At 51.4% G+C, this 136,542-nt stretch overlaps 10 protein-coding genes and 3 long non-coding RNA genes across 27 annotated transcripts; 5 read left to right on the top strand and 8 right to left on the bottom strand.

Annotated features, from left to right (window-relative positions):
- Positions 1-2,116: 2,116 nt before the first annotated feature.
- Positions 2,117-16,355, bottom strand: LOC129196435 (cryptochrome-1-like). 4 transcript variants are annotated; one of them, XM_054803897.1, is made up of 12 exons: positions 16,218-16,355; positions 15,111-15,280; positions 11,566-11,998; positions 10,469-10,585; positions 8,640-8,787; positions 7,910-8,050; positions 6,900-7,070; positions 6,595-6,735; positions 5,931-6,082; positions 4,881-4,978; positions 4,241-4,351; positions 2,117-3,092 (listed from the first exon to the last, which is right to left on the bottom strand). In XM_054803897.1, the coding sequence occupies exons 3-12, from the start codon at positions 11,976-11,978 to the stop codon at positions 2,929-2,931; spliced, it is 1,656 nt and encodes a 551-aa protein (XP_054659872.1). In that variant the 5' UTR covers positions 11,979-11,998; positions 15,111-15,280; positions 16,218-16,355; the 3' UTR covers positions 2,117-2,928. The 4 variants fall into 4 exon arrangements, with proteins under 4 accessions (XP_054659872.1, XP_054659871.1, XP_054659875.1 ...); XM_054803896.1 differs by having other exon boundaries at positions 11,566-12,001; XM_054803900.1 differs by lacking the exon at positions 15,111-15,280 and having other exon boundaries at positions 11,566-12,001; positions 16,218-16,345.
- Positions 16,356-16,494: 139 nt separating this feature from the next.
- On the top strand, positions 16,495-21,521 carry UBE2T (ubiquitin conjugating enzyme E2 T). Of its 8 annotated transcripts, XM_054803904.1 has the most exons (8): positions 16,835-16,883; positions 17,810-17,885; positions 17,977-18,097; positions 18,438-18,507; positions 19,030-19,135; positions 19,638-19,736; positions 20,143-20,226; positions 21,248-21,521. In XM_054803904.1, the coding sequence occupies exons 3-8, from the start codon at positions 17,989-17,991 to the stop codon at positions 21,371-21,373; spliced, it is 594 nt and encodes a 197-aa protein (XP_054659879.1). In that variant the 5' UTR covers positions 16,835-16,883; positions 17,810-17,885; positions 17,977-17,988; the 3' UTR covers positions 21,374-21,521. The 8 variants fall into 8 exon arrangements, with proteins under 8 accessions (XP_054659884.1, XP_054659877.1, XP_054659878.1 ...); XM_054803909.1 differs by lacking the exons at positions 16,835-16,883; positions 17,810-17,885 and adding an exon at positions 16,495-16,593 and having other exon boundaries at positions 17,985-18,097; XM_054803902.1 differs by lacking the exon at positions 17,810-17,885 and having other exon boundaries at positions 16,798-16,883.
- A 441-nt stretch (positions 21,522-21,962) lies between these two features.
- On the bottom strand, positions 21,963-23,035 carry LOC129196498 (uncharacterized). Its single transcript, XR_008574172.1, has 3 exons — positions 22,977-23,035; positions 22,669-22,752; positions 21,963-22,420 (listed from the first exon to the last, which is right to left on the bottom strand). It is a non-coding gene; the product is annotated as an uncharacterized LOC129196498 (long non-coding RNA).
- Positions 23,036-23,178: 143 nt separating this feature from the next.
- Positions 23,179-24,869, bottom strand: LOC129196271 (tetraspanin-18-like). The gene is made up of 4 exons (XM_054803466.1): positions 24,760-24,869; positions 24,379-24,573; positions 23,733-23,807; positions 23,179-23,466 (listed from the first exon to the last, which is right to left on the bottom strand). Exons 1-4 carry the CDS (start codon positions 24,814-24,816, stop codon positions 23,179-23,181), a joined length of 615 nt encoding a protein of 204 aa, XP_054659441.1. The 5' UTR covers positions 24,817-24,869.
- Positions 24,870-25,812: 943 nt separating this feature from the next.
- ADIPOR1 (adiponectin receptor 1) lies at positions 25,813-33,034 on the top strand. Its single transcript, XM_054803783.1, has 8 exons — positions 25,813-25,936; positions 26,146-26,358; positions 27,139-27,255; positions 28,015-28,186; positions 28,780-28,966; positions 30,152-30,339; positions 31,636-31,829; positions 32,154-33,034. Exons 2-8 carry the CDS (start codon positions 26,218-26,220, stop codon positions 32,280-32,282), a joined length of 1,128 nt encoding a protein of 375 aa, XP_054659758.1. The 5' UTR covers positions 25,813-25,936; positions 26,146-26,217; the 3' UTR covers positions 32,283-33,034.
- Positions 32,862-43,697, bottom strand: TIMM17A (translocase of inner mitochondrial membrane 17A). Its single transcript, XM_054803784.1, has 6 exons — positions 43,596-43,697; positions 39,388-39,487; positions 37,628-37,691; positions 36,657-36,785; positions 36,163-36,273; positions 32,862-35,220 (listed from the first exon to the last, which is right to left on the bottom strand). The coding sequence occupies exons 1-6, from the start codon at positions 43,619-43,621 to the stop codon at positions 35,150-35,152; spliced, it is 501 nt and encodes a 166-aa protein (XP_054659759.1). The 5' UTR covers positions 43,622-43,697; the 3' UTR covers positions 32,862-35,149.
- A 4,785-nt stretch (positions 43,698-48,482) lies between these two features.
- Positions 48,483-69,522, top strand: LMOD1 (leiomodin 1). The gene is made up of 3 exons (XM_054804134.1): positions 48,483-48,910; positions 65,987-67,570; positions 68,486-69,522. The coding sequence occupies exons 1-3, from the start codon at positions 48,650-48,652 to the stop codon at positions 68,510-68,512; spliced, it is 1,872 nt and encodes a 623-aa protein (XP_054660109.1). The 5' UTR covers positions 48,483-48,649; the 3' UTR covers positions 68,513-69,522.
- Positions 69,523-70,681: 1,159 nt separating this feature from the next.
- On the top strand, positions 70,682-73,549 carry LOC129196397 (myb-related transcription factor, partner of profilin-like). The gene is made up of 2 exons (XM_054803811.1): positions 70,682-71,386; positions 72,851-73,549. The coding sequence occupies exons 1-2, from the start codon at positions 70,924-70,926 to the stop codon at positions 73,399-73,401; spliced, it is 1,014 nt and encodes a 337-aa protein (XP_054659786.1). The 5' UTR covers positions 70,682-70,923; the 3' UTR covers positions 73,402-73,549.
- A 592-nt stretch (positions 73,550-74,141) lies between these two features.
- SHISA4 (shisa family member 4) lies at positions 74,142-77,335 on the bottom strand. Of its 2 annotated transcripts, XM_054803857.1 has the most exons (5): positions 76,731-77,335; positions 75,622-75,793; positions 75,127-75,260; positions 74,678-74,860; positions 74,143-74,568 (listed from the first exon to the last, which is right to left on the bottom strand). In XM_054803857.1, the coding sequence occupies exons 1-5, from the start codon at positions 76,801-76,803 to the stop codon at positions 74,522-74,524; spliced, it is 609 nt and encodes a 202-aa protein (XP_054659832.1). In that variant the 5' UTR covers positions 76,804-77,335; the 3' UTR covers positions 74,143-74,521. The 2 variants fall into 2 exon arrangements, with proteins under 2 accessions (XP_054659831.1, XP_054659832.1); XM_054803856.1 differs by lacking the exon at positions 76,731-77,335 and having other exon boundaries at positions 74,142-74,568; positions 75,622-75,884.
- A 550-nt stretch (positions 77,336-77,885) lies between these two features.
- Positions 77,886-83,840, bottom strand: INAVA (innate immunity activator). 2 transcript variants are annotated; one of them, XM_054803926.1, is made up of 9 exons: positions 83,735-83,840; positions 83,008-83,067; positions 82,293-82,417; positions 82,090-82,209; positions 81,628-81,859; positions 80,415-80,468; positions 79,936-80,326; positions 79,117-79,693; positions 77,892-78,256 (listed from the first exon to the last, which is right to left on the bottom strand). In XM_054803926.1, the coding sequence occupies exons 2-9, from the start codon at positions 83,051-83,053 to the stop codon at positions 78,164-78,166; spliced, it is 1,638 nt and encodes a 545-aa protein (XP_054659901.1). In that variant the 5' UTR covers positions 83,054-83,067; positions 83,735-83,840; the 3' UTR covers positions 77,892-78,163. The 2 variants fall into 2 exon arrangements, with proteins under 2 accessions (XP_054659900.1, XP_054659901.1); XM_054803925.1 differs by lacking the exon at positions 83,735-83,840 and having other exon boundaries at positions 77,886-78,256; positions 83,008-83,125.
- A 2,411-nt stretch (positions 83,841-86,251) lies between these two features.
- Positions 86,252-90,276, bottom strand: GPR25 (G protein-coupled receptor 25). The gene is made up of 4 exons (XM_054803886.1): positions 90,109-90,276; positions 89,306-89,438; positions 89,023-89,162; positions 86,252-87,515 (listed from the first exon to the last, which is right to left on the bottom strand). Exon 4 carries the CDS (start codon positions 87,392-87,394, stop codon positions 86,306-86,308), a length of 1,089 nt encoding a protein of 362 aa, XP_054659861.1. The 5' UTR covers positions 87,395-87,515; positions 89,023-89,162; positions 89,306-89,438; positions 90,109-90,276; the 3' UTR covers positions 86,252-86,305.
- A 4,511-nt stretch (positions 90,277-94,787) lies between these two features.
- LOC129196261 (uncharacterized) lies at positions 94,788-105,200 on the top strand. Of its 2 annotated transcripts, none has more exons than XR_008574123.1 (3): positions 94,788-96,348; positions 97,713-101,655; positions 104,076-105,200. It is a non-coding gene; the product is annotated as an uncharacterized LOC129196261 (long non-coding RNA). The 2 variants fall into 2 exon arrangements; XR_008574122.1 differs by lacking the exon at positions 104,076-105,200 and adding an exon at positions 96,452-97,015 and having other exon boundaries at positions 97,713-101,075.
- Positions 105,201-105,336: 136 nt separating this feature from the next.
- LOC129196262 (uncharacterized) lies at positions 105,337-114,802 on the bottom strand. Of its 2 annotated transcripts, none has more exons than XR_008574124.1 (4): positions 114,720-114,802; positions 110,237-114,083; positions 109,370-109,433; positions 105,337-108,696 (listed from the first exon to the last, which is right to left on the bottom strand). It is a non-coding gene; the product is annotated as an uncharacterized LOC129196262 (long non-coding RNA). The 2 variants fall into 2 exon arrangements; XR_008574125.1 differs by having other exon boundaries at positions 110,233-114,083.
- Between the last annotated feature and the right edge of the window lie 21,740 nt (positions 114,803-136,542).

A 136,542-nucleotide genomic window follows, 5' to 3' on the forward strand; every position in this document is an offset into this window, starting at 1 on the left:
CATACAGAGAAGCTTTCTGCATGTTGGAAAAGAGTGAGGGAGCCAAGGGAGGGGCAGGAGTGGCCAAAAAAAAAAAAAATCAAGCAAGATCAATCATCATCAGACACCTTTCCCTACTGTATTAAATGCACTCAAGGTGAGCCAAATTCAGGTATGACCACTGCCAAGCTGGAGTGGCTATGCCTCACACCAGGCATGCACAGAAGACGCCACCACTCATCTCCATGCCCCAGAACTCGAGCTGCATCAGCAGAAAACCACGTGCATTTTGTTGGCTCAAAATCTGACCAATTCCACATGCAAATACTGTTGCCTCCAAGGTCAGTGTCCTGTTTTCGGCTGAGTCAGTTAATTTTCTTCTTAGCAGCGGGTATAGTGCTGTGGTTTGGATTTAGCATGAGAATAATGTTGATAACACACTGATGTTCTAGTTGTTGCCAAGCAGCCAAGGACTTTTCAGCTTCTGACACTGCCCTGCCAACAAGAAGGTGGGGGGTGACCAAGAAGCTGGGAGGGGACATGGCCAGGACAGCTGACCCAAACTGGCCAATGGGATATTCCATACCTTATGACATCGTGTTCCATATATAACTGGGAGGGTTGGCCAGGAGGCGGGGCAGCTCAGGAACTAGCTGAGCATCAGCTTCAGGTGGTGGGCAATTATGCTGTTCATCATTTGTTTTGTATATTATTACTAGTATCTTTCTTTTCTGTCTTATTAAACTGTCTTTATCTCAACCCATGAGTTTTAATTTTTTTTCCATTTTCAATTCCCTCCCCCATCCCACTGTTGGGGGAGTGAACAAACAGCTATGTGGATGTTTTAGCTACTGGCCAGGTTAAACCACAACAGTCAGGTTCCCCACAGCAGAGAAAAAGATGCAGAGACAAATACTCTTTCAGTCATCCATTTTTACTGAGCAAGTCTTTCTGCCATGAGGTCACAAACTAAACCTCAGTCCTTCTGCTTCCCAGGAACTTCTCCATTGCTACTTTGTCAGCCAGAAGTAGCTGTCAGAGTTCAATTGCCCTTGCTGCCTCTTGCTCAAACATTGCTACTACTCCTAATCTACTCCTTAGCAGGCACAAGCCCTACTCCTTCAAACTAAAGACCAGACCATGCAGCTGCTTTGCAACAAAAGGAGTCCCAAAGAGGCCTTCATCCTCCTGACTCCTTTGATGGCTGACCAGGGCCACCTGCATGGTTGAAAGTCTCTCCTCCTAGGGTGGATGCCACTCTGGCTGCATTGACATTGATGACCACTGAGCATCCAAAATCATCTCCTGTGCCACAACGTTAGAGGCAACGCTGAACAGCAGAAGACATTCAACAGCTGCTGATGGTCCTGTCTTCTGCTGTACTAGGCGGTTCCCAGGACTCACAATGAAGCTCAGGTGACACAAAGCACTCCAAGGTAGAGATGTTTTAGGTAATCAAAGACCAGCTCATTTAGGGCTTGAAGGCAATGACTATGCCTTAAAACATGAGGCAAGAACCAGCTCTGCATTCCTGTGGCCACCTGCACTGCAGACACAAATGCAATAAATCCCTTTAAGCGCAGGAAGGAACCCAATTAATAAAATGATGGATGCCAGGAGGCTTCAGAGCAGCAGTCATCTTCCCCAAAGCCACAAGCACTGCATTGGCCTTCCTCTCATAAAGGGTTTGGCAACTGCCTTTCCTTCTGGTCATCCTTGCAAATCGTTAGGTTTGCTGAAGAGCTAAAACGTCAAGTAAGATCAGCGCCTCTAGGAGCTGGATGCAGGCTTGGTGCAGCAGGAGGGTACAACCGGCCTCTCAGATCAGTCTGACAGTCCTTGCAGTGTTTGTATTTACTGCAGAAACAGAAGGCAGTGCCGCCCTGCTGCCAGCGTGCGCTTCCCTGACAGGCCCTGCAGGTCACCAGCAGCACCAGAAGATGCTGCTAAGAGCAGGTTTTGGCCTCCTCCTGGTGCACACGGGCCCTGTGCTGCTTCTGCGCTATGCGCACGGATGCTTTCAAGGTGAAGGAGTTTGGGTGCGCTGGACTGCTACTGGAGTTGCCTTAGCAGCCAGGTTTCCAAAGAGGACAGATGGATGCCAACTGTGATAACAGATTGCTCTAGAGACCTTACATTTTTCATGTCAGAAATAATTTTTATTTCTTTTAAAACCAAAGATAGTACCTACAGTGATTAAAAACCTGCTCTGCTCCACCCACCCCACCAAAACTCCGACCGTAACAAAAATAATTGACTAATCCAGCCTTGTGAAACTTCACGAGACATTTCAAGGGAAGGGTAAATTTTTACATGTGGTACATGAAAGAAATAACGCCTACCCTACAGTTCTAGAGGAATTAGCCAAGAAGGAGAGTTATGGTGAAGAAAGTTGTAAGTCAGCCCTAATTCAGTGAGATATTTTGCAATGTTACCCTTAAATGGGACTTCTTACGCATTTTAAGTCACAAGAACTACCCACAACCTTACAACGGGCTGCATTCTGCTGTACCTCCCCAAACTGGGGACTGCAAGCACAAACACTGAACTAAAAACCGTATCTGAAAATCCTTAAGCCTCTGTCTCTACAAGACAGGCAAATCAAGCTTTTAACACTAACGTGTGAACACATTAATGTGCATATATTCTTCAACTACGACTTCTCTGGCATGTTGGAAAGACTAGTATTTATCTTTAAAATTATTTATACAGATGCATGAAGACCAAGCGGATTTGAACAATTCTATAGCAACTTGTCCTATCAAAACCAGTCACCACTTGAATTTACCTAACAGCTGCAACAGACGGCTTGTAAGCCACTCACAGACAATTTTGTTCAAAATAACTGCACTAACAAACACATTCAAGATATGACATTTTTCTTGGAGGTCACTTGACAAACAAGAGGCACCATCTGCAGGGCAAAGTACTGAGTGCGGTTTGTCCAGTTCAGCTGGCCTCTGGCTCTCCCCTTTTGTCATTCTTTGGTTCCCAATGGGCAATCCCTGATGGGATCTTGGTTTGTTCTGTCATCCTGGCCACTTTTCCTTTTGATACGTTTTCTTCAGAGTGGTCACGTTTTACCTTTGTCTCCATTGGGTCATCTGTATCATCTAAAGCATGAAGGAAAGAAGAATTAAAGTTTGCAAGTCCTTCTCCGACTTCAGCACAACAGCCTGCAATGACAGTAGCAGGTGAAGTTACAAAGCGTGCCAGAAAACGCTTATATTTACAGGTAACAAGAATAACGCTGGGAGTAAGGGACTGGTTCTCAGATTTTGGCTTTCCATATCTCCAAGAGCAATCACAACAACATTTACTCTCCTAGACTGCCAGGTTTGTGGGAGAACTGTCAGCATATATTGGTTGTATTTGGAAGGTACCAATGTGCAACCTCTGGATACATTAGTATGCACGGGATTGGGAACTATTAATTCCTTCTGACCATAGCAATTGAGGTAGGAATACTTATGACTCCCCTCAATTCTGCATGTTGGATTTCTGTAATATATAGAGAGGCTGCTATGGTCTACTGTTAAATACAAAAGCATTGCTTCACTTACATTCCTGCAGAGGATTCCCCTGAGCCTAAGAGCTCATCACAGGCTCTAGGACTTCAATTTTTAGAGCACAGGTGGCATATCAGTGAAACATCTGTGTGATTGGAAATACCTAATAAATTCAAGCTCCCCCAAAGTTTCAGTGTTCCAGCCTTACCTGATAACTACCGGTTTGTTATGCGTATGCTTAACCTATTTAGAAAACAAGGTCAAAAGGTAAATTTCTTAGAGCAACTCAGCTCTCAAGGGCTTTTCACTCATTATTGGTCAGTGGGAATCTCAAATAATTCCTGCTATGGGGCAGGGTGGATCATGGTTAAAAACACAGACAACAATGCTCTGGTTCACAAGAGGCACAGGCAGAGCTGCAGAGATTTCTGCACCTTGGAGAGGTACCTGGCAAAGCTGGGGGCTGGGAGTCTGTGCAGACCTACAGAAGGGGGAAAAGATCTGGAAGGCATTTCTCCAGCAGGCAGAAGCAAGCTCCCATCCCGCAAGGGCGGCCAGAAGGGAAGGGACTCTGCTAAACCTCTGGGTTTCCCTCTTGGGACACCGTTTTAATAGTAACTAGAAGAGCACCATGTGGTGTTGGCAACCAAGAAGAAATGCATCCTGGAAATCAACACAAAACCAACCCCCAAAGCCATCAGTTCCTGGTGACAGCCCCTGCACAGAACGTGCAGTGCTGCAGCACCTCTTACCTCTCGTGAGCTGGGCTGTTCTGTACTGTTCCTCTCTGACCTGTTTCATCAGCTGCAGGTTGTGATCGCTGGCTTCCTTGTGGTTCACCATTGGGAAGGGGTAATCTTGACCTGGTGCAACATGGAGATAGAAGCCTTTACAGAACTAATCAAGGGCGTTTCACTGGATTTGCACCAGGGCAAATGCTTGCAGCTTTTCTTAAAATAAACGTCATTTAAGATAAAGCACATGACCCACTCTTCAGAAGAGCCTATTTCCCTCCATCAAAGAGTAAGAGTTCCCATTTAGACATAAGCGTGTAAGAGACTTCAAAGATGCATTAGAGGAAGCGTAAAAGCACAAGATGTTCAGAAGCTATTTAAAGACAGCCAAGCATTCGAGACAGATAAATGCGAAGGCAACAACTTAGAGTGATCCAATAGTTTTAGGACATGAAGTTCAGGCAAAAATACATACTCTGAAATTAGACTCCAGTAAAAAACTTTAAAGGTGAGTTGACAGAAGGTAGACTGCTAGATTAATTTATTTTCAGAAGATAAATGCATGACTTGTGTTGGAAGAGCGATGCTTCCGTTTCATGCATGCAATTATTTTGGACAGTTAGCAGCAGCAAAATCCTTAGCAAGGCATCTGAATTACCTATGATACACCCTGCTTGCTTCTGCTCCTCTTCAGATGCTGTCCAGGGCTCATAGATGTACTTGGAGGGATAGTTCTTCAGTATAGGCAAGTACTTCCTACAAAATAGGAATAATACGGAGTTTTATAATCCTGCAGATAAACACTCATACATTAAGAGAAGTGTATACCAACCTATGCTATATTAACTCTTGGTGATCGTATTGATACTACAATCCATGGCAAAGTTCTGATTAATTTTGCACAAAAGAACTGTTTTTATGTTCTGAAACTCTCCATAGGGTGATATCTTCCAAAAGTTAACTTTAAGCAAAGAATAAATGGGGTGATTTAAACATTACTTCTGGTTTTACTTCATCCAAAATATTTTAGTTTTTAACATTTTCACTGAAATTTTGTCTTAATCCTTAATATATTTCAAAAACAAACAAATTTTAAAAATCTAAAAAATTCTTACAGAACAGAAAAGTCATTTTCTGTCCCACTCTGTCAGGTATGTCAGCATGGGCTTCCCCTTGACAAGACCCAAAGCTAGACAGGATGTGAGGAAGAGGAGATGTGGGGAAATGGAGTTGTTTGCTCAGACATCAACACAACCTGCTCCTATTGCAGTCAGCTGTAAAATCACCCACTACTTATGAGAAAGCCCATCAGTATGTTATCTAGCAATAAGGAAACTGAGACTTTGAAGCAAAGAGGACCCACTCAGAGTGGGAAATAAAACTTAAGCATCTGAAATGAATCAGACTGCCTACAAAACCAAGAAACACAGCACAGACTGAAGCGGGGGGAGCTGTGGGAAGTTTTACTCAAGTCCTTTAGAAAGAGGAGTCAGCCTGGTGATCAAACAGGGTGCTGGAGCCAAGAGGTGCTCACAAATCAATACAATGCCCTACTCAGTCATCTCCCGTGCAACCACGGGCATGTATCTCTGCTTTTCTGTGCCTCAGTTTCCTTATGTGTTAAATAAAATCATTGCTATGACCTCTGTTTCCCAGGGTTTTATGTTTCAAACAGACCGAGTTCATCAGCTCAAGTGCATCACCCTACCGGATGTACTGCCCCTCGGGGTCCGTGCGCTTCCCAAAGCGGACGGGGCAGAAGATCCGCGTGTACTGGTGGAAGAACGCGCTGGCCGACAGCCACATCCAGTTCCCTGCATTGATGCTGTAGTCAGCATCTAAAAGCAGCTCTTCAAACACCTACACTTCAGGGATGGGAAAAGAAAGAGAGAAACACCCCTGAAACAGCTGCCTTCGTGGCAAAAAAACCCAAAAAACCAAACAGGCTGGGAGATGAAGGGTGAAGCTTGGCACTGTGCTAGACTGAGCTACTCATTTCACAGGGCAGACAGGGAAGGCTCTCCAGCAAGACAGTTTGCCAGAAGGAAGGTAGAGCAGGACCCAGTGATAGAGCAATCCGAAGCCCAAAGGTCTGGCTTTGAGGCCTGCTGCAGACTGAGCAGGTCCCCAGTATCCTCATCATCCAAAATCATCAGGCCTTGGGGATGGGAATGACCTCTCACCGCTGCATCCAGCACAGCAGGGCTCAGACTCAAGCAAGAGACCACGAGATGTCATAAACCATGAGATTTCTAGTGAGGCTCAGTAACGAAGCACTGCTCTACAGTACCACCTCCCACTGCCAGGCTCACGTTTTGCTGGCATTTCTCAAGGTCAGTCAGAACAGAGAAAACCAAAAACCATAAGTGAACCTTCATGCCCTCTTCCCAGCTGATCCAAAGGTCCCCCCGCGTCAGGAAGCAGGCGACAGCGTGTCGAGCAAGGTGATGGATCCAGCCTTCCTGGCGCAGCTGGGTCATAATTGCATCGATCCACGGGAACCCCGTCTGTGCCTGCAACAGAAACGAAACATCAGCCCTCCTGCATGAAGCTTCATTACACGTCTTTCCTACACACTGCTACAAGCCCCACCTCAAATAGCCTGCAGGGAACAATCCCAGGGCAACAGAAAAACTCTAAACTGATACACAGTAGTTGTGGCAATGCATCCTGTTACCATTTTCCATTTCTGGAGCCTCTCTGCATCCTCATACCAACTGATCTGAAGGCAGATGGGGTTCCCAGCCATTTTGGTGAAGTTTGGTGTTGCTGACGCCACTGTATAGAAGAACTCCCTCCACAGAAGCTGCCCTTGGAGTGACACCGGGGGCAGAGAGTGATGCTTGGCCTTCAAAAGACATGAGGTGAAAGCTTCAGTTCATATATACCATTACAGTCTCATTTTTGTGACTGTCAGGCCCATAAAATAAAGATTAATCTAACTAGACTACTGCCTTTGTGGCATTTTACTGTGAAAGCCAAAGAAATCCAAGATCCAAAGCCATGCTATATCCCCAAAAGCAAAGCTGAACTCTGTTAGACCTCAGTGTTACCTCAAACATTCTCCATCTACCTTCCAAAATGGTGTCACACTGGGATTTCTTAAACCAAACATGCATTTATTAACATATTAACTGCTCGGCTAGCTGGATTCAGGTGGCTCAGCTGTGTTTCAAGAGATACTCTTAAGAAAGAGGTTCAGGCAGACCTTGGTCTTCTTGGGTGGTTTTCAACTGTACTTTTTCTTAAGAATCAAAGAAGTTTTCAGAAGTTGGTTTTGGTTTATGCAATAGTTAAAACTTGTCTAAGATGAAAACGGATGCTTTCTAAAACCAAAACTGCTTGAACAGGCTAAACTGATCAAAAACTTCACTTAAACATCAGGCAGACTTCTTGAACTCCTTGAATTTTAGGAGGGTTTTCCTGGACTTCCCTGCTGCTTATGGCTCTCATTGCTCCCTATTTATCGTATTTCTAAAACTTTACTGGGAAAAGCTGTATACATTAACAGGTGTTTCGCACAACATATAAAGCCACTTCACAGATTTCATAGCATGCTGTGAGAAAACATTAGCAAAGCACCATTTTTTGATGCACCAGGTCTCTGCCAAGCGTTAAACCCTACCCTCACATGCCAGACACATGAGAGTGCTTGATTTGCTTAACCATGACCAATTATTTTCTTACCTGAGCATAAATGTTTGACAACCTATAAAAAAAGGTGCGAACCGACAGGCAGCCCACGCTGAAATACGGGCTCAGGCCTGTGGTGCTTGGAAGCAGCGAATTTGGGATTGTTTTCGGTTTAGTGAAACTTGCCACCCAGCCCTAAAATGAAAACAGAAATGCGGGTTCAGGCAGTACAAGGTGACATACATCCTGTTAATGAAACAAGGGGAAAAAATCTCCTGGCAATTGGCTTCTGCATTACAGGGGGATGTTCAATGTCATGCCTAGAAAACGCTCCCAGTGCCCATCCTCCCACAAATGCCACCATCAAGGACAACAAAATCTTGAGACCAGACTGCCATCCTCCTCCAAGATCTCCAGATACACAGACCTCCTCCAAGCCCAACGTCAAGGCCATGTGTCACCCATGGGTGCTGTGAAGCTCTCCTCATCCCATAGAGCCGGGTGATTTTGTAACACAGGGAACAGCTCTCTCAGTCCAACAGCACCTCACTGAAGATCTTTTCCACTTTGCAAAATTGAGAATGGGTAAAGCATCTGCTTAAAAGCAGCCAGCACCAAGGCAGGCTTGGCTGCCAGGAGCTGAACCTCAGCGGGGAAAAACTCAGCTAGAGCTGGAACAGCTGAGCAGCTTCTCGAGGTCCAGACACAACCACACATTAAAGGAGGACACTAACCTCAGCCCATCTAGAGCCACGATCATCACTCATGTAAAATCAAGGCTGACCTGGTCAGTCAAGTGTTGCTCCAGGCGCCGTAGCCCTTCGGTCTCCCCTCCTTTCCAGGGAGAGAGGGTCTCCAGGGGGATCTTCAAATCCACAGGGAGAGGCACCCTGTAACACTCAGCCAGGGCCGGGTCAGGGGACCTACACCTCCTAATGTGAAAGAGAGACCTCTTTCAAAGAGGGAACTGGCGCCAGAAGACGGAGGAAGATCCCTGCCCATGGCCTCTGTCATGACATGGCGAGAGCACAGCCAGAAAACCCAGGCTGCACCTTCCCTGGGGAAGAAAAAGCTTATCCTGCAATCACTCCAGGTAATTCTAGTCTGAATTGAGGGAAAGGGAACAGACCCACCAAATTACCGCACTCAGAGCAGTCGGCTGCAGCCCCCACAGCTCAGCTCAGCTCATCCCTCTCAGTTTCCCATCTGCTACATAAGGCTCAGAGGCACCTCCTCAGCTTCCGCCAGCTGTCTCATCCATCCCTGGGAGGGAGCTAAGAGCCTCCTCAGTCTCTGAACATAATTATGGGGCACTGACGCTGCCTCTAAAGGCTGCTCCAGCTTCCGTGCCTCTGGGGGAGTTCACTCTGGGAGAGGTTTCATAGGAAAGGAGGCAGATCAGCTCCCTGGGCTGCACCTTCCTAACCAAGTTGGGGGCTCCCCAAGCCCAGACCTCTGAGCAGTCCCCTCACATCTCTCCTGCAGCCTCAGCTACTGAGGCTTCCCCAAGGCCTCTGCCCACTGTGAGGCTGAAAGAGCATCAAGGTATGGTTTTTCTTCCCCCTGTGAAACTGAGGAGGAGGTTCAAGGACGTGTCAGTGGTATGCAGACTTCTCAAAAACCATGAATGAACTCAGATATCAATAGAGATCTTTCTACTTACCTGGAAAAAACTGAGCTCAGCTCTGTTGCAGACACCTACAGAAGAAGGGGCCAGTGCAGCTCTCAGAGCACTGACATAACACAGGCCTGCTGGGAAGCATGTGAACCACTTATCTCTAGTCATTAATTTCAAAAGTGCAAATAAACAAATTAGGGAAAAAAGGGAAAAAAAGAAAAACAGTGCAAGAAAAAATATAGGAACTGATATATCCTAATACTTACAGGGCTTTTATCATCGGACTATCTGAGGACAACATTCCAGAATTAAGAGGATTCCCCCAAGATGGGAAGACCTAAGCCTTGCTTACCAACACAGAGCTGAGGTCACGCAGGAGGCACCTGACAGAGAAGTCCCAAGTACCTACAGTCCCATCCCCAGCGGCCAGCTCTCTCCTACCCCAGTCTTGCCTCTCTTTGGATCATTGACCTCTCCTCATGCAGAGCTAAACATAAGATATCCTTGACCCTGAGCTTCTTCTCAAGTCCTGGGAGACATGAACTCGGTCCCTCCTTCCCATACAGCAGAGGGGAGGAGAAAAAAGATTTCAAGCCAAAAGAGAACAGTATGATTATTCCGCCAAATTTCCTGCATAAAACAAACTACAGTGGTTCATCTAATTCCTGCCTTGAATCTTGTGAGGAAGCTAGAGCATGACTTTGAGAAAGAGGACTGTAATTCCTTAGTCATTCCTCTGTTAAACTTTTACATACCTTAAAAGTCTGTCTCAATGCACCTTGCAAAATCTTAAGTCTTTGGGCTGTGCCCCCTCTCATCTGTTTTCCCTTACCAATAGCAGAATCACATCCCATCTCTACATGCAATCGATAACTCTCCACGCATACAAGTAATGCAATGTAACATCTAAAACATTTCGTTACCATTTGGCCCTGGCTCTTCTTTTGGGCAGAGAAAAAGGACCTGTGGTTTCCTGCTGGCTAGGTGTTACTTACTGGAAATCTTCAGCCATAAGGTTTCGGACAGGCACCTCAGGGTCACCGAGCAGAGAGAGAATGTGAAGGAACCTCTTGTATGTTAATGGGGGAGTCCCACCGCTCAGGTCCAAAATCCTAAATAAAACAAGATCACTTTTCACCATAGTATAAACCAAGAAGGAAGCTGGAGCTGCCAGTGGATAGGAAGGTGACAGCACAGGCTGGAACAGCCCCGGTTCGTACAACTGAATGTGGAAATTACAGATTTTACAAGTAAAACTTCCCCAGGCGAACACACATCCATCCTGAGAGCAGTCTCTTAGGACTTGAGACAACAAAATTGGGACCGGGATGCCAGCCATGGCTTTAACTGGGCAGCTCTGCACAGCCAGACATCACCAGGATGGCAGAGGGAAACGTGCAGGACACCTCTGGGGCTGCCAGAGGCAGACAGATTGCAAAAAAAAAATCTAGGTTCAGGGCAATAAATAACTCTTCTATGTATGCAACCACCCATGCAAACAGAATTCAATATAGCAAGTCACATACATCCATCCATTTACATAAATTAGGGGCTTTCCAGAATTGGACTATTAAGGTTGTTTTAGCTATTACTGATCACCTCCCTATTATTATTAATTTCAGTATCTTCGGTTGTTCAGCTCTGCATAGCAGCTTGGACCCGAGTGTATCCAACCACCAGGAAAGTTGATTAGAAAGATTTAAAAAAAAAAAATCTGACACAAAAAATTTATAGAAAAGTTCTATTAAATGTGTTAAAGAATTTCTTCCACTCTGTTTAAAAGAGTAACTAATGTAAGATTTCAAGTGAATTAAACTGCCCAAAAGGAAAATATTAACAAACTCTTTAGGCTTAAATCACAGCCCAACATCCTAACACCTGTGCAACCCCCCCAAAATCTCTTCTGTTACCTCCAGCAGACCAACACAGAAAAAATGTCCAGCAAACAGTGCTCAGATAGTCCAATTTTATCAAAAGAAACACGTTAGGATCAAGAAGGACCAAGATACTTGGCCTTTTCTCCCTGATGCTTGCTAAATCTAAAATAAACTCTCCTGGAGACACCTCACTGGTCTTTGGGGCAATCACGTACCGTTCGGTATCGTACAGACTGTGTCCCACCAGGGAAAGCACCTCAAACCCCAGCTCTTCTCCCAGACATCGTATGTTGGCCTCCATCTCCTTGTAAAACGGTTCCATCTCCGCATCCAGGGTCACTTGCGTGATATTCCACTTCTGGATGTGATCTCTAAGAACAGACTCATACTCTCCTTGAATAACCAGCAAGCAAGAGCCCAGCTGACACAAGTTTTGCTGAAGATCCTCCAGGGACTGCAGCAGAAAATGCCATCGCAGGGCCCCTATGTGCATGACGGACGTCATGAACTTTCTGTCCAAGATGTAGACAGGGTAGACGGCCTCCGAGGACTCCAGAGCAGCCAGCAGCGTTGGGTTGTCATGAAGCCGAAGTCCCTTCCGGAAAAGATGAATGGTGCGATGTGGCATCCTGGCTCTTCTCCTCAGATCTGCTAAAGAGAAAGGGAACTGTTGGCTTTCAGGACACACAATCCCTATTAAAGAGCAAGGTCAATTAACAATTAGAAATGGAGCTCCAAACAGCCGTCAGCTCTTTTTTACCACAAATCTCTTCTGGTTTTGGTAAGTTTTTGTGAGAGAGAAAAGCAGAAACAGGATTGTCCTGGTTTCGGCTGAGATAATTTTTTTTCTAGTAGCCAGTATAGAGCTGTGTTTTGGGTTTAGTATGAGAATAATGTTGATAACACATTGATGGTTTTAGTTGTTGTTGGATAGTTGTAGCGCTTACACTAAGTCAAGGATTTTTCAGCTTCTCATGCCCAGCCAAGTACAGAAGAAGCTGGGAGAGCACAGCAAGGACAGCTGACCCAGGCTGGCCAAAGAGATATTCCCTGCCATGCAATGTCATGCTCCAGATATAACGGGGGAAGCGAGCCGAGATCGCTGCTTGGAAGTGACTGGGCATCAGGTTGTTGTTTTTTTCCTTCTGCATGTAGTGAGCAACTGCATTTGTGCATCGCTTATTATTTTTTTATTATTATTATTCTCCTCCTTTGTTATCCTTTTAAACTGTCTCTATCTCAACCCACTTTTTTTTTTTTTTTTCTTCTCATTTTCCTCCCCATCCCCTTGCCGGGGGGGCGAGCAAGCGGCTGTGTGGTGCTCAGTTACCAGTGGGGTTAAACCACGACAGGGACCAAACTGCTCTCCTCAGCCAGGTCCCACCATTCAGCAGCTGTGTCACCACCTTGCTTCGTCCCCAAATGAGTCACTCAATTCCTTAAATTAAATCCCTAAACTTAATTACATCCCAACAGTGCTCACCAGAAGGAAGGAATCAAAACAGACCACAAAAACATTTTATAAACCCAGAGAGAGATGCAGCCATCAGCAAACCCTCTGTAAGTCAATGGCAAGAAGATGATTTCAAGGAGCTCTGTCTCCGTTTGTGCACAATGGACTGCGGGAGAACAGCTCTGCAGGAGCCCTCATCTCATCAGAGACCTGATACAACACTCACTCGGGCAGTGAAAAGCCCTTCTGGATCTCAGTAGGAGACATGAGAGACGCGGCATGTTTCCTCACTACTGGAGGTGAAATGAAGCAAAGCATAGCCCAACTCCAATATAAGAGCATAATATCTCAATTCATCCAATTGCCATACTTTTTATCCATCTTTCCGAGCCGCAGGAGACCTCATGGTGCTTCTAAGTGTCAGGAGAAAAGCCCTTCTGTCTCCACAGCAGAGCTGGGTGGTGATAACTACACAAACCTACTCTTTTTCTAAGGTGGGGCTGATGTAGGGATTAGCACACACATTCATTCCTCTTTGAACTGCTTCAGCTGAGTTTAGAGGACAGGCAGGAGGGCTGATCCTGGCTTTCAGTCTGGGGTAGCTGCCTCACAACTGCTGGCTGCTCTGCTCACCGGGTGACAGACTCAGCAGACGGCAGCAAACAGAAACAAGGAGCCCAGCTGCCACCTCGTGTTTGTACCAAACCCAGCAGCATCTCCCCAACTCACTCTCTCCCACGTAAAAGGGGGGAAGCTCAACACCCACTTCCCAGCTGGGCCCACACCTTCTAATTTCAAGCATTACCACCCAGAGAAGAATTAAGAGATTAGGGATTAGCAAAGAACTAAACAATAATCTCTAATCTAGTTCAACTCTTCCAGCCAAACTGCTCCACTCACACCCTCCCAAATGGATGCAATAGGTGACTCGGCCCCTTGTCTCCCCACTCAACCCACAATCAACAGCTTTACCAGCCCTATAAAAGATGGTCAGACTTGCCCTGCTCCCAAAAACTTCATCATCACCAAGACAAACCCAGTTGCATTCCCAGGCCGTGACGCAACCCATCACAACCCCCCGATAAGCAACCCGTGCAAGCTCGCGAGCGCTGGGCAGCACCATGCATAGCCAAAGACAGGGGCTTGGGCTTTGCGGGGTGCTCTGCCTTGCACCCCGGCTCGGGCACTGCCCTGCCCGCACGTCCTGGGAGAACAAGAATAACAAGGTGACTCTCCTGCTGCTCAGGGGAGCACCCAGCTGGCACTTTTGGGTAGCAAACCACACAAAGGTGGCTAGAAGAGTCCCCCGCATCCTGCAGCAGGAGCACAGGACCACCTGGCCTCACCGAAGGGCTGTCCCAAATCGGGGGCTCCAAGATACCCCCATGGCCTTTGGGGCTGTCCCAAGCCCTGCGGCCCCATGCAGTCTGCAGGGCCACCCCAAGTCCAGGGCCTTGCACCCCGAGCCCAGTGCCCCTTTGCCCCACACAGCCTAGAAGACTGCTCTGAGCCCAGGGTTGTGCAGCCCCATACAGCCCATGGGGCCACCTCACACCTGGGGCCTCCCATGGGATGGCCCCAACCCTGGGGTTTTCCCTGGGTGGGGGCTCCAGCCCTTCCAGTGGTGACATTCCCTGCAGGGCCAGGGGGACGTGGCCATGGGGAGCAGGACTGGGAGGGACTGGGCACAGGGCAGGGGGACACCAGGCCAGGGCAACAAGGGGCTGGGTTTAGGAACAGCTCTGGGGATCCCAGCGCAGGGGACTGGGGGAATCAGACCTGGTGGGGAGCAGGGGTTCCAGGAAAGGGGGCTGGGGAGGGAGCGAGCCCAGAGCCCAAGGAGTGAAGGGCTGGGTGGGGAACTGGGACCCACCATTGGGTGGGAAGGAACAGGAAGAGATCACTGGTGTGGGCCCAGCGGCACTACGGGCGTGTCAGAAAGGAGGTGGTGGCTCAGCACTGAAGGGCTGCACCCTGGGATGCTCCTGCCCAGCTGGAAGGAAGGAGGAAGAGGAAGATCCTCTGGGGTGACAGGGGGAAGGCGGAGCAGGAGCTGTCTGTCGATTGACTTTGTGTTAGGATTTATGCACTGCTAGTCTTCTAACTCTCTGCGAACTGGTGGCTTGAGGCCGTTCACCCAGCTAGTCCAGACAGACTCCCTGCCACATCTGGATTACATCTGTTCATCAAAAAATCAACCAGCGCAGGCAGAAAATACACCTCGCACCCAATGCACCCCCACACTTTGGGAGAGGTACACCATGACAGAAAGCAGGGAAAACCCCAAACTAGACAACTGGGCCTTACCTTGAGGGTTACTCGTCTGACGCTACAGGGTCTTTACAACGGGTCACCCCACAAAGGGGATGCCCCACAACTGCTGATCACAGCTCTCCTGCTGATAAGCATTTCTCTCTGCAGGAGGGATGCAGCGGTCAGAGCGTCACCATCCGAATCCAGCTGTGCTGCTCCTGTTCCTACAACCATTGAGAAATTAGTTGCCCAGGTTTAAACGCTCCTAAAGATCATAAATGTGTCGAGGTGGATTCTGCATCCAAGATGGTTTGAGTGACTCGAGGCTTTTGTGTAATTCCTGAGAGAGGAGAAAGATCACAGCCGGCTCACCACCCTCTAATCCTCCGCCCCTTGGAGCCAGCAGAGCAAGATGGGGCAGGTACGGGCTTGCAGCCCAGGAGCTGGGAAAGAAAACTTTTTAACAGTTTAATTTCCTTGGCAGGCACTCTGGATTGTCCAGTTAAGTCAAACCACAGATGTTCTCCTTGGCTGTAAGCCTGTCTGCTTAGGAGGCGATGGTAATGCAATCATAAAGCTTTAAATACATGTGTCCGACAGCTGGAAAAAGCAGCCTCACGACTGCCCTCAAACCGTGGTTTGGGCTTTTGAAGTGGAATAATTGTCACCATTATGTTGTTTAACGGTATTCTGATTTAACAGGCTTGAGAACAATTCCTTAATCGGGATTTAAGAATGCATTTTTGGCATAAATTTGGTTACATAATCCCAGTCTCCACATCGAGCCAGACCTGAGGCTGCTGTTGATTCAACACCTCTGTGTTATTTCTCTTGTTCTAATAGCTTAGGTGATAAATAAAGCGCTATATATAGCACTTGATGTGAGAAAATGGCATTTTAAGTCGCACCAGGAAAAGAGCCCCAAAACCACCCACGAGTAGGGGCTTCCCCGGGTCTCCCCCCGCAGCGGCTCGGGGGTCCCGGGGAACCTCTGCCCGTGGCGGGGGAGCCGGGCCGGGGCCCTCAGACGGGAGGGGAAGGGACAAGGACGGGAGCGGAGGAGGCGACCCCTGCGCCAGCCCCACGGCGGGTGGGGGGCGAGCGGCCCGGCCCGGCCCCACACCTCCGCCGCTGCTCCCAGCACCCACGATCCCCCTTTACCTCCTTCCCCGCGGCCTGCGGGCGCAGCGGGCCCAGCGCCCGGTTCCTCCCGGAAGCCCGTGCCCGGCCCTTCGCCCCACGGTGCCCCGTTACACAACGCCGGCCGGGGAGGGAGGGGCCGGGCCGGGCCACCGCGGTTACGCAAGGGCCGCTCGGCGGGGTGGTGGTGGTGGGGGGGGGGGCGCGGGCCGCTTCTATCAGGGCCCTGCCTCCTGCCCGCGGAGCTTTAACGTGGTTTGGAGCGGGGGCTGGCGGCCGGGGGCGTCCCATGGCGGCGGCGAGGCGGCCTCCGCGGCCTCCGCGGCCTCGACGCCCCCCACCCCCCGGCGCCGCTCCCCCACCATCCCGTCAGCGGCTGTGGCTCGCCCCGCACTCGGTAAGCCCATACAGCAGGGTTTTATAGAAGGGGCGGGGCTTGTGTTCCCGCCTGCAGGGCTCTTCCAATAGCAGCGCCCCTCCACTTCGAATTCGAAGGGCCGCCGCAGAGAGGGCGGGACTGGGAATACCCAATCAGCGCCGGCGTGACATGTCGTGGGGCGGGGCTGACCGCGAGGCTTCTCCCCTCGTTGCTAGGCGCCGGGGGAAGTCCCGCCTCCGCAGCGTTGTACCCGGGGTCGCGCCGCTGCCGCCTCACGCTGAGGGTGTGTGAGGGGCGTTAAACTGAAGGTACCGGTTGTTTGGGGGAGGGGGGGTAATTAGGCTGAGGGGGGTAATTAGGCCGGGGGAAGCAGCGAGGCTGGGGTGGGGGAGGTTGTTTCTGGTGGAGTTTTGTGAGCCTGGGGGCATTAGGCCAGGGAAGGCCATTCCCATCCCTGTGAGGGGGCAGTGAGGCCCCGGGGGGAGGGCGATCCTTGTCCGTGTGAGGGGATAATTAGCTGAGGGAGTAATTGGCTGAGGGAGGGGTGAAACTCTTTCTCCAAGGAGGCAGTCAGCCGGGGGGGTGCAGCTGGACTGAGGAAGGGTTAAGTAGTTCCTCGGATGGGTAGGCTGTGGGGTGGTGTGGCTGGGTCTGAGGTGTTAGTTGTGCTGTGAGGGGAGGTGAGGTAAGGTAAGGTAAGGTCGGGAGGGAGGTAAGGCCAGGGAGAGGTTTGCCCTCCGTAGGGGTGAGTGGGTAGATCTGTGGTGGGTTATGGGAGCCAGGTCCCTGCTGTCCCCCTCGGGGTAGGTTCCTGTCTGTGGGGTTGTCAGCTCAGGAGGAGGTTCCCTGGCCGTGGAGATGTGTGAGGGCAGAGGGGTGGATGGGAAGGGGGTCCTGCCTGGGGGATGTGAGGGGGTATCCAATCCCTGAGGCAGCTTTGGGCTTTCCCCTTAAACAGGAAGGGAGAGTGGGAAGAGGGTCCCTGTCTGCTGAGGGGGTGGGAGAAGGGGGACTGCTGGGTTTCCCAGTCTAAGGCAGCTCTGGGGGTAGGTGTCCCTGTCAGTGAAGGGACAGTATTTCACCCTGAAGGGACAAGGGTTGTCCCAAGGCAGGTGTGACAGTCCTGTTGGGGGGTGTGGAGCCTGTCCTAGGCTGGGAGGGTTTATTAGACTCAGCTGCAGACTGAGCAATAGGACTGATTATAAAGGGTGGGGATTTGGTTCTCCTCCTCCAGCTGGATGCAAGAGCAGCTCCAGGAACAGGCTCCTGAGACTCTGGTTATCACATCAGGATAACAACTTAAAAACCAGGTTAATTCTCCTTAGGAAAAAAAAAAAGTCTCAATATTAAGTGCTAATTTTGAAAAGCTAATTTTGCCAGCGATAAAATTCAGTCTCTTAGATTTTCAGCACAATGCAAAGAGCATCACGACTGAAGAGGGAGCTCTCCCTCTTGACCACAGAGCCACCTCCAGGCATCACCTGCTGGCAAAATGAAAGCCAGCTAGATGACCTACGAGCACGTACGTACTTCTCTGGTGGGACTTTTCTATAAGTAAGGGCTACATTCTCTGGGTGCCATGTGCTTTAGAAGTTGCATGGAAGCGTGGAATTTTAGAAAAATACCTAGGGGTTGTTTTTTATCTTGTTTTTTCTTTAAACATAGCTTGGCCTATGGCTCAGTCAGTCTATGATTTTGATTGCTGTGGGGTGGAACAGGTCTCAGATAAGATGACATTATTTTTTTATTCCTGGATCTGAGCAGTGTTAAGAGTTCTGTAACTGTGGGTGGTATGTGGACGCTGCTGGACAAATTCAAGTGATTTTGAATGTAATGCTTATGTTTTAATCTTGCTTTTAAAGAAATTTTAGGAGGTGCGGACACACCATATGAGAAAGGAATATTCAACCTGGAAATAGTTGTTCCTGAAAGGTAAGTGGGCAATGACATCTAGTTAAGTAGCTGGTGTAGTGCTTCCTTAAATATAGGTTAACTGATGTAAAATTTTTGCTATAAGTGCTACTGTTTTGGTCTTTCCTTTAGGCTCCCAACAAAGAACGTGGTTGATTAGGTGATACCCTTCATTTATGGAACGTCATTATTATTTGCATTGGCTGATAGGATGTCCAATGTGAAATTGGTCTAAGATGTGTGATTAACAACCTAAAAGCAGTATGACAAGATCTCTACCTTATTATATTGTCTCAAAGCATTCTGGAAAGGAGTGCTTTCATGATTAGGAAGTTTTTTATCGCATTTGCTTCTGTGTGGAAAGCTGCCCAGGAAAGCTGAAAGCATCAAAGGCAGAGCGCTGCTTCCTCCAAAAACGTGTGGGGAAGGATGTCACTTAGTAAATGGCTGGGAGGAGGAAATGATGGCATTGCTCAGGTGAAGAAGCAACTGGTGTACAAATATAAAAACAAATTTTTGTTTCTTAACACTTATCCCTTAAAGGTACCCGTTTGAGCCCCCAAAGATTCGTTTTCTGACCCCCATCTATCATCCTAATATTGACTCTGCTGGAAGGATTTGCCTGGATGTTCTTAAATTACCACCAAAGGTAAGATAGCACTACTTGGGCATGGGTAAGTGAGCCTGAAGAGGATAATGAACTCCTTATCTTTTTCTTGTAAAAGCCTTATTGAATGTCTGTTTGCTACTGACTTATTTACGCAGGAGCACAGGAGTAAAGTTTTTGAGCGGCATCTCCTTTGTTTAGAGACTAGAACATGACCTTCTTTGTTCCATATAAGTTTCCAAGGTTTTAAGGGTTGGAGTCAAAAGGCATTAGGTGGCCCCCTGAAAATGGGCTCCCCCAATACCGACCCAGAAGAGCTGCGCAGGGTAGAGCCTGTGGCAGTCGGTCAGGCTTCCTTGGAGAGGCTGCAGCCCATCCTTTGAGAATGGATCTGGTGTTTTCCAGGGCGGCTTCAGTGCTGTAAGTCCTGAGGCAGCTTCTGGGCAAGTTGGGTTTAAATGCTGTAAGTCCTGAGGTTTCTCTAGGCAGCCCACGGGCAGGTTTCTTTCTGCTTAACTGCTTCTCCTATCCCATTGCCTTGAAGGGTGCGTGGAGACCTTCCTTGAACATCTCCACGCTGCTGACCTCCATACAGCTGCTGATGGCGGAGCCCAACCCTGATGACCCTCTCATGGCAGACATAGTACGTGAGCTCCTCTTCCTCCCTTGTGGCCATGGGCACAGACTGGGAAGGAACAGTGTGTTAGATTTAAGTTCTGCTTCTGCTTCACTCGTTCTGGGTTAACATGCTAGCACATTACATCACAGCGTAGCCTGATCTGGATCAGGCCTGGGGACGTGACTGCATTTCCCTGGGGCGTGCGGTACAGGATTTGTGCCAGCAGTGGAAAAGAGATGGTAAAGGTCTTGCCTTCAAGCCTGCCAGTGCGCATTCTTCAAGCAAACTAAAGCCAACAAAATGAATTTTATGCTTCATGCTGCATGCATGTAGTGGGTTTGGTCTGGCTCTAGGAGTAAAGCCAGACCTTAGTCCCAGCTTCTCATGCGATGTTTGTATAAAATAAATCTGTTTTGCTTATTACATTTAGTCCTCAGAGTACAAGTACAACAAGCAACTGTTCTTGCTAAATGCCAGAGAGTGGACTGAGAAATACGCAAGCCAGCAGAAGAAGGTAAGAAGTGCACCCTGCTTCCTCAGCTTAGTGTAGCTCCGTCTTTGTGAACAGTCTTTCTTGTCACACTTGCTTTGTGCAGCTGTCCTTGGCAGCTTGCTTTCTCTCCTCCCCTTCTGTTCTGTGGTTTGGATGTGTATTTAATTTCATTATACTTTTTTTTTTTAAGATCATTAGATTCACTCCTTCCAAACAAATGTGTTCATTCATAAATAATTGCAGTGCTTCTCAGGAAGAATGAAGGAGGAGTAAGACTGAAGCCTGGTCAAACCCTTCCCCAGGGATCCTGCAGCCCTGTTTCTCTCTCGGCTTTGTTCCTACCACAACCATGTTCTGCCATGGTTGTGCCTTGTGTTCGGCTATGCCTGTTCTCTGCCTGCTCATCCATTCGCTGACTAGTCTCCCTAATCCCCGGCTGAGTGCAGCCTTCCTGCTGTCACCTTCCCCTTTTCCTGCCTCCGTTCTGCACCCTGACTTATCTCACAAAGGAGTCACATAAAAATAAACTGCACTTAAGCAGATCAAAACCTGTCCTCAAAAATCAGTTATGTTTGGGCCTTCTCCCTTACGTGGGTGCTTTCCCTCCCTGCACCTGATTTGGACAAGACGCTTTCTGAGAGGGAGATGTCTTCTACCTGGAAGTCCCAGGAGTGGTTCTTGCTACTCCAGCTCTGAACAGATTTGCAAGTTAATTGTGTGGGTTGTTAAAAGAGCTCGGGGTGAGGAGATCTTTACAGCAACATGCTTATCCTCAGAGCGACCTGGCTTATACACGTATGCGCCATTTCTAGGCTCAATTGTTATCCCACTCTCCTGTCGTTCCCCCTTCCTAAAATTCCCAGCAGTGGGAGCAGGATCACTAAGGGACACTGCATAAAAGCTGGAAGCACAGTCAGCTCTGATCTTCACGAGTGCAGGGTGTTCCGAGGTGTAGGCATACAGCTGGGAACACACAGCAGTGCCAAGGGCTGTAAGACTGAATTATTCACAGCTGTTAATTTTATTTCTTGTGTTATCACAGGTTTCCAAACCTTTGGAAGAGAAAATAAACCAAAGCAAAACAGGTACAACCAATGATTCTGCTGTGCAGAAGAGAAAAGGGAGTAATATCTGCAAGAAGGAGAAGAAATCTCGCCTGGATTCCTAAGTGGTTTTTGTTCTCGTTGCAGCTGTCACCTTTGTTTTCACTGTCCTCCCTTTACACAGGTATAACTAAATATTTTAAACTATATGTAGCAGTAGCAGGCTTTGCTTTTCTATTTCCTAATGGGGTTTTTGTGAAAAGTTCTGTTATATAAGTAAACTATAAAGCTTTAATTTATATATACATTTCTGTAGTTGTGTGGAAGTTTTGGAATATTCCACAGAAAAGGAATATTGGAAGTATTTGAGGCCCTGGCTCCCTGGCAGTGTTCAAGGCCAGGCTGGATGAGGCTTTGGGCAACGTGGTCTAGTGGAGGGTGTCCCTGCCTGTGGCAGGGGTTGGAACTAGATGGGCTTTGAGGTCCCTTCCAAGTCAAACCATTCTATGATTCTGTGAAGTACTGGTTCAGCTTCTGATTTCCAGCTTTCTCTCGGAGAAAAGGGAACAGCACCAAGTATTTCAGTTTCTATTTTACTGTCCCTGCCTCAGAACAAACTGAAAGCAGAAGCTGAGCAACGGAGACGTTAGGACTAGTTTGTGAAAATCCTTCTCTAGTAAAGGCTTCATTTGCCTTGTAACATCAAGGCTACTAAAGGAAAAGTCAATTGTTAAGACTGAATACTTTCTAGAGCAGCCTGTTTTAGTCCAGTTGCAGCTTGGACCATGGTGCACAGGGTGGGCAGGACTCCCTGTCACCAGAGCTGTTTAATTTTGTGACGACTGATGGCAGATCGCAGTGGCACCAAGTTTGATGCTCAGACTCCCGCTCTATGCAGTTGCCTCTAAGGAATTTAACCTGTGTCCCATTCCTGCTCCCAGAAAAGCAAGCCAGGCCCATCCTTCTGTGTCCACTGGAGCAGATGGGAGCAGGCAAGGCTCCTGCCTGCCTGAGGAAGTAATCAGTGCTGAGCTACAGAGCCATGCTCTGGTATGGGAGGAAATGGAGAGTGTCTTTGCCTGCCGCTGTTTCCAAAGCCTCCCCTCTACCGCACTTCTTCCTGCTCAGTCGAAGTTGTAATAAAGGCAAAAGGCAAAGAACATGGCGAAGATCTGCAATGACAGGAGTGAGGGGAGCTGGTTAACAAACCCTCCCCAGGCCTTTAACCTGGCTTATCTGCAGTGGGAGGTCAGCTTTATACCCCTGGACAGACCCACTGTACATCCACCTGCTTTCTGGGTGGGATCATGACTGCTAGAGGCGTGGGAGGGCCCCTTCACCCACAGAGCACCCTCCTGGCAAAAAGCGAGCCCGTGTGAGGTGACCTGCTGCCTGCCCTGTCCCTTCCCATCCTCAGTACCTCGATGCCCAGCACGGCCAAGCTGCAAGTCCCAGGGACAGAGATGTATTTCTGCAAGGTCCTGCCGAAGGTGGAGAAGCAGCCCTGGGGGCAGAGAGAGGATGGAGGCATTTGCTTGCATTCCCCACAGCTGCAGGGAGCTTGGAGGGTGACTTGGGGCGTTGGGAGGCACTGTGGTGGGGCTGGATGAGGTGGGGGCTTGGAGAGTTGCTGGGCTGTGGAACCACGAGCAGTGGCCCAGGCTGCTGTCCCTCCCCAGGGTCAGAGGGTGCTGCAGAGGCTGGGGACAGGGCCGGGTCGTGTCCTACCTGCTCGTGGATGTAGCCGGGGCTCCTCTCCTGGCACTGCTCCCAGCCCAGCAGCTCACCCGCCTGCAGGAGCCCATCCCGGGCACAGCATGCCTGGGGCCAGGGTGTCTCTGGATGCAGCTCCTGGAAACGGGAGCCATTCCCAAAGTCTTCCGGTCCTAAAACACCACAACATGAGAACTGAAAGGGAAGGGGAACACTATCAATGCGCTGTCAAAGTAGAGGGGTGTCGCTTGGGGAGGTTATGAAGGGAGTGGGAACAGCCCAGCATGGTGCTCAGTGTCTGTCTGGGGTCCACGAGACCCTTGTCCGTGTTCAGGGTCACCCTCAGCAGGTCCTGTGGGTGCTCCACACCCTGCTGCAGCCCACCAGGAACCTCCTGGCTGCTCACCGTGACCATGAGGGTGTTCCAGGCAGTGGAGAAGACCTCAGCACCCTCGTCCCCACGGTAGTTCCTCCGCAGCTCAGACAGGAACTGCTCTGGCTGGATCTGTGGGACCGGTGCAGTCCGTGAGCAGTGGGGGCTGCACACCCACCCTAACCCACCCTTGCCCAGTGCCACCCTGGGATGCCAACTCTCTTTGAGGGGACATGGGGACCCACCCACCTGGTTTCAGGCTTGTGTCAGGGTGCTGGTGATGAAGATGAGGGTGAGAAGGGATGTCCCTGCACCAGTCCCAGTTGCCTGGGGGACTCAGGGCTGTGACCCATGGCATGACAGAGGGAGGAGAGGGGCTGGCTGTGCAGGGATGGTACCTGTTTCCAGTGCACCAGGAAGAGAATGGCCCCAACAAGCTGCGTGAGGAAGACGAGGCACACCAGGATGAAGAACTGGAAGGCAGCAGGATGAAGGAGTCAGAGACCAGCCCAGCCCTGCTCCGGCTATTCCTCCCCTCTGCAGCCAGCCCTGCCTGTGCCCTGTGCCCCTGAGGCTGGGGGACGGGGGGGACACAGGGGAAGAGCGTGCAGCTCCTGGGAACAGGCACCACATCTCTAAAGCACCCTGGCCGCAAGGCGGAGGGTTAAAAACAAGAACCCGCTGACAGGGTCTGGGGATGCCAAAGAAATTGAGGTGTCAGTGCTCGGAAAGGGGTTTCTAACCCTCACTGTTGAGAGGAAAAGCTCAGAAATGCCACGTGGGACAAGGCAGCTGCTTCAGAGAGGTGACCCCACTCAGTGGGCTCTAAACTGAAAGACTCACAAGGTGGGGTCGTGACTGGGGGCTGTTGAGAGTTGACAGGGCCAGGATGGGGAACACCAGGCTTTTGGCTCCTCCAGGGACACCCCACAGCCCCCAACACCCTCCATCCCCTGGCTCCCCACATCCCGCAAGCTCCTGCACCCCACAGCCCCCTGCGCGCACCCCCCGTGCCTGCCTTTCTACCTGTCTCCCCCCACTCACCACCAGCAGCAGCGGCCGGCTCCGGCGCAGGGCCCCGCAGCACCCCAGGAAGCCCAGCAGCGAGAGGGCGATGCCCACGGCCAGCAGCAGGTAGGCACCCGTGCTCAACACGGGCTTGGCAGCCACGATGTCCTGGAAACCAGCCGGGTCCACGGCCACCCAGACCCCCACACCCACCAGGCATGTCCCCCCAGCCTGTGGGACATGCCACAGTTATGGGGCGTAGGGGCTGGCCCCAGGCACCCCACAGGGACTGGGGATGCTCCAACTTCTGCTGGGGTCCCCTCCCTTGGACTGGTGTCACCCACCCCCTGGGCCGGCCGGAGATGTCACACCCCAGGGATGGGTCCCCTCCACCCTGCTGGGCCCGGGTGGACTCACAAACACCAGCACGTTGAAGATGAACATCAGGTACTTCATGCAGCTCAAGACACCCATGGGGATGCCAAGGGGGGACACACACGGCAGCGTTCGTCCCTGCAGAGGGGAGAGCAGAGCCCTGGCCACAGCCAGCCCCAACCTGTCCTGGACCCCCCAGCTCCGGCGGGACACAGGGCTGCCCCCAAACAGCACGCAGCCCCCCAAAATCCCCAGAGCATCTCCTAGCTCCCGCTGCATTCCCTAAAAGCCCCAAACCCCACCACCACTCACCCTGAGGGGACAGCGGGTGACCCAGGCGCATCCAACCTGCCGGGCACCAGCAGCGTCTATTTAACGCCAGGAAAATCCCCCCCGCCCCAGTCGAGCAGCCCCCAAGAAACCCCTTCCAGCAGCAGGGGCATGAATAATTGATGGGGAACTGGATCTGCCATTGTGCCAGGCAGCGGCGAAGGGCGGAGGGGAGTCTCCAGCCCTGGCTGTCGTTAGCGGAGGTAATTAAACCTCCAGGCAGGGAAAGACGAGCCAGCCCCAACAGGCTGAGGGCGACCTCGGCCATCAATTATTGCTGCAGACATTTGCTCTCCAGGGCTGTTGGCAGCTGGGGAAGCCCTCGATGATCTTTGATGGGGACCTGCGTGTGGGCAGGGCGGTGCCCAGGTGGCTGGTGGCCACTGGGGACAGAGGGACAAGGATGGACAGGTGACTGGGCCTGGCCTCTGCGGCCTGGGCACCCCTCAGGGCGGTGCTGCTGTGGTAACGGAGCAGTAGCATCACTATAACCGCAGGCCTAAGGGCGGCACAGGCCCGACCCCGCTCCCTGGTAGGGCCGTGGGGTGCGGAACCCCCCGGGTGTCCCTCGCCCACCGCCATCACGGGACTCCCGGAGGTGGCGCTCCCCTCCGCCCCTCTGCCGTAGGGGGCAGCCGAGCGCAGGACCAGAGAGACGTGCCGCCGGGCTAGAGCGCCTCCCGCCGGCACGTCAGGTGGGCAGCAGCCGGCGGGGCGGGAGACGGACAGCGAGTGCGGCCAATCAGAAAGCGAGATCCGCGCAGCGCCCGCCGTTCGTCCCGGGGGCGTCGTCGCCGCGCGGGGCGGAGCCTCTCGACCGGAAGCGGCCAGTTCCTTCAGCGTCGCTTCCGGTGCCGCCGCCGCCGCCCTGCGCGGGATGTAGCGGCCGGTGAGTGCGGGCGGGAGGGGACGGGGGGGTCCGAGCGCTGCCCCCCTTCCCCTCGCGGGTGGCGGCGGCCTCAGCCCCGCCGGTGCCCCTGGTTCGGCCGGGTCCGTCGGTCGCAGCCTCTGGGGAGGGCCCGGCCCGGGGCGGGGTTGCGCGGCCGTCCGTCGGTTCCCGGCCGGGTCCCGGTGACTCTCTTCTTCCTCCCTCCCCAGCGCGGCGGCACAAGGACGCGGAGGGACCTGCACCGGCTGCCCTCGGCCACCAGGACCGACCCCGCCGCCCCCATGGCGTCCCGCAAAGCCTCCGCCGCCGGGCAGGGCAACGGACTGGCCGCCACCGGCCGGGACAGGGCCCACCTGGAGCTGGCCGAGCTGGGGCCGCTCCTGGAGGAGAAGGGGGACCAAGGAGCTGCCAGCTCGGCCAGCGTAAGCCCTCCTTCACCCCCGGGCAGGCACCGCTCCTCCTTGCTCGGACTCTGCGCTCCGTCCCTGTGGATTAACGCAGGAATTTGCCCGTTATCCCATTAGCAGCTTGAAGGATGCAGGCCGGCCGGGTGTGTTTCACAGAGCCCCAAGTCTAGTCATCGCTTTGCGTCAGCGCAGAGAGGCTGTGAGAGGTTTTGTTCCCCAAACGCCGATGGCCTGAGCTAGCCCAAAAAACTTCTCCTGCCATGCAGGCTTGGATCTTGCGATAGCCCTTGTGCAGAGACGTCAGCCGAGATGCGCTGTCTCTGTGTGTCAGCGCTGCTGCTTGGAGCTGAGGGGTGTTGTCAGTCACACAGTCTTAGGGCTGGAAATCACCTTCCCAAACCCGCTAATGGAAAAGGAGGAGAGAGGGAATGGAGCCGGGACGGGCAGAGTGTTCCCAGCCCAGCGAGGCGCTGCCTCTGCTCTGCGTTGGGCACTCTGGCTGGGCCAGAGAGCTGGGTGTCCTGGCTGGGCCAAGTGGTTGTTGCGGCCTTGGTTGTAGGGATGAAAATCCCCCGCGGTAATCCCACCTTTCAACAAGGACAAATCTGGGATTAGCCTGCCCGAGATGGTTAAGACAGTAGCCTGTTGCATAAGCGGTGGTGACCGGCAGCTCCTGCCTGTCCCCTCGGGAAGGGATGAAGCACCAGGTGCTCTCAGAAGGGACTCGCCGCTTTCCACACGCTGTTCCTCCTCCCACGGGCAGGAGTGATTTCCTCCCAATGTTTCTCCCTCTAGGCTGAAGACCCGCCATGCCCAGCGGCCCGTGAAGAAGAGGAGGAAGTGGTCCGTGTGCTGACTCTGCCTCTGCAGGCTCATCACGCCATGGAGAAGATGGAGGAGTTTGTGTATAAGGTACGGGAGCACGTAGTGATCCCCTAGTCCTGATTTTGGAGTATTAATAAGACCCAGATGCCCCAAACCTGGGGTTCAGGGTGGCGGGCAGGGGCTGGGATGCGTTGTTCTGTCTGGGTAAAGCTCCTGGGGCTCTGTGCGGCTCTGCTGGCAGTCTGCTCTGGCTCCACTCGCCTGGGCTTCTCCTGGGAGCAGTGCAGGGAGGGGATGGTGACAGCTGGGAAGCACCGGTGGGTGTTGGAGGTTGTGCCCAGCCATGCTGGATGAGCAGCAACCTGGGGAGCAGTCCCAGTGTCTCCACATTCCTCTAACGGGGACCGGGAGCACCGTTGCTGGATTCACCTGGTGCCTGTGCTCGTGGCCACCAAGGTTGGGTAAGCGGCGGCATCAGCTGAGGGCCAGCCCGGTTCTGTTGCCAGCCGGGGCTCCCTTTTCCCTGACCGAGATGGGAGGGTTCCCCACTGCAGGGAACAGTTACTTTGGGTGCAGAAGGGTTAATCCTGAGGGTGCAAATTGCCTCTGACTCCCTAGGGGGACACATGGGGGGTGCTCTCCAGGATGTGGGTGGCTTAAGGGGTCCCACAGGGTGCCTGATGTTGCAAAAGCTGAACTTCCTCTCCCTAAGAGGCATTACAGAGCATTTTCAGCCCTGGCTGGGCTTGTTCTGCATGCGACTTTAGGCTCCCGGGGTGAGTAAATGTGAGCCTTTGGGCTGGCTCGACGCTCTGGGGGCCACCAGCACAGCTTGGTGTGTTGCAGGTGTGGGAAGGGCGCTGGCGCGTGATCCCTTACGACGTGCTGCCCGACTGGCTGAAGGACAACGATTACCTCCTGCACGGACACAGGCCGCCCATGCCGTCCTTCCGAGCCTGCTTCAAGAGCATCTTCCGAATACACACCGAGACGGGCAACATCTGGACGCACTTGTTAGGTGACTGGGGGGTTTGATAGCCCCAGGGCTGAAGGTGGGGTTGGCCCCTGCGCACAAGGGCGGCCTTTTAGGGCCAGGACTTGCTTGGTGCAAGGGACTCCACGCTGGCGGCCTCCCTTTTAGGATCACATACCCCTGTGCCCACAGGCAGCTCAGTGACGAGGTGCCCGAGAGCTCCCAGAGCTCCTTGGGTGATGGGAGACCGGGGCGCTTCCTCACAGCGGGGCCCCAGGGCTGGGCTCAGCAACGGTTTGTGGCTTTGCCAACGCTCCGCAGGAGCGGGATGGAGAAATGTGTCCTGGGCAAGATGGGAAAGCCTCGGAGCTCTTTCCTCTGAAACCCAGGGACGGTCTTCACCCTGCGCGTGACCATGCCCTTGCCCCCAACTCCACTTGTCTGCAATAACGACAGCCTCAGCTAACAGCCCACAGCCAGGCCAGCCTCGGGTGCAACCGAGCACCTCTAGGTGCGCTGTGAGCAGGATACGTCCAGGTCCTGCCTTGCAGAGCATGGCCAGCACCGTGTTTTTCCTGGTTCTTTGCTGAATCCATTCTCTCTCCTGCCTAACTGCCTGTTTGGTGTGTTCCCTGCAGGTTTTGTCTTGTTCCTCTGCTTGGGGATCCTGACCATGCTGCGGCCCAACATGTATTTCATGGCTCCTCTCCAGGAGAAGGTGGTGTTCGGGATGTTCTTTCTGGGAGCGGTGCTGTGCCTCAGCTTCTCCTGGCTTTTCCACACCGTCTACTGTCACTCGGAGAAGGTCTCGCGGACTTTTTCGAAGTGAGTCAGCACGAGTGTGGTTGTGTGGCGTCACAGGAGGTTTTGAGTTCTCACAGCACTTCCTCTCAGAAAGCGCTGCGCTCCCACGTTTTATCCTTGGGGGGGGAAGGGAGTGTTCACCAAATCCAGCGTTGAGAGGGAACCACAGCTGGGTCCTGGAGGGCTCTGCCCTGTGCCTGAGCACCAGCTCAGATCCCCACAGGTGGCTGTAAAGACAGGGACCCTGGGAACCTGCAGTTCCCAAGGGAACAGCCTTTGCGTGCCTCGTAGCAGTGAATCAAGGGGGGGTCTTGGTCTTGCTGGGTAGCCACGGGACAGAGGGGTTTGGCAGTTTCCAGTTTACTGGATGCTTTCAAAAACTCTGGTTTGGATCCAATTTGGACTGAAACCAAACTGAAAGAAACCACCAGGATTCCCGGCAAAGTGGAAAGGCTGGGCAGCGGCCAGTGCCTCTCCCTGAGGTTGGTGCGCAGGCTGCTCTTAGAGTTAAGCTCACATCAGCCTTCATGGCACAGGCAGAGCAGCAGCGAGGCTTTCAAATAAGATCTTGCTCACGCAAGTCTGTCAAAGGCGTTTACTTGGGTGCTGCTTGCTGGGAAATGCTGCCAATCTCCTTTGCACAAACCCCAGAGATCCTGCGGGCTCGTGTCTGCAGAACAAAATGTGCTGCTGCACCCTCAGCATAAAAATGTCCTTGCGTACCAGGGAAGGCACTTGCTGCAGCGGTGGGGGTAACGCGAACGGCTGCATTTCGGTGGTGAAATGGTTTCTGGATCGATAGATCGAAAGCACTTTGCAGTAGAGGATAATAGTCAAATCCATACGTGCAAGGACTTGTGCCCACTGCGTCCTGTTGTGGTGGTTTGAGTGCATAGACCCTCTCGTATCCAGCCAGTTCCTGTTCATCCTCTGTGCTCCTGCTGAGCTCTGTTGGCATCCCCAGAAGCCACGTACGTGCTCAGGCCCTTTCTCCTGTCCCAAATCGCATTGCTGAGACCTGAGATCCTCCTTTCTCTGGACACTCGGCTTTGCCTGCGGGGCTGTGGCTGCGTGTCTGACAGCAGTGACTCTGTTTGGGTGCAGACAGGCTGGAGGGTACTGACACACTGTTACCAAGAGGACGCAAGGAGGGGGATGGATTTTGGGGTTCACCTGTGACTCTCTGTCATTGTACCCCGGCCACAGGTTGGATTATTCAGGAATTGCACTGCTGATCATGGGGAGCTTTGTCCCGTGGCTCTACTACTCGTTCTACTGCTCCCCACAGCCAAGACTCATCTACCTCTCCATCGTCTGTGTCCTGGGCATCTCCGCCATCATCGTTGCTCAGTGGGACCGGTTTGCCACCCCCAAGCACAGGCAGACAAGAGCAGGTAGGAGTTTTCCATCCTCACCCTGAATCCCCAGCCCCAGGAGGGCTTCACAGCAGCGCTTTGGGAAGATCCCATTGTGGGATGGCTCTTCCTTCTTGGGAGGAGCTCTTGGCATCTGCAGAAGTAGTTCCCCCAGAGCACTACACGGCAGCGGCTCCCAGAAGGGACAATCTCCATTCTCTTTTTGTGCTGGGGATTTAGATCCTCTGCTGAGCAGGGCCCGAGCTCCGCCTTGCGCTTTGTGAGCCTGAGGTTTGGAGCAGACAGTGTTTAAAAATAGCCCTGTAAGTGGTGTCTGGATGGCCTGGGGCTGTGCCACACGAAGCCGCCTTCTCCAGGAAGCAGTTTGGCAGTGTGAACCTGCAGCTCACGCACAGGAGCAAAGAGATTCCCTCGTCTCTCCCCTGCCAGTTCCACGCTGGCACGTACCTGCCTTCCGGGAGGCTGCAGGGCGAGGCTGCCTCCTGCCTGCTCCTTGCACACACCCCATCTTGTCCCCGCTGCAGCCTCTGCAGATTAAATCAACTGCACTGAGCATGGAGAAATGCCTCTGCTCACCTCACCTCCCGGGGGGGGTCCTGCAACAAGATGTCTCTCGTAGCAGCATCCTCACTACATGATGAGAGACGATGCTGAGCTGCAGACCCCCTCGGAGGAGGGCAGGGGACAAGCAGCACTGCCAGCCCCATGGCAGAGATCCCAGCTGCCGGTTCCTGGAGGGTTGCTGTCCTTCTCTGGGTGCCAAGCCAGATCCTGCTGCGAGTACAAGCCACAGCCTCTCTGGGCTGGTGTCTCACTGCAGCGCCGTTTCCTCTCTGTTGAACTAATTAGATGCTGGAGCTGAAAATTTCAGCACTGCTAATTAGCATCTTTCCCTTGAGTTCCAAGCAACTTCACCAAACAAATGACTCTGGCAAAGCCTCCCCTCGAAGGGCTGGCTGGGACTGCTGCGTTCCTCATGCCTGTGAGGCTTCCGTGCAATCCGAAGGGCCAGCACCTCCCAAAAGGGCCGTTCCCGTAGCCAGGAACAGGAGCTGCTGCAGCCCTGCCACTGTACGGAGAGCACATGTCTGCACAGTGATGTCTGTCCAGTGAGCACTGGGCTCAGCACTGGTTTTGACTGGGATGCAGAGCTGCAGATCCCTCATTTTGTGAAGGATAAATGCCCAGGGAGGTGGTTGGATAATCCAGGACTGAGTGAGGAAAAGCTGCTGCTGCCTCCAGGAGTTTCCCTTTGCGCAGGACGAGGGTGCTTGGGGAGCAGCACCATTTGCTGATGTCTCCTCTCTGCTGCAGGCGTCTTTCTGGGGCTGGGGCTGAGCGGCGTGGTGCCCACCATGCACTTCACCATTGCCGAAGGCTTTGTGAAGGCCACCACCGTCGGGCAGATGGGCTGGTTCTTCCTCATGGCCGTGATGTACATCACAGGCGCGGGGCTGTATGCTGCCCGCATACCCGAGCGCTTCTTCCCAGGAAAGTTTGACATCTGGGTGAGTGTGGGTGCTTCCGGGGGGCAGCTGTGGGGGTGGGGGAATGGAGGGTGGTGAGCTCCCAGATGAGGGGAAAGCAGCTGGGGGTGTCCTGGTGCACCCCAGCGCACGTGTTGGCAGCCAGACCTTGCATGGCTGCTGCGAGCGGGCAGGGCAGGCTGAAGTACAGGGTGGGAAATGCTGCATGGGAGCAACAAGGGGAAAAGGTGGAGCTCAGAGGATAGAGCTGGGGCAGGGGAGGAGGAGGTGGTGTTCCCGGACTTTTGGTCTGGGAACTTCCCAGACCTTTGGTCTGGTCTAAAGGGCTTTTTCGCTTCCCCGCAGTTTCAGTCGCATCAGATCTTCCATGTGCTTGTGGTGGCTGCGGCCTTCGTCCACTTCTACGGGGTGTCGAACCTGCAGGAGTTTCGCTACGGACTGGAAGGGGGATGCACAGACGACTCTCTCCTCTGAGAGCGCCTGATTTTAGTACAAGCTTCCTAAGTGCTTTTTAAACTCTGTCTTTGCTAAAATCAAAGGAAGACTCAAAACTGTTTGGGGTTGTTGTTTTGGGTTTGTTTTTTTTTTAAGAAAAAAAAAAAGAAACAGAAAAATTCTTTAGCAAAGTTGTTGACCAAATCCTCACCCCCTTCCCCACGCACTTCACTGGGGCTGAGGGGAGGCAACTCGGGCGCTGGCAGCCAGCCCTGCCATGCTGTCATGGCCTCACCTCCTCCAGACAATGTTTTAGCTGCACCGGGGTCGTCCGACCTTCCCAGGCATGCCAATTTCCGAAAGCGAAGGGTGCGGGTACCCCGTTCCTGGCACAGCCCAGCACCCTCTTCCCCAGCTCACCGCCGGAGCGAGCAGAGTCACGCACTACCAGGCCCAAGGCTAGAGATTTTTGCATATCCCTTGCAGCAGAGTTGCCTTGCTGGGGGCAGCTCTGCGGCCCCCAGTGCTGCTGCCCAGGGCACAGGCACAGATTCATGTAATTTAAGTTTTAATTGTCTTTTTTTTGTTGTTGTTGTCGTTTTCCTTGACAAAGTAATGTAAACAGAAATGAGAGAATATTTAATATTTAATACTAAGCTTTAAAAAGACTTGCTGCCACCGCAGTGTACTCGGCTCCCTCGCTGTCTGTGGTAGTAAAGGAAGGACAGTGTTTTAGGGGAATGTAGAGCTGCTGTAGCTGATTGAAATAAAAAGGTCAATAGTTCAGTGTCGTGCTGGCGGTGTCTGTCTCATTTTTTGGGGTGGGTGCCAAGAACAAGCTCCTCAGGGCTCTGAGCAGCCCTAGGAGCGTGTCCCCTCAAACGCCCTCCCTCCTGGGCACTGCAAAGGACTCTCAAGCCGGGCAGAAAAGATGCTGCAGCCTGGTTGGTGCAGGGGCACCAAAGGATGACACCCTAAATCAGCAGCTTCTTGCGTAGAAGCGTGTGAGTGACCATGCAGCACAGACGGTCGGGGGGGGATTAGAGGGGAAGAGCTGAGCTGAATAAAGTCCATCACCTTAGAGAGGGGTGAAGCGGGGGCCAGTCACTCTGTCCCTGCTACTGTGGGTAGGGTTGTATGGCACTTTTTTGGGGATGTCTGGACAGCTGAGTCCTCTCCCCTCCTCTCCCCTCCCAGCAAACCCCTCAGGACAGCTCAGCTGTGTAACAGCTGGGCCAGAGAACAAAACCTGCACACACATTTGAACACCCAAGCGCTCTAATCCTATAGAAAGAACAGGGGAAAACATCTGGTGAGTAATGGTGCAGATTTGGATACACGGGAGGCTCTGCAGCTGATGAGAGCTGAGTGTAATTCCCCCTCAAAGACCAGGGACCCCCCTCCCCTACAGCCAGGGTCTCAACCAGAACAGGAGAGCCCTGGCTAAGCAGCACAAGTCAAGAAAAGTGTCTCAAAAAGTCACCCAAGGAACCAGGTAAGTGGCAAAGCAAGAGGAGCATGTGTGCACACACACACACACTCTCTCTGCTTCTGTGCTTGAGGTTTTTGGAAATTATGCACCAGCAGCAGCTATAGGAACCTGCAAGGTACAGAGACACAAGTCCCAGCAATCCTGGAGGGGTTTTGGGACAGGCAGGGGGTGGACACAGGAAAATGTCACTTTTACAGGACACCAGGACATAGGAGATGGTTAGGATCTTGCACTGGCATGCACGCTTCCTACAATCCTAATTCACCCATTTGTCAACCATTACTGTGACCCCTTCGGTGTCATTTTCCTCCTCCTCAGGCTGACAGTTTCCTGACACAGTGCAGAGATCAAGCTCCTGTCTGGGCAGAGGAAAAGCCACGAAACAGCTCAGATAATGGTACTCAAGTCTGTCTGAATATGGATACGCTATCAGGAGATGCCAGCAAGCATGAGTATTAACAACAGAAAACCTCACCGGATATGATTTTTTTAACTGCTGGCAAAAGGGAACATGGCCTCCAGAACTGGAGTTTAAGGACAGAAACATGGGGCAGATGTTTTAATTGTGCTTACGACTGGGTCTTGGGTGAAAAGGCAAGAGGCTGTGCTGGCAGCAGGTGCTGCGCTTCCCCCTCCAGCCCCGCAGGGCTTCATGTTTTCCATTCGGGGCTCACTACCCGCATCTCACTGCACAGTTCCAGGAGGGCAATCTGTCTGTGCTGTTCCCTTTCCGGCTTTATGCTGTGAAAGCCACAGTGAGGAGCAGCAGCAGAGGTGAAGAATGAGTTTGCTGCCACCTCTTGCTCAAAGGGGCTCAAAGCCTCACGGGTTTAAGGAAAGGATCCACAAAAGGCAGATTCTGCTTTAACCAAAGAACTTAGGGTGCATGGCGGTAGCGTAGAAAACAAAGTACAGCAGTGAAATAGATATTGCTGGAGGTTATTTTCACTGGCTTGCACATTCCCCCAATAATATTCACTTTAGGAATGTAAAACTGCATGTAGATGAATTATTTTCCTTAAGCTGAAATATGTGTAGCAACCTAAATCCACGGGGAAGAGGCTAAATTCCAGCTGCGTTCACTGTGGATGGTCAATGCCACATCCCAGAGAAGACTCCAAAGACTTCAGTCCACGTCCAAAGGACGACAAGACTCCATTTGGTCCTTGTCTTAAATCTCCGTGTATTCTATCAGACACGTATCAACATTACAGCAATGGAATCTATCACAAATAAATAGATTTGTCATCTTCTAAAAGTTCTCCTGTGCAGCTTTACACTGAAAAGTGCTGAAGGTCATCTTGGCATGGTTTGTGTAAGAGACTACCACTGGTGTAAAGACATACCGCGTCTTGGTCCTCCAGCATTTTAAATTACAGCTCGGGTAGGATAGGAACTAGGAGAATGAGGGCGGTCACTGGTATTGCCGGTAGTCGCCAAACGGAGAGGGCTGCAACTGGGAGGGGTCATCTGAAAACTGAGGGGCTGTGAATAAGACAAGAGAAAAAAAAAAGGCAAATCATACAAAAAGGTAAGAGATTCTTCCTACTAAAAGCATGAAATACATTCACAGCATTTTTAATATAAATCCCCTCTAAATCAAGCTGGTAACAAGACTTTACAGTTGATTTTTTTTCATTCAAAGAAGTTCAGGAGATTTATGCATTGACAAGAGCCTCAGTCCAACACAGAACGCATTTGTGTCTCCTTTACTAACAGGGAAAGGAGTCAGAGCAGTGAGAAGGAAACATTTTCAGTTACGTGAAGGAGCTGGAAACCTACGCCTTATTGCCCTTCACTTGAACTTGGCCACTCTGTAAAGGTTTAACTTGCCCAACGATAAAGCAAGGCAGTGAAACGGAACAAACTGTGGAGTCAGCTTCCCGACTCCTCTTACCGATGTTCCGCTGGAGGGAAGGAAGATGTTTACTGTATGCCTATTTTAGAGGATAAATTTTAACAGACAGATGATACTCTTTCTCTAAAGCAGATTAATTTTAAAATGCTTTTGTATTAAGAACAGAAAATGTTCTTGAACAAAAAACATCAGTGAACAAACCCGAGAGAGGAAGCCTCCCAGGAATTAGTGGCTTGAATCCTTCCAACACTAGTGGTTTTGTCTGTATTCCCCCCAAAATAAGGTGGGGTGATAGAGCTATTCATTATTTTGCACAGGCAAGTATTTACACAAACAGTTACCCACTCAGCTTCTGTTTCACTTAGAAAAAAAAAATTAAAAATCTAGTTTTTGAAGCAGTTCAGAAAAAAACGAAGCCACACACGCTGCTCCTTGACTTTCTACAGCCTTAAAAGCTGGCAACCGGCAGAGCAGACTTCCTCTGAGCTAAAGCTGATGACTGGCAGAGGGACGTTAGCAAAAACTGCGCTGTAAGAGCCTTGCGATACCACTGTCTGATGGCTCCTCACCGTTCGGAAACTGCGTGGAGGCAAATCTCGTTAACAGAATACCAGCTCCTTCAATTAAAGCTAGGAGAATTCCTCCCATCGCAGCAGATCCGACCATGGCAACAGGTCCATCTAAAAATAAAAAGCACAAAACAATGCTTTTTACTTCTTCGGTGCATTACTTTGCATATTACAGCTCTCTTTAGTTACCATCTCTCCTACAAGCAGACTCAGAAGCAGCACTTCTGCATCCACTGAACCTCATTAGCATCAGCAATAAAAGGATAATTACTGGGCAACTCCCCCCTCCCCTCAAGGACACAAAGGAACACCGGTAATGTTTGAGAACATGATTATTACTTTCATAAGCACAGGAGAAAAGTTTCTAAGAGAAACTGAAAGATCATCTGGAAGTAAATTCCAATTTCGGTATCATATACTGTTGCTTCACTGTAACAACAAGACCTGTACATTTAGAGTACGGAAGTTTTTAACTGATATCCTCAGTCTCTTACTTCTTGCAGCTAATATGGCTCCAGTCAGGGCTCCACTTGTGATTGAATTCCACGGATCTTCTTTCCCTCTCATTCTGACCATACTGCAGTCAATCATGGAGAAGAGACCTCCCCAGACAGCAAAGCTACCTGTTAAAAAAAAACACAACAAAAAAACAAACAAAAAGCCGTTTAGAGAAAGCAGACAAGCCAGCCACGCTGCAGGCACATAACCAGGAGATGCAGTACGAGGGTGCTTCCAGACACGGACGTACACTCAAACACACGAAGATCCAGAGGTTAAAATCAACCCTGAGAAAAATTCTCGACTCACCAGGTGATACACATCATTACACATACATTTATTTTAGATATACTCTTACTAATTTATATGTAATGACAGGAAGCTTATCAAACAGTGATTAGAATGGAACTCCCATCCTAATAAAGCCAGATTAGCTCAGGGAACTTTCCTATTTTTCACTTCTTAAACAGAGCTCTTCATAGAGAATGATGCAGAAGAGTTTTGCACCTTACCCTAATCCTGCTTCTGGCATCTCAGACAACCAGTACCAGTCAGAATTGTATGGCGGACGCAAAGAGAATGCAAGTTTTTTTGTGTGTTAGAAATTAAAATAACTATTCATCTCCAGGCTCATTTTGGGAAAACTACTATTTAAAATCAGTTCAGCCCTCCTGAATTTGAGGCATTTTAGCAGTTAAAACCCTGCACACACTGCACAGGCTCCCAGGCGGCTCTGCCTAGAGCTGGTTAAAATATGACAATTATTAACCCTGGCTTATCTCTCCATGAACACAACCATGTTTCCTCCACACCTAAACTAATTCTGGGTGTATCAGAACCATATTTACTCATTGCTTGGACTAACAAACCCCACTGAAACACAGCTCAGGCATGACTGGGTTACATTCCCAAACTTGGTTATCTACCAACAGTCAACTGACTGCAACAACACCACAAAATTAATTACCTCCCAGTTGTGGAGCTCTTGTTTTAATAGCTGTCAAACTTCCCCGCAGCCGGTGGTTTACACCCTACAATAAAAGAGAAATGACAGGTAAAAAAAAGTCTTACAGCCAATCTGACTGTGTATAGCAAAAATTTGCCACAGATTTCTAAGCTCCCTCAACAGCTGTGATCAGGAGCTGATGGAAACTGCATTTTACACGTACTCCCTTACAATTATACCTGTCAACTACAGAAATTATTTATAGCCATCACGCATTAAACAATTTGAATTCAAAGTTCGTTCGAATGGCCTAGTGGGGATTAAATGAGACATTTAAAGTAATACTTTTAGCAAGATAAGCATATTTATTTTTAACGCATATCATTTCTTTGTTCCTATCTGATGCCCAGTCACTTGACAAGAGTCACACACAGGACACCAGCGGAGCAAACAGCAGGGAGGAGACTCCGCCTGTGGAGAAGAGGGAAATCCACCCAGAGGAAGAGTGCCACGGGGCTGCATTAGAGGAAAACCGCACGCTGTTTATTACATTTCCATCAGTATTTTATGTATTTTAGTACAAACACCACAACCCTATTGCAGATGCCCACAGACCAGGAGCAGTGCGCTCGGCTGGCAGCCGCAATTTCACTAGTTGTCCCAAATTTAGTCATTCCTGCTGGTCAGGTGGAATATTCAGTCCTTGTCTTGTCAGCACAGTCTGAGAAGCTTCTGAATGTGGTGCTGAGCCTTCCAGGGTCTAACCCTAAACACTTCATCCAGGACGCCACAGAATTATGACTACGTATTTTCTCACACTTAAAGAAGATTTAAAGAACATACGTCCAACTTTTGTTTTTGATACAAGCACTCAGAAACGTGGACAGGTTTATTTAATAAGTCTTAAGCAAAATTAAGAATGTAGTTAAGCATATAATCCTTTTCAAGGTAAGTGTCTGCAGGATCTGACTAGTTTGGAAACAGTTATTTATTTATAAAACTTACCTCAAACTGATGGCTTATTGTCACATAGTAATACCAAAAAAACACTCAACAAAAACCCCTTCTATATGAAGCCAGAGCAATGTTTTAAAACAAATGTTCAAGTAGAAACTGGATCTCATTCAATCAAAAGTCTCTACAACAGGTTTACAGTCACAACTTTGCAGCAGAAATCCTGGAAGTGAAAACTGATTTGCATCAGCTAAACTTCAACTTTCATGTTTATGCACACTTCCGCATTTAAAGAAAACCTGATTATCAAAAAAATCCAGTTAATAACAAATGTTAATAATTAAATAAGAGATGAATTAAAGAAAATAATACTGCCTAATATAAATCTGAAGGAGAAAAAGATTCTTCCTTTGAGTCTTTCTGTTTCTTAAAAGAAAGGGAGAGGCCAGAAGAGGAAGAACAGCCCAGGCTTCACATCTTTATGTGCAGAGAGAACCAAAGGCAGAAAATCGACCAAGGTGGACATATTCTGCTGTGCCCTCCGCTTCCCCATCCCAAAGGAGAAATCCTTCAGTGAGGGAGGGCCACCGCTGCCATCGGATCAAACAGGGAAAGCAGAACTTTCACCCAGAAAGATGAAGGACATCTGGATCACCAGTCACCAGATGTACCCTCCTGGTTTGGATTAATGACATGCAGGGCATTAATCAGTCCCACTCACTGCACAGGGATTTCTTCTCCTTTACCTTCAGCCAGCCGGATTCACTGTTGATGGACAGAGAAAGCAGGACTGCCCTCCAAATGCACTCTGAAATGATTTTACTTACCACTGGGGAATTTCTGAACCCCTTGATAGCTTGGAAAATGCCACCTCCTATCGCTCCCATCGTGAAAGCACCTCCGCAGTCATCTACTATCCTCCAGGGACTATAAAGAAAAAAAAAAAGATGAAAATACTAAATTCTGTCACGTTAAACCGTGCAAGTAACTGTAACAGATCCACCAGTCATGCATTCAGTGTAACTGGAGTGAAAATCAAGCCTGCCAGCTGCATTGTCTCACAGCCAGCTGGCTGCACAGACATCAACAAAACACACGCACAGGTAATAGCACAACAAAACAAACTCGAGGTTCGACGAGAGTCTATCAACTCGTCTCCCTAGAGCGGTAAGCATCAAATATACAGATCTGAACTCCTCATACAAGGCAGAAAGACGTATTTCCATCATGGAAAACTTCCACAGAATTCCAGCTCTGCCCTACTTAAGGAGTGTAAATAGCTCCAAATTTATTGTTCTCATTTTCGTCTTGACCTACAGAAAACTCAGGTGGTAAATTCGATGAGAGTCAGTTCACAGGTGGCACAACCCACTGCTTTCCTGAATTACTCATACTTTTCATTAGTTCTGGTTATTTAAATGAGAGACATAAAAGTCATCTTTTGTTAAACTGAAAAGGTTTTTCCTGATTCATCGCGTATCTTTGAAGTTCATTCAAACAAAACACGGATCTAGTCAGAGGTCCGGAAGGCCACAATTCCCAACTCCAACAACACGGAGCGTCGAATCTTTCCAACCAGCAAGCAAAAGCTTTGCAAAAGAAAGAGAACCCTCCTCGCAGCAAACGCTTTCGACACCGGTGAGATGAGCTTTAATTTGGGGTTCAAAACCGCTGCCAAGCACTAGAGCCTTGTAACTCTCCGCCACTAAACTAAACTAGGTGAGCTCTAACCTGCTATTAACCTCTGTTGGCACTGCTGGTAATTTTGAAGCATAAAATAATAAAAGTTATATTGTTTCTTTCATCTTATATCAAAATCTTAGCACAGAAGTCAAGCACTCAGATGATAACAACTCCTGTGCTGGCAATAATCAGCAAACCTAGCAAAAACCAGGCTACAACAACACACAGGGTCACAAAACTGAACACTATGGCAAGCTCAGTGTTCACGTTGGCAAATCACAGATATGAGCATCGACGTGCATCTCCGATTTCACTCTGAATTTCATGTTTCTGTTCTTGAGGACTCCCTACAGCCCCCAGCCCCTGCATGTGAGAATACATCTTCACTGATCCCTTTTGAATCTGCCACTTTTCTACTTCACAGAATTTGCTAATATTCTTCTGCTGGAAGGAGTGACAAACATCATGTCTTTTCTCCAGATCTCTCCCTGTACTGTGCATTTTATCACAGAGGGGTTTTTTCCCTCATACACGTTCTCCCAGACTCCTCACTTTCATGCCCTACATCTGAATCTCTCCCTACCTCCGCAGTCACTTTAATGAGAGTGTGTCCAGCTCTGCACGCCTTCCAAATGATGGTAAATTGCTTGTTTGCACACATGGCTTGTTCACTTGCTTTGCTTTTGCATCTTGGCATCGCTTGGTTGTTCCCAACACACCAGAACCTCACCCAAAATGTCACCACTGATCTTCCTTTCCCGGTGACAGCGACATCCAGGTCCCAAACCCACCCCAATTCAGAAAACAGCGGAAGGATTGTACGTCATCTCACCACACATCACCCTTCTTTTTCATTGCCCTGCCTGTAACATGCTTTCATCTCATATTCCTTACAAATCCCCTCTAGCTTTGACTAAATTAAATAATTTAGCCCCACTTCATATTTTATTTTCCTTCCCCCATTTCCTGCATTTAATAATCAGGAAAAGGTTACAGGCACACTGTTGTCAGAGATGCCAAGATGAAAAGCAACTAAGTCTTTCTTCTCAGGGGTTTTTTTTTGGTTGTTTTGTTCTTCTCCACGTCTCTTGTCCAGATTTTGATCTACTCTACTATGAATAAAACATCTCATCACAACTCTCTTCCTTCGTTAGCTTGCTAACAGCGATCTTGTTAAAAGGCTTTCTGGAAATCTAAATAGATTATGTAAAGTGGTCTTCCTTTGCCCACAAGGTCAAAGAATTCCAATTTAGCAAATCATGACTGTTCTTTACAGAAGCTTCGTTAATTAGACCCCAATCATGGAATGCTTTCCTAGATTTTTTCCATCTTTAACCCTGCTTCAGATGTCAAGCTCATTAGCTGTTACCTTTGGGGTTCTTAACTTTTCTCCAAGCCTCTGCAGGGGCAGCTTTAAAATGAGAAAACGTCTTTGATACCAGCAGAGCCATTTCGTACGTCAGCTCCTTTGAACTCCTGCACAGACGTTGTGCACATCAGAAAACCAATACAAAATACCTCACAGTCCCTGGCAGTGCTTGACCTCAGTAGAAGAAAGAATCGGAAAATAACAAAAGAGATTATTCCATTATTAATTTGGCATTTATCTACAAGCTTAATGTTACTGTTAATTGTTTCCCTGAATTTAAGAGGAGCCCTCCCAGGAGGGAAATGATGCACTTACTGCTATGCACAAGATAAGGTCGGATTCCTACTCCTGATGGCAACCAAGATCGCTTACAGATGAGGAGAGCAAAGGCCAGGACTTTGCTTATGCCAGGGCCCTGGGGCAGCCACACACCAGCTCCATCGACCCCAGAGAGGCTGAGGATACCCCCCCATCCCTCAGATCTACTCCCAGAGGAGCTGCAGTGGTTCACAGCACCATTTGATAAGAAGAAAAGAGGGTGGCAGGGCTAGCGGAGTGAGAAAAGCCAGCGGGCACCACTCTAGCTCCGACTGCCATCAGCCAAGACCCTCGCTTAGAGGGGTGAATCGTCCCCCCAAGGTCCACAGCTGCCTGCAGCTCTTCTACCTGCCAATGAACCACGGGAGTCGGGGGCCGACACATTTTAAATAAACAAAGCTGCCTCTTCTCAGCACCGAGGGTTCAGCCTGGCACCAGCTCTGCTGCAGAAGGGGCAGCACTTCACCCTCGTCGTCGAACCACCGTGACATGCCTGAACAGCCCGACCTCTGCCCCCCCCCCGTCAGCCATTCGGGCCGTTCCCAGCACGGACCAGACCACGTAACGATCTATGCTTCTAACGAAGGCGACCACCATGCAAATTACAGCCAGGTCCTACAGGGTCACCTTCCAGCGAGGCCACACCACTCCCAGGGGGCTGAAACACCCAACCACCCCCACCACCGCAGGGGAGAGAGATAACAGGGTGACGAGACGCAAAACAGGACAAACACAGTGTGGGGCCCCTGACAGCCCCCCTACAGCTTAGCAGCAAAACGTCACTATCGCATGACCCTACTAAAGGGAAAATGAGATTATCTAGAACCCACAGGAAACAATCAATAAATAAAATTTGTTTTGCTGATGTCTCAAACTTGGTGCTGTAGAAAGGCAGAGCTGACGTTTATAGAATACCAAGTAAATGCCGCAGCAGAGCAAGCTGCAAAGCTTTGGGAAAAGCCTTGCAAAAAGCCACAGGTTTCTATTTGCAGAGGCGAGCAGGACGCTGCATCCCCAACCCTGAGCCTAAACTTCCATTCACGTGTTTTACTCCTACAAATAAGGCCTTTTTGAGCTGCAACCGAAGCGGCCGTGAACATTTACAAAGACACTGCAGACAGCTGATCGCTGTTAGATGCCGCCGGTCCGGTTGCCCTGCGGCCCGACCGGGGAGCTGCCGCCTCACGGCGGAGTCACCGGGCGCTGGGGGGGGGGGGGGGGGCGAAGCGCCGCCCGACCGGGGAAGCCTGTGCCCAGAGGCTGCAGCCCACGGAGGGCCTTGCAGGCCGCCGGGCCTAGTCACCACGCCGGTACCTCCTCCCCTCAGCGAGGCTCCACCGCGCTCGGTACCGGCGGGGCTTTGGCTACCCAGGCCCCAAGCCACGGGGCAGCCCCTCAGCCGGGGCAGCCCCTCAGCCAGCGCAGCGCAGCGCAGCGCAGCGCAGCGCAGCGCGGCCCGACCTTCCCCCCGCCCCCCCGCCGCCTCTCCCTCGGAGGGGCCCCGCCAAGGTCACACACCCCGCTGGGGGCGGGGGAAGGGACGTACAGCGGCCCCGGGGAGCGGCGGCCCCGGAGAGCGATCGCCCCGCTCCCCCCGCCCTCCCCCCCGGGACCCGCCGGACCCCACGGCCGCCACGCGCCACTCGGGCACAGGCCGCTGCTCACCAGGGCTCACGCGCGTATTCCTCCATCTTGGCCGCCGCCCTGACCCGCCTTCCCCGCCGCCCGATTGGCTCACCGCTCCCTAGCGCCGGCCAATGGAGACGGAGGGCGGGACTAGGCGGAAGGGAGGAAGGCGTGCGCGGAGGTGTCTGCGCATGCGCCGTGCCCCCTGCGCCCTGCCCAGCCCTGCGCTGGCTGACGTCGGCGGCAGCGCTTAACTGGGGCTTCCGGGCGCTCGGCCCGCGGTGAGGCTGCCCCGGGACAGGGCCTGCTTCATCTGCTGTCCTCGGGCATGGCCATCGGTGTGTCCCCGGGGAAGGGGAGAGGGCGCTTCGGTGGGGCTGGCCTCACAGGGCCTTCTGAAGGCCGGCTGTGGCTGTGGCTGTGGCTGTGGCTGTGGGTCGGGGGGCTGAGGAGAGACTCCGGTGCAGAACAAAAAGCATATAACGTCTCTGTTGCCTGCGTCATGGCACTCTGACAAAGGTCAGGAACACAAAGCAGCTTTTATTTAGCTGTCCGATAAGTAGTGCCCGCAGTAAAAGCGTGAGCAAAGTCGAGGGTCAGGGGTCAGCTCTGCTGAGCCTTGAGACTTGAGGAGACGGCTCTGTCTGTAAGTGCATCCTGTCAGAAAATGCTGTGAGCACCCTGGAAGGAGACAAAGCCTGGCAGTACCTGGCTGAACTGAAGGAGGATGTGTGCCTGGTGACAGAGGGCTTGGTGCTGGGCGACGTGCCTGTGCTGAGGGTGTCCATCCCACTGGAGCTTCTGAGATACTCAGGAGCAGCACCCACCTCGCTCCTGGTGCTGCTGAATCAGCTGGGTTGACCTCAAGCTGTCCCTGGGGATGATCCTGTGGGCTGGGCAGTGTGGACAAGAGCTGGGCTTTGAGGTTCCCCTCAAGAGATGGTGCCTGTGAGAGAGCAGTTCTCAGGGGAGGCTGGGAAGGCGGAGCTGGAAACTGGAGAATTAGACTCTATGCTGGCAGCAAATGCCAAGGCAACTTGCAGAGCCCCCAAAGCCTTTCCCCACATGTCTGCAAGCAGTCTGAGTTGTAAATTGCTTATTCTTTTCACGCTTCTAATTTAACCATACACACTACACTCTCTTGTAACGGCAGTAAATCATTCGGTTGCAACAGGCAGTGTGGATTGTGTGCTGGGGCACTTAATTGCTCTAATAAATCATGGGCTGAAGAAATGGAAAGGAGCTGGAATGCTTCCCCTTCTTTAATTTTCTGGTTTTGAAGGCTTTAAAAAACTCCTTCTGAATGTAGGCCTTCGAGGTCTTGAGTGTGGAGATAGCGTGTTTGTCCGTATTTAAGGCTGGATGGGAGCAGGGGTTGATGCAGTAATGGAGATTACCAGAAGGTGGTATTGTGGCTTCTCCTTTGGCTAAGGAGGGTAGATGGGAAGAGTGGAAAATCTCGGCCTCATCCCAGCCTGGTCAAGCCTGGGAGCAGACCTCTCCACTCTCGTGTCCTCTCTTGCTACTGCGACTGGTCTGACCCTCCTTAGTGTGGCAATTTCTTGCAGTAGCCCTTGCCTTTTCCCCTGATAAGTGGCAGGTTAATTATATCAGGGTGAATGACCATTGGTGGTCATCCCTTTCACAAGCTGTGGGAGAGCTTGTGAACCTCTCTGCCAAACCCATGTGGTGCTTGAGCTGCAGTGGTCAGAGTCACCAGTAGCTCAGCTGGGGGCACTGGTGGCACCCCCAGGCAGGCAGCTGGAAGGTGCTCAGGGGCTTTCTGAGGTTTTGTGAATCTCCCTGCAGCCAAGAGCCACTTATTTTCCTGACATACAATGCCTTCACGCTTCTCTTGTGTGAGCAGGTGTTTTATGGAGGGAGGTTTTGGGTGAAGTTGCAGTTGGGTTTAGGAGAGAAGTGGTTTCTCGCTGGCTATGGGACCAACATGTTCCAGAGCAGCCACGTGTCCCAGCCAGGCAGGGAGGAATGAAGAAAATGATCAGGGTGTTTAATCTTTCTTCCTGCAACCTCTGAAGGAAAGGGAAATAAAACAGATTAGAGGAATCCATCCAATTTTCAGTTGTCCTTTATCAACTAATAGGAAAAAATAAAGGAAGACAGACGGTCCTAGGTGGTGGCACAAGAGATGGGGGCATGGAAAACCCTCCCACTCTGCCAGAGACCCTCTACCTGGAAAGGTACTTAATCTGATGCTGTCTCAGTTCCTCATCTCTAAGATGTGGCTAACCACATTGCTGTGTTTCAAATGAGTGTTGTGCAGAAATATTCATTAGTGCCTGCAAGGTGCCCGGTTGCTATGGAGATGGGGATTCTGATGAATGTGGAGACTGACGGAGCCTCGGCGGAGATTCAGAGCTGCTGGGAGCTCCTCTGTGCCAAACTGCACCATACCATGCCACACCACACCGTGCTCTCTTGATTGGCACAGCTTCAAAGGGCTAGACGCTTCCCCACTCCCAGTTGCTGGTGGCCCATGAAAGAGCAGCCAGTGCAGGCTTATCCAGAGCTCCTCTCATTCTGAGGTGAAACACTAGATTTTCTTTCTGGTGTTTTCTTTCTTACAGCACCAAGAACTCTGTGGAATATGGTGCACTCAGAACTATGTTAATATCCCTGTTTAAAAAGAGATGTGTGACAGCCAAGATAAATTGCAGTAAGACCATCCGCTATAAACCACGACAAGTTTAGAGTGAGCAGTGCTTCTCTCCCGGTTTTTCTGCTAATGAAGGAATATTTCTCTGCAAAACTCTGTGTTACCTCTGCATAGCCAGCTCTGCAGCTCAGTGGAGGACAGCCTGGCAGATGTGGGCTCCCAAATCGGGGAAGGATGTGTGATACTTGAGGAGAAACTCTGAGCTTCCCAGGTCATGTTTACAGCTTCTCAGGAAACTGTGTCTGGTCCTTCTTGTCACAGGAGTCAAGACTCCGGGACAACAAAATAGAGACCATTATCAAGGTGTCAATAGTGATTTTATTCTGTTGAAAACTAATTTACAACACACGTAACAGTCATGAAGGAAAGGCAGAGAGGCAGAAAGGTAATTCCAGGTTTTACTTGCCAGTGGAAAGGTTCTTTCTCTGTTTTAGCATTGCAGATTGTCTCTGAGGCTGTCCAGTGCCCTGTCCCTGGAGCCAGGGATGGCACACCTGAGAAGGCTTGGATCTTTCCTGGAAGAGGGAGACACATAGCTATGATTCCTCGCTGCCTTGTGAACTGTGTCCTGAAAAACAACCAGAGAGCATCAAGGGCAGGTGAAGAGGGCACCAAATTCACTCTGGTTCCTGTTGCCTTCAGTGCTGTTGCAGTCATGGCAGTTGTGGGGTGAGGGAAGGGGAAGAGTCTGACTGGGCTGAGAACAGAAGAAGGTGACGGGGATGGCCATGTGCCTCCTAGTCCTTGGTGCAAGTGAGCACCAAGACGATGGTCATGATATCAGGGAGATAGAAGTGATGGGGTGAAGTGGGATGAAACTCAACACGGCAATGTTTAAGGTTCTGCACTTGGAAACTAAAACCAACAGTATCTTTTACAATCTGGAAAAAATCTCAGTTGTGCTGGTGAATCATAGGAAGGCTATGAGCAGGAGCTGGGCGCTCTCATGCTGGAGATAAATGAAATCCTAGAATGCAACAAGAATGTGCATTTCCCATCAAGATGGGGAATGTCTAGTTTGTAACACAAGGCATTGGCAGACTCACCTAGAGCACCCTTTGCCTCTGCTCTGGATGGGATCTGAGCCAGGGAGATGGGCAGAGAAGGTAATTAGGCTGATGAGGAAAATCTTATGAGAGCTTATTTTACAGAAGACGACCAAAGGGCTGCTTGTTTGAACTAGCAAAGAGAGAGGCCTGAGAGCAGGCAGTAAATATTAGGAGGATGATAAAGGATGAAGAAAAAAAGATTAACTTGGCAGCATAAGGAATGGATACAAAATGCCGTGCATGGGGTAAAGCTGCCTTGAAACTTGGAGAGAAGAGCCACTCTGCCTCCGTCCCTCTGGGAGAACTTGCAGGTGCCAGTAAGCTTCTTTACGGATTAGGCTGATGGAAAGTAGGTGCCTCCAACCAAAGCCCAGGCTTAGGGCACTGCCTGAACCAGAAACAGGAGAGACTCGGGAATTTAGTCTGTGCAGGAGGGATGTCTCTGGGGCTTGGCAAGGGGAAACGGGAGTGTTGTGATGAAGAGCAGCTGCAGAAAAGCTCCGGCAGAGGACAGGGAATCAGCAGAAGCTCTGATAAAGCGACCCAGGGATGTTGCTGGGGTCAGACTGTGCAGAGCAAGAAGCAGGCGCCGGGCTGGGCTGGCACTCGCTGCCTGCTTCCTCCCTGCTTTAAAGGTACTGGGCTTTGTACATCCTTCATAAAGCAACTAGTCTGCATCAGCAACATAACCACCCACCACCTCTTTCCCGAAGGGCCGTGCACTTTGGCTAACCACACCAATCCTGGAGAGCGGCAGGATAAAGATGAAAACTTCCTCTGGGGTTGGTGCTTTATTGCCGATTTCAGCCAAGAGCTGTCACTGTCAGAGCAGAAACTCTCCCCTCCTGTAACAGAGGAGGCTCCCCATATCTTCAGAGCCACGCTGACCTCTTTATTAGCCTTCCGGCACCAATGGGCACATGCTAGGGATCTGCCTCCCCCACCCTGCAGATCCCTAGCCTGCCAGCTTGTGCATTTTTGTGCGTTTTCTCACTAGGTTGGCCCATTGCCTTTAAAAGGCTAAATGCTCCGCACTAAATTTGGTCATGCAGCTCTGCATGGTTCCCTGGAATGTCCTCGGGTTTCAGGCTCCTCTGATAGCACCATTCCCCGCCTCCCGCTGGGCTCCATTGGCTTCCCAGCACCCGAATCGCGGCTGGATCCTGTTATTGGCCAACTCTTGGGCCGAGGGGTGTCCCCTCTTTATAACTACTATATCCCGGGCTGCAGCAATTGAGAGCTGCTGAGATTTAACACTTCAGCACCTGCTGCTTCTGGGGGAAGCAGTGTTGGAGCTTCGGCTTCTTTTTTTTCTCCTTCCTTGGGTACCACACACAACCGCAACCGTGTCTCGCCAACGAGCCAAGATGTCCAAAGTGGCCAAATATCGGCGACAAGTTAGTGAAGATCCAGATATTGACAGTTTGTTGTCTACTCTGTCTCCAGAGGAGATGGAAGAGCTGGAAAAGGAGCTGGATGTGGTGGATCCAGATGGAAGCATCCCTCTGGAGCTCAGTCAGAAAAACCAAACAGAAAATTCCTCATCTGGCCCACAAAACTGCGACACAGTGCTCAATCACTGCGAAAAGGAGACCAGGAAACTAATTCAGAGGGAACACTCGATAGACGTAAGTTACATCTCCCCACGCTTGAGCTGTTTCTGTGGGAAATGCAGGGGCATACCTGTGAACTCTGCTGGGCTGTTTTAGGGGACAAGATGGAAAACATGAACCTCAAGAAAGGCATGCTGTGCTTGCTAAAGAGGAATAGCTGTCATGTAGAGACCAGAGGAGCGAGGCAGGGAGCTGGTCCAGGTGCTCTGGGAGGGAACGGGGTATTTCGTGAAATCCTGGTGTTACTGACAAAGCCAAAACCTGTGCTGGTGCCAGGGATTTTCTCTCTGCCTCTGCTCTAACATCCTTTGGCAGGGCTGGCAGCAGAGATGGTATTCCCAGAAGGCGGCTGGAGGGGCCCACGCAGTGACAGCAATCCCACGGGCTGCGTTTTCTTTCTCCTCCTGCTTGTTTTGTTTTGGGTTTTTTTTTTCCTTTGGAGGTCTCTGGATTCTTAGTTCTTTCACTGCTTCTTGTGCAAAAGCTCAAACAGTCTCTGGTTCTTGTGGAATAAAAAAGTTTGCTGCTTTGTGGAAATCACTCCGAGAAGCAGGTTTTGCCCCAAGCCGTTTGTTTTGTGTTTATTGTTCAGTTAAAATTCATTCTTTTTTATTTCGGTTTGGATACATGTATCTCCTTCTCTGCACCTGGCTAATATTTTAATAGCTTGCTTTGAGATAGAAAGCTTTGTGCCAGTCCCTCTCCTCTTTTTGTGCCTTGCCTTAGTGGGAGCCAATCCCACTTCTCTGTAACATTTATTAACCTCTGCACTAAGAATATTTGGTATGTGCTTTGTGCGTGGGAGGCTGGGAAGCATTTGGTTTCCCTAGTTTTTCGTGGCAGGCTGAGCCAGAAAGTGAAAGAAGGAGACTCTTGAGCTATTTTATCTGTGTAGTCACAGGCAGATTTCATGTCCTGGGCTGGATTCACATCTGCTGTGACGGGACAGGGCTGAGGAGTCTCAGCAGTGTAAGCAGACCAGGGGCTTATGTGGATACCTCTCTGTTGCCTGCTCTGGCTCTGGTTCCTTATCTATTCCCGGTCACCCAGCAGTACCTTGGATCTCACAGCTGAGTAACTGAGCTCTAACTTGCTCAGGAGCACTTGGAAATAGCTCTTCATGGATGTGTACAGAATTTATCATAGGAGGGTCCTCTCCTGACCGGAGCCTGGGAGAAACCAGGGAGAAAAAGATTAAAGTTGCAGCTATAGGAGAAATAAATGAAGGTTTATTTTGGAGACCTGAACAAGACGTTAAATAGTTCCCCCCACCCCTTTCCAAGGGGGGTTGTGCTGCCTGGGAGCTTTGTTCTGGCTGTGAGGGGAAGGCATTCGCAGCCTTCACCATCTATATGTGGCATTTGGCGTGGGCTGGGGGACAGAAAGCGCCGTGCCCCTCACCACAAGGGCCCTGGGTTTATTTTCCCACTGATATGCTGTCACATGGTGGGGAAACACAGGCGCCGCTGGACAAACCTGCCTGGAAAGAGAAATGCTGTTATGTTATCCCAGTGATGCCGCAGGGGTTTGCACTGGTTTGCAGGTGATCTGAGCACTGAGAGCTGACACTGAAAAAGCTGCTTTTTCAGGCAGGGGTGACTCTTGCATTCGTCATCACTAGTGATGCTTTTTTGTTTTTAACCATGGGAAGATGAGGAGTCGAATGGGAATTGGGATAGTGTGGTGGGTTGACCCTGGCTGGAGGCCAGGTGCCCACCAGAGCCGCTCTCTCACTCCCCTCATTCACCAAACAGGGGAGAAAAGGTATAACGAAATGCTTGTGGGTCGAGATAAGGACAGGGAGAGATCACTCACTAATTGTTGTCACGAGCAAAACAGACCAAACTTAGAGAGGGAATTCATCTAATTTATTACTAGGCAAAACAGAGTAGAGGAATGAGAAAATAAAATCAACTCTTAAAACACTTCCCCCCACCCCTCCCATCTTCCCGGGCTCAACTTCACTCCCGGCTTCAACCTTCCCCCCTCAGCGGCACAGGGGGACGGGGAATGGGGGTTATGGTCAGTTCATCTCACGGTGTTTCTGCCACTTCTTCATCCTCAGGGGGAGTACTCCTCTCATTGTTCCCCTGCTCCAGCATGGAGTCCCTCTTATGGGGTGCAGACCTTCAGGAGCAAACTGCCCCAGCGTGGGTCCCCCACGGGGTCACAAGTCCTGCCAGCAAACCTGCCCTGGCGTGGGCTCCCCTCTTCACGGGTCCACCGGTCCGGCCTGGAACTTGCTCCAGCGTGGGCTTCCCACGGGTCACAGCCTCCTTCAGGTGCCTCCACCTGCTCCAGCGTGGGGTCCTCCACGGGCTGCAGGTGGAATCTCTACAGCCCCTCATCCTTCCTCCATGGGCTGCAGGGGGACAGCCTGCTTCACCATGGCCTTCACCACGGGCTGCAGGGGGATCTCTGCTCCGGCGCCTGGAGCACCTCCTGGCCCTCCTTCCTCACTGACTTTGGTGTCTGCAGAGTTTCTCACATCTTCTCACTCCTCTCTCCGACTGCAAAAGCTCTCTCTCTCTAAGTGTTTTTCTTCTTCTTAAATATGTTATCACAGAGGCGTTGATTGGCTTGGCCTTGGCCAGCGGCGGGCCCATCTTAGAGCCGGCTGGCATTGGCTCTGTCAGACACAGGGGGAGCTTCTAGCAGCTTCTCACAGAAGCCACCCCTGTAGCCCCCCCGCTACCAAAACCTTGCCACGCAAACCCAACACAGATAGGGAAGTGTCCATGATGAGGAGGAAGGGAGGAAATTTGTAGGTTTTGGAAAAAGAGAGCTGGGAGGTTGTCTGGTTAAACACTACGTTATTTGGAAGATGACTGAGTGTGTGTGTCTGTGCTGCGGGAGAGGACTCGAGATGGTGGCAAGGGATGGCACAGGGAGGAGAGGCACCCCAGGAGAGGGTGTACAGCTCCGGCTGGTGCAGAGGGCAGTGACAGAGGTCCTGAGAAAAACGCTGGTTGTACTCTCCTTTGAACTTCAGTAGCTTCAGGCCGTGGAAGACAAAGCAAGTTGGCTGCCAGTCAAATTTATCAGTGAAACTGGCCCAGTTAGATTGCATTGCAGTAACTGGATATGGCAGAACTGACTTTCTTCTTCTATTTCAATCCCTGGAGGCCAAGAAAAAAATATCCTCCACCCTTTCCTCCTTGGCATTGTTAGGACCTCGGATTAGCACCTATAAAATGCCAGCTCCAGTGCTGGCACTTCAGGAGCAGGGCCTTTGCTCCACCACAGGCACGGAGGATGCGATGGGATGGGATGGGATCACCAAACCATGGAAGCAATCGCAGCAACCGGCCCAGGAAGCCAATGGTTCCCTCCATCCAAGGAAGCCGCAGGGGTATATTTTGCTGCAGGATGGCGTGAGAACGTGGAGCCATCCAAAGCATCCCAGGCGGCTCTTGAGCTCTCACCCGGCTGCTCAGAGCCCTGGGACCTGTGATGACAAATCCCTTTCTCGTATCAGTGGATTTCACGTTGCAGCAGACAGCAAAGCACTTGTGCCTGCCAACACAAGCATTGTGGCTGCACACCCACAGGGGATGGCATTCCCTTGGCCAAGTGCAGGCATCACCTTCTCGATGTCTGTCCCTGCCTCTTTCCCTTGACGGCTCCCAGCATCGTGCATCACAAACCTGGGCACCACCTGGCATCCTGGATTAAACCCATCAAGCAAAACCTTCGCAAGCAAGCAGCAGACGCGTGAGCGTGGGAGGGAGGTGCAGGCACGAGGGCAGGGAAGGAATGGGAGGCCCTTCCAGTGGGACTGGCCCTCTGAACATCTGGAAGATGTTATCCTGCGTCTGTGATGTCTTTTCAGTAGGGAGGGACAGGAGGTTAGATTCATATCCTTGACCTACAGAGCAGTTATAGGTCTGTAGCTGCCTTGCACAAAGGCACTGAGGATAGAAGATATTAGGGGGTTCCTAGTCCAGCTCTGCAGTGGTGCCTCAGGCTGTATTGTTATTGCTAAAGCTCATTTTGCAAAGCTGGGAGGTGACTGGGTCACAGCCCGTGCAGTGCAACGGCTGCTCCAGCTCCCTGCCGCCTGCCAGGACCGGGGCAGCATCCGCACGGGGCTGGCAGCATGCTGACTCCAGCTGCTGCACTCCTGTCTCCCCACTATTTTTCCTCCTCCCTCCTGTTCTTCCATCCCTCCTTTGCCCCCGCTTTGTGCAGTGGCTGGTGGGACATTGTTAGCTGGGATCTGCAGGAATTTCTCCAAAGTGCAAAATAAGGTATTTTAAAGGGAAATGTTGAGTTTCTGCTCGTCTCACAGTTCTTGCAGTCATTGCTCTGTTCTTGGACTGACTCCAGGCACCCCATTCCCTTCTAAATATTGGGAGGAGTGGGTATATTTAGAAATATTGTAACTACATAATAACACATCTTCTTAGTGATGAAAAGGGCAGACTTGGGTAACTAGGAAGCAGTTTATAAACAGCCCAAAATAGATGTGAGCTTTGCCCTAACTTCTCCGCACTGGAGAGCCAAATTCACATCTTGGTGATACATTAATTAATTAATCTTCATTTTGTATTGCTAGCAAGTAAAAGTATACCCCAAGTTCAACAGTGGGTCTTGGGATGGTGCCTCTTTTTAGATGCAGTCAAGGCCAACTTGTAGGTCCATGTATCGAGGAAGCCAAAGTTAAACTAATATTCACAAGTAGATAAATGGAGAGACGATTTCTAATAGCTCATGGCTTTTTACTGTAGCAGGCAAAGACATAATGAGAGAGAAATCTACATTAGAAACATACTGTAAATTTGAAGCAGTGGCATTAACCGAAGGTTGATTTACCTGGGGGCACAGCTGACTTGCTTACTTGAAATCTTTATATCATGCCTGGGATTTCTCTTCAGAAGAGGAAAAGCTGTCTGTGCCAGCGGACAGGGACTCTGCAGGTTTGTCTGACAGCTCAGATGGGTTTTGTTAGAGCTAGTCTGGTTTTGTCCAGTTCTTCCTCTGCTGTTGGTGACACCTTTTTTAAAAAGCACGTATCTATGCATATAGCACTATGACATACACCCTGGAGATACTCCCATCTTTCCCATTGACATTCGGTCACTTCTAAAGCCCCTCAGGAGTTAATGCAGGGAAATTGCATGTGGGGGCATTATCCTACTGCTGGAGGGGATTCATTCCAGGGCCACAAAAACTCTTCTTTTTAGCAACACTGGTGGATGTGTCTTTCCATGTAAGCCTAGGGAGCAGCTCCTTGGAGGACAAGGCTCTGAGTAGGAGGAGGCATTGGATGCCAGGGCAGATGTGACAGTGCAGATGGCCCCTGTATTTTTGTCTCCTGAGGGTTGAACACTCTTCCCACAGGAGGTGAGGTGGCTCAGGAAAGTGTCTTCTAACACCTTTCCCCTTCCTCTTGGATGTCCCACTCCCCACGCACACTCGTGCATGGACAAGACACCCTCCTGTTCCAGGTCCATGCATCCTTATCCCTGCAGGCTGCTTTGCCTGGCCCAGTGCTCCTGGGGACATCCTTGTGTCCCCAAGCACTCCTCACTCCAGGCTGCATACAACTGACAGCAAGTGGTGGGACACCATTCTTCATGGCCAGGTTTTGATGCAGATGGAAAAGCAGTGACCTTGGAAGGAGTTTACTTAATCCAAATGTGGCATATTTGAAGGATGCTAGTGTTAGAGGGCAGCAGGTCCTATTGCCATGGATAAGGATTACAAAACTCCTTGGGAAGGTCTTGTAAAAAGTCCTGCCTTCCTTTCTAACTTACTGGGGTCTGTGGTGTAGACTTGGCACTTGCTGCTGGGTGGTATTTAATCCAGTTACTGGTGGCTATATGTTGAGGGAGATACCATGAAAAGTGGAAATCCTTACCAATGAGCCCTTCTTCAACACCACGGAAAAACAAGTTAGTATTTAAATTTCTTATTAATGCTTAAAGCTTGTCATCTTTTCATGAAAATATCTGGAGGGAAAACAAGCTCCACATTTAAATAGCTGGGACAGACTCAAGGGAAATTGCAAACGAGGGAAAAGAAGCGGTTGTATCATTCTTTAAGCATCTTACCAGTCTGTGACTAACACATATGTATTTAAACTCTGCTGTTCTGTTTATCAGCCAGTTCTGTCGATATGCCAAGACTGTTCCTTCTCTCTTCCAAGAGTTTTCACCAGTTCCCAGCTCTTGTCTTTCTTTTAACCATGTCCTGGGCAGGTCTCTGGCAGTCTGGGTGCATGCTTTTCCCTCATCAGAACACATCGTTGTTCTGCCCAGCTCCTGGCCACCGAAAGAGGTGTAAGGGATGGGTGACACTGGGGCACCCTTCCTCCTGGTGCTCCTCCAGCAGCTCCCGGCTCACGCTGGGGTGGGCAGAGGACAAAGGTGTGAGTCCTTCCACCAGCACACAGAGGGGGAATGGAGCTGGCGGCTCCCTGGTCTTTGCATTACTCCCACCGACAAGAGTCAGGGATATCCAAAATATTTACACATTTTGAAAGAAACCAAAGGTATTATGTCATTTCTATTTGGTCCTTAAAGGAGGCCACAGATGGTCTCTGCTTTGTTTGTGGCCTCTCCAGCCTGCTGCAGAACAGCCCATCCAGGAGAGCCCTTTTATTTGTCACTTTTTGTTGTTCAGAAATGAAAACTGCCATTGTCTGCACTCAGATGTTTCATTCTTCATTTCTGAAAATGTACCAACCCTGTAATGAGAAGGACAAGCATCAGAAGCAAGAGCTGTCAGCTAGCAACAGATGATAAAACAGACCTCCAAGGCGAAAAGAGAAGCAGGAATGATGCAATGACAGATAACGGAAGGATCTGCAGCGTAGACAACAGCTGAAGTGAGGTGGCAACACACCCAGGTTTGAACTGCATTTCTGAGCAAATGCTGTGAGAAGGAATGTCCCAGCTAGACCGGTGTTTTTGTAACACCGTTGGGCAACGATGGCAGAAACTTTGTTTTGCTGTGACCGGGGCAAGTGGCCGCACAAAGCGTTCCCAGTGACTCGTAGGTCGTGCCGGAGGCACACTCTGTCTGGGAGATATGCAGTCCATCTAAGGGCACAAGCGGGAAAAAAAAAGCTGAATTTCTAGTCAGTCTGAAAAAAAACCAAGAGTAAAAAGCTGAGTTCTATATTTACATAAACCACAACGGGGATGCAGATAAATCCATGGAAATGCTTGGAGTGTTTAGCTTATATGGGCCGAGCTGCCACAGACAGGGAGGTTTATTGTCTGTTTATGCTGAGCTGATAAATAGACATACAGAGGAGGAAAAGAGCTGGGATCCTTTACGTATCGCTTTCCTTCGCAGCGTTATGACATCATTTGTGTGCTAAAATGGTCTCAGTGACTCAGCTCCCAGCAGGACGCTGGGATTAACCAGTCGTGTCACTCAAGCCCACCCTTTGCCATGGTGGGAATCACAGCACAGTGGAGTGAAAGGATCTCACTTTGCAGGGGAGGAGGTATCAGGGCACTTGTTTTGAAGTCATGGTGTGGATAGCAGCAGCAGTGGTGGACCAGCATGAAGTGACATGAGTCCTGCTTGGTCCTTTCCTCTGTCCAGAGTGAACAAGGTTGAAAACAAGAACAAGAGCTGCAGAAATACAACAGGGAGGTTGCCCAGGGTTACAGAGGTGTTCTGGTGACCACTGATGTTGGGTTGAGCAGCCCAGGGCTGAGACACAATATTTGGGTCAGGATTCACACTGAGACCTGCTGGATGCTGCCAAGGGCTCCAGGCTGTCCTGGCTCCTGGCAGGGGCACAAGAGCACAAGGCGGACATGCCGGCATGGGAACCGGCACCCGCACAGCCATGAGAGCTGCCCGCAGCAGCAGAAAGGGAGCTGCAGTTTGCTTCCTTTCAGGGAAGATCTTCAGTTTCTGAGAACTAGAGATCATGACTCCTGGCATGCCCTGCTTTATCTCATTAAGTGCCGTGTTCTGGCTACAGCTCCCATGTGGTGTAGGAGCCCAAGGAGCCAGTGCTCTTGTTTCTCATAAGCTATTTAAGGGTTTTGACCAGCAAACCAGCTCTGATTTTGGCAGGTATGCATCTGGGGCTGGGGCTTATCTCACCTGCTTCAAAGACCTTGATTCATCCTCCCACACTGGATGCCCATGGCCACTGGTGATGCCGTGGGGTGACTGTGATGGTCCCATGGGCTGGCTGATGGGACCCGTGGGACACCTGCACCAGCAAGGGGCCTGGAGGTGCTTTCCATGTAGTCCCAGGAGGCTGGGAGCCAGAGACCTGCTTCTTGAGCATCCAGCCCCCATGACACAGAGGACGGGAGATAGGATTTAAGATTCGCTAAGGCTGATTTGCTGTTCTTCTGTTACTAAAAATCTGAGAAATGTTCTTCGTGGGCTGCCCACGGAAAGCGCGCCAGGCAGAAATCCAGCCTTGAGGTGGCCGTGGTGTGAATCGCTGATGTTCGCTGTCGTTTGCAACCTCTGCCAAAGAGGAGGCGATCAGAGAAAAGGTCTCAGCTTGGGAACATCCCGTTCAGCCAGGAGAAGAGGCTGGGAATACAACAGACAGAAGAGAAAAACCCTGACTTCTAAAACCAGACTTTGTTAGAGGAGAAGAAGTTTCCATTTGCAGAGTATCCAGCGGCTTTAAGGGCTTTCTGGAAAATGGCTGCGTGTCACTGTGGAAGGGCTGGAGCTATTCTGTTAAAGGATTCCCAGTTGAAACATTTGTTATGTGCCTTAATTCGGCAATGAAGGCAAAGCAAGACAAAAGTCAGGGCCAGAAGTTGTCCGGTCTCTGGAACAGTGCTGCATCTCAGAAGGAGGATGTTTTTAAAAACATTGGCCTGAGCAGTGCAAAGGGACAGTTATATTTGGGGTCAGAAAGGTCTGAGCAAAAGGGAAGGGGAATAACTGAGCTCCTCATTAAAATAACAGAGTAATAGCTGAGGCGGGACAGAGCAAGAAGTTGTTTACATTGCTCTGGGCTTTAGCACATAGAGCATGGCCTGGGGGGTCATGCTAGGTCTGCATGTGTCCCAGTGCTGGAAGCTGAGGTCCTTTCACCCTTGCTTCATGCCCAAAAAATCCAAATGTGCCAAGACAGAAACTGTTTGCTGCCTGGGAACGGTTCTGCCAGGGTGCCCGTGGGGGCCAGAGCTCTGTGGGGTGTACAGGGAGTACAAGCAGGGTATCTCACAACACCAGCCCACAATAAGGTAGATGAGGACCAGGAGGGTTGTTCTGGCACTGCTGCAGGTAGAGCAAAGCCAGATCCCCTTGTAAGTGGGTGGGTGTCATGTAGACCTGGACTCAGGTGTCCTGGGCAAGCAGGATCAGCAGAAGCCTCATGGTCCCGTTTCCTCCAGTGGTCTCTGGCAATCTGGATTTAGGAGGTCTCAGGACTCGGCCAAGGACACAGCATTTTTTCCAGGAATGTCCTTGGCTCTGAGTTGTCCCTGAGAAAAAATTGGCTGAGGAACGGAGGAAAGGAGCAGCTTGGACAGCTTGTTGTGGTTTAGCTTGGCTCCAGCAACCCTCTCACATGCCTAGAGTGTAATGGCAATGGGTACCCAAATACCCAGGAACGTCAAGTGCAAAACAACCTGCCTTTGCCCACTGCCCACCTCAAGGGACTTCTCCGTGCAGTGGGACAGTCTTGGGGGACATCTCTGTCCCCTGGGAGCTCTCATGTGGCTTGTGCCCAGCCTCCTCAGCCCCCTTCACCCATGGTTGCACTGAGGGGTGGTGGGATGCTGGTGCCTCACTCACAGGCTCTGTCTGGGATTTGGGGTGGTTGGGCAGGACAGAGGGGACATTGGGGGCTCCTTTAGAGCCCATACAACTAGGTAGGCATCTCCAGAGGATCATGCAGATGCCCAAGGTTAGAGCTGTGGGTTGGATCTCAGAGTGGTGGTTCTGGAGACCTTTGTAGGACTCGGTAGCATGTGTAGGACAGACTGAAACCCCTCAGTCAGGATTCCAGATTGGCTTGGTAATTATGGATCCATAACTATGCCTAAACCCCCTACTTCACATAGCCAAACCCATCTTCCTTCCCTTGCCAGTCTGGTTTGGGAGCCCCCAGCTGACCAACACTTCTTGATGAGCTGTCTCTCTGTCTGTCAGAGGTCTGCCCTTGTCCCTGGGTCTTCCCCACTTCCCAGCTCTCCCACCTCCAAAAGCCCCTCTGTCACTCAGGATTTGTGTGGAAGCGATGGAGCTTTGCTGGTGGGTACCTGTTGCCTAAGCCATGCCCTGCCAAGAGATGAACTGGAAAATGTCCTGTTGGCTGTGGGAGAAATTTATTATCCCAGCAGAGGCTGGGAGAAAGGAACAGTCTCTTGGTCTGGACTTTATTCCCCATCCCTACATCTCTGTAGGGATTCTGGTTGGTTTGCAAGGAGCACAGCTCTGGGTGGAGAGTACCTGTTGGTCGTAAAAGCCATGTGCCAAGCAGCTAGCACACCGAAATGTCTGCTGGTGGAGTTGCTGGAGAGGAGGGAGGCAGTGAGTCGCAAGGAGAAGACTCATGGGCTCCAGTGTACATGCAGAAATTACCCCATGTGGCTGAAATAATTGCTGAATTAATTAAGTTTAGCTGGTCCTGTTGTCCTTCAGCAGATGTCTGCATCTTGGTTTAGGAGGGCCATGCACTGCTATAGGGCAGTTTGGTTACAAGGAATGATAACTCCTTGGTGCTTGCAAGAGTGTAGGCACAAGACTTGTGCCTACAAGTGAACATGCAGCTCACCTGATTTAGCTAAACAGGTGCGATTTCCACGTGCAGGCAGTTTCTGAAGGCACCAACGCTTGCCTCTCGCTTTGCTCCATGTTTTCCGCTTATATTCCTCAAGAACAGACATCCCCACAGCTGCATGCAGGTAAGGACCCTCTGCTTGGGCATGTGCAAAGCCTGTGTCCCCATTGCCATCCACAGCGAGCAGCAGCTGGAGTCGTCAGCCACGCTGGAGCTAACCCTGGATTTTCCAGCGGTGCTCATCGTTGGGGTGGGCCTGATCTGGCTCAGGCTTCCCCTCTTGTGCTCTTGATGCTCTCATGTCAGCTGGGGGATGACACCTCACAGTTGGCTTCCAAAGGCCACCAGAGCTGCAGGTGCATTACAACCAAGTGTCAGCTGCAGGTTGAGTTCGCTATTTCTGGAGCCATTTTCACATGAAATACAGATGCAGATTTGGCCCTGAGATCTTTTGCTGACAGTCCCATTTCCTCCTGGTGCGCAGCATGCCATGTACACCCAGCAGTGAACCTCATGGAGGAGCTATCCTGGACTCTTCTGGTTTCCCCCTTTCAGCCAAGCCCTCCTTGAACCCCCATGTGGCACAGCTCCCCAGAGCCAACACGGAGCTGCTCGGCAGCATGTGCCCCCCTCCAAGTTTTCCACCCTTACATCTTTAGCTCTTTAGCTGAGCCAAGCACATGGCCAGCATGGTGCGGCATTGTGTTCAGCCTGGTAATCCAGGCCATGACGAACTCTTCCCAGGACATACCTCTGAAAATAACTGCAGGCTGGTGAAAGCTGGCCCCTTCCAGAGACAAAACATTTCTTCTACAAATGCATTTCCATATGTCCCCCCTGCCAGGGAGTGATGTAACAGCAGCCACCAGGCGACAAAACGCCCCTTCCCTCCGGCTTGGGCACAGGTTTTGCAAGTCCCTGGATAACCCATCCTGTCCTCTCTTCCCCAGCATGTTCCCCTTTCACTTAGAAACCTGCTTGTGGGCACAGTGGGGTGACCCTTCTCTCTGCCAGCTCTCAATTCCCGTGCTAAGCAAACAGCCAGATCAATACCTACCACCCAAGCAGTGATTTTCTACCCCAAAATGAGCTGCAGGGCTTTCAGGGCAGGAGACAAGAACCGTTGCATCCCCACCACCCACAGCAGCCCCTCTGCTCCACTCTGCTCCCACCCATCCCCACCTCAACCGGCTGCTCCATTCCCAGCCCCATCGCTTGCTCAGCATCAGGAGCGGTGCTGCGAACACTCAGATTCCAGGCAAGAAGTTCCCAGTCTCCTTTGCCTTTTAAGGAAACATCTGAGTGGGTTTGAGGGTTACAAATGCTAACAAGCAATGGCAATGCTCATTTTAGTCTATTTAGAGGAAACGGGAAGGCATTTCAGTTCATCAAAACACTGGTGATTAATCAGCCAAGTACCAGGCTGTTTTCATTAGGCTTATTTTTAAAGGTCTGACACGCTGTGTAAAAATATTCCCCTAATAATCGTGCTCGCAGCAGAGGGAATGGCACAGGAGGGGGTGCAGCGGCACTGGTTTCTAGGTATCCAAGGTAAATATGTCAGCATGGCAGAGAGGAGCGAGCAGGCAGGACTCAAGATGGCAATGGAGAGGGTACAGGGTTGGCACTGGCCACTGTGGATGGAGACAACTTGGCTGGTTGCCTGGGCTGCGGGAGAAGGTGTGCTGGTGGCTGCAGGGACAGCTAGGGCTTCAAGACCGGGGGAAGGATGCTTTTCTCTCTCCTCCTCTGCATTATCCTGCCACACAGCTCCTCTGCTGAACTCCAAGAGCTGGAGCTACGTGCTCCATTTCCAGCCTGGAGGTGGGGACTTCTGCACCGTCACCGGTGAGCAGAGCTTGGGATGGTGTCACCACCTGGGGATGGCACCTGCAGTGGAGCTGGGGTGGCGGGGCACACCGAGAGCCCGGGATGGATGCAAAGGCAGGAGGGGATGAAGGCATGAACCCTCTTGGGCACACGCGTGGCTTCAGGCAGGACCGAGAGCAGCTTCCGACCTGACTTTAGAGATGCCCCCAGTCTCCACCAAGGGATGGAGAGTCTTGTGCAGCCAGTGGTGGATGGGTAAGAGTGACCTTTGGTTTTAGAAACATAGATCTGATTTCTTACCTGCAAGTTTTTGCTCCTGATTCCTGCCCTTCTGCCACTGCTGATGGAGCTGGGTGCTTGCAGAGGGCCTTCCCCAGCAGGGACAGGGGTGCCACAGTCAAGGCAGCTCTGCATGCAATGAAACAGCTTGAACACCCTCACCCCTTGCTACCAGCCAGTACTTTCTGCAATAACTTGCAGCTCTTTGACAGGATCCTTCCAGCGCATCCCAAATTTGCTGGACGCACATGATCCCACAAACACTGCCCGCAGTGGCAGTAACACCCGTGGCCGGTCACTGCACATCTGTTGCCTTCCTTTTCTCCCCTGCCCGGGGGCACAGCTGGCTCCTTTTCCACATCCTTTTTTCTGGCTCCAGTACCCTCCTTCCCGAAGACTTGCCCTACACTGCAGCACCTGGACATGTGGCAACGCATCCATGGATGCGCTCTTTAATGAGAACAGCACTAATAATATGATCAAAAGGCACTCCCAGCACTTGCTACAGCGGCTTTGCTAAGCAGAGATTTGCTATGCATCTTATTTTGCTCTAGTTTCATCTTGTTTGGAGAAATCCGTTGCCTTCTCTGAGCATAGGAGATGTTGTAGGTTCTTCTCTCCAGGGTTTTCCTCCCCTTCTCCAAGATCTGCTAATTCCTGGCCAAAGCCTTTGCTGTGGTTGGTCTTGGATGGCCCAGGGAGCTTAGGGGAGACTAAGGTCTCCCGACTGTTGTGTGAGCGTGGCTGGGAAGGAGAAGGCTTTTTGGAGAGCTTGGTGTGGAGATGAGGCTCCTAGCTCTGACTCAAGGAGTGCTCTCTCTGTGGACACTGAAGGGCTCCAGAGCCCTGGGGGGGCAACTGTCTCTTCTTGCAGGGACCTGCAAGAAACCTCTAACCTGGGACATCCCCAAAAACCTTTGAAAGGCACCATCAGGCATCGGTGTGCAGGGACAGAGCGAGGCAGCAGCGTCCTCATCGCACACACACCTCCTGTCCAGCCTTCTGCCAGGGAAGACGTGGCTCTTCCTTCATCGAGGTGGTTCAGGATGTCACTGAGCATCCTTGCACCATCCCAGCCCTGGGAACAGGGCACATCTTGGTGAGAAGGGCCACCGGCTCAGTGCCAGAGGAGGTGGCATCATGTGCTCCCTGCAGCCGCCGGGACAGGGGGGTTCTGGCACTGGGGCACCCCTGGGAGCCCCATCCCTGGTCCTTGGGATTTGCAGCAGCAAGGGGCTGTGTGGACGCAGGGACGGGCTCTGTAGAGGCCTGGCATATGCCTTTCTGTCACCTGTTTAGGTCCGTGCAGGAGAGCCAAGAAATCTCTTAACTAAATAAATAGCTCTTTCGTCCCAGATGGCATCTGTTTATACGCCAGGTACAAACAGTCCCCACAGCTGCCCTGCTAACAGCCAGGCCAGTTCTTTCCACAAAAAAAGCAGTCCCCGAGGGCCAGCAGTGCCATGTGCTGGGAAGGCAGAGCCACACTCTGCCTTGGCACGGGCACCACAGTGCCCTGGGCTGGGGAAGACCTTGTCCAGGGCATCATCTGGAGGAAGAGGGCAGCCCTGGCTGCAGACCAGGGTCTCTGCACTCTGGATTTGGGGGTTCAAGGCACTGGGTGAAGCCACAGTGCTGTCCTATCCAGGGAGGAGCCAGGGACCTCATAAAGGCATCACAGCTGCATCTCCCAGAGGCATCTTTCTTCCTTCTTTCCCCAAAGTCCTAAGTCCCCCCGGCAAAGATGACCCCTCGTCTTGGTGCTTCCTCCTCCTCCTTCAGATAGCATCGCTGTGGTTGAGCTGAGGATGCCCAGATTAATCCCACAGCTGTAGATCTGAGCCTGACCTAACCGCAGCTCCTAGCTAGCAGAGTCTCGGCACGTCACCCTCTGCTCATGTCCAGACAGAAACCCCATGGCACCAGCTGGCATGCAGAGCCGAGCTGTGCTGCCAAAGCCAGGCACCCAGGAAGAGCCGGGCCAGCTGCGAGGGTTAGGAGCTACGTGCTCCCCAGCTGCAGAGCAGGGAGAAGGAGGTTTAAACTGCCAAACCCAGAAGCAAACTTTACAGTAGGATCCTCCTCTATACAGCAAACTTGGTCCCAACGTCAGGGGTTCATCTGTCTTCAGTTATCTGTTCATAGCATTGGCTCCTCTCTGTTGGGAGTGGAGGTGTCTCATATCTGATGTTTGGGGAGGTGAATCCTGCCCTGGTGCCCTGCTCTTACTGCCTTGCTGTAACAAAGTCTTAGTCCTGCACCTGCATCTCTCCAGGCACACAAGGAAGCAAATCTGGCACCATAAGAAAACCAAGGCTGCATGCACCGAGCTGCTGTCCCTGGCTGTGGTTGTAGAAGCAGAACATGTCATCTTCCTATGACAGGAGACTCTTCCAGCCCCATCGGCCATGGGTGGAGGCTGCAACGAGGCATTTGTTGTGTCCTGGAGCTGCCAGTGCTGGCTGTGGTCCGCAGCAATGCACAAGACAGGCTGTGCCAAGGATGAGGTTTAGTTGCTTGACAAAAGTACCAAAAATTATGTGAAAAGGGGGTTTGATTGACAAGAGGCAAATGATCAAATGGCCCTAAAGCACGAAGGGAAAGACAAAAATCCTTTGCTGGCAGAGGTAGTTTGTAAGAAAATAGCCATCAAGCCTTGGGGTTGCATCTGTCTGCATGCAGGGAGGATGTAGTCACTGCCTGAAGGTCAGCACTGGAGACCCAAAAGCCAAACTAAGCTCTTCTTGCATATCAAAGTCCTGTGAACACAATGGTGGCATCATGATAAGCATAAAAGCAAAGGCAAAAATTGCTTTTGAAGAGTGAATATACAAGGAGGCAGACAAAACAGAAGCACTGATGTTTGCCAGCCCGCTAAGGAATGAACATGCATCTTGGCTGGATTGGAGATAAAAGAAGAAACTCAGGAGGTCCGGGGCACTGCTGCATGACTTCTTGGCACAGAGAGGTGGGGAGATCCCAGGGGCAGGTGAAGGGGGTGCCAGCTGCAGTGACACCACTTTGCCCAACACATGCAGCAAAATCTGCATCCTTCCCCAAGACCACCCCAGTTGAGCTCTTCCCTCCTACGATGCCTTTGGGCACTGGAAGAAGACGTGCCGAGAAAACATGCATTACAAAGCAATAAATGCCATGTCCCCATCTCCTTGGTTTTCTGCAGGGAGATAAAAAATGCAAACTCCTGTTAAGAGGAGGCCCATTTCAGAGAACCATCTGAACCCATCCAGGGTTGGATGAGGCTGCTGGATCAGCAGTGTCACCAGTGTCACTGGCTGTGGATGCTCCCCTGCTTGCACACACATCCAGGCCGGCACAGGAAGTATGTTGGGGTCTGGACTGGGCAAAACTGCAGAACATCCAGCTGGAAACCATTTAGAAAAGCTGAGAAAGCACCTAGGGTTCAGAGAGGTGCAGGCACTAGATCCATCCCTGGTTAAAAAGGTGATTAAAAAGAGGATAACTCTTAGGAGGTATGATAGGAAGGGATCAAACAGCGCAGTCTGCTAAGGGAGATGCATCCTGCCGCTTGTTAGGTTATCGTCTGTTCATTGGGGATGAAGGAGGGCAACCCACAGACCTCTGGAGCCCTTTGGGAAGGGACTGGTGACAGAAGGAGAGCAGTGATGCCTTAGAGAGCTGCAGTGGGACCTCGGCACACCTGGGTCCTGCAGGCTCTGCCTACATTCAGGGCACTCGGACATTGAACCCTCCTCTGGACCCAAGACCTTGGCTGGGTTAAACTTTTCCTTTCCCAAAGCACCACCACAGGCTGCAGTGTGTGAACGTGCAGTGGTAAATCACTCAGGTGAGATGGAGGAGGCTCTGGCCTGTATTCAGAGCTAAACTATCATGATTTTCAGCGGGTCGCTTACCTCCCTCAAGAGTCCTGGCCACGGGTCTGTCCCCTGCCATGGCACAGACCAGCGCAGGCTGTCCTCATGCTCCCCCATGGCACCTCCCCATTGCCTCCTGGGGACTTCACGATGATCTCACCCGGTTTCTATCAGAAATGCCTGTTTTACAGCAGCTCCTCCCTTGTAGGCGTAGTCCAAGACCTTCCTGAGGCTGGACTGTCCTGCATCCTCCCATGCATCTTCCCCGGCTGCAGTGGGGCCCTGTGGCTGCTCCTGTGTGATGGAGGTGCAGAGTTGGTGACAGTGAGACTGGGGTGGCGAGTCTGGAGGTCAGAGGTATCTGTCTTTGTAACGCTCCTGGTGTTTTTCTCTTGTTAGGAAAGCAGATCAAGCGAGAAGAATAAGGGAGCCAAGAATGAAGAAGAAAAGGGAAAGGAAGCTCCTTCCAAAGACCTGGCCCGGAAACGAGATACAAAAGTGGGGAAAGACTCTAAAAAGGAAGAAAGCGTTCAGAAAACAGACCCAAAAGTTAAAGCTGAGGCTGAGACCAAGACCAAAGAGGAGAGCGCTATCAACAGCAAAGTCAAGGCCATGGAGAAAAAGCTGATGGGGAAGGACAAAAAAGAGGAAGAGAAGGGCTCAAAGTTGAAGGACACAGGGAAGGATAAAAAAGAGGAAGAAAAGGGTTCAGCATTAAAGAAGGATGCAAGGAAGGATAAAAAGGAGGAAGAAAAGGGCTCAGCATTAAAGAAGGATGCAGGCAAGGATAAAAAGGAAGATGAGAAGGGCTCGGCAGCAAAGAAGGAGACAGGGAAGGACAAAAAAGAAGAAGAAAAGGGTTCTGCATTAAAGAAGGGCACAGGGAAGGACAAAAAGGAGGAAGATAAGAGTTCAGGATTAAAAAAAGAGGCAGAAAAAGACACAAAGGGAGAAGACAAGAACGAAAATGATAAAAAAGAAGAGGAAAAGAGTTCAGCTTTGAAAAAATCAAAGGCAGTTGAGAAGGAGAAATCCCAGCCAGAAGCAGAAAAGGCAGCAGAGGAGAAACAGGAGGCCAAGGTGGCAGCTGAGAGCAGCCCCTCCAAGCCCACCACCGGCAGCTCCTCAGATCAAGCCAAGGATGACGAAGCCTCCAGCATTTTTGATGAGCTTATCGAGAAGGTGAAGAACAACGACGCCGAGGTCACTGAAGTGAACGTGAACAACTCAGACTGTATCAACAATGAGACCCTAGTGCGCTTCACCGAGGCCCTGGAGTTCAACACCGTGGTCAAGCTGTTTGCCTTGGCCAACACCCGTGCTGACGACCACGTGGCCTTCGCCATTGCCATCATGCTGAAGTCCAACAAAGTGCTGACGAGCATCAACCTGGACTCCAACCACATCACAGGCAAGGGCATCCTGGCCATTTTCCGGGCACTGCTGCAGAACAACACGCTGACAGAACTGCGTTTCCACAACCAGCGGCACATCTGTGGGGGGAAGACGGAGATGGAGATCGCCAAGCTCCTGAAGGAAAACACCACACTCCTGAAGCTGGGCTACCACTTTGAGCTGGCCGGACCACGCATGACAGTCACCAACCTGCTGAGCCGAAATATGGACAAACAGAGGCAGAAACGCCTCCAGGAGCAGAAACTGGCACAGGAACGTGGGGAGAAGAAGGACCTCCTGGAGGTGCCCAAGCCCGGAGCCCTGCCAAAGGGGTCCCCCAAGCCATCCCCACAGCCATCCCCCAAGGCTTCCCCCAAAAGCTCTCCCAAGAAGGGGGGGGCCCCTGCCGCACCACCCCCACCTCCTCCTCCACTCGCCCCACCGCTGATCAACGAGAACTTGAGGAACTCGCTCTCGCCGGCCACACAGAGGAAGTTGGGAGACCGGGTGCTGCCGGTCCAAGAGAAGAACTCACGGGACCAGCTCCTGGCGGCCATCCGCTCCAGCAACCTCAAACAGCTCAAGAAGGCAAGTGCAGGGCTGCAGTCGGGTCGCCTCAGGCAGCACCCGCGGGGTTAGTCTATGGGCTGAGATCTGAGGTCATGTTCATTATCACTTGGGTAGTGGAGAGGTGAGGGCTGTCCTTCTCCAGTGCAGGATACAGAGTGGGACATCCATGGTCCCAAGCCGTGCACAGAGCATGTGGCAGGGGCAGATCCATCCCTTTGCCAAGAACATGGGGCAGGCAGATCCATCCCTTGCAGAGCAGATGGGGTCAGCAGATCCATCCCTTGACAGAGCAACAGGAGAAGATCCATCCCTTGGCAGAGAGCATGAAAGGGGCAGATCCATCCCTTGGCAAAGTCGCTGGGGTGGGCAGATCCACCTCATTCCAGCAGTCAGGTTTGGCTCCAGGGTTTGGCACACAAGGAAGAAGCCAGCTTTAACCTATAACCCCAGGGGATGGAAATCCAGGACCTCCCCATGCAGAAAAGGAGCAGTGCTTAGCCACAGCGAGGGAGGCTCACAACCCTGTGTGGACCAGTGTCTGTGCAGGCAAGAGCACGCAGGCAGTGGGTCCCCAAGGGCAGAGACTCGCCGAGCTCTTGCTGCCGCGTTGGCATGGCTGAGCCCACTCCCATGGGAGTGGGAGGTAGCCCAGGCTGGCCAGAGAGGCTGCGTCTCCAACGCCAGTCCCAGCGCAATGCCTTGAAACATCTCCCTCGCACCAGGTGGTTTTATGTCCCTGGCCAGGCTGTCCACGAGCTGGAGCCTGGGGACAACCAGCCTGGCCAAGAGGAAGAGATGTCCCTGGAGCACTGAGCATTCCTGGCAACAACGGAGAGAGGGGCCCAGCTCCACCACGGCAGGTCCCCGGGCCATTCCAGCATCCCTTTTCATTGCTCCCCACTCCTCCCAATAACGGGGTGTCTTCTCCGGCAGGTGGAGGTACCGAAGCTGCTGCAGTAGGAAGCGGGACAGCTTTCCCCCTGCAGCCCGGTGTGGCAGACCCCAGGACGCTCGCCTTTCTCGTGACTGTTTCCATGACAAGCCCTTTGGGACCCTGCAGTGACCAACGCCAAGGAGCAGCGATCTCTCTGGGATGGACGGAGGAAGGGCCGGGCCCGAGGAGGGCCAGCACGGTCGTTCGATGCAGTGCGGGAGGAAGACGTTGTATTTATTATTTTTACGGTTATGAAGCCTTCAAGCTCTTTCTTTTGCCAGCACCGTGCCCCACTCTGCCCAGCCGCCTGGAGATGCCGAGGACAGAGGAGGGGTCTGCAGAGCCCGTCCTTGCAGAAAACTCCCCTCGGAGCACACCGAAGGGGCTTGGCACCCTCCATCCCGGCTTGCCAGCAGGGCCCCCGAGGTGGTCCAGCGGAGGTACCCCCCCAGCCTTGTTTTTTGGAGGGCAGGGGACAGCCACATCGTTGTCATGGCTTGCCTCCCCACGGGGTGTCTGGGTGGCCAGAAGTGTTATGGGGCGCAGGCACAGCAGTGGGGTGCTGGCTTGTGGGGTGCAGGTTTGACATCAGGAGGAATTGGGGGGGTCAGAGAAGGGAGCGGCCAGGGAGAGACGGGAGAACAGAGGCGGTGGGGAGACAGGGGGTTGTGCCACAGCCTGGAGGATTTTTGAAGTTTGGCTTTTCAACCCAATTTAGGGTACGGGTTTCTTCCCCTCTTCTTGACCCACCACCCCTGACCACTCCACCTGCACCCCCATGGAGAAACCAAATCCTCCCCGGGGAGAGCAGGGGGGTGGCGTGTGCCTGTGCTGCCAGTGCCACCAGCAGCCCTGCCCACACCTCCACCCGTGGGCACGGGGCCAGGCAGGGACACTGCCTGCCCCCCAAAGTGGGTTTTGGGGGGTGCGCGATGCCCACACACACACCCCCCCCGCAGCTGCCCGGCATGAAACCTCGTTTGCGATTTGTACGACTGCGGCCACTGCATCAGCAATAAAGCTCACCCAACGCTTCCCCCCGCCTCGGGGACGGTTCTGTGCCCCAGGGGTCTCTAGGAGCGATGACATGGTGGGGGGAGGGGCGCAGGGGTTGTGTGGAAATGGGCTCAGCACCCCCCCGGCCTGGGGCAGCTCTCCCCTCTCCCGGCACCCAGCACCCCACCACAGGGCCGCCTGAACTGGGTGCATTGGGCATCCCCCAAACTGGGCACCCCGGGGCTCCCGCAGGCCTGCGGGGCACAACAGCGATGGGACCACTGTGCCAGAGCGGGGTGGTGCCTGGGGGAGGGGGGGCTCCCCACTGGCTCGGGGACCCCCCCATGGGCACGGACTGCACGGCCGAGCCGCAGCTGCCGAAACCGGGTGAAATGCCTATATTTGGGCATTTTGCAGGAGGGCAGCGCCTCAGCCTCGGCGTGCAGCCAGCACAGCCAGGGGAGCAGAGCCGGCGGGCATGGGGGGTCCCCGCGCCCCCCGCCCCGCTCCCGCCTCCCCGGTGCCCCGGGGGTGTTGGGGGGCGTGAGGGGGGTGTTTGGGGTGGGGTGGGGTGCCTGACCCCACCTGGCACCCTGACCCCCCATGCAGGCACCCGGGGCCAGCGGCGACTCCACACCGAGCACCCCGAGACCACCCAGCCACCGCCAACCGTGCGCCCGGGGCTGCCGGGACACAGCCCAAACCGGGCACCGGGGGACCACCCCGAGCCGAGCACCCTGGGGCCGCCTGGAGCGCCACCCACCCCCCCCAAACCGGGCGCCCCGGTGCCACTGGGACACCCCGAACTGAGCACCCGCCATCCCCGGAGCCTGACGGCCGGTGTTGTGACCTGACCACCGGCAGCCGGTAGGGGTCGCGCTACCGGAGCGGACCAGATCGGGTCGGCAGGGGGCGCTATAACGAACCGGGACTGCGGTTCCCGGCAGAGAGCGGTACCGGAGCCGTACCGGAGCGGCTGTGCGCGGCGGCGGCCGGCAGGGGGCGGGATAACGAACCGGGGCAGCGGCGGCGGCCGGCAGGGGGCGCTATAACGAACCGGGACGGCGGCGGCGGCCGGCAGGGGGCGCTATAACGAACCGGGACTGCGGTTCCCGGCAGAGAGCGGTACCGGAGCCGTACCGGAGCGGCTGTGCGCGGCGGCGGCCGGCAGGGGGCGGGATAACGAACCGGGACGGCGGCGGCGGCCGGCAGGGGGCGCTATAACGAACCGGGACGGCGGCGGCGGCCGGCAGGGGGCGCGGTGCCGCCGTCCCCCGCTCGCTCCGCTCCGCTCCGCTCCGCTCCTCCGCGCCGTTCGGCGGGGCGCTCGGTATCGGGGAGACGGCGCAAGACAAAAGGCGCGGCGGCGGGGCGATGGGCGGCGGGGCGGCGCCATGAGGAGGAGACGGCGGAGGCGGCGGCGGCGGCGGCGAGGACGAGCATGGCGGCGGGCGGCGGCGGGGCGCGGCGGGGGCTGCTGAAGCGGAAGCCGAACTTCACGCTGCAGGAGATCGACATCCTGATGAGCGAGGTGCTCAAGTACGAGCAGCTGCTCTTCGGCGCCGCCGCCAGCACCGTTAACGCCTACGAGAAGCAGAAGATCTGGTGGCGCATCACCAACAAGATCAACGCCGCCGGCCGCAACCAGCGCGACATCGGTGAGGTGAAGAACCGGTGGCGGGGGCTGCGCCGTCGGGCCAACGATAAGATAACCCGGCACCGGCAGGAGAGGCAGGGACCCGCCGCTCGACCCGCCGTCAGACCCGGCAACGGCAACGGCAACGGGAACGGTTCCGGGCCAGGCCCGCCAGAGCTCGGCCCCGGGCCCGCTCCCGGTTGGGGACCGCGAGGCGCCGCCGGCATCGACCCGCCGCTCCTCAGCGTCGAGGTGGTGGCGCCGCACGGTGGGTGCGCGGGGCGGGGGGGACCGGGACATGGACACGGGGGACCGGGACAGGTGCGAGGGGGGACCGGGACATGGACATGGGGGGCTGAGACAGGTCGGGGGGACAGGGACAGGTACAAGGAGAGACTGGGAGAGGGACACAGGAGACCAGGACAGGGACATGGGGGACTGAGGCAGGGACACGAGGATGCTGGGACCAGGATGGGGACGTAGAGGGACAGGGGCAGGGACACGAGGGACCAGGGCCAGGACATGGGAGGACCAGGACATGGACACAGGGGAACAGGACAGGGACATGGGTGGACTGGAGCAGGGACATGGGGGCACAGGGACCAGGATGCAGGAGGGACCAGAACTGTGACAGGGGCACAGGGACCAGGACGTGGGGGACCAGGACACAGACATGGGGGACCAGGACAGGGACACAGGGGCGCTGGGACCAGGACAGGTGCATGGAGGGACGGGGGCAGCGACGCGGGAGACCAGGACCAGGATGTGGGGAGACCAGGACACAGGGGACCAGGACAGGGACATGGGGGACTGGACAGGCACACAGGAGACCAGGACTAGGATGTGGGGGGACCAGGACGTGGAGGGGACATAGACAGAGGGGAGAAGGACAGGGACATGGAGGACCGGGACAGGGATCTGTGGGGACCAGGATAGGGAGATAGGAGACAGGGACAGCAACAGGGGCACTGGGACTGGGACAGGAGGGTACCAGGATCTGGCTGGGGACATGAAGCACTGGAACCAGGACAGGGGCAAGGGACAGGGCACTGGGGCAGGAGACCAGGACAGGGCCAGCAGCACTGAGACCAGGTCAGGGACATGGCAGGGGGGGACCTGGGCCATGAAAGGGGACTGTCACCAGGACAGAAACAGGAGGGGACTGAGACCAGGACAGAGATGTGTGTACCAGGCCTGGGACAGGGGCATGAGGGGACCAGGATCAGGCCAGGGATACAGGCAACTGGGATTAGGACAGGGACAAGGGACAGGGGGTACCAGGACAGGGATAAGAAGGGGCTGGGAGCAGGACAGAGACATGGTTGGGATTGGAACAGGGACATGGGCAGAACCAGGACAGGGACAAGGGACATGGGGATTACTGCGACCAGGACATAAACAGGAGGGGACTGAGACCAGGGCAGGGACCTGGGGGTCCGGGGCCCATGCAGGGACATGGGGGCACCACATTCAGGACAGGACTATGGGAGTACTGGGACCAGGAGAGGGACAAGGGACATGGGATGGGGCTGGACCAGGATGAGGGACACGGGGCTATGGGGATGTGTTCATATAGAGGGGACCGGGACTGGGTGCAAGAGAGGGGACATGGGAGTACAGGGATGGGAACAGAGGAAGCACAGGCAGAAGGGGGTCAGGTCGCTCGGTCCGTGGGGTGCTGGGGAGACAGGAGGTCCCGCCAGCTGCCCTGCGCTCTCCATCCATCCCACAGGCGTCAAGGAGGAGGCAGTGAAGGAGGAGCCGGTGGAGGTGAAGACTGAGCCCTTCCACAGCCCGGCCACTGACAGCATCCCTGGCCGCGGCACCGAGCGCCGACTACCCCATGCCGGCATCCGCCCACCCAGTGAGCTGTGTGAGGGCTGGAGCCGGAGCCCCCCCCGCCCCGCACCCCCTGAACTCTCCCTCAGTGACCTGGGCGGGCAGCAGGAGCCATTGGGCTCCGATTTCCCGAGCATCCTCTTTGAGCAAGAGGCTGAGCATCTCAATAACTGCGGCACGGGTGAACCGGTACCCCCCGGGACGATGGGGCTGTCGGATGGGGCACCCGACTGCACCCAGCTCACCCCGGCCGAAAAACGCATCGTCCAGTCTAACGAACGGCTGGTGCAGGAGATGCGAGCTTTCCGACGGGAATATGCTGAGAGCCGCCGGGAGACCACCTCCGTCCTGCGCGTCATTGCCCAGGCGCTGGGCGGCCTCAGCCGCAGCCTGGCCGAAATCCGTGACCTCTACCTCCGGGAGCAGGCGGTCCCCAAACCCTGAGCCCCCACGCAGCTGGCTGTGTGTGCCCGCGGCCGGCGGGGACCGCCCTGGGGACAGTTTCACCCCCCACCCCCAGCGCCCGGCTTGCTTCTTTTATTATTTTTATTATTTTTCCCCTTCATCCCACTTAAATAAAACTCAGAGCTGGCCCCGACTCCCCCCTCCCCGGGCTCATTGCAGGGTTTTGGGGGACAATGGGATGCTGGGACCCTCGATACCCTGGGAGATGGGGCAGTGGTTTGTCCCCAGGGGGGTTCTGCATGGCTTTCCCCTGCCCCCCGGGGAGCGATGGACTTAGTGGTCCCAAATGTAGCCAGTGACTGGTCCTCCCCTCCCTGGTGACGCTGCTGGGGGGGGGAGAATCACCCTGGGAGGAGCTGTCCAAAATAGCCGGGGTGAATCACACTCCCCCACGCCTGTTCCTCGCCGCTGGCTGCGAAGGGAGACGGGTCCCAGTTCCAGTGATTTGGGGGTGGGAGGCAGATGGAGGAATTAGTCTTGCACCCACTGATCCCATCCCAGGGCTGAATTTGCTGCTCTCTGACCCAAAATGCTGCTGGGGATGGTTTCACACCCCAGTTCTGAGCGGTGGGACTGAGTGGGCAGCAGTGCTCCCAGGCTGGCTCATCCCGGCAGCTGGTTTGGTGGGAATTATCCATCCCAACCCAATTTTTGGATGGCGAAGTCCCAGGAACAGAAGAGGAGGGGAAAGTTGCAGCCCCCCCATCCAGCACAGAGCCACCGAGATGACACCGGGTGTGTGGCACAAGACGTGGTTTAATGCCAACCCCAGGGGAGGTAGAGCCGGGGCTGAATCCAGACGTGGGGGTGCAGGGGTGCAGCAATGCACGGCCCTCGGGGGACCCCCGGGCATCCCCCCCATGCGTGCACGGGGCCGTTGGCACCCAGAGCCGGGGTGGAGGCACCCACAAAGGGCCCAGTGTGCGGGACAAGAGCCGCCCTGTGCTGCCGGCACGGGGTCATCGCCAGGACAGCCGGGAAGGGCCTGATCCAGCCACGGCTGGGGCACTCTCCCGGCTCCGCGGTGGGGGGACGAAGGTCCCCAGCCCGGCCCCACTGGCCGGTGGCAGGAGAAGGGTGCCGGGGTCCCCGTGGGTGCTCAGGCTCCGGGGTAGCTGGGCTGTGCTGGGACGTAGGGTGGAGGCGCTGCGGGGGGAACGGGACAGGGTGTCAGCCCCCGCAAGGCCACCATGCCCCCCCTGGGGAAGAGGGGGGACCCTGACCCCTGGGGAAGGGAGGGGGGGGCAGTGCTCACCTGTGGGGTTGTAGATGGGGGGACCGGAGGGGTACAGCGGGTACTGGGCAGCAGGGCCGGCTGGCGGGTACATGGCCATGGGGGTGAAGCCAGGCTGGGGGGGCATGGGGTCGGCTTTGGGGTCCATGGGGAAGGGGGCTGGGGGCGGCATGGGGGGGTAGCTGGACAACGGGATCTCTGGGCCTGCAGGAGAGACGGGGTGGGGGCTGCAGCACACCGGCAAGGGAACAGGGACAGAGCCCAGCAGTGCCCACGGGTGTCCGTGGCCCTCAGGGAGGGTGGCAGGGGACAGCAGCGGGCACTGGGGTGACCTCAGCAGCACCCACTGCAGTGCCCTCCCCCAGCACCCAAATCCACCACCTTGCACCCAAATGCCCCCCCTGCACCCCGATCCCCCCCCCCCATCCTTCCAGGCTCCCCCCACCTTGCACCCCAACCCCCCCACACACCTTGCAGGGGGGTGCGGAGGTGCTGCCGGCGCTGGTACAAGTAGCAGCAGGAGCACATGAAGCAGCAGACGATGGTTGTGACGATGGCGATGAAGAGCACCACGGCCGCAGCGATGCCCGCGATGGTCTTGGGGCTGCGGGACACCACGGGGACATGGGGGAGCAGGGCCTGGCAGGGGGCACCTGGGGCAGCCCCCCCCCCCCCCGGTTACACCAGTGCCTGCAGCACCGAGGGGCATCCTTGGGGCACCCACCTGGTGACTGGATGGACAGGGACATCCAGACAAGCACCCAGTCCTACTGCACAGCACCCAGTGCCCAGCATCCAGTACCACAGCCCAGTACCACTGCACAGCACCCAGTATCCAGCACCCAGTGCCCATCACCCAGCAGCCACTCCCCATGACCCAGTACCCAAAGGCAAGCACCCAGCACTGAGACTCAGCACCCAGCACCCATGGCTGCAGCTCAGCACCCATCCCCAGCACCCGGCACCTGAAGGTGAGGCAGTGGTGCTGCTGGCGCTCAGTGAGCAGGCGCAGGGGGTCACGGCAGCAGTACCGCTGGTGGCACGTGCCACAGCAGAAGGTGAAGAAGTCGCATTCGAAGCCGGGGTGCCAGGAGCCGTTCCTGTCCACGTACCACAGGCAGTCCTCGCCCCCTGCCACTGGGGACAGCTGCCTGTCACTGGGGCCTCGGGGCACCACCAGTCCAGCAACCACCACCCCCAGGGGCACCAGCATCAATCCACAACCTCTGTTCCCCAAATGCAGGCTCAGGGGGACAGCCCGTTCCCCACTGCATCCTGTTCTGTACCTCATGTACCTCTGCACCCCACTGCATCCTGTCCCCACATCCCCCACTCTGCCCCATGTCCCTCCCCATCCCCTGCTCCATCCTGTCCCCATGTCCCCCCATACCCTGCCCCTAGGTACCCCCCAGACCCCACTCCAACCTCCCCACATCCTTGCCTCCCCACTCCACCTCCTCCAGCCCCCAGGCCCCCCCCCCCCCAGGCTGCCTCCCTGCCCGGGTGCTCCAGTGATGCCTCCCAGCTCTATTTCTGGCTGGAGCCACCTGCGCTCCCAGAAATAGACCCAGGACGTGGCCTGGGGAGCAGCCGGAGGCGCCGGGGCAGCGGCCGGGACACCACCGGGGTTGGGCTGGTTCCCTTGGGGTTTCCAGCTCACTCCCTGCCAGCTCCAAGTAGCTTCTCGGGGGTCTCATATGGGGTTCACTCACCACCCAACAGGACTGGAGCAGCTCAGAGTGAAGTGGCGAAACTGAGGCACGGGCCATGTGTGTGGGGGGGAAACACCCAAATCCCCAGGCACGGGGCATCCTGGCTTGAGCGGCCACCAGCTCTGTGCACGCTGCTCCCGGGGGTAAGCGACTCTCGGGGACACCCCAAAAGCAGCAAATGGGGTGCAGTGAGGGGAGGGGACAGTGCCCAGTGGGACACGTTGGTGCAAGCAACCCCCATGCAAAGAAGCCGTGTGCTGGCGCAGATCACGGTCACAGCCGGTGGCACCGGGTCCCACCCCGAGGTGCCCCACGGTCACAGCCGGTGGCACCGGGACCCCCCCCCCCCCCGTGTCTCTTACCCAGCGAGGCGGCCACGGCCACCAGCACGGTGCCGGCCAGGGGCCAGCTGCTGCCGGTGCCACCGGGCCCCATCCCGGGGGCGGCCCGGGGGGGCGGCGCGGGGCCGGGACCGGTGCTCCCGCTCACCGGGGGAACGTGGGGCCGGGCTGGGGGCGGCGGCTGCGGTGCGGCAACGGGCCCGGTGCGGCAGAGCGGCCCCGGTGCAGCGGGGCTGGGGCCGGTGCTGCGGTGCCGGTGGAAGCCCGGGGCCGCTCCCGCTGGAGACCTAGTCCCGGTGCCGGTGCCGCGGTGCTGGTGAAAAGCCCGGGGCCGGTCCCGTCGCTGCGATGCGGGTGAAGCCCGGTGTCGGTCCCGGTGCCGGTGGAGCCCGGTGCCGGTGGAGCCCGGTGCGGGGCCGGCGCAGGCCCGCAGTGACGCCGCAGCCCGGCGGCGCTCGGTCGTTGCCCGGTGCCCCCCCGCGGCGGCACCTTCCGCCGCAGCCACCGGCCCCGGCCCCGGCCCGCCCCCGCCGGGCGGAGCGGCGCCGCCGGGCCCCGCGGGCACAGGCACGGGCACGGCCGGGCAGGGCTGTGGGGTGCGGGGGGGGGAGGCTCCGGCGGTTGGTCCGCAGCCCGGCCCGGCCCCCCCGTCACTGCCCTCCCCCGCCTCCCATTGCTGCCCTTCCCCGCCCCTGCACCCCTTATTTCCGCTCCCCTGCTCCCCATCATTTCCCTTCCCAGCACCCCTTCTCCCACCCCATCCTTCCCCTGCACCCCTTCCCCTCCCCGGTACCCCTTCTTCCCTCTCCCCCTGCACCCCATCCCTCCCCCCATCCTTGCACCCTTTCCCCTGCTCCCTTCCTGCCCACCCCCCCCCCTTTCCCATCCCCTCATCCCTGCTCTGCACCCCTGCACCCCATCCCTTACCTCTTCCCTTCCCCTGCACACACACCCCCCCCAGCACCCCCATCCCGGGGGGCACGGCTGGACCTGAGCAGCCCCCTTGGCACCGGGGTCACCCCATCACTATCCTGAGCCCACAGAGGCACCCCAAACCACAGGGTCAGATCCTGGCAATGCCAGCCCAGCGCCGGCTCTCCAGGATGGGGGACCGGGCAGGGGACAGAGCTGGGGACGGAGGTGACGCACCCCAAGGGGCTGGCGAGGACAGGAGCATCCCAACGATCACGTTTATTAGAGACCCGAATCGAGGATCGCAGTGGCACCGTCAGCATCCGGGTCACGGTGGCGGCGAGGGGACGTGGGAGGGGGCCAGCCCCAGCCCCCCCGTCCCAGCCCCGTGCACCCCAGGGGTGCTGGAAGGGGGGGGCGGATGCACCTCCCACCTGTGTCCCCAACACCGGGGTAGGGGGTGGGACAGCCCTGTCGCCACTGTCCCTGGGCCAGCCAGGCTGTGCCCCTCCTCGGGGCGGGGGGGGGGGGGCTGTCCACGCTTACACCTGTGTGACGATCTCGCCGTTCTCAGGCATGTAGACCTGCACGGGCACGCCATCCGGGGAGCGCCGCAGGACGTGGATTGGGGGTGCCTGCGTGGGAGAAGGAGCCCATGGGTGCCGGAACCCCACCCCGTGCTGCGGCAGCACCCCAGGGTGCACATCCCAGGGCTGGGGGGGATGTTTGCAGGGGCATGGCTACGGGTCCCAACTTGCCCAGCGTGGGCCCCATTTGTGCCGCAGGTGTCGGCTGTCCCGGCACACCATGCCGGTGCGCCATGGTCTACTGCATGCACCCATCCCGGCAGGACCCCCCAGGTGGAGGGGAGGGAACCGGACCCCGAAATGTCTGCAGGGATCCCCCTGCCCTGGGGACCCCAGAGATCCACGTGGGACCCCAGTGCTGCCCCAGGGACCCTCATGGGACCCCAGACCCTGCTGATGGGACCCTGGACCTGCTCAGAGGGACCCTCAGAAGGTCCCCATCCTGCCGCAAAAGACCTTGAGGGTCCTCGGTCCTGTCCCCAAGATCTTCACAAGACCCTGGTTCTGAATGTGGGAATGCCTCAGGACCCCAATCCTGCCCTAGGGACCCTTCTGGGACCCTGGGCCTGTGCCAGGGACCCCCTTAGGACCAGGTCCTGTCCTGGAGGACCCTCACTGGTCCTGTTCCAAGGACCCTTAGGGGTGCCCAGTCTTGCCCCAAGGGACCCTCATGGGACCCCAGTTCTTCCCCTACAATACCCTCAGGACCCCACTCCAGCTCTGGGGACCGTCATGGGACCTCACCCATACCACTTGTCCCTGAACCACCTCAGGGTGACTATTCATGTCACCCAGTCACCCGCAGGGCAGCACCCAGGGGTGCCCATATGGGCATGGGGACCACGGTGTCCCCCCTCACTCCCACGTCCCTACTCCCACCCCTGCACCAGCTGGACCCCAGACCCTACCTGAGCCCGTGGCAGGACTCCACGGGTGATGGGCAGGTCCCTGGTGATCCCACCACGGGGTCCCCGAAAGGCCCCTTGCCGGTCCAGGGAGTGGGGACGGGTACCCCGCAACCGGGCGCGCTGGTGCCACGACTTCAGCTCCTCGGTCACGGCCGCCTTGGAGAGCCCCCGGCCCCCCGCCGGTGCGTAGTCCTTGAGCGAGGGGGTGCGCACAATGCGGCTGTGCGAGGGCACCAGGCGTTGGTAGCGTAATGGGGCCAGATCCTGCTCGTAGAGGAAAGCCGGGGGGATGGAGGGTGGCAGGAACCGGTGAGCACCCCGGAGGTAATAATCGGGTTCGGCGAGGGGCGATGGGACCGCAGGGCGCGCGAAGGAGACGTCGGGGCTGCTGCTGCCCGGGGAGGTGGCGTGGGAGATGCTGGAGATGTCGGAGATGCTGTCGTCGGAGCCGGAGCGGCACGCAGGGACGGGGGTCGGGATGCAGGAGGTGGGCACCGTCACCGTGTAGTACGTGGGGCGCCGGCGGGGTACGGCATTGCGGCCCCTTGGCTCACCGGGCTGCCAGCACCCCTCCACCCTGCGGGCAGGAGGGCTGCGGCTGCAGACGGACCCTTCCCCTCACCGCCCGTCCGAAAGTCAGGGCGAGCCATGGGAAAGGGTGGCCTGCGGGTGGGGGGGGTGGGCCGAGCACCCCATGGGTGCAGGGTGCAGCATCCCCATAGGGTTATCTCCACCCACCTCCCCCCGGGGTTATCTCCACCCCACCCCCCTTGCTGAAGCCCTTGTCCGTGTCCCCCCTGGCCCATGCACAGGACATACCTCAGGGACTGGGACTGTCCCCTCCGGCCCGATGGCTCCGGGGTGCTGGGAGCACTGGAGCCCGCCTGCCGGCACAGCACCAGGGTCCTGACGGGGACGAAGCGGTAGGGAGGGACGTCCCCCATCCTGGGCACCGGCGAGGCTGCGGGGTTGGGGCTGCCGGGGGCCGAGGGGGCGGCCGGCGGGGACCCGGGGAAGCACCGGGAGCCCCAGGTTTCCCCATCCCCGGGGTCGACGCTGGCTTTTTTGGCCTTCTCGTAGGGTCTGTCAAGGCCGGTCTCCTGCCAGGGGCTGGGGGGGGGCAGGGGGGGCCCCGACCCCTCCTCCTTGGTGGGGTCCTCAGGGGACGGGGACCCCCGCGGGGTGGCAGGTCCTGGCGGCCGCGTCTCCTCTGCAGGAGAGACGGAGGGTTGGGATGGAGGGGACACACGGGGGGGGCCACTGGCATGTCTCCCCCCCGGTCCCTGCAGCCCCCTTACCTTCTTCCAGCAGGACGGTGTCCGACAGGGAGCTCTCGTCGGAGGCGCTGAGCTCTGCGGGGCAGGGGACGAGTGAGAACGGTGCCGGTGCCGCCGCTGGGTGCCAAAACACTCCCACGGCACCCGCCGCCACCCAGCACGTCCCCGGAGGCCTCCGCTCCCCCTCTCCCACGCTGCCTGTCCCGACACGCTCCGGGACAGTGGCGGTACCGGCCAGGCCGGCTTTGCCGAGCTGCGTTGCCGGCGCTGCGGGCAGCTCCCAGCCTGCCCAGGCTGGGCAGGAGGAGGGGAGCCGGGCAGGTTTGGGGGCACCAGGAGGGAAGCAGCCACCACCACCACGTCCCCAGTCCATGGGGGGTGACAGACGTGGGAGCACCGGGAGGGCGGCGGGGACGGAGCCAAGGCCAAGGCATGCGCGGGGGAGAGCAGGGACCCGCCTGAACCGCTGCCACCCGGAGCGGGACACAGCAGCCAGGCCAAATCCTGCCACCCACTGGGGTGCAGTTGCTGGGGATGGCGGGTCAGGGTGCAGTCTTGGGGTGCAATCAGCAGGGGTGAAGTATTGGGGTGCACTCATGGGGGTGTGTACAGCAAGAATAGTGTATCAGGGTGCATGCACTGGGGATGAAATATTGGGGTGCATTCGCAAGGGTGCAGTCACCGAGGTTGAAGTATTGGCGTGCATTCAGTGGGGTGCAATCATCGGGGATGGTGTATTGGGGTGCAGTTAGCAGGGATGAAGTATTGGGGTGCATTCATGGGGGATCACATATCAGGGTGCATTCATGAGGGTGCATTCAACAGAGATGAAGTATTGGGGTGTGTTCACAGGGTGCATCCATCAGGGAGAGCATATTGGGGTGCTTTCACTGGGGGGGGGGGGGAATTGGGGTGCATTCACCAGGGTGCATTCACAAGGAGAGCATATCGGGGTGCATGCACTGGGGATACTGTATTGGGGGGCATCCAGGGGTGTTCATTCACTGGGGATGATGTCTTGGGGTGCATCCGGGGGGGGTATTCACCAGGTATAGGGAACTGGGGTGCATTCACCAGGGAAGGCGTATTGGGGGGCATCCAGGGGGGAGTACATTCACCAGGGACACCCAACCAAGCTGCGCCCATTTCTGCCTCCCCCAACCTCCAGCATCCCCCAAAAGAGCCACCACCACCTGGGGGGGGGGGCACACACAGGGGGCACATGGGGGCTCACCCTCAGCAGCACCGGTTCCGCTGACAGTAGGCAGAGGCCGTCGGCCGGCCAGGAGCCGTCGCTGGTTGAGGATGTTCTCCAGGTCCTTCAGCTTCTGCTCCTCCAGCAGTGCCGCTGTCTGCCGGCGCTTGCGGAGCCGCTTGCTGATGTTCTCCTCCCGGCACAGGCGCTGGGCGGCTTTGGCGATCTGCAGCTGCAGCGCCAGGTCCCGCTCCAGGGCGCTCAGCGGGTCCTGGGGACGGAGGGGACACGCTCGGCACCCCACCACCACCCATCACGCTTGCATGCTAACGATGGTTTTGCATAATGAGGGGAAATATGAATTTCTCCCGTGGGATGGTGACATCTCCAGGTGACGCTTGGACGTCTTCTGCAGCTCCGGGATGGGATGGAGAGGGGCCCCCCCCCCCGCCCACCCCAGGGACCCCCCCGACCCCAGTTGCACCCCAGGGAGCCCCTCACCGCCCCGCGCAGGACAAGGGTCTCATCCAGCTTGAAGGCAGCACCGATCCTGCGCCGGACCTTGGGGGGCTTCTCGCCGGCTTTCAGGGGGTACTCGCAGGGCAGCGTCCCTGTCAGCTCCTGGGGACGGCACGGGGACACTGAGCCGCTGCCATGGAGGTGTGGGGGGGCTCGGGCAGGGTGTCCCTCCCCACCTCGCTCACCGCCTCGCGCAGGCAGAGCCGCCGCAGCTCCTGCACGCAGCCCTCCAGCCGGGCCTCCAGCGCCTGCTGCTGCCTGCGCCCTGCCTGCGCCCGCTCCTTCAGGGGCGATACGGGGCTGTCGGGGCCTGGGGATGGACGGACGGACGGACGGATGGACGGACGCACGCACGGACAGACAGATGCCTGCTCAGATGTACCACGCCCTTCCCCCTCCGCCAGCCCCTCCAGCCTCCCTGCCTCAGTTTCCCCAAACCCCAGGGGGAGGAAAAGCAGCTGTGAGCTGCCCCCCCCCCGGCCCCGTGCCCTTCCTCCCAGCAGCACCCATGGGTGCTCAGGTTCCCCCAGGGCAGCCGTGATTTCCCAGCGTGGCGGCGGGGGGGACACACGGGGAAGGTTTCGCCCTGACTCAGCCATCCCTGAGTGAAACCCGGCTGAGTCAAAGCCAGTCCAGGTTCCCCCCCCCACCACCACCCTTGGGTGCTCCTCCTGAAACAGGGGGAACCCCCCATTTTCCCACACACCCCACACCCCCCAAGGAGCTTTTGTGTGTCTCCAGGGTGGCCCCATGCACTGAAGTGCCCCGTTCTCAGCCGGCGCGGGGGGTGACACACACACACTCTCTATAAGAGCACATGAGGGGGATGGGGGCACCCCAAGACCTTTCACCCCTCCCCAAACACACAACCCCCCCTCCCCCCCCCCTCCCAGAGCTCACCGGAATGCAGCATGATCCCACTGTCGGTGTCGCTCGCCTCCCCCATGCCGGGCCGGGACCCTATGGGTGACAGTGGGGAGTTGCCTTGTCCCCGTGCCACCCCCCAGGAAGCACCCATGGGTGCACCCCCCCCGTACCCCTCCCTCAGCATCGCCCCGTCCTTCCCGGTCACCAACTCAGGCGATGGCGGCGCGGGCAGGGAGGGGGAGAGGAAGGAAGGCGAGGCCGTGTTTGCTTTGCCTGCCTTCTGGTAGGTCCTACGATAAACAAAGGTGTGCAAACACGTGCCTGGCAGCCGGGGTTGCCTGGCTGAGACCCATCCCGGGGGCAAAGGTGGTCGGGGTGCGGCGGGGGGGGGGGGGGGGCCTGCCTCCCTCCCCAGCTGGTTTCGCTGGGCACCTCTCCCAGTTCTGATTTCTTTTCCGTCTGGGCTGGAGGCGGCTCCTGGGGTGGGGGCGGCCGCCAGCCCTGGGAAAACGGGTCTCCCCCAGCACCCCGATACCCCCCTGCTCTTGGCGGGGGGGGGGGTGGAGAGGGGCAGTCGAACGGGGGGGAGTGGGGTCGGGGGGGGGGGGGTGTCACTCGTTCCTGGTTTCGCATTGCTTTCGCCACCGCCGTGCCTCAGTTTCCCCCGGCAGGAGGTGGAGCGGTTTGGGGAAACTGAGGCAGGGAAGGGGCAGGGGTCCGAGGGGGGGATCCGCAGCAGGGCCAGGGGGCGATGCCTTACCTGGGCGCTCGCCGCCGCTGCCGGCTCTGCTGCACCCGGGACACCAGGACGTGTTTTGACTTGAGGTGGAGGGGAGGAGCGGCCAAGCAACACCTGCCCCGGCCGCCGCCGGCAGCGCCCTGGCCTCGCCCTGCTATGAGGACGAGGACGATGAGGAGGAGGAGGAGGAGGAGGAAGAGGAGGAGAAGGAGGAGGAGGAGAAGGAAGGTCTGTCTGCCTGCTTGGACCAGCACCGCACAGCACGGCACTGGGCGGGGTGGCGTGGCAAAGTACAGTGTGCGGTGGCACAGCATGGCATGGGAGAGTGCGGTATGGCATGGTATGGCATGGTATGGTATGGTATGGTATGGTATGGTATGGCATGGCATGGTATGGCATGGTATGGTATGGCATGGTATGGTATGGTATGGTATGGTATGGCATGGTATGGTATGGTATGGTATGGCATGGTATGGTATGGCATGGTATGGTATGGCATGGCATGGTATGGCATGGTATGGTATGGCATGGTATGGTATGGCATGGCATGGCATGGCATGGCATGGTATGGTATGGTATGGCATGGTATGGCATGGTATGGTATGGTATGGTTATGGTATGGCATGGTATGGTATGGCATGGTATGGTATGGCATGGTATGGCATGGTATGGTATGGTATGGCATGGTAAGATATGCCATGGCATGGTATGATATAGTATGGTATGGCATGGCATGGAGTGGCATGGCATGGCACAACATGGTACAACTTGCACAGCACAGCACGGCCCTGCGTGTGGCACGGTGCAGTGTGGCGTGGAAGACCACGGCAGGGGATGGCACAGCGTGGCACAGCGTGGCACGACACGGCACAGCATAGTAGGGCGTGATATGATGTGGCACAGTATGGCATGGCATGGTACGGTATGGTACGGCACAGTGTGTCAGAACATGGCACAGCATGGCACAGCCCGGCTCAGCATGGCACGGCATGGTGTGGTGCCAGGTGTCCATCCCCAGTGCCACGCGGGTCCTGGCCAAGCGCAGGGACGCCATCCCCCTCCCTGCCGTGGCGGGTGGCCGGGGACGATCAGCCCTGGGAGTGGCGTCCCCAAAACGCTCAAGGGCGGGCAGGGACCCAAGCGCAGCAGCGCGGGCAGGGAGGAGGTTGGCAGTGCTGCCCTGGCACTGCCACCACCGTCCCCTCCCTGGAGCAGGGACCTGCTGGGAGCCTGGCCAGCCTGTCCTGTCCCTGTCCCCATCCCTGTCCTGTCCCTGTCCCCAGGCAGGAGGGGACGGGCGAGGGGCAGAGCAGGGCAGTGCCAGGGCAGCGCCAAGGCGTGGGAACGGCACTGCCGCCGCTGCCGGTGTGGTGTGAGATGAATCAGGGCAACTGGCGCGGGTGAGTTGGCCACATCCTGCGCTGCCGACACGGGGCAGGTGGTGGAAAGTGTGTCTCAGCCCCACGGGACGGTCCCACAGCCTGTGGGGACAGGGATGAGAGGGCAGGGTGCAGGCAGAGTGCAGGCAGGAGAGATGCAGGCAAGGGCTGCAGGCAGGAGAGGAGCAGCAAGCGTGCGGACAGCAGAGGTGCAGGTGGGTGAGATTCAGGCAGGGGTGCAGGCAGGCTGCAGGTGAGAGTGCAGGCAGGGAGCAGGCAGGAAGAGCTGCAAGCGGGGCAGGCACAGGCCAGGGGTGCAGGCAGGAGAGATGCAGGCAAGGGCTGCAGGCAGGAGAGGAGCAGGTGGGTGAGACGCAGGCAGAGGTGCAGGCAGGAGGGGTTCAGGCAGACTGCAAACAGGTTGCAAGTGGGGGTACAGCCAGGAGAGGTGCTGGCAGGGTGCAGGCAGGGTGCAGGCAGGAGACGCACAGCAAGCATGCAGACAGCAAAGCCAACCCCAGGCAGATGCAGGCAGGCGTGCAGGCAGCAGCGGTGCCCTGCACCTCCACAAACTCCCCAACGCTTTCCCCTCCACCTGCAGCTTCCTGACGTCCCCGAGTCCCTCTGTGATTTGGGGGGGCGGGGGGGGGGGGCACACCCCATCTTTGCCAGAGCCATCCCTTGCCCAACAGCACAAGTGGCCGGGGCGGGGGGGGGGGGCAGGCAGAAACCCCAGCAGTGTTGAAAAAGGGCAGATTTGGAGGAAAAAGGCAGATTTGGAGGAAAAAAGGGGTTTTTTTCTCAGCATGTCCCCACACCGGGCAGAGGTGCTGGCAGCCCTGCTGGCACCGAGTCCCCCCCTTCCCCCCCCCCCGGGGGGGAAAAACAGCTCGAAGACTAAAATATGTCATTAGCAATAAGGCTAAGTTTGTATTAATTGGGATTAAATTGGGATTAAAACCAGGTTCCTGCTCCCGAAGCTGTCCCTTACGAAGAGCATTGCGGGGGGGGCAATGGGGCAGAGGGGGGTTATCCTGGGGGTCGGATCCTGCCTGTACCGAGGCTGTGGGCAGGGTGGGGGGGGCAGCAGCTCCCTTGGGAATCGCACCGGGATGGGTTGGAGCTGGGTTACAGCTGGGGACCGGGGGGAACAGCGGGGACGGCGGTGGCACCCGAGGACACTGGGGAGGAGGAGCGGGGGGGGGGGGATGACTCACGAGTGGCCCCGTGGGATCCCTGGTGCTGGCTGGAGCTCAGTACCGCTCCTGTGCCACGGGCCGGGGGGGGTCTTGGTCCGGATCCGGCCACCGAAGAGGAGGCTGGAGTCAGTGGTGGAGGAGGTGGCGGCTGCGCCGGGACTCGTCCCTGGTGTGCAGAGACCAAAGGGACATCGGGGACGGCAGTGTCCGTCCATCAGGGCGTAGATGAGGGGGTTGACGCAGCTGTTAACAAAGGCCAGGCAGGTGCTGCCGGCCACCACCCACCTCAGGGCCATCTCCTGCCCCTGGGACAGGACCAGTGTCCCCTTGGCAAGGAAGAAGAGCAGCACCTTGCAGGCGTTGAGGGGCAACCAGGAGCAGAGGAAGGCTACGACGATGGTGACGATGGCACGGTGGGAACGCCGGACGCCCCTCCCCAGCCGGACGTGCCGCTGGAGCCGGCAGTAGATGGAGCAGTAGCAGAAGGAGATGACTCCCAAAGGCAGGACGAAGGTGAGGAAGACCATGGTCAAGCTGAAGTCCTCTCCATCTTCATCCCAGCAGTCATCTCCGTCCAGCTGCCGGTACACCAGGGATGGGGCGCCCAGGATGAGGGACGCTGCCCAGATGATGCCGCAGGTGACACGGACGTGCCTTCGGGAACCCATCATCTTAGTGTCCAGCACCTTCCTGATGACCAGGTAGCGCTCCACGCTGAGGGCAGTGAGGAAGAGGATGCTGGAGCAGCGGTTGACAGCAATGGCGTAGCTACTCACCTTGCAGAGCCCTTCGCCAAGTGGCCAGCGGTTCCCCCGTGCCCCCGCCACCACCCAGAAGGGCAAGGTGCAGATGAAGATGACATCGGCCACTGCCAGGTTCAGCACGAAGGTGTCCACCATCCTCTTGCCCCCACTCTTCTTGGCCATCAGCACAATGACAAAGAGGTTCCCCAGGAGGCCGAGGAGGAAGATGAAGGAGTAGAGGATGGGGATGAAGACGGTGGTGAAGAAGACCTCCCATCCGGAGACCTCCCAGTTCCCCGTCACGTTGGTCACCGGTGGGTAATCGTAGTCGGCTGAGCTGGCGAGCTCCTCGGGAGCCATGGCGGTGGCCAGGTGCCCTCCCCGGTGCCCAGGATGGTGCTGCCGCACCCAGTGGTTGGGTTGTTGATCTCAGATCTGCTCAAAAACAGCACCTCACACTTCCTTTCCAACAGGGCAAGGGCTGCAGGGTGGAAGGGGCAGGAGGTAAAGCGCATTTAATTTTGGAAACCAAAAAAAAAAAAAAGAGAAGAAAGAAATCTCCAAAAAAGGAGGGGGGAGAGGAAGACCGAGGGGGTGGAGGAAGGCTCTGTGCCACCAAGTGATGGCTGAAGGCCTTGGGTGGACACCAACCTACATCTGGACTGGTGTGACCACCACCCAACCGAGCCACCGGCCACCACCCTGCCCTGCAGCTCTCCCACCGCAGCTGCCCTCTGTCCCCTCCGTGCACCACCAACCCAAGCCAATGCCACCCCATTCCTGTCCCCATCCCTGTCCCCATCACCAGCACATTTGCATCAAGAAAACCAGATAAAACCCTTTATTTTCTTGTATTATTTTTTTTTCAGAGGGCCAGAGCAGGTGCAGGTTGGGGTGAGACCGTTGCCCGCCGCATGCCCGCACCACCCCCAGTGCTGCCCTGGCTCTGCCAGCTCATTCCAGCCCCTGGCACGTTGGTTCTCACCGCTTTGGGGCCACCGAGGCAGCAGCACCCACGGCCACCCCCAACCACGAGCCCTCCCAGAATGACAGGGCCGGGTGCTGTTCCCAGCACTGGGATGTGCTGGGGATGGGGGGAGCCTGGTATGACGCTGGGGGGGTGCCGGGGGAGCAGCCCCCCGCTCTGCCGTGCCAGCTCCTGCTCACATCTGCCAGGCACTCGGCTCCATCAGCTTCATCTTCCTCGGGCTGTCCCACACCAGCAGGAACTCAGGGTGAGGGTCCGGATTCGGCCCCACTGCCGCCTCCCACGTGTGCTGCAGCAGGTGGGACCCGGGAGGGGTGGCCATGCGTCCCGGTCTGTGTCCCCTCGGCCATCCCCATGACCTGGCCATCTCCTGGCCTGGGTGTCCCATCAACCCAGGCTCCATCAGCCACCCCGTGACCTGGCCACCCTTGACCATCCCTTGACCCGTCCCTCCAATGCAGCCTCCCTCAGCCACCCCCCAAGTCCAGCCTCCCCATGCCGTTCTTCAACCCAACCGACCCAACAGCCCGGCCACCACCCAACTGTCCCCATGACATGGCCTCTCCCAGCTGCCCCCAGGGTGTGCCCTCCCACAGCAACTCCCCACATCTGTGGGGCAATGAGGAATGGGTGGGGGCTGAGGGGGCTTGGGTGGATGGATGGGAGGATGGAGGGGTGGATGCATGGACGGGTGGATGGACAGATAGATACATGGATGGATGGAAGGACATACAGATAGATGGATGGACATATAGATGGATGGAGAGATGGATGATGGGTAGATGGCTGGATGGACAGATGGATGGATGCATGCATGAAGGGAGGAAGGGATGGATGGATGGCACGGGTGGATGAATGCATGGATGGGAGGATGGGGGGAGGGATGAAGAGTGGGTGGACGGATGCATGGATGGATGACAGTGAGATGAAGGCAGGAGGGCTGGGCGGGATGGAGGGATGGAGGCCTGGGACAGACAGGAGACAGAAGGATGGCAAAGACCTCCTCAAGCCTCTAGTGGTGTTTCCTCAGCTGCTGCTCAAGGTCAGAGGGGGGGTCCCCACAGCTCCTCCCTCAGCTGCCTCAACCGCCGGCTCTCCAGTACCTGCGGCAGCTCAGCTCTGTGCCAGGGCAGGATCCCCCTGGGGGACAGACAGATGGATTTCAATGGGGCCACCTCCACCTGGCCACCCAGCTGGGGACCATCCCATCTCCACGCTGCTGCTGCTGGGGACACTGGTCACACTGGGGACACTGGGTCTGCTGGGGTCCTGTCCCCGCTCACCTGCTGTGGCTGAAGAGCAGCTCCCGGTGGCTCTGGGACTCCCATCTTGGGTTTGGCACCTTCCTGGGCTGGATGAGGCTCCCATGGCCATCAGTGGCCATGTCCAGGGAGAGGACATCGCTCCCGTCAGCCTCTGGAGGAGCAGCAGGGTTCAGCGGGGCATGGGGTCACCAGGAGATGGGGTCACCAGGGGATGGAGGAGCTGCCCGGCTCCCTGACCCGGAGCCACATGCCAGTGCAGAGCAAGATCCTGGACACCAGCCCCCGTGTCCCCCAGCCCCAGGGTCTTGGGGTGTCACAGCCCAGGGTCACGCACACTGTCCTGCAGCACATGGCACCCTCCAGGATCCCTGTGTCCAAGTGTCCCTGTCCCCAGGCCACCCTATGGTCCCCATGTCTTCCCATCATCCCCGGGGTCCTCATCACCGCTTTGGGTCCCCACCACCCATTGGGCACCCATCACCCTTCAGATCCCCATTGTCCCTCAGGGTCCTGGCATCCCCATCACCCCCCAGGTCCCCATTGCTCCCCAGGTCCCCATTGCCCACATGGTCCCTCTTGCCCGTGGAGTCCCTGTCACCCCCAGGTCCCCATCACGCCCCAGGTCGCCATCACCCCCAGGTCCTCATCGCCCCCAGGTCCCCGTCACCCCCAGGTCCCCGTCGCCCCCAGGCCCCTGTCGCCCCTGGAGTCCCCATCACCCCTGGAGTCCCTGTCACCCCCAGGTCCCCGTCACCCCCAGGTCCCCATCACCCCCAGGTCCCCCAGCCCCGGCCCCATGCCCCAGCGCTGGCACCACTCACCTGGCACTGTGCTGCTCCTCGGGGCTTTGCTGGCACCACGCACGTGGGGGTGAGGGGGGTGACAGCACAGTTTCCTTACCGGGAGGAAGCAAGGAGCGCGGCGGCATCACCCTGCAGGCACCGCAGCATCGCGTTGGCCGTTACCGGCGGACCGCGGCGTCCAGCACGGGGACGCCATCGCGCATGCGCGGCTCCTCAGCCGCAGTACCGGCTTTTGGTCATCGGGCGGCAGCAGCGAAGGCGACAACGCACCCCAGTGCGCATGCCCAGACCCAGACCTGCAGTACTGAACTTTGTTCGCCAGGCGACAGCAGGGAGAGCAGGGTAACGCCCCTACTGCGCATGCGCAGATCGAGACCCGCAGTACCGACTTTTGGCCGCCGGGCGGCAGCTGTGAGGCCGGTGTCGCGCTCCACCGCGCATGCGCTGCGCTCGAACTGCAGTACAGCGGTTCATTCGCCCTTTCGCCGCGTTTGCGGGGCGCTGCCACAGACGGAAGGCCCCCCCCGACCCGAAAGCCACATGAAACTGGCGACAAAATGCCACTTCGCGTCGCGGCGGTAGCAAGGACTACGCCTCGCCAATGCGGCTGCCCGACAGCGAAAACTACATCTCCCGGCATGCACCGGGAGCAAACATGGCCGACCGGAAGCCCCGTGCCCCGGGACTACAACTCCCGGCATTCCCTGCTGGCTGACCCTGCGGGCACACTGAGGGACGTCCGATCCCCCTCACCTGCTCCCTCGGTGCAGCTCTACGGCCGCTCCTCTCCCCGCCTTGGCTCCCACCGGGGCAGGGCAGCACCAGCCCCCCCCCCCCCCCAGCCACCTCCTGGCAGCAGGAGCGGGGGGGCCAGGCGATGGCCCCCACACCCCCCACACCCCCCTCCCCTGCCCTTCGCCCCGTGCAAAGGAGATGTCGAGTGTTCGTTCACACACGTAACAAGTCCTGGGGGTGAGTGTGCTCAGGGGCTGCCCCCGCGACACCCCTACGGTTGTTCCCGGAGCTGGTGGAACAGTTGGTCGGTCGGGTCCTGGTGCAGGCCCCTCTCTGGGGCAGGAAAGGCAAAGGAGGGCTCCTAGGGCACACTGAAAGGAAAACGGCTGATCGTGAAGATCACTAAAAAGCACCCAGAAAACTGGGAGAGGGGAGAAAACTAAACGGAGAACTTTGTGGCCTGCTGCAGGACGAACACGGGGCGCAGAGGCTCACCAGAAGGGACGTAGCGGGCTCGGGGGCAACCCAAAATGGGAAATGGGGGGTGAATTGAGGGCACACCAAAATGCAAACGGGCCACAGGATGCCTCCCAACTTTAAGGACATCAGAAAGCAAACCGGGGAGGGGGGAGCTGTGGTGCACCTGGATGAAAAAGGTGATTCCTGCAGGGCAAATGCAAGGCCCTGGGGTGTGTGGGAAGGCAAGTGGAAGATCGCTAAGGCACGAGTCTCTACAGCTTTATCATTGCGTGGGTGTCTTTCTCTCCTTTCCACCTTATTGTCATTGTTCCCACTGCTCTATCTTCACCTTCATTATTGAACTTCTCATGCAAGGACAGCAAGTAAGCTGGGACTTTTTAGTAACCGACTTTAATTGACTTGCCTTGTCAGATGTGCAGTGGCTGCTAGGAAAAAGGTCTGAAAAAGTCCTGGGCATGACCAGGAGGGATACGGACGACAGGACAAGCTACTGTTTCACATTTCCAGAAAACCTTGGTGAACCCACATCCTCAGTACCGTATGCTGTCACATCCCCTGCATCTTATGAAAACCAAAGTTTTGAGTTGGAAAGGTACAAAGCTACCATCTTGTATAAGGTGAGCCTAAACGGGCTGCGGTTTCTAACATCCCTAACACCAGAGGCCATGAGAGGAAAAGACTCCAAAAAGAGGCAAGACTTACGTGCTCCCCCTAAATAGCATCTCCCGTTGCCACTGCGAGGGACAGAATACTGGTGTAAGCCTTATGACAACAGCTCCAGCTCAGCAGGATGTTTTGCACGTTCTTAGGACCTGTGGTACAGAGAAGAATGGAATGGAAAAGTGCTTATGTTTTAATTACTTTGACAGCCTCTGCCTTGTGGACTGTTCTGCTGAATCAGTTTCTTTGTATCATAGTTAGACCTCTTTCTCCAGTGAAATGGCACACGCCAGTCCTGACGGTTGAAACACTGAAATGATTAGGAACGCCACAATTAGTTGGCAAAGGGAAACATCTGTAAATTTTTGAGCCTCTAAACACAAAACAACTCAGAAATAAAGATCAAAATTTTATTTCTATAAATGCCATAGTACAGAAAAGCATTAACAATTTTAAACAGTTCACTACAATTAAATGAGTATGCGTTATAAATGTTTTGTATTAAGAACAATTTCATCCAAAAAATCATTTCTGTCTGTACACTCAAAACATTAACAGCTTCCATAAACTAATATGAATTTAAATTCCATATTTATTTAGGGTCTGATGATAATCAGTTACACAAGCACAGTGTGACAGTAGTAATATTACCACCTACATTTAATCCTAGGATACTCTGGATGGCAATACAGAACACAAGTATGTCTTTAATAATCTGCTATTCAAAGACAACTAATAATAAGCCTGTAATGTGCAGCTTGGGATCTGCCTGTAATTAGCATACTTTTAGTTAAATTACAGCTCCTAAGTAAAAACCCTGAGAAATCACAATTTTAATCTGTTATTCCCCAGGCTAAAATAATTGTGAGAACATAATGGCATCCACATTAAAAATTATATTCTTGCATAAATTAACACAGCACTTTGCCAAATACCAAAATGAATCCTGAAAATCTCTTTAGTTTGCTTCTGTGTATTTTGTGAATCCAGCAAATTACCGTACTGTAGTCTTGCTACAATATAATTTTCACGTATCCAGTTTCTAGGTAGCGTATATAGCACAAGAACAAATACTTACGCAGGTCAGGTTTCCCTTCTGACTTCTTCCAAATAGTTATCTCTAATCAACCGCATATATTTTATTATGCTCCATTTTAAAGTACTGGTGTATTTTACTGGTGTAAAGTACGTACTTATTTGTATTTGCAGTTGACTTGCTTTAATAAGAAAAAACTTTCAGTATAATTCATTACAATAAGAATTCTGTGAAGAACAACTGTATTATTTCTGTATGACTGCAATGTGTGATGCTGTGTTGTTCAAGTGATTACCTAAAAATTTGTCTATAATTATAACAAGCTGCCTGGTCTGAGAATTTCACACATAGGTACATTTCTTTGGTACGTGTTTTTTCCTTCTCCACGAAACGGTTTGTCGATAGTTTTTAAATGTAATTCAGCACCAAAGAACCTTACAGGGAACACCTGCAAAACTTCCAGTACTGATATTACTACAGGACACACATAATTACTTTCAAGATTCATCACTGTAAAAACATAAAAACATACAACTGTTTAAAAAGCAAGAGACTAAACATGTTAGTTCATTTCCTCCGTAAACGCAGCACACACAAACTGTGAACATCAGCCTGATGATTCACACTGCAAGTGCTATTTACGTTCCTTTTGTTGTCGGTGTCACAAGATTAGGAAAATTGCCAGTTACTACCAAAAAAAAAAAAGCGGGGGGGGGGGGGGGGGGCAAAAGATGGCCCTAGGACTGTAGGCAAATGCACAAAAACACACGTGAAGAACTCTGAACTTTGACAAGACGGCACGGAACAACGCTTTGTACCTCCTGGATAACAAATGTCACACGTGGGCGGCACGATGCGGCCCAAGCTGGTTTCTTCTAAAATAGCAAAGGGAAAATTTTCGCAAAGGCGCTTCCAAACGTTTCCGTGAGTGTGCCGGCTGCAGGTACACGGGGTGGCAGGTACACGGGGTGGCAGGTACACAGGGCAGCAGGCACATGGGGCGGTGGGCACACGGGGCAGCGGCACACCAGGGTGGCAGGTACACGGGACTGCGGGCACACCTGGCGGCACACCTGGGGCTGCAGGCACACCCGGGGGGCTGGGGGGGGGGCACACCCGGCTGAAGGTACACGGTGCTGGGGGCACACCCGGGGGGCTGAGTTGGGGGGGGCACACCCGGGGGGGTGGGGGTGGGGCACACCCGGGCTGGGGGCACACCTGGGGGTTGGGGGGGGGCACACCCGGGGGGCTGGGGGGGGGCACACCCGGGCTGGGGGCACACCTGGGGGTTGGGGGGGGCACACCCGGGGGGCTGGGGGGGGCACACCCGGGCTGGGGGCACACCTGGGGGTTGGGGGGGGGCACACCCGGGCTGGGGGCACACTGGGGGTTGGGGGGGGCACACCCGGGGGGCTGGGGGGGGGCACACCCGGGCTGGGGGCACACCTGGGGGTTGGGGGGGGGCACACCCGGGCTGGGGGCACACGGGGGGTTGGGGGGGGGCACACCCGGGCTGGGGGCACACCTGGGGGTTGGGGGGGGGCACACCCGGGCTGGGGGCACACTGGGGGTTGGGGGGGGCACACCCGGGGGGCTGGGGGGGGGCACACCCGGGCTGGGGGCACACCTGGGGGTTGGGGGGGGGCACACCCGGGCTGGGGGCACACTGGGGGTTGGGGGGGGCACACCCGGGGGGCTGGGGGGGGGGCACACCCGGGCTGGGGGCACACCTGGGGGTTGGGGGGGGGCACACCCGGGCTGGGGGCACACTGGGGGTTGGGGGGGGGCACACCCGCTGCCGCCGGCGGGCGGACACGCGCCCCTGCTCACCGCCAGGCGGCGCCCTGGCGCTGCAGCCGGCCCCGCTCTCTGCTGCCCCCTGGAGAGCGCGGAGCGGTACTGCGACCGACCGGCCCGCGCATGCGCCGTGCGCCGCGTGTGTCTGGCCGCCCTCCGCCGCTCACGCGCAGCAGTGACCGCACCGGGACAGCAGGGGGCAGCAGAGACCGGGCGGAGGCGCTGCCCGTCCGAGCGCGCGCTGCCGAGCACGGCGGGGGTCTGCAGCCCCCGGCGGCACGGAGCGACGGCAGCGGACAGAGGCACGGTACGCTGACGGTGACCGAGCACCGGGACGGGGCGGCGAGCACAAACGTTACCTCACCCGCCACCGGAACACCGGTGAACTTGCCGGCGCCGAGCAGCCGTGCGCACGCCGGAGCCCGGATGCTGTACTACGCACGCGGGAGACTGATGACGGCAGTCCTGGCACCGGCGGACGAAACGTGCGTGCACCGTGCGGGCGTCTACCCTAGCAGGCCGTGATCGAGAGCGGCAGAGCGCCGCAGGCTGTCGTGCACGTGCGTAGAGCCGGCTGCAGCACCGACGTGCACCCGAACGGGCGGCGCTAAGCGCCGCGACTCCCGGGAGCGCAACGTGAAAAACCGCGCCGCCTGCGTGCGCTGCTGCGCCAAAACCACGTGGTGGAAAGAGCGGACCAATGGGATGACGCGCCGCGCTCGCGACGGGACGGTCTGTAGTGGCGGAGCGCAAACGAGCGTGTACGCATGCGTGCTCCGCGTGCCTGCAGCACCCACCTCCGCCCGCGCGAGGGCACCCACCCCCCCCCCCACGCACCCACACCCCCCCCAGCACGGCACCGCCCACGCGTGACGCACCGCGCTCCGATCGCGCGAGGGCAGCCGTGAGCGCGTCCTGCTGCGGGGCCGCGGTGACGTTTCGCTCCCGAGAGCTCTGCTCCCCTCACACGTAGGAGCGCCCTCTGCCACCCCCGCGCCTCCTCCTGCCGCCGCTCCTGCGTGGAGTCCCGGGGACGGGCGGGTTCGTTCCACGGGGCTGAGAAACGGGCCCGAGCGCGACGAGACCGCACGGCCCACCTCACAGGCGCTGAGGAAGAGGCGGCGGGCGCAGGCGGTGCCGGTCGGTGGGCAGCGAAGCAGGGCAGCGGTGAGTACGGGGGCTGCAGCGCGCGGGAGTCGGCCACGTACGTCTTCGGGCAGCGTTCGGCGACGGGCAGCGAAGCTCACGGAGCAGAGCTTTAGCACAGAGCCCTCCGCGCGGTAACGTTCGTTCGCTCGGCGAACCTGTGGGAAGGAGCTTAAAGACTCTTGAAACGATTCTCCCAAGAGAGACCAGCTCTGAGCATCGCCAAACCGCCCGAAAAACGTGGTGAAGACCTCAAGGCATGCCGCCGTGGTTCCAATGAACCGTCAAAAGCTTCAGACACCCAAGATGACCCCCTACACCAGCCCAAATGTGGTAGCGAAGTGGTAGGAACTGCCCTGCAGACCCCTGAAGGAGCTCCCCCACACTGAGAACAGAGCTCAAAGGTGAGTAGAAGCCCTAGGGACCCCTGCAAACATCCCAGACACCCTGAAAAAGTCCCAGAGAGAGATCACAGTACCCACCGACCCACAAGTGTCCCCCCCGCAGGCCCCTGGAACAGCCCGACAGAGGTGACCAGAGCACTTCAAGGATCCCAGGCTCCCTGGAACCAAAAAGAGCCACAGAGGAAAAAAACTTGCTCTGCAGACCCCAAAACGTCTCCACAGGCACACAGAGTCAGGGGAGGAGACCCCCGCACCATAAAATATGCAGGCGTGTGCATGCACACTCACACGTGCAGGCACATGTCCTGCACCCCTGGCGTAGCCCCAGTGAGGGAGCAGCTCTGCCTCACAGCCAGCATGAACGCAGGCGCGTACACCCACCCGCAGACAGTTAACTTCACCTGCAGGCAGATGGATGCTGTGACCAGGGAAAGAGGGATGGGCAGGGTACCGCAGGCGTAACAGCCTCCCCCCTCACATGCAGACATTGGTGCACGCACACTCATCCATGAACGCTGACAATGCAGGCAGCAGCATGGACAAAGGCGCTGTGCAGTAATCCTCCCCTCGCTGCATCCCACAACGCGCCCAACAGCCCAGACGCACATGCAGAGCATCCCATCTCCTCCACACGCTAACCCCAAGGAACCTCTCGCCGCATGCACGGGTAACCGCAAACCTGCACCCAAGACCCCGCTAAGGACCCGAGCAGCCTGGCCCACACCTCACCCACTGAACAACCTGCTCAGGTACCTCCACCCACCCCTTGGAGCTTCCGCTTGCAGCCTCCATCCTTCCTCACACCCTGCCTGCTCCTTCCATACCCGAAGGCCTGATGGTGCCCCGCTAGAGCAGGCGTGATTCTTGAAGAGAGCTGACTAATGAATGCAGAAGCTGCTGTTGGTTTCAATGCACTTTTTTTTTTTCTTTTTTTTTTTTTTTTTCCTCTCCTTTCCTTCCTGGGCCAGGGCAAGTGGAAGTGCTGCCAGGAGATACAGGCAGCCAGAGTGTTAAAGGAGTAGCTGCTGCCCGAGCATTCACACACCATTTGTGGTGTTGCACACGCACACTTATTCTTGGGTGCGCTTCCTCCTTCTTCAGGCTCAACCCTAGGTTTCCCACAGCAGAGTCCCAAGCGTCGGATTTTCTAAAATAATTAATTTAATTGAAAGGTGCAGCAGCAGGACCAGCCCAGGCTGGGCGCCTCCAAAGAGAGGGACCCAGAGCAAAGAAATCCGGCGTCCGTTACACCCTTGGGTCCCGTACACCCGCCCCTCACGTGCTGTCCACGCATCCTTTAGTCCAATGGTGATTTTTGGTCTGGGGTCTTCTAACATCTAATCGGATTCTTCTTCTGTGTCCAGGCAGGCAAGCTCTTACTTCGTTGACTTGCAGTTTCCACAGTTTTCCCCCGAAGGCTGGAGCCTCCTGATCTTCTGGTTTACACTCCTCATGCACCCGCCCTTGCTGGTGGAACGTGGAGAACTGAAGAATCCCAGACTTGGAAGAAGTGTGCAACATGCTCTAGGTGATCCTAGAGTGATTCCTGTGCGACCTGCTCGAGGTGATCCTGCTCTAGCAGGGGGGTTGGACTAGATGATCTCCAGAGGTCCCTTCCAACCCTGACCAGTCTGTGAATCTGTGAAAAACACTACCGAGACGTCAGTGTGATATCAAAATACTTTCCCGTACTAAAAGACTAAACACAGCACTGTGCTAACTGTTAGGAAAACTACTAGGAAAATTACTGAGAAAAATACCTCTATCGTGGCCTAAGGCTTCAGCAAATCCAGCCACTCTTGCTAAGTAAAGCTAAGCAAACAGCACAAATCACTCTCTATTATATTCCTAAGCCATTTTATTCTAATTAAAGCCTACTTATTTACATTAAACAACTAATATCCCTCAACCCAGAGTAACGTTTGCAGGGAGCACACTAGGTTGAGAGAAATCATGCCTTGCAGAGAAGCAAGGGACGACTCTCTGCTCCCCCCCGCCTCCGGCAGCCCCCGCTCATCCAATAAAACATGGCTGTGCAGCGGTGCTGGGGGACGCAGAGCTGATGCAGTCGTGATGCAGGCAGCAAGGAGCACCCCAGCATGGTCTGAGCATCCTGGGAAGCGCATCAGCCTCCCGCTGGGCCCGTGTTGGAGTCCGAAAGGCTGGAAGCCACCCGGCTGAGCCTCGCTCTTTGCCCTGATGTAATCTAACATCGGCGTGAAGTCAAGGGCTAGCTTGTGCTTGTCTTGCTGCAATGGGAGAAGGAAATGCGGGGAGCGACCCGTCCTATGCTGGGTCTCTGGGTGGTCTGTGCCTCAGCCCCAGCTGTGTCCGGCCACCCATCCCGTTCTCCTGCAGCACGGGACGGGACCACGTGGGCACCGAGAGGCCGACTGCAAACGGTGAAGGGAGGTGCAGAGACATCCGGAGTCGTGGGGGGTTGAGGGCAGGATGGTGGGTGGATTGAGGTTGCTGTGAGTACTGGAGCATTGTTTGGGGGTGGACGTGTGCTGGCCCATATTGGGAAGGAACCGCAGACCAGAATGGGAGAAGAAAAGCCGGGGAGGATCAAATGGGCCATCCAGGCTAACCCCAAGCTGCCTGCAGCCATTGCTGGGCGATGTCATCCTCCCCTTTCCCTAGCACCTTCTGGCAGGGTCATCCTCAATGGGCGGACAAGAGAAATCTTGGTGACAAAGAGGAACGTGCTTGCCATGGCCCTTGTCCACCACAAGCAAGGAAAAATTTGCTCCAGGCTCCAGCAAGGTTTGACTTTGAGTGCTTTGTGCTCCCGGGCATAAAGGTGATCAACTAAACTATAGTATGTAGTGATGTGAATATGGCCACTGAAGGAGGAAGGGGAATCTCGGGAGACGGGAGTGTCTCTTGCTCTCCTGTCTCTCCCCAGGAGCACCTCTTAACAGAGAAATGCCTAGGCTGGGTTTACACAGGGATGTCCCATCCGACCCCTTCCCACCCTCCCCTCCTTCCAGTGTCTCATCTGTTCTGTGGGCTTCGTTAGCTAAATTAAGAGGAGTCCCAGTATCAATGAACGCACGGTCCCTGACACAGCAGCACAAAACGCTGGTTAGAGTGGGGGTGTTGATCTCTGTGTTACCTCGATTCCATCCACCCCGCTGCCCCCCCAACCAAAGATGGCAAAGGGTCCGCAGGAACCCAACAGATCCAGGGAGCGCTCCCTCCTGCCGTCCTTGGTGACCTCAGAGATGCTGCGTAACCTCGTCTGCAGGACAGCTTGTGCAGGACAACTTTTACTGTGTGCAAACACCACTCCAGGAGCATCTACACAAGTGAAGAGTATAAAGCAGAATCGTTATCAGATACAAACAAGAACTGTGATTTAATGAGCTAGCAGGATAACCAGTAATATGCTCACTGCCCGTTTTCCCGATGAAATGCAAAGAATTGCCGCTGCCCAGGCAGCTATCGGTTAGAGAAGGATTGGCTTCTGCTCCTGGTGTTTCTGAGACGCTAGCTGCCAATTCCTCAAGTTTTCTTTCAAAATTATTGACGTTTTTACAATTTTAATGCTTTCTGTGGGTCCCTGTGGGTGGGTAACCACCATGAACCCTCTTGCTCAAGTCCTTGCGGAACTACTACCCAGCCCCATGTCAGGCTCACGCATCTGTGCTTCCACAATCTCGCACGGCTGTACAGTATAACCTTCCTCACAGCTCTCTCCAACAACTTAGCAATTTCCAGAGAAGTCTTGGGTGCATGTAATGAAACTATCAAAACCAGGTCTTGAATGAGACTGCAGCGAGACGAACCCTGCAGAGTGAGGGAAGAAGATTACAAATCTTACTTAAGGGTTAGAGCTCAAGAGTTGTGTCTTTCAGGAGTTTCTAATTTACTTTAGCAAACCACAGACGCTAAACAGAAGAGTCTGAATCCTAAATGATAAGGGATGATGCCTGAGACTACAGCGATCGATAAACCGTAAGCTCTCAATCGCAGCGATATCCTGTAAGTCGTAAACTCCCGGCAATATACGGCAAGCACTGAAGGCGAAACCATCAGCCCTGAGCAATAACCACCACGTGCTGTTACAGCTGGTTTACGACTTTTTTTTTTTTCTTTTCTTTGAAGGGCGGTTGTGCAGACTGGTAGCTTCTGGCTGCAAAACGGTGTTTCTGAGAAGTCTCATACACCATTAACGTGTTGAACGTGTTTACAGTTCCAAAGACCTTCTCCCATCCTGAATAAAGGCACTGGACAGTGCTTCGGATGACCAGGCTTAGGAAAAAAGGAGTCGAAACAATGCCGAATTACACAAGAGCTCATATTAACTCAACGGTTACGTTTAGCATTCAGAATCGGCAGACCGATTGGTCAAAGGCAAGACAACTGACTGACCGATAGCTATTGGTGGTGTAAATGGGTCCCGGGCAGAATTGGGAGTATATTACCACATCTAAGGGAGAAAAGACATGAGAACATTCCTACCTACAGGCAATTCCTTAGCTGTAGCTATTGCAAACAACGATACGTGGTATACGCAGAGAAGAACACTTAAGGATACTTTACATACTAGAAGGCAATTCTCTTTAGGAGAAAAAAAAAACCCAAAACATAACAGCTTTTATGATTTTATGTAAGCTGACGCTTTCAACGTGAAGTTGGAACAGAAAATATCTGTGCCTTCACACGCATCTTTGCAATAGGTGATATCCCGAATTCAATCCAATAAAAAATCAGGTGAGGGGGTTTTTTATGGGTAAGTAACTGTTGTGATACCTTGTAGTATAGGCTTAGGGAAAGCTCACAGTACTCCCGTATTACCAGAGATACAAAAAAAGGCATTGTCATAAACATAAAAATAAAAGCCAAGTTACGACCGAATAACACGTCTGATGAAAGACAAAGAATTAAGATAGACCCAGTAATTTTCTGATGGTTCTTTCCCTCAAAACAATTACTTCATTTTTCACAAAGCAGCATCATCTAGCCTCAACAGCTAAACTCGACAAGCATTTTTGCCTCCTGGGGTTTTCCAGGGGTTATTTTGACTACTGATAAAGCCTGTAGTGTTATGAAATTAAGTTACGTTAAATGAACAGAGAGCATTAATCTGGGCAAATTACTTCCAACAATTAGAAAACCATGGCTCTGGCAAAGTCAGACAATAGTTTCCATTAGAGAACAGAAAAATAATGCCATATATAACCTCCTTTCTCTTAGACCCTACAGCTCAAGGAAGGTTTTCGTTCTACTGGGATACAATTTAGAAAATATTTCCTGGATCTCCGGTAGACTTGATGCCTAGCCTTCCCTGTTAAGTTTTCCGTAAGTGCCTGGGATGATGGATGAAAACACAACTTTTCTTTTGGGGAAAGTGACCCTGCTTTAGTGACTTTGTAAGCGAATTTCAGGCAGTATTTTCCTTTCAATTATTTACCATCAGCAAGCTTGGGGGTTTTTTTTTTGGTTTGTTTTTTTTTTTTGGTCACTGAATCTGTAGTGCGACAGAGAGTTAAAAAAAAGTCTCTTTATCATTGTCCGTCTTTATTATCTATGCGGCCCATATTCACAGAAACATCTCAGCACATCAGTATAGCCTCTGGGAAGGGTCACCCATGTTATTTATCTTATTATTAGAAAATTCTTTTGAGACACATTTACAGGAAATCCCCATATGATAACTCCCTTGAGTAAGTGCGTGTTTCTCCACTGAGTTTCTCTGAATTACCAAGGACAGAGGGTTTAGCAGTTAAATATACTTCCCTATTAGGTCCTCCTGACCGCGGAACATGTCATCCCAAATTGGATGTCAGCGCGACAGTCTGTAATACCAAGCGTCGCAATGTTAAGCCGGTCGCCCTCCCTTCTTTCCGGCCTGTCAGTAAAACACAGCAATACTACTGAGCGGTGCTACTCCTGCTTTGTGGGCTGGGGCAAGCCTCCCTCTTTGTCCTGGGCGAAGGAAAAAGTATGCAATACGACGGACCCAAGCATCCCGAAGCAAAGTGAAAAGTCCTCAAGTCTTACACATTGTGCCAGAATAATCTTTCCAAAAGCATTATTGGTGGGACACACGCGTCAGGCCCTGTAGAGGAAAAAAGCAAGTGGATTTATCCAAATGCTTTCAGCAAGTGCTCAGCTCCATCTGCCCAGCAAGCAATATTCCTAAACTGGCGGTCTGAGAAGCAAAAAAATCTCTGTTATGATAGCATTTTTCATTCTGATCACCAGAAAGTTTGCGCCGAATGTTGAAGACGAAAACAAAGCCTTCATTGAGGCAAATGTGGAGAGTGCCTCATTCATGCGAGAAGGAGAAAAGGAATCAGGAAGATAATATGACATTTCACAGGCATGCAAATCTCACTGAATAGCAGCGCAAGAGCACTTTTCTGAAATACTATCCATAGTAAATTGCCTGCACACAGTCGATTCACAGATGTCTTTGCTCTGTCAATCTCAAGTAGCTATTCTCTCAGTAGTTTAAGAGTAAATACACACTTGTGACGCATCCAGATATCGCTGACTGCATTCAAGTGTCTATCATACAAAACACTCTTGAGTTCAGTGAGGCACTCTCAGGCACAGAAATTTTTTAGTTCGTAAAGGTCAGTAATGACAGCTTCATTTTACTATTCCGCGCTGAGGATTTTTTCCATGCGAAGCTCTAGTGTCGTCCGAGAGAGCGGCACAGAACCAGCTCTCCCAACTGTACAAGTGATAGTTCAGAGTCAGCAACCTCTGCTCAGAACCAGCTGTGATATGGCCCTCAAATGACAGAACTCGCCTCAAAAAATTCACTAGACCGTATGTTCTGTAAGACCGATTCCTTAGGCTATTGCAGCTTTCAACAGAAAACGCAAGCTGTTTGTCAATAGGTCGCTCTTAAATTCTGAATAATTACAGAGTTACATATAGAAATAATTACGAAAGGTGGTTCTAGCATGGTGAAACTAAATATACTTTGTAAATTCATTTAGGATTCAGTGAGCCTGAGGGAAAGCGATCAGGATAAGAATAACGTGTCTTAGGCAGGGTCTTCAGTTCCCCACGCTGCAAGCAGAAGGGTATCTGGAGGTCTTTGCTTACGCTTCTGTTGCATTTTTAAGTCTTTAAATGGCATGCTGCTTTCTGTAGCACTACAGCTAAATTTGAGGTTTCTGGACACATCATTGTCAAGTGCATTGAGAAAGATGTTTCTTTCTGTAAAAATGTACGTGTACATCCTCCTGTGTTGTCCTCCGTGGGACATCTCGTCTACGTTAAGGGGCTTGTGGAAGATACAGTTGATTATCTTTGAATAACTGAAGAAAAATGTAAGAAGTAAACTGTGAGAACTTGCGGGTGTTTCATCATCCAGTTTGTACCTAAAATTACTAAATTACGTGCATCAGCGTGGGGAAGAAACGGACAATTTGAATGCCTGGAGAAAAGCGGGCCAACCATCACATGTCCCTAGCATGGCTCACCGTCAGTAGAAAACACGGTTTGGAGCACAGGCAGCGACTGTAGCCAACTTTCATTTTTAAACATCGGTTCGCTCTATGTGGCCAGTGAATAAAAGGTCATTGGAATTTCAACTTCAAATTCAATCAATTGATCCCTTCAGGCCAGTTAAATGATTGCCAGTTAGAAAGATGAATAAGACCTTATATTGTGTAGAAAAATCACTACACCATAGCTGCCATAAATTTGAACTACTTGCATTCATAGAAATGTAATGGAACCTTATTTGTGTTTGTTCTTAGGATCATAGGAAAATTCAGGTTGGAAAGGACCTAAGGAGGTCTCCAGGCTGCTGCTCGAAGCAGGGTCAGGAATAAGGTCAGACCAAGTTACTCGGAGCTCGTGAAAAGGAATTCAAGAAAGCAACCTCTAAATGAAAACCAACGGGGAAAGTATCCCTTCCCCCTTGATTCCACCACCACCACTGCTTCAAAGACTGTAGAGAACTAACCTTAAAAGTACATTTGCAGCAGTCATTTGTCACCTGTATTCATTTATCAAATCCCTTGTAAAGGAAGTAATATGTATTAATGGGAGAACAGAGTTAACGTCTGGGGGAAAAAAAAAAGAAATGCAGCTTGCTGTTATTTGTGACATTCATTAATCTAATGCTGACAAATTTGAAAAGTGATATTTTTTGTATAATTATTTTTGTAATGTCGCAGGTTTTTTTTTAAGAGAACCTGTTAAGACTGTGTTTAAAAAAGTTGCAAAATAAATTCTTAAGGGTGGGGAAAATGTTATGTCTTGTTGTATTGATTTGCTCATAGCCAACCTCGGTTCTAATGATGGAGCTGAAAGAACCTTTTTTTCTCTCCCTGTCCATAGCTGATAATCTAGTCCCTTTATATGGAAGTGAGAGATGAGATATTAGTTAATTATAGTGACTTCCTGAAGTATCGGAGCTCTATGTTAATGAGTCATTACACAGTATTATAGTTCCTCTGACAGACAAAAACAAGCAAGCAAACAACCCAAACCCCTGAAATCAAACAGGAAGGTTCCTACTCCCATCTTGTACTACCTCCAGTTCTAGTCCGAAAGCATTCCTTGTCCCCACCCCCTCAAGATTGAGAATTTGAATTAGTCAGCTAGAAAAATGCCAGTTTTCTTATTGGAAATGAAATAAGACCATAAGCCTGAGAAGTAGGAAAACAAAGAATCTTCTTACAAGAGTACAGAGATTGATGCCAAGTGCATGTTTATGTATCACTTCAATTTCTGAAGAATATAAATACCAGCTTACCATATATTAGTCCCGTCACTTAATCGAAGTTATTTGCTTTCCATCTGCACAGGTTGAGCTGTATATTCTAGAATACAAAAGTTACTCTATTGTGTGGTTTCAGCAGGCCGATTCCCTGCTGGAAATCAATGGATGACTCAAAGCAAAGACAAAAGGCAGCTTTCTGTGAAAGTCTCGAGAATATTGGGTAACACTCTGCTGCCCCAGGCACTCAGACACATTATAGCATCCATTTAAGTTAACTTAAAACAGCGCAAAGGATATTTTCATCTTTATTTTGCTCTATAGGAGCGAGTGGCACTATGTACGTTTAAATAATGCATTTATTCTTTCAAAAAGAAGTTCGACATCCACACAGATACGTTAAAGCGGCCTTAACCAAGCAGCCAGAATTGTGCATTCCTCCCCTTGGATGCTGCCTTTGCAAATAGCAGTAAAGAAGAACTTATGTACAATCAGCCCCAGGAAACTCCCTTGTTGCTGGGGGTACTTGCCTCTTTCTGGGAGAAAGGTGCTTCTTTATGTACTTCCCTCCCCGTAAATACGTAAATTAAAGCACTACTAAAGCTTGCAAAAGCAGGAACTAACCTGTCCAATGGGATACTGGGTCATGGTGCAAGAAACGCCAATTCTTATTCCCAACCTGTTTTCAAATACACACGTGCACAGGCGTAATGAGTGGATGTAACCTCATTGCTAAGCCTTGCAATAATCATTACTAAATTTTGTAAGAGATGTATGAAGAAACTTCCCTTACAAAGTAAGTATAATAAGTATAATAAATTCCCTTTGGTTTCAATTTTCAAATCCAGTATGTTTATAGGAGCTATTGAAATTCCCCCCTCATCTTCTCAGTAGTAACTCCACGCTGTTTTTCTAGCCGTTGCGTGAAAACCAACCAACCAACCAAAACCAACAAAACAAAACCACTTGTCTCTTGCTGTAGATTATGACATGATGCTAAACCGGCACTGATGAAACACGGGACCACTGGTACTCAATCCATTTGGTGCATGAGAGTTGGCTCCGATTTTTTTTTTTATGAAGCACTGCAACTAAGAGCCACTTCATAGAGGTTTTTTTTTTTTTGTCCAGTCGGTGTTAGGGTTACAGAAAGCAGTGGGACTTGGAGAGTTTGGTGTGTGCTACCAGGAGAATGTACTGGTAAACTATTCTGTGTCTTTTTTTACCTGCACCTATAAGCATGTATTTACCCAGAATTTCTTATAGGGGATATGACAAGGGAGCAACGTCACCAGCAGAATAAAGCTTGAGCACCACAGCAAAAACACTGCTCTTTTCATTGCAAATTTTGTCGAAAGTCGATCAAAGACACACATTTAACTCGTACAGAGCTCAGAATGTGAAGATCAGCATGTTGGTTAATCCCAAATTATTGACTAAATTTAAACTGGGAGGTTTCTCAGGAGGTCAGCTTGACTGCATCATATCAGATCAGCTTCAGCAGACAGCAAATAAAAGGCTAAATTGCTTTTTCCAATTCAACTGATCCGATCGTAGGCCACCAATCTAGCAAGTGCACAGTTTGTTAAAAAGCGTGTGTTTTTAAAATAACAGCCACAAGCAGTCAGCTCAGGTAGGATAGTATTTAACAGTATAGTAAAAAGACACTTAATTTGTCCTAAATTGCACTGAGCTTACGTTTTAATTCACACAACCAACACAGAATGCCACGATAGTACGAGCACAGCCTCTGGAAAAAACTTGTCTCGTTTGCACAGTGGTGACCTGCTTTGATAGTTATTTTTGGCAAGTCGTATCTAATCTATAGTCTGACATTAGTAAATCGACTCATAGTTTACAACCAAAAAAATGGGGTTTGATTACAGTTCTGCATAAGCATGCTTGCATTTTTAAAGGTTGGCAAGGACTTATTTATATCAACATGTTTAACTCAGACACTGGCCAGATCCTTCTAGGATCCAGACTTGCATTATGATAAGGGAAATTCCCAGATTTTATTTCTAGCCCTTACACTGAAACTAGCCTGTGGCATAATCTGTCACAGCACAGAAATCAATACAAACTCATGCTCCTGTTTGTGAATTCCATTTGACGGTTCACGCTGCAATGCCAACATTGACCGTCAAGGGACAAAGTAACGCAAATGCACTTGAGAGTCTGGAACAAGAGCGCCTGCAGGATTGCTGTCGGAGGTGAGGAGAAAATTACAGAGTGAGAGAAGCAATCTGCCTACTGATACACACCTATTGTGTACCCCTTTAATCCAGACAGACCTCATGCATATTGCAGATAACTCCTCTTTCATTAAGTAGCCCTCTCATTTGACCACAGCGTCGCAAGAGCCTGCTCGTGCCGTGCTCCTTATTGCCTAGACTTAGAGCTAGTGCTCAACCAGTTGCTCCCAAGCCCAGAAGTCTTCTTACCACAGTCTTTTCTCCCAAGCCCAGAAGTCGTCTTTGTCGTAATTGACCCGTCACCTCCTCTAAGTATTGACAGAGCTCTTACAGCTGTCTTCTACAATTTAATCTTCCAGACGTACATTCCAGCAGGAAGGCCAACTGTCTCCCGCAGAGCTAGTTTTCTAGCCCAAAACCAGCGTGGCTCTGGGGTAACGGCAGCACTGTTTTAAGAACGCGCTTCCAACTAAACCCAAGTTCCAGAGTAGTCCCTCTTCTCCAGAGGAGCATGAGATCTGCCGGTCACAGTTGATACCCAAGTATTCTAGCTGTTAAGAAGGTCAAAAATAAAATCCAAGAAGCTTTGATACTAAAAAACCTCACCCTTGTCATCCATACCTTTGCGAGGTCCCTACCTGGAACTAATTAATGCCTCTCTGAGGGCTTTCTAGATGCAAATTTGCCACCCACAGCTACCTTCTATTCTGAACGTGCCTCAATTGAGTTTTCCAGCTCCCTTTTCAAGAGCAGAGCCGGTCATCCCCAGGTATGCCTGCTTCTTCTCGGTGCAGCCATAAGGGCCAACTAGAGCCATTCAGTACTGACTGGCAAAGTTTTTTGAGCATATGGCTTAAATATCATCTCGTTCATACAGGCAGGTTCAGTGAAAATACCAGTGTGTGTTCCTACAGCCTTAGGGCCTTCAAAAACCCATTAATAGACATAACAGACCTTAGAACGTACAGAACGGAGCTGTAAAAATACTCAGGAAAGAAAGAGTGGTAGGATGACCGCTGAAAGGGAAGCACAAAGGGAAGGACAGCTACTTCTCGGTTCCAAAGGGGCCTTTTTTCTTTAAGTGTTGGTCTACTGCCTAGTCTATGTCAGCGTGGCAGAATTCTGTGCACCTTATATGGTTTGTTCTGAAACGGAGGGTTCTTTTAATGACTTCGCAGATTTTTTTCATCCTATAATCACATAAAAACATTTCCACATAATTGTCTTCGTTAACTGAAATCATCGATGCACGCGAGAAATCTCTTTGGCCCAACTTCGCTGTGAAAGTCTTCACGTGGAATTACTTTACATTTTGTTTTCATTTCCAGTATACATCCGATTCTGTTTCAGAAGACGGAACGCCTTGCTTATCAGCTCACGTTGTTCCGTTGCCTTGTACTTGAATAAAATGGGTTCCAGTTATGAGACTGCTGGTTTGATGTTGGTTTTACGCCCTTGCTGGAGAAACACAAACGGGGTTAAAACAAGCCTGCTAAGGGAACCAGACCCTGATAGGCTAGACAGAATTCCCCCCCCCGCCCCCCTTTTTAGAGTTCCAAATGGTGAAAAGAAACTCTGAAAGTCTTCCACTTGTTTGGCAACTAACAGAAAAATATTTCTGTTTGCACTTAGCAACACTCTGAATGAGAATTTTTAGTACAAAATCAGTTTACGGAGCCTGCGCTGTTACTCCAAGCTCTCTGCAACAGTTTTACTCCGGCTTCTTGCCTTTTAGAAATCTTCCAGGCTGACAACTTTTTCAGGAGGCTCCACTCAAGGAAAAATCTCCACCGCTTCCCTTCGGCATACTGCTCTTTCAAAGTATCTTGCTTGTTTTTTTAAAAAATAAAATTCAGAGGAAAGACAGACAGCAGTAACAATACCTCCACAATTAACATGGGAAAATGGAAATACCATGCTTATGTAAAATGACTGTAGTATGTTGGGGTTTTTTTGCTTTGTGATAGAAAACAGATCTGTACTATCTGCGCACAAAAATGAGAAAATTCTTATTTTCAGTCTCTAATATTACATAGGGAGGGTTTTTAAATTATGAGCTTAACTTGAACACTTATTAAAAAGGATAAAGTAAATGATTAATGTAGAAATGGGTAAAGCGTAAAGTTTGTACCTTCTCAGAAGTACGGCTGTCCTCTGAACTGTCATCTGAATTCACAGCCTCTCATCTAGCGTGGCTTAGAATTAAAGCAAGGAAGTTAAGATCTGATGCTGCTTCAGTTCAATAGAAAGACATTGATTGTGGATCCCGATCCTGAATATATTCTGTAACTATCTGAAAACGTCTCGCCTTGTTAAAAAACAAAGAATGGTAAAAGGAAATGGCTGGTAAAACAGTTTCAAGGCAGCTGCCTAGAATTTTTCATGGTCATTAGTTCATAGACCTCACAAATATATACAAGACTCATTAAATGCAGAAGAATGGCATTTTCCACATTCATAAAACTATAGATCAGCATTTGTAAGCCCTCAGAAGGCATCTAACCCTCATCCTAATTAGATATGGTAGTTTAAAACCTAAAAAGTGGGGTGGGGGCAGATATCTATTGTTGCTTTATCAATTATGGCATTTTCTATTAGACTAAAATGATGCAGATAGGCTTTGAAATACGGAATCCCAATGCCAGTTTCTGTAGTTATGAAAAAAGAGCTATGCTAACAACAAAGTCGGCTTCATGTTCTGGTATTCCACTTGACTGTCTATCTCCTCAGTTTAAGGGATGTGGCCGGAGGCCACAGTCATGATACTGAGCTATATATAACACTGGCAACAAAACAAGTATAGAATTCTCGTAGGAACTGGGGAGAAGAGGAAAAAAAATCCCATATGCATACATGCATTAAACTGGAATGGTAAGTCTACCTCACGAGGCTCATGCTGTACCTTTTGTAAGATCTTCAGCAGATAACTGAAACCTTAAGCAAAAGTTCACATACGGTTTATCAAAACATACATAAAAACAATTGTCTGCTTACCTACCAGGAACATTTCTGATTGTCCTTCATTCACGAGAATGATTCTCTAAGGGCCACGTGAACCTCAGGGTGAATCTTGGCTGATTACACGAAGCTGCACACGTGCATAACGAGACCTGCTGGCAAACGGCAGCTTCTCGCTGGAGAACAAAGTGCTGCGCTCACAGACATTTTGTACTTTGGCAAGCTCAGTCATCAGTGAAATGACATTTAAATTTTTTTTTTTTTTTTTTTAAATCTAGAAGAGTAATTGGGTGAGCAGGACCCATCGGACTGCAAGCTTTCCATCTCCGTAAGACAGACAGATACTTAGCAGCTATCCCGAGAGGAAACTGGAGATAACTTGGCACCGTGCTGTAGTAGCAACACATCGCCGCTTTTGAATTGCGGAACCGAGTTCAAAGAGACAGACTGCTTTGCCCTACTACTGGAGGGCAGAGACCGCAAACTTCGATGACAATTCCACCATATTTGTCATTTCAAAAATAAAAAAAAAAAAAAAAACCAACCAAGAATGACTGCAGTGGAAGCACTGAGAGCTCCAACACTGTAAAAAGATTAGAAGCTTAATACATCCTGAGCAAAAATGGTTACGTCTTGCCTATGTCACGTAACACGCTTCTGCAGAAATCTCCAATGCAGCACAGACCAGGTGTGTTCACATCAGTGGTACGGAGCAGGAATTCGTTTGGCTAAACCGGAGCAAAAGGAGTGGAAAGACACAATAATTGTTTACAAATGAAAATTTACAAAAGGGGAAACTGTGAACAATTAAACCACCTAAAGAGGTATGGAAGAGAAGTCGATGAGACAACTGAACACGGACAAACTTTCAAAGGAAGTGACGGACGCGTGTGGTTGACAAAACGCTCAACGCCATTACACAGAGATTATTTCAGTACTGGTATTTCATTTGAAAGGATGACCAGGCAGGTCTAATTTCTCTCTCTACTAATTTCCATCTAATTTTTCTCTCTCCTCTTTTTAAGTTGTATTGGGATGACATTTCAAATATCAGTGCTCTGCATGAATTCCAGAAGCAGCTTGTGCCAGCGGGAAGCGAGACATACAGCATCTGAATGAACGCAAGGGAGCTCGATCAAAATTTCAGTCTCGTGGGTTGCTGGGTTTTTGGGGTTTTTTTTTTTTTTGAATGCTTGCTGTTCTCCTTTCAGATCTGGAAAGTTGCAGATTGACATATCTCTGGATTTTTTATGTTGTGATTCTTTTCTCCTAGGATCTATGCCCTACTGGTTCTGGGAAACTTGTGACCTCTGCATTTTTAATTAGAACTCGTAACTTTTTCCATAGCAACATATTTTGATGTTGCAAATAACATAAAAAAAAAAAAATCTGTCAAATCAAACAACTTCTGGTCAGATGAAGTCCAAATACATATAAATGCTGAGCAGCAATAGGATGTATAATATGACACAGTTAAGAAAAAATTGAAAATAGCAAAAGAAGGGTGGAAGTCTTAGCTATGGTTAATTTATAAGTTTGATCTTAGTAATTCATGAATCAGTACAACTATACAAGAATTGCATTGCATGCTGGTTTAGACAAAGAATTCTTAAAACTAATTTCCTTGCAGTTGAGAACAGATAAAATCCAGCTGTCTGATTGGTGTGCCAGTACTCACATGGTGCAAAGGAAGTGAACTACGCTCAGGAAATATTCTAGATGTGGAAAAAGCCTTACTCACAAGGATGAACTGTATAAGCAGGCAGTGAAAGAAGACGAAATCTTCTGCAACGAAACCTGAGCTCCAATATTAACAGACACAGGAATAACGCAATTCAATGTGATGGGTTAAGAAAAATAATTTCATACAGCAGTTGTATTTTTCCAAAAACATTTATTTAGGTTACCTTGCATGTGCCAAAAAAATACTTCCTTTAATAAGAAAAACGAGGAATTTTTGTCATTCAGATACACTGTTTGTGTGTTACTAGAATTCATTCACTGATTCTTGATTACAGACGCTTTTTGGTAGTACTGTTCCTGCCATCTACGTGAGCTTTTTTAACATATTTCAGTGTCAGCAGAGACGTGCGCAGAATTGTGCTTCCTCTCACCGCTTCCTCGTAGGTACCAAGAAAGGCACTACCAAATTTCCTCTCTAATATGAAAAAGTCTTAGACAAAAATAATACTATTTTCTGATGAACCAGACTTTTGCTCATCTTATCACAGTCAGTTACTTGCGTTTCATTTCCCTGCTTTAACTAAGACTCGGTTTCAGACGAAGAAAGCATCTTTTAGTGCCATGACCGATGCCATGCAAGACAATCACCCTTCTGCGAGGCCACCCGTATGCAATTCGTACAGGCCAGCAGCCCAGAGATACGAATGCGCTCATTAAGTTTTTTAAAACAAATGTTGAACTGCATGAACATCTTCAAGAAGAAAAGGCAAACACCAATGTGGGAATAGCTGCTTTCCCCCCCCCCCCCCGCCCCGGTTAGCGTCAGACACATGATGACTATTCCTTTGCCTATTCCATCTGTTTCCACTTTCCATAAAAACCACCAGAATATTAAATTAAACTTGGTGTGTTTTAACCTTGCATAGCAAATAGGGCCTTCCTGGGGTTCCTGGATCTTCCACCATCACGAGCACCCTGCCTGAGTGTGTGTCGGGGGAGAGGGGCACAAAAACACACAAAGATTTCTGATACGTGCCCTCATCCATCTCTGGTATCAAAGAAAACCGACGATGTTCAACATTCCAGAATATGTACTTTGGTAGCCTGCAAGACTGTCTAAACAGAGCATGAAAATAGATGACAATACTTACACGATTTAGATTTTCTACTTTAAAATTAAATGCTCTGTTTGTATAAACTCTCCTACAATTGTCAGAAGAGGTAATTTTCCAAATTAAATGCTTCGTCTCACCAATTTAAGGAAAAAAACCCTATACCACTGTGAATGCTTTGATTTCAAAATACCCCAACTTTTAAAAATTTATTTAAAACCAAGATGGAACAATTTAATAAATCTACTGCTACGCACAACATTCATTTAAGCAATCTGACACTTTGTTTGCTAGTGTTATACATAAGACACAGAAGGAGCATCGCTATATTTATGTGCGCCTCGAAAAGGACAATATTATTTTTAAAAACCAAATAGTAAAACCAGAATGTTTTGGAGTTAGAGAAACAAAATTTCCAGGATTTTTGCCATCCAAGTATAGATCGTTCAAGCTTATGCCTGCGGCAAACAGGCGTGTCTGCTGTCTAAGTTGAAACTATCGTTGCTTTTACAAAACCGGCAGCATTCGGTCCCTTTCTGCGTTCGCCGTTTTCCCAGCTATTTCCATAGATCCTGGCTGCCTCATGGGTCCTAAGGATGCCATAACCTTAAACAGTCTTATAAATCTAGAGGGGGAAATGATCTGTCTCTCGTCTCAAGCAGAGAGCCTAGGAGAATGTCTACGGGGCTTTACCAACAAAGTCACTGAAAAAAGAGCCAAGATTCAGGGGTCCTTGACCTTTCCCAGCCCTCCTCCACCAGTATCAGCCTGAAGCCTGCTCTGTAAAAGTTTCTGCTCACCCAGGGAGCAAAATTAGAAATCTTCTCCAGGGACACTCTCTCTTTCTTCCACCAAGCCACTCATCAGTCCGATGAGGCATGGAAACCAGGAAAAGTGAGTTAAAAAAAAAAAAAAAAGTATGTCACTCAAGAAGGGTTTCCCACAGCAGAGCGTAAATGCCCGGACATGCACAGAGAGTCTAACGCTGCCTCATCAGCACAGCCCCAGCCGTCACGCTCGGGCCTCCGGTGTTCGGAGTGAGCTGTAATGGTGTAGAACCAGCGCGAAGCATTTTCCTGGTGATCCGTGCACCTGTGAAGCACGCATACGGAATTACGTTTAAAGTGAGTGACATCAGCACATAACAAATGGTCAGATCCTCTCACCCCCACCGCTCATAGAAATGCGCGTGGCATTTCATTAATGGCGTATTTTTCTCCAAAAATTTTTGGACTTGCGACCATTATGCAAGGCTTTTTGAAGGCTGATGATAACCATATCATTGACTGGAAACAGCTCCAGGTTACTACAGTCTCCTTTTTATCGTAAGTCACCGGAGATCAAGGTAAAACTGATAAATGCGGAGGATTTTCCAATAAACTAAAAATTGGATATTAAAAATAACCAACTGCAGTACACTTTTTTTTTTTTTAGTTGAATTCACTAGTTGTCAGGTTCTGATTAGCCTTTTTTAAGTGAAACCTATGAAACTATGTCTATCCAATTTTTGCGACTGCTTCTAATTCCTGTCACAGGTTCTGCACAGGGAGGACGTGAGGTTTAGAGAGATTTTGCACCACCTAGTGAGTCACCGATGGCTGCATCAGCAGAGGGGAAGCAGCTGCTAGCACTGAGCCCCAGGTGCGTTTTGGATGGGTAAAATGCACTCTCAGCACAAAATTCACAGAAGGTTTGGAAACTGCTGCCCAGGTATGCTAATGTTCTTACCTCCGCGTCCTGAGCATCGCCTCTGTTTGCTTTAAAACTAGTTCCTGCAGGTGCTGCTAGACCTGCTCCACGTAGGACTACCTAAAACGAAATCTTATGACTAACAGCGTCACCCAGAAATATATATAATGATATATGTTCATTACATATAATATAATGCCAGATGGAAAATATTATATTTATATTATTTGCTATATATTATATATTACATATATGTAATCACCAGAAACATAACAGGATGTAAAAATTACTCTCTCGCTCTTAGGAATCCTTGTGCTACAGTAAGCAGCCACGATTTTTCTGTACCCTTTCACTGTTTTTTGTGCTTACACTGACAGTCATCGGTATCTCAGGTAGCCAACTGCTTTCTGCTCACAGATTGAAGTGCCGGTGCACTGTTTGTCCAGAACTGAATAGTATAAAAGCCGCACGTAAATAAGCAACGCGAAAGCAGGTTTTTCTTCCTCCACTCAACCCTCTATGGAAGTGAAAAGCAAAAAAACTTGAATGGAAAGAAAATGTCCGCTTTCAACTGTCTTGTTCAATATTAATTCATAACCAGACTTTCTTTTTCAATAAATACCGTATTACACTGTGGCAAGTAGATGTGACAAATATTTAACTTCCCTCCAACACAAAGTACCTTCACATAAGCAGTGAATCAGGCTAAACATCTGTTTAGCTAAATATCTTGCTTCCTACAATCACGACTAAAGGGTAACCATGGCAGTGTAGAAGATTAGAACATACACGTACTAAAGGGCTCCAGAATATTCTCTCACCCTCCAGAAACTTGCATTTTAGGGGTTTCTTAAATCAGAAGACAGCACTGGTCCTCCCTGGATTTTCTTTCCAGGAATGCGTTCATTTTTCCCTTGAACCCCTACAAACGTCCCATGTTCGCAACATTCTACGGCAACAGGAAGACCAGTCATCTTCTCTCTGAGAGTGGCTTTTGTTGCCCCCTACTTCTCATGTTGTAGAAAGCACACTAGCATTACCTTTGCAATGCCTCCCATGACAGAATTCTACCAGTTCTGTCCTTTTTTCCCCCATTATTTTACTCCTTTCCGGACTAAAGTGTTCAATTTATTAGGCTGCTTCTGCATGAAAAATAATGGCATGCTCTTCATTGTCCTCACCCTTCTTTAAAGCTTTTCCAGTTCTACTGTATTCCTTCTGAAGCAGTGGAATGAGAACTGCACGTGTGCACGGGGAATTTTTACAGTGACAGAATTTGTTCTGCAAGTCACCTTGCTTTTTTTCACCGTTACAGACTAATTAAAAGCCAAAACTTCCAATGACTATTATAGGTATTTTTCCAGATTTTTAATAGTCAGCTCAGAGCCAATTAATATAAATGTAAAATTAGGTTTTTGAGGGGCTTGTTTTGTTTTTTTTTTTTATCCTGGTGCATTGCTTCACATTACCTACATTGACCTTTATTTTCAATTTCATTTGACGCATAATGTAACAACATCCTCCTGTAATTCTTCGGGGAGATGGAAGACTAGAGGCTACCATGAAAACAAAGTCTTCTCGTTATACTTATAGAACTTATGTAATTAAACACTTTAGCAAGTGATACGTGTACTCCTGTATGTACTTATAGTTTATACAGCAACATTAAATATTTATAGCTATGCAGTTACAGTTTACCTGTCACCAGAGTAAGTTCAGTTCATGGAGACATCACAGTAAGGTCAAGTGAAATTTTACTTGAAAGTCTCCTAAAACAAGAAGAAAAAACAAGCTTTAGCAGTAGATTACTTTTGTCACTAACTAGAACAAACAGTAATTTTCCTGTTAACAGTCAGAGAGACTGAGGAATAATTTTTACTGAAGCTAACTGGGTTTACATCTGATTCGTAAGTCTGCAGATTGCACAAAGTCTCTGAATTATGCTTTGTCAGTAAGTGGAAACGAATGGTGTCTCCTCAAAGCCACTTGTATTCCTCCACAGCCTACAGCTGTAGGTCATATTCTGGGGCAGAAATAACGGGGAAGGGCAAGGGCAAGGGGAGGAGAGGAGAGGAGAACAACAGGGGAGGAAGATGAAGAGGAATTGTGGAGCTCCTCCGCTTTCTCTGCTCTTACATTTTGTGAGGAAAACAGATTGCACAAAGATCATGAACTTCGATTCTACGCCATAATTTTACACGTATTTTTGTGAGGAATTTAAATCATTATGCAACTCAATTGATAAAAAATAATGGTATCAAAATTTACCAGTGTTGCCAATAATTTTCAGGGAAGTTCCTCTCTCAGCTGATTTAAATAATCATAGTTCTACTGAATTCCATGTGTCTTCATTTTAAATCTTTCCTGACGATTTTAAGTCAATGATTGAAACACCTAAGTTTTGCATGGTTGATCTCAATTGTGGAATTCAGAACCATGTGCTAAGATTAAATGTACCGCAACACGTGGGGAACGAGGCACTCGAGCAATGGTCGTGCCACATGGAGGGAAGTTCAACCGGGTCAGTCTAACCACCAAAGACTACCCAAAAAGTGGCAGTGAGGGCAGAGCATACCTGAAATCTTATAGCTCACTGGAAATTGGGTATTTTACTCAAGTCTGTAAGGAACCAGGTAGGATTCACGGCCTGGAACCAGTCTCTCCATAGTAGGCACCCACAACTTTGTTTTCAGAATTCTCTATAGCCCCCATTCATTGGAAATGGGGCAGGGAACCCAACTGCTTGCACGACGGCACTCGTTCCCTACGCTGCCTCTGCTTTTATTGCGCCTGTCCAGGAAGCAGGAGGCACAAGGGGAATTTCTTCTTTCCGTAAAACCATAATAACTCACATCTCCCACCTTCTGAGAGAGTGTTCTGACTGCCAACCCATCATGTTAGGAGTGGGCACTGGTGCAGAGCAGAGCAAAGCAAAGCCCACCCCATTGCTTCTGAGGCCCTCTAACCTCCAGGCCAGCATTAACCATGTTCTGAGAACATTTGTTGGATGCAATCCCTTTGGGATCGCCAGAGGTGATCGCTGCATTCCTAGAAGCTGACCCGATTTACCTACTGAGAAGCTCAGGGAAGGCAACCGCTTCATTTCAGAGGCTCATGGCTCTGTGTACTCAACAGCTAAGCCCTGCCAAGATTGCTGCATCTCTAGGGACTTAATTAACTTTAAAATAAAAGAGTAAGACGACAGCTGATGGTAGCGCAGTAGATACGCAGAGGTTTTTCCACATCACTCTTTTAAAATTAGGCGACCAAACTTAGCCCTCTGATTTTTCTGAACTTTGAATCTGGCTTTTTATGTAAAGTCTTCTGAATATGAAAGACCCCGTACAAATGTCACCTGTTATCTGGACTGGGTGGGAGGTGATATTTTTGGCAGCATTACATTTTTATAGAACTTCTTTATGTCCAAGATTCCTTAGTATTTATTTTGTAGTTATTTGTCCATGTCCTCTGGGAGTCTTGGGCTGAGAAATTTCTGCCGTGGTTTTGTTCGGTATTTGAATTAACATTCAGTTTCTTTTTTGTGTCATGGAGTCACGCTTCCCCCACAGACTGAAATTTGGGTTTCTTTACCCCTCTTTGGAGAACTTATTATTTGACATTAATCCCCTAAGCCTACAGATTAACCATCCTGGCATATTTAAAGCCTAAAATTTAAAAACAATCAAATGAGCAATAAAGGTGAAACATGACGCCATCTGAGAATAAATCTTACATTGACGGATCAGCTGGCAACATTTCAGGAGCTATATGGAATTTGTTCTCATCTCCTAGTGGAAGTCAGTGAATCTTATTTTTCTCTTCAAGGGAATGACTATAGTGAATTATTTGCTAATGCTAGGTGGCTAAAATATACCAGTCTATCAAAAGTTGAACCCAGTGATCTCCTACACTGCAGTTGCATTTTGTAGAAGGAAAGTCACTGTTCCTCGGGATATTAACTCCTCAGAAATAGCACTCTGTACTTTGTTTTTTCTTGCCTGTAAGGAGGAGTGCAGACTTTAAACAGAGGCAATCATCCTTTGTTTTTCTAAGTAGACAACAGTGCAGAATTCCCTTCATTAAACAGCATATGCAAATAAGAAGCATAACTTCAGAGTATCCAGAAAAAGGAACAGCAATCCACAACTGCTGTGTCTGGAGGGCTGCAGACCACAGAACCACTTCACCCACAATAAAAAGATGAAAAAGAAATAGGCTCCAGCAACCTCTGATACATAACCAGATATTTATATTCCAGTCTAATAATTTTTGAAGAGCCACAGGTATACTCTAGACAACAGGCTTCTTGACCAGAAACAGCATCCAAAGAAAACCAGAGGATCAGGTTTACTATCCTTAACTTCCTTAATTGCTCTGACTGCGTCTGAAATTATTCCATGTTTTACACCGCTTGCCGTTCTTACTTTTGAGAATTTCAAGGGACAGTTGAATACTGTGAAATGCGATTGCAATTGTAATAAAAATAAAAGCAATACCTCCAAAACACTGTCTTAAACATCTCTGTAACAGATGCTGATGGTTTGCCTTAAGGTTAAAACAGATGATGCATTCAGCATCTGTTACTGAGTCACCATGACAGAGATTAGAACGTTACGTTTGTGTTTAGATTATCTGCTATAAACGCATCCGGGTGACTGTCCTGGGATTAACTGGATGAAGCCTGTTATGTGTGTACTATCACCTTATTGTTATCTGGTCCTCACAGGGTTTGTTGGCAATTCTGTAACTACCTCCCCCACTCAACTAAAGGAAGAGAAAGAAGAAAATGGAAAAGGTCAGACTTCCGAAGTAATCTTCACCACGCGCTTAACATTTACCTCCCAAAAATTAATGGAATAACTGTAACCACAGGCACGCAAGATAAAAAGACAGCAGCTCTTTTTCCTTTGTGGTGCAAGCACCTTCTCACATGGAACCTGGCACTGATTCTTTTCCCAACTGCAAGAGATTCATTTCCCATTCTCTTCCAAGATGCCAGCCACCCAGCCTCTAGCTAGAGTTTGCTAAGACAACGACTTTCGATTTCTCTTGATGAAACTGTTGCATCGCATTCTAAACACTTACTCTTTCCACCATGATCGGTGTTCAGGCAGAGAACGGGCAGTGCGCTGGAGTAGATGTGGGGTGCTGGAGATGCATACAGCTTTACCATAGCAGGTCTGATAAATCACTGGGGAACAAAACGCTGCCAAATTTTCATCCAGCCTGTGCTGGGACACAGTATTAGTGCACGGATAATTAAATGCAAAGCTATTCTGACTCTGAGGTACTCGGAGAACAAAATCTTCTTAAAACTACTGGGCCCGAATAGATTCACTGTTATTAGTATTTCCTTTCTCATTATGCCAGTTCAAACGACCGTTGTCACTGGGAGTAACAAAATATTTATAGGTACAGGTTAATGGCGTTTACCTTCTAGCAAACTGGAAGCTCACCTGCCTGCCATGAAGCCCAAAGACAGTCATGCTATCTATTTTGCTAAGGTAAAATTGGACCCTGAAGTCTCAAAACCACAATATTTTGTGTGGTTCTGACTACATGCCAAATATCCTCAGCTTCCAAAATCCACTTTGCAACAGGAGGCCTTTAACAGGCGCTCAGTTCCAAATGTGCCAACCAATCCATGCTGCATTCAGAGCCTTTTTACTGTTGTGTAAATGTGACTTTTTCCTGTGAGCAGATAAAATATCTGGATCCTTTTGTCGTCTTACTCGCATCCACAAACCAAAAGCTGCAGCAGAGCATTGTATGCCTTTAGCGGAGCGAGGATAACTTGTGGCTATTTTAATTACATCAATTTAATGTGGGATTTTTCATATGTATCAATTTATGTCAGCGTGTTGCGAAGTAATTCCAAGGGGCAGCCTGAAAATATAGTACATGATCACTTGCATCCAAAAACATAGTCATCTTACTGTATGAAAGGACTGAAAAGGAAAAAGGCCAGACCTACAAAGGAAGTTGAACTCCAATGAATAAGCAACGCCACTTCACGGAGATCCTCCAACAAAGCAGTGACAAGATCCGGTGCTCTCAACATACACAATGCAGACTGACAGACCTCTATGACTTTGACAGAAATTACAAAATAATGGCAAAATCGGAGCAAAACCTCCTACGTAATGGCAAAAGGTTGTCAGTAGTAGACCCAAAAAAAAGGCATCAAACAGACGATAGGATACTCAATGCAATCTTATTCATGTAGCATCTTTAAGTCAACACCTACAGTTGTCTAGGACGGACAAACTCAGGCCTAGGCTCAAGATAAAATTTAAGTAAGAAGCGACAGCTTGCTTGCTTTTTTGTTAGCTGAGAGCTAACGTGAAGGTACTAATTTAGTTTTCACACATCCTTGCTGAAATACACTCAATGCTCAATTGAGGAGTGTCCTTGAAAACCTCAGAAGTGGGGAAATGAGCAGGAGTAAATAGTGCCTTCCTCTTGATATCTAGCTTCATGGAAGCTTTTCTGAAACCATGACAGTTAGGTAACAAGATGCAACCACTTACAACGTGTTACCTATTGTGAGGGAAAACTACAGAGAACCACATCTCGCTTTAAAAAGCTTCCTAGTCTACTGATTTACTCAGAGACGGCAGCTTGAAAGCATATGGTCTTCTGAAGGTGCCTGCTGTAGTGCACAGCCTGAGAAACACATGCAGAGCTCTCATTTCTAATATAAACACAATTTAATCTAAAGCTGTTTGGAAAGTTAGATAAATCATAGAATCATAGAATCATAGAATCATAGAATGGTAGGGGTTGGAAGGGACCTCTGGAGATCATCTAGTCCAACCCCCTGCTAGAGCAGGATCACCTAAAGTAGGGTGCACAGGATCGCGTCCAGGTGGGTTTTGAGGATCTCCAGAGGAGACTCCACAACCACTCTGGGCAGCCTGTCCCAGGGCTCGGTCACCCTCACAGTGAAGACGTTTTTCCTCATGTTCAGATGGAACTTCCTGTGTTCCAGTTTGCTTCAATTTAGCACATCTCTATGTTAGTACAAAAGAACTGTCTCTGCTAGAAAGCTCTCAGAAGGTATGACAGGAGCCTCTTCTCAGAGAAACTGGAGAAAGTCACACCTGCCAACTGTCCCAAAGAAAGGTGTTGGAAGCCCTCTTTGCAGCAGGTGAAGGAAAACACTAGTTGAGGTAAGGAATCCATCACAGATCTGGCAGAAGCTCCAGCATGACAAAAGCAGGCGTGAGCCAAGTTGTCTATGGAAGCGTTTGTAATGTCAGCCAAATCCCTTCGTCACGTTGCGTGAGGTACAACAGAAATGGGCAAGGTCCCGTTTTGCAGAGCGATGCATTTTGACCGTGATGGTGCCATAATGAACACTTCACTTTAGTGTCAGCTTTGTAAAACTTAAAATCTGAATTATCGCTCTTTGCTGTTTCTTTTCTATAATAGTTTCCAGCGTGGCCTACTGACTTTAACAATCAACATACCTGCCACTTTCTAGGGGCACTGATTATCACTTCCTTCTGCTGTTTTACAAAACAAAACTCTGGGAAAAAAGAGCAAACAACAAGAATAAGTTTTAATATAATGCATTAGTCTCTTCTCATTCGATTCTAGTGAGGACAGTACGATTCCAGGAATGTGTTTGGTCCAAAAGTTTCAATGTCACCGAAATCCTAATCTTTAGAAAACACTGGAAGATGAACTTTGACTGTATAGACCTTTAAATAAAAATAGCATTTTTACTAATGTATTCTTCCCAAGTGCCTGCTTCTTCCTACTATGTTTCCCATCCTAATACTGTATGTTTTTGCAGCTGGCAATTGACACTGCCAATGAGCCTTTATGTTCAATGTTATTTAATATATTCCCATCAGAAAGCTATTTTTACTATTCAATTTCAGTATCTTCTTGAAGTGTCTTGCATATAATGTTCATATTTTAATTTGCATTTTTTCCCATAGGATAAGTAAATAAAGTTTCAAACAACAATATTGAAAGAATTTAGGCTTGTTTGCTGAGAGAAAGAATTTTATAGAATGGAAAACTGCTTTGTTTTACCAAAAATAAAGGAAAAAATGCAACTTTATGTTTCAGATGGCTAAACTGGAGATAACCAATACAGCACCATCATAGTGGGACATTTGCATTTAATTTTATAGGTATGGGAAAAATAACATGCTCAGTTATCATTATAAATGGTAGGATGAAAAGTTCTCAAAATATTGTTATAGAACAATCTCTTAAACAGCTACAACTGGCCCTCGAGAGGCAGTCTGGCTGGATCCGTGTGCATGTGCCATTTTTCCATGAAACTGGCATTTCCTGGCCCAGCATTAACGCCGCGGTTAAACCCACGCCACCCAGCTTTCCCTCAAGCAGCACGCTCGCGAGGAATCGCGCATCACATAGTCCCGTCTTCTGCCGTCACAGTCACAGGGCGATGCGGTGGGAACTCGCGGGCTCACATCTGGGGAAACACCAGGCTGTTCTAGGGCTCAGGACCATTCCTTGGGCCAAGGGCATTTGAGTTAGGCGCTCTCACAATCCTGTCTAGATTTTCATACGTACAAACCTCAAAACGCCTAGCAAGATGGAATCGGTTCCACCTGAGAGTACAGCAGTGGCATAGACTACAAATAGTTCTTTCATTTACACTTCAAATATACTTTGCTTATGAAACCGTAATTGGCATTTTGTCCATATTGCTCACAAAGCTCACGACAGCATGGGCTGATCCAGTGTTTAAAGAGTAGATATCATTTACATATGCTTGCTCAGGACATATATGCCATTGCTGCATTACAGGAAGATGTAACTTCCCTTTCTGCTGTAGCCTGCTAAATAAGCATACTCTGTCCCTTCCCCTGGACTGAGAAAATTTTTATTCACACACAACCAGTATAAAAATACTGTGACCTCTTTAACAATCTTCAAGCCATTACTTTCTGCTGAATTGGAAAAATAATCTTATGTGGCTACAGAAATAATGTTTGTGTTTTATCAGTGGCGTTCCCGCCAAAGGCTGGATTATCTGTTTCACATCCATTTAAACACAGGAAGGTTATAACAGGGCAGACAGCAATCTGGACTTTATTGGCTGGGAAAACTGACCTCATAAATCTGATTTGATACATCTGTCCTTTCGGCTGTCTGCATGTATGCCCATGCATCCAGTTGGCCATGTGCCTGCTCAGTGGTAGATCAGCTTCTGTGGCTACTGCACAGAGGATTTTCCATCTCCCCCTCTCTGCTACAAAAATAAATATATTGAAAGAAGTGCAGAAAGGAAGACATGTTTATGGCTGCTTGTAGGTGTTTAAGAAAGACAATGTACTGTTACGATGACGAGTCAGGAAGCCATTCAAACTACCTAGAGCAACGTTGACTATGTCTATCCATCCATTTCTGTAAGCAGATGCTGCTATTACTCTCCGTGACACACTTTCTGAGCACACCGGAGTCTATGAATGGAGTACCTCACTACACAATGTTGCAGGGCATCTCACATCCCAAATGCCTTACAGCTCCCACTTCAACAGCAAAAGATTGGCATCTACCACTTGAACTCAGTTAAAAATACCACACTTTCAAAGAGACCAAGTCTCAAGTAGGGAACGAAGGATCAGAACTAGCAGTGTCAAACTCCAAAATAGCTGTTATGGTGTAACAATTTTTTCCGGGTACATGAATTGGCTGAATTGCATTTACTAGAGTGAAATGTTTCAGTTTCTTTATCACCAAAACCACATGAAGTCCGATGATCTGCAGCACAGTGCAGATACATAATGGCGAGTTTTTTGAACTGAGTCACCAGCAATCCCTTTTTCCTCCAGTGTTCTGGCCATTCCATGATTCAGAACTATCCATATAGGCTCACCACCATTTGTTTTCCATCAGTAAACCAAGTCCATATCATTAGTGAATACAAGAGAAGTAAAAAGAAAAAGAAAAGAAAACCAACCAAAAACCCAACATATTTTGCTCTTTGCCTTTTCACAATGAAGACTGTCAATCTATTTAAATAGAAGTCCCTATACCAACAGGCAGGTTTAAAACAGCTCATACTAGCTCAAGAACATGTTCTCTTCTTTCTGTTAACTTCCACTGATCTGTAGGAGCCTTGATATGAAACTTCAGCAGTGCTGCCATTATATTCTACCTGGAAAAGTGGCACTATATGATAGAAGCAGGAACAAATTAAAAATTAAATATTGTCATTTTAGAACATTTCCCTCCTGCCTTAGATTTTTCTTTTTCAATAGACACACAGGTAATTTCATGATTGATAAACATTTCTGTTCCAAATGTCTGACTCAGTTGCTAGATGCATGTAACAGCAGTAAGACATACACCTAAGCAGCTTGCCATCTGTACTGATTTATGCTTCTTTCAGGCACTGTTGTTTAACTTCATAGTGGGAGAGCAGAGGATTAAAAAACAGATTAGCCTCCACACTATGGATGGATTTGGCAGTCCAGCTGCTTAGAAGGAAAGCAAAGAAGAATAGGCTCATGCTATTGATCCAATTTTCTGCTATGATGTGCTGAGAGGACCCAGTAGTTTGATCTGATTTTACAATGACTCCACTTCCCAACAGCTCTTCTAGTAGTGCAGGATAAGAGAAGAAGATCATGAGAACAGCAGCTGATAGAATAATCCACCCATTGATTTCTTCTCCCTGCTTACTCCCTGTGTTTTAATTGAATTTTGTGGTTCAGCATTGGTTTCAGCCTGTGTTTTCCGAGTCAACTAGAGTACAAAGTAAAGCAATGGGAAAAATCAAATTCTTGAATTTTGTCCAAATGGAATTGGACAAAAATAGACTCCAAGATTCTCATTGCAAATTTGACTCTGGAATGAAGGTTGTGTTGGGGTTTTTTTTGTTCTGGTTTGGGTTTTTCTCCTTTTCACTTGGCTCTTCCTTGCAATAAGGGCAATGTGAAAAGGAGAATGCTGGGAAAGAGAAATTTTCTTGTTCCCAGCCAAGCAGGTTAAAAAATTAAGGGACCTGGAAGTTTTGAAGAACTCACTTTTGACACAGAAGTCACAGAAGAAACTGAGCAGAGTGGGACAAGTTGCTGTCGGTCACCTCTTACATAAATACTTTCTTTGCCAGTCGTGTCAGAACTTGGTTGGCAGTCTCTCATCAATGCACTATGTAAATGCTAAAAATTTAAGTGCTGGACATCTAAAGGCATTACAGCGTTAAATATAATTCTAAAAGAAAAGCAGACATTTAAAAATAGATATGAACACTTCATTTCCGCTCCAGCACCAGGCAGAGACTTTACATGCCCTGCCTTCCCCATGCTTAAGCTAAGTTTCAGTCAAGTAATAGTGTTTTCCACCACCTTGAGAACATGGTCCTGCATCACTCTTTCTTTCTGCTTTGCCTGGGGAATCTAGGAGTTAAGATTCTTTGCCTTTAAGAATCTAGGAGTTAAGCTCTACAAACACGGACAATGATTCGTTTGACGATTTACTAACAACTGAGACTAAGGATGATAAGCTCCACTTCAATATCTCCCTCTTCCCCAGCATCCCACACAAACTGCAGGTAACTAATGCCCATTCCTCTTTAGCAGAGCTGTCACAAAAGCACGGTTTCACTCCACAAGGACAGCGTGTGAAGAGCGCTGTATACCCTTTCAAAAGTTCAAGTAGCTAAGGAGCTGATGGGCCATATGTAAACAGAAAATGCACGATGAAACAAACAAACAAACAAAAGACGTGCACACAACTTTTCACACTGACCACAAGGTTGTACAATGACTTAGGGCCCACTAAAGAGCTGCATACATAAAATCAAGGTCAGAGCTGAAGAATAAGAGAGGCACTCTTTGAATATCCTGTAAGTTATCCTGGACCACCAGAACTCTTTAGTAGCTGTTCTTTATAGGAAAACATTAAGCATATGTATTATGTGAGACTTTGAAGTTTGAGTTCTGCTCTTAATATAGCAATACTTGTAATTCCTAGTTTAATTTCCAAGCAGAATTACTTTACCCATCTGACGGCTTGCATTTGGAATGCTACAAATTTTGGAAAGGCTTATGGAATGACAAATGCAATGTAAAATTGCATTTGCATGTCCTGAGGAGAATAGTAAGAAGAGGAAAACCCAAAATACCAACTCTCCCTTCTTGCATAATGAAGAATAGTTTTAAGACATAATGCGGTTCAGCATTTCAAAAGAATCACAGCATAGCAAGGAGAATGGTGCCAAGACACATAGCAGAATGGCAGGAATTCATGTAGCGCCAAGCCTTTAACACTACAGATCTGGACATTCATGCAGAAGTCAGGCATGATGCTACCCACAAGGCAGCTACAGGTTCATGTCTAGTCACCAACTACACTGTATGGTCTTTCAGATTACAAGAACGAAGACAAAAAGAGGCAAGAGCCTTCAGCAATACTGATTATCTGCACATTTTTCCCAATAGCAATCATAGGATGGACAATCAAAACTCCTTTTTACAGCAATGACTGCTCTAGTTTTATCTTCTTCATGTTTGGAAGGAGGATATGACATGTGCATTGCATTAAGGAAAGGAGGAATAAGATCAAGATCCGGCTTAGAACCAGTCTCTCATTTGGGGATCATCTGGTCTAAGTGGGCTTCTTCCTGCCATCCAAAGAGGGCCAACATGAGTCTCACAACCCGGGCTCAAGATGAGCTAGCCAAAACAAATGCCTTCTCCCACTGCTTCCAGAACAACATTCTCATTGAAACACTCTGTACTTCTCCAGACCTGAGGCAGTGCCAGCAAGGTAATTAACCCATTGATTCCAGATATAAAACGCTGTGCAAATCTCGTAGTGGTGATATATCCACTTCATCCATAGTCTCCAACTCTTCAATAGCATGCAGAGTAAGTTGTTGTTTGCTGGGCACTACATGACCGCATTATATAAAGCTGCTGCTAGCAATATCAAAACATATTAAAAGTTTAACTAAGACAATGTGTTTCAGAAGAATTTGCTTTCTTTGGAGCTGGAATGTCCCCATAAAAAGGCATGATCTGTACTAGACTGAGCTGTCCAATGACCTGCAACGCTGCACATTGTGTCCTGGAGTAAACCCTGCTTTCTTCAAACCCAAATTGGTTTGGATTCCTCCTGTGCATGCAGAGAGCATTTTCAACCAATGCTACAGCTGCATGTCTGAAACCTGCATTTTGATTTGTAGGGCTGACTTTCACAGATGTACTTTCACTTTATAGTACTGCAAGTCTGCTGACAATGCCGCGGAGCCTCTTCACCGTACCCCTGGGAGAAGGGGTGTGTGAAAGTGTCCCTGAAAAGCATAGCTGTTCCCATTTTCAAGGCTCGATTTTTTTTGCCTGATTTGGAAAAAAAAAAAAAAAGTTCCCCCCCCAAGATTCTCCCTCTTCCTGCTAGCCTACTGAAAATGCTATTATTTACGTAGATCTGTGCAGCATACAAAAATATAATTCAGCACATGCACATTTTTAATTTCTCCCTGTGCCAACACAGACTCATCGTTACCCGCGGCCTTCTGCTTCTCCTGAGTGCCTCTCTCCTCATCGCACCTGGCCTCTCACCACTCCTTCACTTCATCTTCTGCAGCATCCCACATCTCTACTACAGCTGTTTCACTATTTCTTCTTAAAGCTTTGTATTCCCCACTCTCCCCCACAGTACTTGTGGTCCCGTATTAGCGCACAAGGTAAGAAAGTCCAGGACACATAAAAGTGGGTCAGTTGAGAACTTCACTTCGCTGCTGATAAAGGCTGAGGGATTTTCATTTTGCAGACTCTGAGAAGATTTACTCAGCAATTCAGAGGTGAAAATCATGGTGAAGATGAGACAAGGTCTGTATTATTGAGAGAAAAACCCGGTGCATGAGCGTTACGGTCCTGTGAGGGGTTGACTCCATGCTTAGTTTTCCTCATAGCAAAACTGAAAAGCTGTGCCTTCATTCAGTTTTCGCCTTAGGATATTCCTCACACACGGAACTACGCCTTTTACTGCAGAACAACTCAACATACATAAGCACTCCCACACCGGCTCAATCCAATGGCAGTTCTGGCCTGGAGTTCTGTCTCCAACAGTGTCCCAAGGACGTGGAGAAAACAAGTGCAAGACTCAGGGCAAGTACAGAGCAAGTCACTCTTTGCTATACCCTCCCAGTTTACTGCCTTTTTTAGTAGTAAAGACAAGTTGTAACATTGGCAGGGACTCCCAGTTTTTTACACTTTCACCAGTTCTATTGTTGTTACACAATACAGAGCTCAGGTCCTGGAAGACGAGTATGATATTAAATGGTTTTAGAGCATTGCTTTAAATGCAATCATTTGCACTTCTTTTCAGCCTTCTCCTAAAGTCTCTTTAAGATTTATCACTGAAGACAAGAAGATTCTGGACACAGAGACAGTGAAGAGCAAGTCCATTCTTTGACTCTTCGGGCATCGGGGCAGGATCTCTCCAAGGGAGCACGTTCTTTAAGCTATTTTAAAATATCCCACCCTCAATAGTCAAATGCATCTCACTCCGAGTTTGCTGTTAAGCCTATGTTTCTAATTTCATAGCAGGACTTCCTACTACATCCTTTGTAGCTCCCCCAGGTAGTACTGAAGGGACTACAGCTGAGTACAGAAGCTAGGGTCAGCCATAGCTAGACACTGAGAGAAAACTTGTAAATGCGGGGGATAACCCTCATGCTTTAAGATAATATTCATATTCTGGTATCTAGTAAGAGAAAGGCAGTGACGACTGCCTTAAAAAAATGGGCTCCCTCCAAAAGAGACAGAACTAGCTTCTCTTAGCAACGTGGAGTGGATTGGTGTCCAGTCTGAGACGTATAATTCACGTGCCCCAAGGAAAACTGCAGCCAAGGTCTGATCTTACTGCTGTGAATGTAGAAAGACCTTGTCAATACCTGTGGAATTTGAACCAACAGAAATACTAGGAATCAGCCTGACAAACGGATAGCACTCCTCTTTTCAGCGAATAAAAGCCGCTGCAGGAAAGAGACATTTTACACTTCATTGTTGTGAATCTGGTCTCTAGTTTTGGACGGTTTCTCTCGATCCGGTTATGCAAGCCTATGTGTCCCCAGAAAGTGGCAGTCTCTTCAAGCATATTTTCCCTTTTTAATTAAAACAAGATTTTGAAAATAAAATTGCCCTGTGACAAGAATAAATGACAGAACAGCAGCTGTGGTGATTAGTTCATAAGAACTTGCATAACACGACACCAATGGGCTGAAATACACTCTTGCAGAATATCAAAATTATTTCTCCACATGGGCAAAGGGGTTCCTTGGGTTTTTTATGAACATTTAGTGTAACAGATGACTTGACTACTGTGGACACAGAAATGGTTTTAATAGATGTCCCCACTGCTTGGAAATGTCAGAGATCTCAGAAAACATGCATGCCTCAGAAATCACCTACACAAACCTTGGGGCACATCTCCGCATCCACACGCTGAGTCTGTGTGCAGGTCTAGTCTCAGGGAGGGCACAGTGGAGTTAGAAAAGGTTCATAGAAGGGTACATGAAGAGATTAAGATGATGAAACAACTACCTTATGATGGCTCCTTGGACTGGGGAGGAAGAAGGTGGGGCAGGACATGATGAAACTATACGAAATGATGAAGGTGGATAAGGTGAATATGGAACTGCTCTTCAGGAAACCTGACATTACCGAAACTTGCGGACACTCATTGAAACCTACGTGAGATCTGTTCAGAACCTGTACAAGAAAGTACTTTAAAGAGACGGTAGAGAACTTCTGGATATTGTTGCTACAAAAGGTTGTGGAAGGAAATAGTGCCTGTAGGCTGAAAAAAGAACCAGACAAGTTCACGGACAACAGGTTCACCCAGATATAAATGGAATTAGGGTAGGGGTGTGCTTTCAACATCCCTACTTCAACAACTGTGAGTAAATCTTAATCTTATCTCCCGCTGCCACTTCTGGGGACAAAGTGTAGTTTCTATTAACCTAATTCTGCTGTAGTCATTAAACACTCTTTTCTGTTCCTAAAGCTTGAATGAAAAAAAATCAACAAAAAAGAAAGACAAAAGAAAAAAACAACAGCACATTTACCACAGAATACAGACGAACAAAGCTAATGCTTTCAGGCGTTGATATATAAAGAGTAACACTGCTGGTTTTAATTACTGCCATGCAACAGTTCTAGGAACAGAGAATCATGTTTTACAGCAACTCCTAAGTGTGCTCCTCCTTACAAACACAGAGAAGCACTGGCCACGGAGAATCCTGCAGACGGGATTGTTTTTCAAAGACTGAATTCAACTTAAAGAAATTAAATTTTGAATGGCTGGGAGGCGATCTGTAGTTCTCCCCAAAGTATGGCATGGTAAAGTACAGGTAGCTTGAAAACTTCTACAGGGTGTAAGTGTTTGAAGGAATTAGTTGATATTGTAAAGTCAGTCCTGGTACCTGAGCTTGGACAAATCCTAGATGAACTTTAAAGCAGCCGTGTAATATCTGGTATCACAGAGTAACTGCTAACTTTACCAAATTACTTTTTTTTACCTCAACTCTATAGCTTGGTGAAATTTTGCTAGTTAGTACTTCAGTGCTCTGTTGCGGCACAAAGGTTCTCTTAAAAACTTCCAGCAAAACTGGTGGCCCTGAGAAAGAAATTTTAGGCAGCATGTTTATAGAAAAGGAGGTGGGCCAAGCAAACTGAACCTCTTATGACTGTGTTCATACCAAAAAGCAGGAAAAGGTAATAAATGAAAAGCCTAATTTTACACTTACTTAAAAAAAAAATTATATACCAGCAACTTAAATGCCAAAGTGTTTGTCCCACCTCCTCCAGAAGATTTAAGCAACGAGGCAACCTTCCCTGACAGCATCGAGTTCTCCTCTTGTCTACTTTATGACAGAAGGTCAAGGGGCACTCTGAAATGTTTTAGGGCACACTGAAAAAAGAAGATACTCCTGTGGGAGAATCTTTGGCACGGTGCTCATAGTTCCTGTGATGTTCTGAAGCTGCTTGCTATTCAGGGCCACTGAAGCCTCCCGTAAGAAGAAGTACAACATGCTGCCTTGTAGGGATTGCCTCTAGGTCAGACTCTGATGCACATCGTTCTCAATGCGCCTGTGCCTCTAGTGAGACCTGCTGCTGTATGAAGATTCAGTACCGCAAGCCTGAAAGAAGGAAAAATTCTGATATGATCATATGTAATTTGCCCACTAACATGGCAAAAAGGATCAGATTATAGTACTCATCCCCTGTGGATACAAAATCTCTTAAGCGGCTGCCAACTCCCAAAGGTCATGAGCAAAGTATGGCCATACTGGCAAATTATTCTCATTATCTCAGCGCACTTTATGCACACGTGACGAAGCCAGACTTTGACAAGGAGACACAGTTTCTATTAGAGCATGGTAGAAGAGCAGCAGAGAGCAAGAAGAGAAAACACGAAGCCCGTTTCGTAGATCAGAGCAGAGAGCAGTCATTCTATGCCAGAGTCGATACTCCTCTCTGGTCCCAAATCCTTCGCAGCGAGCAGAGGAGCAATGCCGGAAGCCGTGGTTTCTCAGGGAATCTGCAAATGATAGCCTCAGTATCCAGCAACAAGTGACATGTCCAGACCTCCTCACAAATGCTCTCACTTCATGCTGATGTTGGGTGAGTCTTTAAACAGCTACCAGCTTCACTGAGAGTGCTAATAGCCCCCCCAAAAAGGATACTGCTGTGAGACTCCGTGGCTCTTAGAAGGATTAAAACTGGAACATGGGAAGTTCCATCTGAACATGAGGAAAAACTTCTTCCCTCTGAGGGTGACCGAGCACTGGGACAGGCTGCCCAGAGTGGTTGTGGAGTCTCCTTCTCTGGAGAGATTCCAAACCCGCCTGGACGCGATCCTGTGTGACCTGCTCGAGGTGATCCTGCTCTAGCAGGGGGGTTGGACTAGATGATCTCCAGAGGTCCCTTCCAACCCTGACCAGTCTGTGAATCTGTGAATCTGTGAATTAAAGCTAGCACAGTGTTAGTAGCATATAACCAGTCAAAAAACCCACCCCACCCCAAAACAGGGGAAGCATGCATTTTACTAGCTTTTGAAATGCTCCTGTCATGGAGGTGAATATGAAAGGTACACCAGACCATGTGTGCTCCTTATAAAACTGCATCAAAGGAGCTTCTGTCCAGAAAACAGAGACCTCAGAAAGGTCCACAACTAGTGAACTCTGACTGACAAACGCTTTATGGTTTCCAAGGAGAATTCAGCCTTCAACCCAGGTTTGGTTCAGCCAAGTGCAAAAAGCTATGTGCTGGGGAAAAAACCCTCTGCAGCTACTAAGCAGAATATCTTAAAACTTTTCATCCTCTCAGAAGAGCATGGAATAAATATCTGAGTGCTGATTTTCAAAATCCGTAGTGCCTTTAATATTTTAAATAGCGTAATTGCTCTTGTTTGCCAAGCAATAGCTGAATGTCAGTAAAAAAGGTATTCCAACAGAAGCGCGGGCCTTGTGTACTCCAGAAATATTTGTAGTTACTATATCTTTCCAGGCAACTATTAGGCAAAATCTCTGCTGAGTCTGAAGAGTAATGTAAGAGACAGCTCTGCTCTGTCCATGTGTCACTGCCATTAGAATTATATTCTCTGTCTGTAACGGCACTTGAACAATCAACAGACATTTTGCTTTTAGTCAGCGCAGGCTTTTGAGATGTTTTAATTTAGAGTAAAATGGTTTCTTTCAACTGTGCGCTATGTAACTAATCAAAAGAGAAAGAAAAGATGAGTGCAAATCACTTCTATAACTCACCATAACTGAACATTTCTAATCACCACTTGGTTTGAATCGCAGTGTATTGGAAACGCATCACGGACAGACCAATTTTCCGACGCACCCAAGCTACGTTCTGTATGTGGTATCGACTCAGCTGTGAAGCCATGTGGCAGAAACAGTTAAGAAAATATTTACAGGAGACTGAGTCCTACAGTAAATCAGTAATGAACTTGTTTGTCTGACCTATTTATTCATGACCCATAAGTGAGCTTCTGCTTTTTTCTAGTAACTTCTGCCATACACATAATACTATAAAGTAATGCTACACAAACTAACAAAGACAAAATAGACCACTTTTCATTCCTGTATCAACTTTTTTGGGTTTTGTAACTAACACAAGAAGAGAATTTGCATTGTGATCATTCCTTCCAACCTCTTGATTAACTTCTACTTAGCCAAACATGGGTAAGCTTTCTCCAGCTGAGAATTAAGGGAAAAGTTTAGTATCTCTTTACATTCAATTTAGCCTTAGGAAAGAGCTCTCAGACAAGTTAATGCAAGATAGCTATGATCTGTTTTCTGGAAATTTTTAAAACTGGAAATTATAAATATTCTTTTAGGTAAAACAGACACTGTCTTACACTTCAAATGCTTTATTTGAGATGCTTAAAACTTTTCCTGCACTCCCATCAAAGCACCTCCAGGACAGCGAGGGAAAGTGAGTTATTTTTGATACATCTTTTTTTCGTGTAGAGGTAGTATTACAGGGAAGTATTGAATGTAACTGTTCGCACACACACACGTAAGTAAGTGTCTCTGAAGTAAATAAAACTTGCTAACCTCATCCCATCCCCCTGCACTATTATAGGATATCTGAAAACTGTTTGATACTCTGTGGGACCCTTTCTCAGTGACCCAACACCTCTCTGAAGTGCCAAGATTTTAGGAACAACAGTTGTACTCACCTGTGTTACTACCAAACCCACAAAGATTTCTGAAACAAATGAGGACCTTCATCATTTTGGGCAGCTTTTTTCCTCGAAGAGTGTTGCTTCCAAGCAGAAAAGCCCAGCCACTTCTTCTCAAAACCCTTCCCCAAGACTTTCAGCAGCACAAAAGACACTGACTCCGGGAAGAATCCACCTACAATCCTCAAACCCTCTTACAACCCTAAACATCCCGCATAAGGCACTTTTTCCATACATTGTGCCTCCTCCATCCTCCAGCTTTCTTGGACAGAAGTGCTGACGTGGAAGGAAGAGGCTGTGATGATCCCTAGTTGCCGTTGTGGGGCTTAGGGCAACACTGAACTTGGTCGGAACAGACAGTCCTACAGCCAGGAGAGCACAAAACGTTTTACCTGTAGCCATCACTCTTAACAGTACTGCTCTTCATTTCGGTCTAAGCACTCTTGTTTTCCTGAAATGAAATGCGTTAGGGCACTACACGGCGGTACTCAGGCACACGCTGGATTGATTTACTCCTGGGAGAACTGGAGATGCTGTTTAAGGAAGCTCATACGGAAGGAATAAGGAGGCTTGAAATTATTGTCATAGAGGCGGAGAAATAACTGGATACAAATCTGTAGAGAACCAGGAGTCATTAGTTCTGTGCTCAAAGAATTCCTCTTTATACAACCGCTTCCCTGATTCCAGAGCACGTCTTTTCCTCACTCAGCCTAACACGACCAGTCCCTCACCTTGTACGCAGTGTGACCTGCCAAAGCAAGAAAATCCTCAGCTTACGGAGGGTAAAAGTCAAGCAACCGTGCACATAGCAAGACTTTTCTTTTTTAAATCTCTGGTTCAGACCGCTGCCAAAAGAGAAAGACGCGTGACCTCTGCTCAACGCTTTCAGCCGCTCACCTTGGAGTAGAGTAGTCCACCTGGGATTAGGTATTCTTCTGCGCATTGCTAGTGTGCCTGCAGGGCCATACCTACCCCAAAAGCTAGAAAAGGTGGAAAAATAAGAAAAGAGAATAAAAGCTAGTGCTTTTTCCCAGGGAGTGTTGCAGCTTGCTTTCGTTCTTGTTTGTGTCAGCCTGCTGGTGCAAAGGTACAAAAAATAAGGTACAAAAGGAGGATTTCTGCAGGACAGAAATAAGTGCTTGTGATACAGATTAACCACAAACACAGTATATTATTAATTACTGTGTCTAAATGAGCTTTTGTGACCACAGTTTTAAGAAAAAACAGGCAGCTCTTGCCAAGAAATCAATTGTAGAGATGCTAAACACAAGTGTGCGCTAACTTCTAAGTAAAGAAAAAAAAAAAGCCTATCTCTTTATATCTCTGTTTTGATGCCGTTTGCCACAGTCACAATGGGCTATAATGCTCTTTCAAATTTTCTAGCACAAAGTCCTAACCTGAGGATAGTCTAATGAAGCAAGACAAATGCTCAACACAAGAATAGCCTGGCATTTCTGCAATGAAATATGAAGCTAAGGCCAAATCCCGAGGTCAAGTTTTACAGGCAAAACTTTCAGAAACTCCGATGGCTGGCTGTGTAAATGAAGACATCACCCTTCAGCCCGTGACTGATACCGTGTCTGGAAAGCATTTTTCTTTTAGAAAAACAAAGCAATCTGCATAATCCTGGCAAATTAGGAAGGTAATTCTAGCACTTGCATCAAGCATTTTGTGCTGCAATTTCCTTAAGGATATTTCAGGCAATTTTAAATGCACACCACCTCCAAGAAACAGTCTAGCGCTGAAGCCACTGTTATCTTTGGCACTGTGGGAAAGCAATTTAAGGTTTGTCTACTAGCTTAAATAAAATATGAAGATATGCTTGCTTCAGGTTCAGAAAGCAGCAAATCCATGTGGCAAATAAGAAACATTATTATCTCAAAGCTACTTCGCCTTCTTGCTCTACGCCTTTATGTAGTACCTTCCACGCATCTTTCCCTTCGCCAAAGGATTTTAAGGACAAGTCTCTCCAGTTGGCTGCCCTCTCCTGGATGGAATCAAAAAATGTTTGATTATTTCCACATAGATAAAATGCAGTGGTCTGCTTCTCAGTGGAGGAGGATTTAAATTTTTATCGTGTGTCTGTGTAATCACAAAGGTTACACTGCGTCAGAATGAGAACTGTGGAATTCTAAGGGGCTGCTTCATAAGTCTCTACATAGTT

Source organism: Grus americana, chromosome 25 (assembly GCF_028858705.1).
Source record: "Grus americana isolate bGruAme1 chromosome 25, bGruAme1.mat, whole genome shotgun sequence".
NCBI classification, from domain to species: Eukaryota; Metazoa; Chordata; class Aves; order Gruiformes; family Gruidae; genus Grus; species Grus americana.

Excerpts from the sequence above, each read along its gene's own strand:
- TIMM17A (XM_054803784.1), bottom strand. The coding sequence starts at position 43,621 with ATGGAGGAATACGCGCGTGAGCCCTG. Across the intron at positions 37,692-39,387 it reads GGTTCAGAAATTCCCCAGTG|GGTGTAAACCACCGGCTGCG; the intron begins GTAAGTAAAATC and ends CTTTTATTGTAG. Across the intron at positions 35,221-36,162 it reads CTCCACGCAGTTTCCGAACG|CCCCTCAGTTTTCAGATGAC; the intron begins GTGAGGAGCCAT and ends TCTTATTCACAG.
- ADIPOR1 (XM_054803783.1), top strand. The coding sequence starts at position 26,218 with ATGGCGTCCCGCAAAGCCTCCGCCGCCGGGCAGGGCAACGGACTGGCC. Across the intron at positions 28,187-28,779 it reads CATCTGGACGCACTTGTTAG|GTTTTGTCTTGTTCCTCTGC; the intron begins GTGACTGGGGGG and ends TGTTCCCTGCAG. Across the intron at positions 28,967-30,151 it reads GTCTCGCGGACTTTTTCGAA|GTTGGATTATTCAGGAATTG; the intron begins GTGAGTCAGCAC and ends CCCCGGCCACAG.
- LMOD1 (XM_054804134.1), top strand. The coding sequence starts at position 48,650 with ATGTCCAAAGTGGCCAAATATCGGCGACAAGTTAGTGAAGATCCAGAT. Across the intron at positions 48,911-65,986 it reads AGAGGGAACACTCGATAGAC|GAAAGCAGATCAAGCGAGAA; the intron begins GTAAGTTACATC and ends TTCTCTTGTTAG. Across the intron at positions 67,571-68,485 it reads ACCTCAAACAGCTCAAGAAG|GTGGAGGTACCGAAGCTGCT; the intron begins GCAAGTGCAGGG and ends CTTCTCCGGCAG.
- GPR25 (XM_054803886.1), bottom strand. The coding sequence starts at position 87,394 with ATGGCTCCCGAGGAGCTCGCCAGCTCAGCCGACTACGATTACCCACCG.
- LOC129196397 (XM_054803811.1), top strand. The coding sequence starts at position 70,924 with ATGGCGGCGGGCGGCGGCGGGGCGCGGCGGGGGCTGCTGAAGCGGAAG. Across the intron at positions 71,387-72,850 it reads CGAGGTGGTGGCGCCGCACG|GCGTCAAGGAGGAGGCAGTG; the intron begins GTGGGTGCGCGG and ends TCCATCCCACAG.
- LOC129196435 (XM_054803897.1), bottom strand. The coding sequence starts at position 11,978 with ATGCCACATCGCACCATTCATCTTTTCCGGAAGGGACTTCGGCTTCAT. Across the intron at positions 6,736-6,899 it reads GGCTCCAGAAATGGAAAATG|GCACAGACGGGGTTCCCGTG; the intron begins GTAACAGGATGC and ends TTTCTGTTGCAG. Across the intron at positions 6,083-6,594 it reads GCTGGGAAGAGGGCATGAAG|GTGTTTGAAGAGCTGCTTTT; the intron begins GTTCACTTATGG and ends CCTGAAGTGTAG.
- INAVA (XM_054803925.1), bottom strand. The coding sequence starts at position 83,125 with ATGGGTGCTTCCTGGGGGGTGGCACGGGGACAAGGCAACTCCCCACTG. Across the intron at positions 81,860-82,089 it reads CCCTTGTCCTGCGCGGGGCG|GACCCGCTGAGCGCCCTGGA; the intron begins GTGAGGGGCTCC and ends CTCCGTCCCCAG. Across the intron at positions 80,469-81,627 it reads CGGAACCGGTGCTGCTGAGG|AGCTCAGCGCCTCCGACGAG; the intron begins GTGAGCCCCCAT and ends CCTGCCCCGCAG.
- UBE2T (XM_054803909.1), top strand. The coding sequence starts at position 17,989 with ATGCAAAGAGCATCACGACTGAAGAGGGAGCTCTCCCTCTTGACCACA. Across the intron at positions 18,098-18,437 it reads GCTAGATGACCTACGAGCAC|AAATTTTAGGAGGTGCGGAC; the intron begins GTACGTACTTCT and ends TTGCTTTTAAAG. Across the intron at positions 19,136-19,637 it reads TTCTTAAATTACCACCAAAG|GGTGCGTGGAGACCTTCCTT; the intron begins GTAAGATAGCAC and ends ATTGCCTTGAAG.
- LOC129196271 (XM_054803466.1), bottom strand. The coding sequence starts at position 24,816 with ATGGGTGTCTTGAGCTGCATGAAGTACCTGATGTTCATCTTCAACGTG. Across the intron at positions 23,808-24,378 it reads GCCGGCCGCTGCTGCTGGTG|TTCTTCATCCTGGTGTGCCT; the intron begins GTGAGTGGGGGG and ends GCTGCCTTCCAG. Across the intron at positions 23,467-23,732 it reads TCCTGGTGCACTGGAAACAG|ATCCAGCCAGAGCAGTTCCT; the intron begins GTACCATCCCTG and ends CCGGTCCCACAG.
- SHISA4 (XM_054803856.1), bottom strand. The coding sequence starts at position 75,869 with ATGCTGGTGCCCCTGGGGGTGGTGGTTGCTGGACTGGTGGTGCCCCGA. Across the intron at positions 75,261-75,621 it reads CACCACTGCCTCACCTTCAG|CCCCAAGACCATCGCGGGCA; the intron begins GTGCCGGGTGCT and ends GGTGTCCCGCAG. Across the intron at positions 74,861-75,126 it reads CCTCCGCACCCCCCTGCAAG|GCCCAGAGATCCCGTTGTCC; the intron begins GTGTGTGGGGGG and ends TCTCTCCTGCAG.